This window comes from Rhamphochromis sp. 'chilingali' (genome assembly GCF_963969265.1).
Source record: "Rhamphochromis sp. 'chilingali' genome assembly, chromosome: 11".
NCBI lineage: Eukaryota > Metazoa > Chordata > Actinopteri > Cichliformes > Cichlidae > Rhamphochromis > Rhamphochromis sp. 'chilingali'.
The window spans coordinates 15,515,418-15,659,596 of record NC_137938.1 but is presented as its reverse complement, the minus strand read 5'-3'; the positions used below and the strand labels follow the sequence as shown (position 1 = coordinate 15,659,596).

The following is a 144,179-nucleotide window of genomic DNA, read 5'->3' as shown; positions in this document are numbered from 1 at the left end:
CCCAGTGGATAAAATAAAATACTGCACTTCTCCGTATTGACTGAGTAAAATGAAATAATCTATGATGCATGAACAAGCTCTAAATGAAATAATAATGTCCTTAGCAGTGAAAAACGGATTGGTGGTACAGTAATTGAGCAGATTTATTTCCACCCGTTGGAAAATGGAGGAGAGGGAGGTAGCGGTAGTCTGCTGAAAACTGCCCTGCTATTTTATTTAATCTCATATTGGAGGAATTATTGGCTGGTAATCTATTGTTAAACATCATTTAGAGTGATGGATTGAGAGCGTCAAGCTTTTCCCCACGTAATCAATTCATATCTCATTAGCACATATTATTTATGATTCTCATAAAGTCCCTGCAGGGACAGGGCTGGGAGAGAGCCGGCCCCACTGGAGGCCTTAGCTGTTGCTAAAATGAAGTGTGACATACTGTAGCTTATGACCTAATAACTGCATATATAAAAATGCTTTTGCTTGCACTATTGATTTGTTTCTGGCCGTTCTAGAAAGGAATAGGGAAGATTAAGGGTCATAAGGCTCCCGCTCCCCTTTAGCACTCAGAAAACAGATTGTGAGGAAAGAATAATAGCAGAGCTCTATAGAGAGGGCAATATGTGTTTCCTCACATTACCAAAACAAAGGCTCTATATGTGTAACTGATTTGGGTATATCATACTCAGAAAGTAAACTCATTATTATAATTACCATGTAAATCTGCAGAAGGGAGTGCTTATCACACAGTGAGTAGAAAACGAATTACTCTTTCAATGGGGAATGTAAAAGATTTGCAGAGAAACAAACGTATTAATGATATGGTTTTTTATTGTTAGCATGGAAACGCCAAAAACAACTGATCCTACTGTCTCGTTCGTCAAACTCTTGCTGAAAACACATCTTAAACTGGGAGGGAAGTGCTTTTGTTAACATGGACGTAGCACTGTAGAACCCACCTGCACTAGTCAGCTCTTGTTTTGTGTATTAATGCCCGGCTGTCACTGCAACAAAGGGCACCTCCCAAGTACTTTGTTATTTAAAGTGCGGTGCAATCATATGCTTTACAGTATTCAGATCAACAAGATCCATTTTAGAGATCGAAAAAAGACTGGCTCATCAAATATTTGACTGCAAGAACAACATCACCGTCTTCTCAAGAAAGAGAGAGAATTAGTGTGCTTTCTTTCAAGGTAAGAAAAAAAAAGCAGAATGATTTTTCCCTGACAAGCTTGAGAGGTCTTAGGTCTGAGAAATGTGATCAATATCCTGGACAGGGGCATGCTGAGCTGCAGGAGCTTTCCTTCTGTTCACTGAGCCAGCACAGAAAAGGAAAAGTGTCATATTGTGATCTTTATCCAGTAATCGTCCTGACACACAGTCAAGTGATATATATGTCCACTCATTTGCTCCGGGGCTCTATGAGTGTCCGCAGTGTGCAGCACAGATATAACATCTCTGCTGAGCCCCAGGGATGCTAGGTGATAGAAAAAAGCTTGAAGACAAAAGGGAAGGGGCGTTGAAGCCAATTATGGACGAATTATGTTAAATTAAGAATTGCCAAAAAGACAACATTGTGGGGATATTAAACGTTCCTAGGTAAACAGACCGCCTATTGCAGAAATATCACTCGAGGTTTGGCAAAGAAAGTAAGCTTGCATTTACGAACTGACTTCTTAAATCTAAACCAGTGGTTGCTGACACAAACTCAGACACATCATTAACTATGTTTCTGTGCAATCAAAAAAGAGCAGAGGTGTGTTATATTTAAAAAAGTAAAGAGTTAAACTTGTTATGAGACATTCTGCAGAGAGAAAAATCAGTTGGCATAACAGTTTCGTCATTATAAATCAAAATGCAACAAATAGCTAAAAATAAAGGCATGGAAAATAATGTTTTCTTTGTAAACAGCACTTCTCAGACAAAATACAGTGTTTCACATTTGGCTTCACTTACAAAGTGGCACATAGATAGTAAACAAAGCTAAAAACCAGGCTAAAATCATATCTCGGTTGCTTAATTTAATTCTAGTACAGGTGTGTGACAGCAACATGACATTACAGATGAAGATGATGATGGCTGAATTGTCAAGAAAGAAAAGTCATCAATTTAAGATCCTCTAATAGTGAGTGGAACAAACAGGAAGAACAACCTGACGTTGTCTGTGAAATCTTTCCAGCAGTTCCTCCCATTGCTACTGATGTCAGGGGTTCCAGGTTTGGGCCCAGGAGTTGTGTGGTGCTGTGCTACTGCCAGTTCATTGGCACCATCACCAGTCTGGTTTTGTTTAAAGAAGCCCATGGTTCTACAGTTGGCTCCAACAGACACTCCCAGACAAGCAATAACAGATTTGGCTGTATACATATAGTCTTAATCCCCAAGAGAGAGTGGGTCAGCTGTAACCCAAATTATTTAGGAAATGTTTTAAGATACAAAATTGAGTGCTGCCCCTGATACATTATCCCATAACATTATATCATTTTTATTGCCCCAGTGGAATGTAACCACAATATAGCATCCAGACAGACAGTGCAAGCAATATTGGAGGTCCAAACTAAGAATGGCATTCAACTGAGAATCAGCTCATCTATATTCATCACACGTATTTGTGTACAATTTCTGCTAATAAATAAGAATCTGTAATTTATCTATAGGTAGGATACAAATAATATCACTCAAAACACAAGTTGCATTACCAGGGGCTGAGTACTACTTACTGATAAAATACAGGGACCCATGGAATTGTTTATTTACAAACAATGGACATTTTCTGCTGCCGATTAGGTTTTAAGACCAAAAAAGCAGATATATCTGAGAGTATTCCTTTTAAAACCGAACCCTGAATTTATCTCTACAGTTACAGTGGTTAGCATGTCAAAGTGGCTATAGCAATAATTCGTGGAGCAAAACTAGTTTGACTGTGGAACATTTGTAATGTTTGTCAAAAGATTATCTAATAACAAACATGAACACATTACTGCAATCAGTGAAGCTGAGAAAGTCATAGTGGGGTCTTGTTAGAACAAACAAGATTGTTTCTATTCATTTTTGCCAACAAATAACTATGAAAATTATTTTTTTTAAAAACTGAAAATATGAGTTTTGTGAATCTATGAAAGTTGTTTGTTTGTTTGTTTGTTTGTTTGTTTGTTTGTTTGTTTGTTTGTTTTCTTAAAGTCGGCAGAGTTTTCTCAACATATCACACTATGGTTTATGTATTTCCTATACACAGTACACTTTCATTTTTTAAAATGTGACACCACAGTGTAAAGTGTAACTAATGACAGAATGCGCTGATGTGCAAATCATGTAAATTGCAATCAGAATTTTTTAGTTTCTGGGATGGTAGGACAGGTGCATGCCCCTGTCAAACAACCAGAACATGTTTGACAGTTCTCACTAGCACTAGGAAACCTGAATAAGGTTTTCAGCTTATCATAGGATTTCATGCTTTATATTTTTATGCCATTTTGCTTCATAAAACACCAGTCGGTGTAAGCAGAAGATAAGCCCGTTTAGTGCCATGCTCTCATAAAACAAATAATACGTGGTTTAGCAATGTCTCACTAAAATAAGCAAGGCCATCCTCATCTTACAACAAGTACTTTAATATACTGTAGTAGTAGAAGAGGGAGTTCTCTGAACAACACAGGGGGCTTGGTGGGTAGGTAATGTTTTAACTTGTCATATGACAGAACAAATACGGACGTCTCAAGATTTATAAAGCTATGTAATGTATGTGCAGTTTGTATGACTGTTAGAAACTACTGCAAATGTCATGTAAAACTTTCTGACTGCGAATTTATAAGGCCACTGTATGAATACACCGTTGGTTCAAACGCTCAATAAAATCTCAAAGAATAAATATACGGTATGCATAATACAGTATATCATGGATAGTGAAATATATGGCAAACTTGGAGTGATTGAGATGAGGCCTTCGACTCAATTAGGAGCCACTGAAGTTCCACCAAACAACATTTTCAGCAGGGGTAAAAATACAATGCCAATACAATACAATTGTCACACAGATAAAATGTGTGCTGACCTGCTTCTGTGGACATTTTTGGTTGTTTTTATGTGTAAGGCAAATCTATAAACATCAATTTGCACATTATAGTTGCAAACCTTGTTTTTTTGCCAGGCAACAACTGTCTTTATCTTTTAGAACAAACACCAACCCAGCAGCACAGTTTGCACTCATCTGTTCTTACCCACTGTTAACTGCAACACTTCGAAAAGTTCCATCATGAACACGGAGGAACCGAAATGACCTCTTACGAGAGGCTGTAATAAGTAACCTATAATAAGTTACATATATAATAATATTCCAGTTAATTTATTTAAATTAATAATAACTTAATAATCAGCATAAACTAATATTATAATCTGTGCAGTAACCACGGTTACATGGTGGTAGGATGCTCCAAATGAAAAACGGTAACTGTAGCTGGTCTCAGAGGTGAGGTAGCCGCCACGAACACCTTCTCTTATACAAAACTGACATCTGCTGGTCACGTACAGTACAAGTGGATGATGAGACATTATGAATAAAGACAAATGTAATGCAGTTGGACCAATTATAAAACCCTGTCATTTAACATTAGGTAGCATGTACATTAAACATGTGTAGTATTAATATAAGAAGTGATGTTGTTTTGTTTGTGAAGACCTTCCAGTATTGATTCAGCCATGCTTGTTTTTTTACAACCTTCAGATTGAAATTGTTTGCTTTTCCTTTGCTGTTACATACACTCTGTTGTACATTAACAGTGTCATATTGTGTACCTTTTCTGTTCTTTCACCATTCTCCAGCATGTGAGATGCATCTTCTAAGTTATTCATAAAGCCCCATTACACCTTATGCATTTTTAATCAGCCAGACATAGCCTTTATGCCATGATATGGAGGCTCGCAATGAATATTTACTGTCCGATTATTAATGTCCTGGACAACTATTAATAACCTGAGAGGTTGGCACATTAAAATCCACCACAGTGCTCAATCTCCAAGGGTCTCTGTCATAAATTTATCATAGTCTAAAGCATGATTTTAATGACTGAGCATATTTCTTAGATTTTAACATTTATTTAAGTCATTAAATATTTTACCTGTTATCACTTGGGCTAAAGTAGCTCTTGGTATGAACCTGGTCAAAAAGGAAAAGAAAAATCAAGTCACTCTGCATAAGGTCTCACTTCATTTGGCCCTCGCTGGATGCTGAGTAGAATATCATTGATTTTCTTTTTTCCACACCATATGTCCTTACCTCGAATGTCGGAGCTGTTCATCACCTTTTTTCCAATATTTGCTCACCATCGTGCCATCCCATCCCTCACCCTGACTTCCAGTGCGTTTAAAGATGCACTTTCAGCAACCGAAGAGAACCCAGATGACTGCACGCTTTGCTTTTTAGAAAGAGAATGGGAGATTTTCTTTGAGTTCAAATCTGAAGCATCAAATGTTTTGTTTTAGGCTGCAGTGTCCAGCTTATTGTTGGAGTTTCTGTTCATATATCGTGTTTAAATTTAAAAGCTTCCACTGTTCGGCAGTGCCCCACGACACACATGCTCGGCTCTTCCTTAACAAGAGCTGCCTTGTCTACTGTCTGCTTCTACCATTTCTTTAATCACATTTACAGCTGTAATACCTGACTGGTGAAGTGACAAGTGATACAGTGGTGATACTGGACAGGAGGGAGCATGTCTGCAGTCATGTAGTAAGGACAGTAAAGCACTGGGTTGCACACATTCATTTCCAAAAAACAGTATTACTAGGTAAACATATGTATTATATGCTTATGAGGACTGATTAAAAACAAAAACAGGAAAAGAAATTATAGAAGATGTAGCATCATGTACACAGTTCTGATCTTCTTTATGGGAAGGTATTGATATCATTCTCGTTATTTCATGGAAGCCATTTTTGACGGAGCTTTGGCGATTGAGTTTCTAGATGGATGTCCTCTATTCTACAAGACACCTGTCTCTTATCTCTCGCTTATCTGTGAGGATCGAAGCATGCAGACTCTTGAATTACCTAGCCATACAATGTCATCTGTTTGTCCCCCAAGTTGGTGTAACCTAACCTTGAAATCAGAGCCACCTAAAATAAATAAATGAAACCCTAATCAAAAATGCTACTCTCCTTTGGATGAGTGTCAAAGGGGAAGGATGATCCGTCCTGATTTGATTTTGTTTCCAAACCACATGATGCATTCGGACAATTAAAATTTCAGCAAGTCATTCGCTGATAGCCCTGTGAGTGAGTGCCGCTGGGCCGGGTCCTGGTTTTGAATTTCTTGCGGTTCGGCCGACACTCTGAGGGCAGGTTATTTATTTTGGCCCGCTGCCACGTCTGAGAAAACCATGTTTCTCTGAGTGTGTGTCTGGAGTCAAAGCAAGGTCAAAAGTGTTCAAAGTCCGTTGAAGAGTCTCGGCTCACTTTGGCACAGACTAGTCTTGCTGTATATTGGGAGCTTTGTCCACCACCACAGCGGTGGGACAACGACAAGTAGTGTTTCTGTCTTTGTATTTAATCCACAGTCTTAGACTCAGTGCAGCATAAAGAAGTGGGTCTGCTACATTCTTATTGTGCAGTTGAAAACATCCCAGTCATGTCCCTTGTTGTTTATTCTAATAGCTATTAACTTTACAAAAACAATACATAAATTGAAGGTGACAAAAATACAAGATAAGCTGCATTTATATCAATGCACTTGTACGTATATGAATATGTCTGACATCTTAGAATAGCACAAGTTAAATGCAGCAGCATAAAGTGAAATGTGCAAAGCGTATGTGTTACTGCGGTTTGATGAGTTGTTTATCTGTTTTCAGTATGAAAACGTTAAGTAGAATTAAAGCAGTGACTGGATTTGCACATACATTCTCTTCTGTGAGGTAGCTGAGGTACTTCCATTTCAGTGCTATGACTTTCAACAAAGTAGATCCTTTATACAATACATATGGTGCAATATAAATATGATTTGTTTATATGATATCCTATCTAAAGTATAAAGAATAGGTGAACTTAAAACAACAATAGCAGTGAAATGCCACGTGTTTGCAATGCTATGTCGCTTTGATGTGCATTATCAGTCCCGTACACTGGGGGAAATTATTTGGTCCCTGCTGAATTTGTAAGTTTGTTCAGTTACATAGAAGTGAACAGTCTCTAATTTTTATGGTCATTTTAATCAAGCTAGTTAAGCAAGACAACATAAAAGTTACAGACTTTACAGACTGGCTGTCCATGTGGTGCACAAATTCCAATCGGTCAGTTAACTACAGATACTCCTAATCTCGACTCCTTATGTATATAGAGCACACAGTGTATAGGCCACAGAATTAATTTCTTCCATTCAATCTTCTTCCACACCATGGACGAAACCAAGATCTGTCAAAGGGTGTCAGGGTTGAGATTGTAGACCTGCACAAGGCCGAAATACGCTTTTTGGCCTTTTTCAATGTTTTATTTGTTCGTGAGTAAATCGGTTTGGCTGAGATTAAAGTTATTAGATTAGATTAGATAAAATAAAACTTTATTAATCCCTCGGGTGGGTTCCTCCGGGGTTTTCACACAGCTGAATAAACGTCAAACAGAAAACTGATTAAACAGAAGTGTGAGATGGTTGAAAATTTACGCCAGTGTCCAGTTATATTTTAGACAGCAAGGAGCAGACGGTGACGTAATTCTGAAGGCTAGACTGTCCAATTTCACAGTCGCTCATTTCCGGTCTACCTGGCTTTCGGAGGACCCGGCCCACTTAGATCGCGAAGGCCGGGTCCTCAGGTAGACGCAGCCTCTGAATTTGGACACCCCGTTGTTGTGGCTGATAAATAAACATTGTAAAATTTCCCCACCCCAACAGCTCTTTTGAATGTCTCCCTAATTCTGAGGTCTCAAGGTTGGCAAGTATGCTGGTGATAAGACTGATAACCTCCACTCGACTGGTATTCGACTACATATAAAGATTAGCAAACTTAGTTATTATGTTTTTTCTTTACCTAACATCATTCACAAGTGGTGAAGTTTAGTATTCGATTAATTCCTAGCTAGTACTCTTTCCCATCCATTTCTTTCTTGTGATCAACTAAAAACATTTTTTTCACCAATGCCACCAGCGTGGCTTTGTAGGCTGATGCGTAGGTTTTAGTTTACTTCTTTGAAAGTATTGTTTAGCATGAGGGCAGAAAGTTTTCCATAGATAATTAAACAAAAGCAGACTTTCTCGTGTGTGTGTTTTTCTGTCCCTGTGTGTGAAGGCCTCTGCCTGTGTGAGAGACTTGTGTGCACTCACTTGTGGAGTGCTTCACAGCCAGCGCCGCTGTTCAGATAAAATAAAATGAAACTGAATGTGATTAAGATGAAGTCGTCACATATAATCGGCTGTGGCAAACCAACACTGCAGGGAGTACTGCTGTGCTGGGCAATGGACGACCAGATATGGGTGTGCAACAATCCGTGACACTCATTCACTTGGGGGGGTCAGTCCACAATGAGAGTGACAGCAGTGATGATGTCATCAAAATGGGCCCTGGCATGATGTTCTTGAGAACAATGCACAGCTACAGGGGGAATTGTCAATTTAGTACGCAGTGAAGCATTGCAACTCCACTACAGGCTGTGCATAATTCTAAGAAAGAACATGTCTTTTTTTTTAAAAAGTGTATTGGTTCACCATAAATAATGAAACACAAATGGTGCTGTGTGCCTCCTGGCTGGCTATGCAGGGCTATTTTTGTTTTTCCTCTCCAATGAGTCTTTTCCCCTCCTCTTTGAATTTTAATCTGGAAGAAGCAAAAAGCCACTCTTCAAAAGCAAGTCAACAGGAAATAACTAAATGAGCACTCCTTAAGCATTAAAAACCATCTTGGAACTTTTTGCATGTGTTATAGCATTATTGTCTGATTGTGTGAATAGGAAAGGTGCTCAGGTGAAAGGATAGAGAAATTATAGAAAAATTAAATGACCTAAACAAGTTCACATGCTAAAGGTATAACAGTCAAAGTAATTAATTATATTAAATAAAAATATACGGAAAGAAGTAACCCTTCACTGATTAAGTCTGTTTTGTCTATTAAGGTATCTAAACACACAGCCTGGTTAGAACTAGACACATAGACATAATTATATTGGTTAATACAGAAATACATGCAGTAATATTAATAACAATAAAGCGATTTCACTTCACAGCTTTACAGATTATTGTATAAAGTTTATTACAGTATTAGCATGTAAACTTAAATGATGCCATTAATGTTGCACTTTTAGTGTTTCTAAAGTCGCAATGCTGCCATCAAGTGGAAAACTGTCAACAGTACAAGTCTAATCAATTAAGTTCAAGGAACGTTTGGCTATAGTACTTTTTGTATTTATGAGTTTGTAAGTTTCTAAGCTTATTGTTGCTGTAGCTTTAGGTATCTGTGAGGTATTATGTAGCTGAGTGCCAAGATCAAGAGTTTATAGTTGCGCTAGATGTGAGGGTGCACTGGTGCTTGCTGACACTCTAACATGCTTGCAGTTAGAATGGTAGCATGTTGTAGGAAAGAGCAAACCACCAGCAAGGAACATAGAAAAGTTATTAGCTCTATACAGCAAATATTTTCCAAAAAGGTCAAATATAACTTTGACCTACTGGTGGTGAAAAAGCTGTGTAGGGGATTGTAAATTGCATGTCAAATATTTGTGAGCTTGTAAACTACAAATGTGGAGGACGTACTGGTGCTCCAAGAGCGTTCATCCTCCATGGACACCGTAAATATCTGTGGGAAATTTGCTGTTATCCATCAGATGAAGTAGACAGCAAACATGCGGTAAAAGAAATTAGAGGATTGAATCATCAGACACCACTGATACCTAAGCAGAATTCATACCCAAGATAGGAAATTATGACAGTAGTTCACTCACGAAATGATTTTATTGCAATAATGTATGCTGAATGGCATATATTGTGATTTATCACCCTTTTTAACTGTCTAAAAGTTAAACATTGCAAATATTTATTTTATTCAATAAGATAAATTTTGCATTTTCACATATTTTGAATCTAGCTGTGTTTATGACCATTTTCAGAAGATCTTTTTATTTTTATTTTAATGGTTTGTTTAGCCACTTAACACTGAACTATGAATCATTCAAGCATACAAAGCACCTAACTCAAGAGATGAATCAGTGTTGACAAAACATTGATTCATCCCTTGAGTACACTTAGCAAAGAACCCATTTTAAATTGTATCTTTAGGCACTTTGTTACCAGCATAACAAAGTAAAACACATACGATAACACATTATCCTTTGTTATCACGCTTATGAAAAATGTCAAAGACAACACTGTTTATAAGGCACCGACAAGAGCTATTAACTCACTCGACATATCCTGAAATAGTGTGCAGTGTGACCTTAAAACATCTGGGGAGCTTGGATGAGAGGAGGACTGAAGAAGAAGTGGCAGGCCTTAAAAAAACATCTACAGCAGATGAACAGCATCTATATTATTTTAGCCAGTGGTGTCAAAACCAATGCAAAAATGAGTTCAGGCTGTGCCGAAGAATAAAAGTGGTCATACCAAATATCGACTTTTCAAACTCTTTAGAACTGTACAGACTCTATTTTGCTTTATTTACTCCATGTACGATTTAATTAAGCACCGCACCCATTCTCCATTTTACTTGCAAAATGTAAAGAAATGAGGGATATTCAAGGCATTTGCACAGTAATGTGCAAAAACTCTCAGTTATGGTAACAACTCTAGGCGATGGTGGCCACATACTGCCTCTAATAAGGATGGGCTAGATGCAGAAAATATGTTTAGTGCAGGGATGAAAACAAGGTTGCATCAGATGTGCATTTTAATCTTCTCTGACAGCCAAGTAAAATACACATTTAAGGCCATGTGTTGAGATAAGGCCATGAAAGATTCATTGAAATCTAAAATTTCATGTGCTAATTCATAGCTTATTTAAATGGTGACCCAATTAGTAACACTTTGCTAAAGAAGAACATGACTAATGGCATCATTCTCCAAAAGGATACAGAGTTCAACCTGCAGAGGTCACCAAAACTCTGTCAAAGAAAATCCAGAGAAGATTGGCTTATTCTAAATGAGGTTAAAATGTTTCCTTAAAAAAAGAGATCAATCTTTTTAATAATACCAATATCACCAGTTATTAAAGTAAGATTAGAAATTAAGGCATTCTGTACATCTGCTGTTATCCTTTGCTTGAAGGAAGGGTGCAGGAAGGCTTATGATAAATCCCCATAATAAGTCACAAAAATTCAAGAAATAAACACGAATTCCTCAGGAACATTTTAGTGCTTGACTGCATTGAAATGATAACAGCATCTTTGTGAGCTAGTCTTCATCGTAGCCATTATACAGTAGCTCTGTCTAGTGGGTGCCTAGTGGGCAAATGTGATGAACTAAAGGTTTTTGCTTTTAAAGTACGAGAAATTAACTGCAAGCTGTCAGAGAGACCGTAAACCTGATTGCACTTTAAACCAGACAACATGAGCATCCACAAAAAAGAACATAAAAGATCAGCTTTTTCTACTTCATGGGTCTGACGACACACTCTCTCTCTCTCACACACACACAAGTATATCTTTAAAAAAGGCCTAAAAACATCTAAATCAGTTGCAGTAATAAGAAATCAAATCTGTCTGACAATCTGTACTTTGTATCCAGTTAATAAGGACTTTAGAACAAACATCTTCAGCTATGGATACCCCTATTTGCAGTACCTGAATTGTATCAGCTCAATCTAAAAATCAAATTTAATTGAAGAACTAAGTAGATCAACCCAGAGGTTTGAGCAGATAATGTAACTGGTAATAATCACCACATAATCGAATGAGTTCATCATTTTAAGCTGTAGAGGATCTAGTCAGTTTACATTCTTTTCAACAGAGATGTTCATTACAGTTGTGCTTCTAATTACTCTGCATCTCAGCAAAGTATGTAGCCCTACTGAGTTCACTGTCTATTCTTCCCATTGTCACTAAGGCTGATTTTTTTGATAAGTCAAGCACCAAACACAACCTTTGAAAAAACGTACGATAGCTAAAGGGACAGCCACTCCACTGAGGTACGTTTTAGTTCATTGTTCACAGTTTCTCTGAGCCGAGTGTCTGCTTGAAATTTGTAGGCTATGAATACAGGACATAAAGAGCTACTGTGTTGGTACTTAAATATACTTGATTATTGAACCCAAATCCTATATCACCAAAACTTGGCCTGTTTCTCTGAATATAAAACACCACACACATCGCTGTACTTGTGTGTTATATCATTCTAGCCTTTCAAAACAAAATATTAGTGATAGCAAGTCAAAATTCTTTCCATTAATCAATGTTTTTTTGCTCTATCCTATACAACTGAAACCATAAAAACACTGTGTGCAATGCTCCCAACATTTGAAGGATAGCTGTTTAGTGGAGCAAAGCAACCACCAGATGTTCAGAGGAATAGCAGTTCAGCATCAAAATAGTTAACATAAACACAAGACTAATCATACTAGTGGCTCTTTGAAGCTGTAATTAACACTGTTTCCTACGTTCATGACTAGGCATTGAAGGTTAAAGACTAGATCATCATTTGGAAGCAGTACAAAAGAAAGAGCAACTGGGAATTGATGTGTTTGCTTTTTGGGGGGAGTTTTAGATGCCTTTGAAACTTGGTAATAGCCCCACTGACTCCTAGGGCAACAGGAGACTTTCACATATCAATATAAAAATACAGTAACTTATGTGAATGAAAACCAGTATGGCACGGGTCAACAACCGGCTTGGAGTTACAGTTTGTTGTAGAAAATACTGAATAAGATCAACTATGGCAAAAGATAGGTGAGGTTTAATGTTAAATTGCATACCAGTAAGATGCACTTCACAGATTTGCTTTACTAAAGTAAGTATACTATGATGTATATCTCTATATTCCCCCAGCAATAGAAAAACTGTGCAAGGTCATGTTTAAGAGTACAGTCGACTAATTCTGTCTTCTTCTCCATTCTATGGACCAAACTATGGGGCCACCACTCTTTACCTTTGAATTCAGGTGTTTTCAGTACCATTGCCGCGTCTATCGATGCAACCTGCCTTTCTAAACATTTGTGAAAAATGGGTTGCTCTACAGAGCTTCCGGAATTTGAGCACAGAACACTAAAACTGTAACAAGTCAGTTTATAAAATTTCTTCCCTTCTAAATGTTCCAATCATTTGGTGGCAAAATAAAACAATTTAAGAACTCAGCCACAAAGTGGTGGATCACAATAATTCAGACCACAGTTTTCAGTTTTATTTGTCATATGCAAGTTAGCACAAGGTCAACATCGCAATGAAATGTATTTGACGAGCAGAAGACAGTCACTCAGCAGAATGGTACAGTAGAAGGGAAAAAAACAATAATAAAAAATAAATAGAAAAAATAAATAAATAAATAAAAATAAATTTTAAAAAAGTGTTGAGACATACATTGCCTAAAATAGAAAATAACTATTAAAAATAATAAATTATAGAGTTTCAAACGTCATTTGGCATTAATGTCAGCATAGAAATTGTGCACGAGGAGCTGTATGGAATGGGTTTTCCTGGCCAGGCCTTTTTTGTAGGTGCAATGTGCAGATGGCCCACTACTTTTTGTCTATAGATTCTTTGGGTGTCCATGTTTTCACATGTGACTGGATAAGTCCAACAGTCCTCTGCCACTGAGAAAGACAGAACCTGTAGAAATCTGTGAATGCAGTGTTTAGACCAGGGGTGGGCAATTCCAGGCCTCGAGGGCCGGTGTCCTGCAGGTTTTAGATCTCACCTTGGGTCAACACACCTGAATCACATGATTAGTTCGTTACCAAGCCTCTGGAGAACTTCAGGGCATGTTTAGGAGCTATTTAGCCATTTAAATCAGCTGTGTTGGTTCAAGGACACATCTAAAACCTGCAGGGACACCGGCCCTCGAGGCCTGGAGTTGCCCACCCCTGGTTTAGACTAAAAGAAAAGTCTGTGACATTTATCCATGGAAGGGCTAAAGGTTGAATAGGCTGGAACCTATCCTAGCCATAGGTCCAGAGGCAGGTCTCACCCTGGACAGGCTGCCAGTCTGTTGCAGGACTAAGACTGTGACAAAAAGTACCGGTGAACGCCAGTGCTGCTGTTCAGCCTCCAAGTGGATGCACCTCTGATATAAATTTGAAAATACACATTTGAATATCCTACATAATTTTCAGAAAAGTTGTCCTTAGACTTTGACATTGAGTTCAAATTCACTGAGATTTGAACTCGTTCAGGATTTTTAGTAGATGCACCTATGAGATTAATTTCAAAAGCCTGCATCAGCTCCTTCTCCAGTTATCATATTTACAAACTTGCTTGTCCACGCCATCTGCCCACCTGTCGAAAATGCTATGAAAGTGCTATTAAAATGCTGCATAAATAAAAAAATAAGTTCACATTGAGGTACTTTCTTAACAGTGGTGCGATACATTATTGTGAATGAATGGCACTCATGCACTATGTCACTCAACTGACCTGAGTGTCTGACAGTATTGTAGAGAGGCAGATATAGTAATACGGCCCATCAGCTTCTAAAAGAAAGTACAACTTTGATGGCTCCTCCGTTTAACTTTAGCTTCTGTACACGTTGCTCAGTTCAGAAGTGGAAACTGTTCAGACTATAATCTGATATCATCCACGTCAAAAACAAATTTAATTTGAGCACCCAGAGCCTGAGTGAAGCAGCTGATGGGTGTGTTTTCTACTTAGAATTTTCCTGGTAAATCCTAATGTCATCAATATATGGCAAGAACAAAAACTGTTTGTGGTTCGCACAGCTCTACCTGTCCCAATTTAATTTGCTCTAAAGTGTTCTCATAAATGGCCTATTTCCTGTCACCCATTTCTCAACAGGCATTAGGCAGCTGATATGTCCTTGTAAAACTGGAGAGTGCCCTTGACTTACAAAAAGTCAGCAAACATACTGTTCAACCAAATTTATCATTCATTTATTCATTCATTTATCTCAGTATTCCAAGTAATACTGAGATAAAATAGGGAGATGCTTCACTTTGACATTTTAGTACTCCAGAGTCTTTAAAAGTTTTAAATGTCATTAAAAAATGTCAACAAAAAATGCTACTTTTTTGAACCAGTTTTCTAGTGTAATTATTCCCAATTAATCCTGGTTAATTTTATTTTATTTGTGACACTGTATCCTATGACTCATCCATTTTAATAGGTGATACAGATGAATGTAGCATTTTAGGTCCTGATACAATTTAGCTGTGATGTATTTGCTGTGAATGATGCTGTGATAAATGTAGAGTTCAACTCTTTTCCAGGATTGGAGAAGCCAGCGATTGACCCACTGACTCCCAGTGTAGCAGACTGTTTACTCTAATGCTTTAGTTCCATCTACTGATTCCAAATAAATCAGATAGTAGACACAATAGGTTGTCTAGTCTTAATAATGTAATAGTAGATGCTTTATAATAGTTAATTTTAATTTTATTTATTTATAGGCACTTTAGAAGGAAGTGAAAATATTCATTTTTACTGGTGACTTTCCACGGTAATTCAGTTCAATTCAATTTTATTTATACATCGCCAAATCACAACAACAGTCACCTCAAGGCGCTTTATATTGTACAGTAGATCGTACAATAATAGATACAGAGAAAAACCCAACAATCATATGGCCCCCTATGAGCAAGCACTTTGGCGACAGCGGGAAGGAAAAACTCCCTTTTAACAGAAAGAAACCTCCGGCAGAACCAGGCTCAGGGAGGGGCGGGGCCATCTGCTGCGACCGGTTGGGATGAGAGAAGGAACACAGGATAAAGACATGCTGTGGAAGAGAGACAGAGGTTAATAACAGATATGATTCGATGCAGAGAGGTCTGTTAACACATAGTGAGTGAGAAAGGTGACTGGAAAGGAAAAACTCAATGCATCATGGGAATCCCCCGGCAGCCTATGTCTATTGCAGCATAACTAAGGGAGGATTCAGGGTCACCTGGTCCAGCCCTAACTATATGCTTTAGCAGAAAGGAAAGTTATAAGCCTAATCTTAAAAGTAGAGATAGTGTCTGTCTCCCGAATCCAAACCATTTATTTGTTTATTTGCCCATGAGTAAGTTTGCTAATAATGTTGGTTGAAGCTAACAAAAGCAGACAACAGAAATAAATAATAGTGCTATTTCAACAGATCTCTTCACATCAATGGGAAACGTTTTTCATGCATTTTCAACCAAGCCAGTGGATCTTCATCTCCCCCCTACAACCTCCTCGCTGAGGTAACAGTCCATATCTGCGCCTTCTCATCCAGTGTGCAATTAGGCAATTAGTTTGTCCATGTTTGGACATTACTGTCCTACCCAATCTAAAATAAGATCTTAGAGTATGATCTGGGTTAAATAGTTTTTTTATTACATTTTGGGTGTTATTTTGCAGACTTCCAAAGGTTATGAATCCCTAGTGTCCCTGAGGTGAAACTATGCTTGCTTATACAAACAGCATTGCAGAAGTTTAAAAACTAAGGTTCTGGATACAAAGCCTTGTTTTTAAGTACACCTTTTGCCTATGATATTTAATAGAAGTGCTTTTCTTACAGAAATTGGACCCATCGCAACAGGCTCCTTCTGCAAGAACAGAGCAGCTTGGTTAGGCATTTGTGTCCTGCCATTATATGTGTGCAGTTCTGACCTTTTATGTTGCTATGACAACTAATTCAACAACTGCTTTGAGGAACACAGGATAAGACCAAATCATCAAAAATGTAATGCTGTTCAAATCCAGCAGAATCATAATATTCAGAAACTGTTATATTCCTCACATCAGGTCATCAGAGGAATACACTCATTATGCACTCGCACACAAATCACTATAGAAGGACATGCCTGCAAAGACTCCCAAACTTGGATTGGTATCAATGCAGTGGCATTCAATGACCTTTACAGAAAGACAAACAAAGACAATTAACCAGAAAAGAAAAGTTGCTGGCCTGTCAGCTTCCCAAGCTCATGTCATTGTTAACGGGACATGGACACAACCATGAAATCAAGACACACTACAGATGTTAATTAAACCTACTTCTGACAATAGCTAACTGTGGCCACAAGATGGCAGTAATATAAAACATGGTGAAAGCAGACAATGAGAAAAGCTTGTTCGACAGAGTGCTGTTTGAGATGATATGCTTTAACTGGTGTCTATTTTTGGATTTCCTGGGACAAGCATTGTCTCTCTTGCTTTCCCTAAAAGAATGCATTGCCGATACACTTGTATCTCAGTAAAGGCCGAACCCTCATTGGCACCTGCACTCGAGCTCCATGCCCAGATGCAATTCATGCAAACCACGAGTGATATAACTGCAATAGCTAGTTGCAGTTCTCTCTGGTTTCTGATGGCCAGGATAGGGGTAGCAAATGTGTTTTTTAGCCAACAGCTGTAGACCGGGTCATTGTGTTTGCCTGTGCTTTGAGTGAAGTTCTTTAAATTTGGTGAAAAAATGTATTAACATTCAAAAAGAACAAATTCACTTAGAGTACACAAAAGTTAAGGTTACTGTGATTTCATGTCCTTCATGTTCTTGTGAATTAAATTTCTCAAGAACATGCATTTATTAAATCTGGCACAGATTTTCTCTTTAACTTAAGGAACAATTGATTAGTGATTGAAGACTGAAGGTAAGGTCCAAAATACATCTGACATAAATGGGAAATTAGTCATATTTCACAGTTTGTTGGGCACTGAATTGGTGAGAACAACCTTGGGTGCCTAATTTCAAACTATAATGATTGCTTGTCCATTGAAAATTGGTTGTGTAGTAAATGTCATATCATGAATGTAAGCCATAATTTGACTGGTGTGTTTTCAATATTTTTTTTAATTCCAATACTGCATAATACTTTTTGATATGATAGCATTTAACCTATGTATGCTGGCCTGGGAATCCAGACTAAGACACTGTGTTGATCTACAGAATATCTCTGGAAATGTCTCAGTTTCAGCCTTCAATATGTTATCATTTTACTATTTTGAATTTATTATTGCATTTGGACTAAACCACAGCATTACTAATGTTAAAATTAATGTAATGTAATGTTGTATGAGCATTACAGACATTTATTGTATGTGTCAACTGGGCAGCAGTCTAGATTTGACTTTGCCAGTGCCCACTAATTGAACAGCCAGTCCTGAGTGTGAAAAGTAATTCTAATTCCAATTCATTCTGTCCACCTGGAACAATGTAGACAGGATGAATTAGAGTTGATGACATTTTCCTCCAGCTCCATTTGGATATTTCCCCCCTCTCTAATTGATCATTAGGAAATCCTGGTGGGGAGAACAGATTTACAGCCTCATCACTATGCCTGTAATTTTTGGGCCTTTAGACAGTACTGCATTGAAAACAGGCATGATGGAAATCACTGCAAGTGCTGCAGAAACCATCTGTAAACACAGTTCATAGACAGCCGACCACAAACGCAAGTTAAAGCTCCATACTGCAAAAAATAAGTCATATATGAACATAATCCAAAACCACTACCAAGTTCTTTTGGCCAAAGTTTATTGGAAATGGCTTAAGGCAAAGTGAAAAACTGTTCTGTGGTCAGATGAATCAAAATTTTAAATTCTTTTTGGAAAACATGAACACCGCGTTGTCTGGACTAAAGAGGAGAGGGTTTGCTATCAGTGCTCAATTCAAAAGCCTGCACATCAGTTTGCATATCTGGAAAGGCATCATCAATGCTGAAAGGTGTTTATAGGTTTTGCATATTTCAGCAATGCTAAACTGCATACTGCATCTATTTTGACACATTTGCTGCATAGTAGAGTTAACAGGCCTTCCTGCAGTTCATACCTTTCATCAATTTAAAAACATTTTGTGAATCACAAAAAAAAAATATTAGAAAAAGCCAGGACTGTTGAGCAGGTCGAATCCCATATAAAAAAAAGTCCAGTTCCAATTTACTGGCAATGGTAATTTTATTTATATGAGATGCAAACTCAATGTTCTTAACACAGAAAATAAGAACACAAAAAACTGATATTGCAGCAACACATATTGGCATGTTTTGCTGCAGCCATCAAACTCAAAATGAGCTTCATTTTCTTATGATTCTACATTTCTTCAGTTTAAACACTGATTATGTGTTTTACATTACATTCTTCATAAAATATGGGTTTATATGATTTGTAAGGCATTGCATTTTGTTTTTATTTACATTTTACATATCACATTTTTTTTATTGGCGTTGTACCTTTTCTTGCTTGTACCAACTAGTTATGACCGATTGTATCTGCATTTTGATATTGTCACCACCTTCATCACCAGAATGTAAGCAATCTGGTTTTTAAGAACTGCACCCACATAAACAAGAAGGATCATATGTTCTGTAACTAAATCAGTGGTAAATCAGCATCTGAACTTTGGAAAAGTCTATATACATTTTTTTAATCATGAATAGTAGACTAGTATGTTCTGAAATAATGAAAGGCTAGGCTATCACTTGAATCAGAACCTAAGCTCCCCTCAGTCATTCTCCTCTCTTGTTCTCCAAGTCCATTTTGTTTCATCTTTGAACCACTGGAGTGTGCAGTGTTCAGTTTTCAGCATGTCATAAACCACATGATAACCTGATAACCTACTGCCATTTTCAAATTGCTGTGAAGCTCAACATAACATATTGTACATGTATAAGTTGAGAAAGCACTTAGGAAACAGTAGGAAAGAAAAACTCCCTTTTAACAGGAAGAAGCCTCTGGCAGAATAAGGCTCAGGGAGGGGCGGCCATCTGCTCGGGGGTGAGGGGAAGGAGACAGGACAAAAGGCAATCATGGGCAATTCATGACCATCCTAATGATGCAGCGAATTAAAATACAAAATATACACATCTATCACACCGAAAAGCCCTTTTTAACTGTTAGTGGTTCTATCTTAAACTGAACAGTCTTTGCAATGATGAATATGCATGATTTTGGATTGCACATATAACAAATAATGAACTTGAAATTAATTTTAAAAAGCACAAATATCCTAACATATATATAATATGTTCCTTCCCCCAAAAGACAATAAGAACGAAAATTGTAAATTTAAAGACTCTTGTTCAGACTCCTCTATGTGGATGATTATGTGGTTCAGGAGCTTTTGAAATTACTCTTGCAGGTGTAGTCTTTGTTTTGTGTCCCTCGGCATGCATTTCCATTGTGTGTTCTACTTCCTGCCACTGGGGTCATCAAAGTTGAAAATTGTATAGCATTAAAGTATAGGCTTTCCACTGCTGTGTATCCCCCTTTTCCCTTATTGTGAATTTAACTGGGATTGGCAAACAGCCCAAAATGAATCGGGCTGGTTCATTACTTTGCCTGTGATTGACAATTCGGGGCAATGCTTCTGGCTGAAATGTGACCTCAAAGCACGAGCTCGCCCTCTACAGCAACAGCAGCCAATATAATGACTACAGCAGTGTGCACTATGATAGCCTGTGGGAAGACAGATACAGCATTTGTCAGTTCTCATAACACTGTTTTGTCATATTTAAAGGCAGCAAAACTTCACCTACCTCTATATGGAGAAGGCAAACAGCCATAGGGATGTTAGAAAATTATTTGATTTTCTCTCTGCTGTTGTTGAGTGATGTGTGAGTATATAACCATAGGCATTTATGTGCTTTTTTGTGCAGAGGAGTTTTTTTGTTTCCTGTTCTCATGCTGTCCTCCCAGGAGCCCAGCATGAGTAGAGGTCTCTTTTTTTACTCTTGTACTTTCCCATTGTAGTGTATATTTTAGTGTTTTTTTTCTGTAATGCTACCGATCTCCGACCTGTATCCCCATGTCATGTCTGTGTTGTGTGTGTAAGGTCGGGGGGGGGGTGTCCTATTTCACTGCAGGGCAACCTGCACGTGGCGATTAAAGCCTTGATTGATTGATTGACATTATAAAAGATGGGTCCAGCTTCTAGGTCTAAAGTGCCTAACTGGGTTGAAACTTGTAACTGGTAGGTTGTTAGCCAAAGAGGTAGCAGTTTTACAGATGGGTGACATGACAGTAGCTACGTCCATCTTTAACATTCCAAATAGCTGTCTTCTAATTTCAGCTTATAGAAAAAAACATCGTTTCATAGTTATATCACAACTAGACTTGTAAGGTTTTCACCGTGTGTGTGTGTGTGTGTGTGTGTGTGTGTGTGTGTGTGTGTGTGTGTGTGTGTGTGTGTGTGTGTGTGTGTGTGTGTGTGTGTGCGGGCCATCATTGCAAAAAGGTCCCAGAAACACCTGTCATGTGCAATCAACACAAGTAAGCAATCATTACATTCTGACAAAACCTCACCCTCTGTTTCCCAATAATTGTGTTACCACTGCTCGCTGCAAACTGTAGTGTGCTGGTGTCTCGGGATGTGTTGATTTGATTCCTTTTTTTTTGTTTTGTTTTGGGGGATTTTTTTTAGTCCACAATAGCACCTTGCTCTTCTTTTAGCTTTTATTAACCTGCCTGGTAAAAGTATCCTATGGCTTGTGTGTTGTCCATACCCCTTCAATATATGTCTGGCAAGTCTCTGCAGCCAATATTGCTATGAACAGAGCTTTCCCTGCAGCATAAAATGGTTTAAATCAAAGTGCTTGATCATTTACTGCTCTGATTTGGTGTAATGTTTCTGATAAATCTATCTATTTTCTCCAAAAGATATCTCGTTGTAATATTAAAAATATTGTGGACACTATTGACACAACAGTAAAAGAACAGTAAAAGAGCATCAAAGTCAATACAGACCTCATTACTGAAGTGTCCAACCTTTGATGATTGGTTATTGTGGAAAAACTCTTACTATAAAAGCAATATCATTGAAGGACGATGGGAAGGCAGGAGAAGAAAGGACAGAAAGGACATTTCCAAGTTAGCAAACATCCATCAGTACCCAGAGTTAAGTAAAAGAAAATCATGATGAATTTGGTAAAACTGCAATTCCTCTCCCAAGAACAGCATCGTTTCCACTAAACATCATGGCAGCATTATGCTTCTGTGCAACTTATTATCAATTGATATGTTCTCCAAGAGACCTGTGACATGACCGTCATCTGAAGCTTAACACATACACATTTTTGTCTTAAAAAAACAATTCTGGGGCTGAACTTGAAAAAAAATGGTCCATATAACATCCCTGAATGTCTTTGGCCTGTTTGTGAAAAGAAATGGAGAGGGCTTGCCTTTCATAATATATTTGGTGGCAAAGTTAGTAACACAGCAGAGGTCAGTATTTAAAGTTAGTTGTTTTCTTCTCTTATTGATTTATGTTGTATCAAAATGAAATAGTACTATACTTGAAATCATAGCAGTCACACGTGATATAATGTAAGTTACCGATGCTGGGTCTTGTCAGTGACAGTCTAGTCTTACTCAGGTCAGATAAAATTACTTCCTTTGCTCTATAAATACTGACAATAATGACCGGCCTTATTTCATTTGGTTCTGCATTGGTCTCCAGTCTAGTTTGAGAAGGCAAACTCTACCTGTCCTAAATGTCACTGCCATGACATTTCACTGAGACGTTAAAGCCATTAGAGCCGAAGCAAGGTGAGGAGAGACATTTCTCAAATGAAATGGAATCTGGTTTTGAAAGTGAACCATGGGCTGTCACTGGAGTTATTAATGTCGACACACCTCCAGAAGGCTCCACTGTGACTTAGGGCATCTAAAATCCCTCCTTGCACTATGAAAGTCACGATGCCAGTGCCTTTATGTGGGCTCCAAACTTTTTACAACTCTTTCAGCTGGTTAAGGTCGCTACACAAATTTTAACACATCAGGCTATTTACATTTGCTCGGTTGCTGACCTTTAACTGTCAACTCTTTCCCAGCCTTCTGTATTTTTAGCTTTGGCTTGACTGCACTGCCATTGAACATCTATGGCTGACTGTAATGTGTAGAGAATAGTGTATAATAGAAAATAATGAATGCAGTACTTTAAATGATAAAACATCAATGATTATGCCAGGACCATTTTATCTAAGCTTTTTTTTTCAGTTATAGAGCTGTTCAGATTCTTTTTGTAGTCACACAACACTTTCACTGTCAGAGTTCATTCAAATGTGCCAATTGACTGTCCCTGTTAATCTGATGCTTTCCCTTGACCCTTCTGATATTTTTTGTGCCAGATTTCTGCTGCCTGCTGAATAGAATAATAATTTTTTAACTTGTTCAGTAAAACCAATGGTTTCTCTTACTATACGTGAATCGGGATTCTAAAATGGAAAATCATTCGGCACTCTGAGCATTACAGCAAATTTGCAGCAAACACATCTTGACATATTTGCCACACTAATAGATTAGTTCATTTTTCATCATTGTTCTGCACATATGGTTTGCAAAAATCTAACTCAACTGATAAAAATCTTATCAGAGTTGCACAGCAGCTTGGTGACAGAGATTTAGTTGCTGTGGCTTTGGTGCAGTAGTGATGCAAGCACTGTTATATATTAGGGCCTTGAATTCTTGCCACTTATCTCTCCCTCTGCCTTGCTGATAACAGAAAATGGATGGTATGCAATGCAAAGAAAGGAAAAAAGCATAAGTACTTTTTTATGTTACCCTTGTTAACCCCTGTTAGATTATAATATTATTTTATGCCATGTTATACCCCTAATTAAAGATTGTGAATTATTATGTAGTTTTAGTTTGCATTATTCTCCTGAATTAGAAGAAGCTGATAACTATTGCATTAGTTAAACTGATTTGCATTACATTAAACTGCTGACTTGTTGTGAATGAATGATATTGTTTTATGATGCATTATACTGCTGAGTTATAAGAAATCTAATTTGTCTGAGTAGAAGAGAACAGAGTGTGCTGGAGTTTTCTGCCCCATTTCAGCAGGAGCAGATAAACAGGGAGCCAAGGTCGTAGCTTAGGCGCTGTGTGAGAGAAAGCATGTGAATGTTTAGGCTTTGTATGATAAGGTGGAGGCACCAGAGGCTATAAAAGTTTGAGCAATGCTCCACCATTTTGAGATTTTGAGGCTGTCTGCATCAGTGTCCATCTCCCACGCGTGTGTTCATTAAAATCATCGTTTGACTCAACCCGGCCGGACCAGTGTTGTTATTGTGGTTTTTTCTCTTGTCTCCATCCCCAATATTTTGAACCTTAACACCCCCAAATATGATACACGGTAAAGTATAAACTTTTTTCTTCATATTTCCTTGTAAGAAATTGATCACGATTGAAGGAACAGTGCTTTGTAGGTTCTAATCTATTTTAAATTTAGATTTTATTTGAAATTTTCCAAAGCATATTAAAGGAGTGGTACAGCCATCCTGTGTGAAGCTGGGGAGTGTTTGAATTATTAAATACACTGATACTTCACAGATTTGAAGAAGGGACGTGTCTACAATTATTAACACTTTTCTTCATCCTCTTTAATCTCCTTTATGGCTCCATGACAAGCCTTCAGTGTATCCCAAAAGCTGTAGCATGGTTTTGGATAAATAACTGTGCCACCAGCTTGTCTTAAGTATTAAGATCTTATTGACCTTCAAGCAATGCATTAGCAAACTCCCCAAAATACATGGAGTATTATACATTTTTGCTGCTATTGAATTCCCAATAGGCTAACTGGAAACACCAAATGTACCAGTTAGGGTGACCAGATCCCCACAAACTCAAACACTGTGTTTGTGTGTGGCAAGCAGGACATGTTAACAATGTTGGGAAGTAGTAAATGTATTATATTTGAACTTTTTCAAACATCTTGCTATATAAATACATAAAGAATAAAAGGAAACTGAAGTTTAGTTTCATGTTCCCATGTGATGGTCTATATATACTCTTGCATTCTCTGTTATTTCACTGTTATTTCAGCTGCTGTTCAGTGTAAGATTCAGAATTCAGCAGGGAGGCGTCCATAGACTTGCAATTTCTAGACAATTATGACAAAAACACACATACTATTTCACTTCACACCACATTTTTTTACTGTGCGAAATTGAAAAATGACACCAGCAAAAACAAAACATATCTCAATATATACACTTTGTTTTATTTAATTTTATTTTGTGGCAATGTCCATCATATTCATTAAAATCTGCAAAGCTTCTAACTTTTTGGTAACGTTCACTCTTTGGGAACAGCATTAGACCAGCTAAACTTAATTTGACTAAAATAAAAAATAAGAAAAAAGTTCCAAAAAGCCAAACTTTAGAAAAGTTAATGTTCTGCAGAACCAGTAATATGGGACATTGTCTCAAGAAGTAGGACAGGTGGACAAGGAATAAAATAAATTTAAATAAATAATGTAGCAGTATATACAGACAAATGGTCGTTGTTTTTCTTTCCTAGCGTTATTTTTCAACGCTACACAGGAGAAAATATTGTGTGAAGTTAAACAGTATGTGTTTCATAATTATCTAAAATTGCTTGTCTTTCCCGAGTTCGTGTACATTCAATATACAATTTTGGGGGATAAGTAGCAAGCAAGTAGCATGGCAACTGTTACAATCAGTTACTCACCAATAGTAGTAATAGTTCCGTAATTAATCGAGGTGGTCGTCTTGAGGTGACACAAAAGTTTTATAAGCAAATCATGTAGTTAAAATTTAATTGACAAATGTTTTTAGAGAGAAGATAAACAAATACTCTAAAAAATAGTCCTATTCTCCTCTTATCAAACCTAAGTGGCTGTGTCGGGGGTTTTTGGGGGGCAGGGAAAATGTTGCGATGCCACATTTATTTATAAACGCTTTGCTACAATTGGTCACGTGATCATACCGCTGGCTAATCACGTTGTAGAACTGATGTGACGCACGAGATTCAAAGTTGCCTGCAACGTTTCTGCTGAGACTCTTCTTCTACTTAAGTTTTTGACAAGCTTAAAAGAAAAAAAAAAGAAAACTGTGTCCATGTCGGTGTCCAAGTGAAGCGGGGTTTTTACTATTACAATGGAAAACCAAGTTATTGGACCGGGTCCATACAGGGCGACGAAACTGGTGAGTGTTGTGAACTAAAGCACGTTACGTTGGAATGCTTTAACTTAATGTAAATGGAGAGACTAGGTAGTTTTTCGTGTGTGGCTTAACTATTTAAAAGAACTGCGTTCTTACAAATGTAACCGAGTCGTAAATTGAACTAATAAACAGCTCTCGCGTTATCAGTTAGTTTTATAAGCGTTTACAAGCCTGTTTAGAGTGAGGCTAAATTAAAACTAAGTACACATAGATATAGTGAATTTGCATATTAAATGTAGTTACTTATCACAAACACACTCGGCACTCTTTATTTCGTGTAAGAGCTCGATACACAACACAGTTTGCTGTTAATCTCTGTTCGCCTCTGTCAGTGCGCCCCAGGACAGCTGTGGCTACAATGTAGCTTGCCATCGCCAGTGTGTGAATGTGTGTGTGTGAATGGGTGAATGACTGAATGTAGTGTGAAGCGCTTTGGGGTCCTTAGGGACTAGAAAAGCGCTATACAAATGCAGGCCATTTAATGTCATCACTTTTTACGCCCAAAGTCCAAAACAAGTATTTTAAAATATCCACTGTTTTGGGAGCACACAGCACACAGTTTTAACCCCTCGGTTCTTACTTCTGTTCAAACGCCCACCTCAGTGTGCCTCCCCATTAAAAGCAGGGCACTGAAACAGAAGCAGACAAATGAAGTTGAGCTGTCATTAATTTCATGTACACCTGTTATTTTCTTTGACATAGCTGAGTCAGAAAAGACCACTAAAGTGCGATGAAAAATCAAAGTTTTCCAGGGTTGCAGAGAAAAACCTTTTTGAGTTTGAACACAGTGGAAGGCTTTTACTAGCCTTGGCCTGTTTACTCAATGACATCCAGGCTGCTGGCTCTTTGATTTAACTCTTGTAAATCAGATTTCTGCCATGGGGTATTTGGATCATTTTTTTAATTGAAATTCATTCTCATTTATCGACAGGCCACAAATACACAATGGAATCGTATAGTTTTTGTTTTTTGTTTGTTTATTTTAATTCTTCTGCAAAAAGAATTTCTAGAAACTGTCAGCTAGCTTTCCACCTGCTGCAGAAGCATTCTTCCTTCACCAGTTTCTTTTTTGATGTCTCTCTTTCAAACAGTCTGCAGGCGAGCTTATTGGCTTTCGTTTTTTAAGATTTTCTGTCTTTTCCTTTACTTTAAACCTTTTTCATGATTGAGACCAGCCAGGGCAAAGGTTTCTATTTGCAGGGATTCTTCCAGGTATTAAAGACCTTGTGTCGCCTAATTCTCTCTCCCTCCCTCTTTCTTGTTCTCTCTCTGCTTTTATCTAAGCTCAAAGCCTTTTATTTTTCTCCCACACATCTACACAGTGTAACACAATGATGGTAATGCATCCCAAAACACGATGATGAGATAGTGTTTTATTTATTTTTGATAAGTAAATCTTTTTTTTTTTTTTTTCCCCTAACAGGAGGATAATGGAGTTGTTAGAGTAGTTTCAGAGCAGGGCCTATAAACATGGAAATGGACTGTAGAAAGTTAACCATATCAGTGTCTGTTCTTCATTTGCTATTTAAATACATGCTTGTGTATGGCTGATACTGCCATCTTAAAGTAACTAATGGGCATCATGCATGCAGATGTTCTGCTGTGGCAACATCGTATAAAAGCATAACTAAAAACAGTATTGAAGTGTCCGTGAGCACTTGAACTTGGTGAATGCATAAAATGCTGTTATCACATTAATGTATTCCATGAATGATGTTAGCCTGTGTTTTAGACTAAACTTATTTTTTTCAATTTGTCATCAAAAAGACTTGCTGTTACATTTTTGTTGTTAAATATCAGATAATATCACTCTTCAGCGTTTCTCACCACATTCTTTGTTTTGCTGTTATGCAGTGGAATGAAACTATCAGACTTTTTCGTGGTGGCATGCCACTTAGAAGGCATTGGGCACACTTTCGCTGCTATGACTGCAGCTTCACGGGAACCGAGGCTGTGGATTATCTGCATAATCTTCTGAGGGACAATCACAACTTTGGTCCTGAGGTAACCCGCTACCAGACCCTGCAGCTGCTTAGAAAGTTCCTCAAGGCCCATGTGATTGAAGATGTCAAAGGCCGCCATGGGACAGAGGACTTTGAGGACAATGGCCATTTGTACAGGTGCTCCTCTGTCATCCTGCATAGCTTCTTTGTTTTTGGTTTGTTTCTTTATTTTATATTAGAAGACATCACTGATGCATTTCCACAATACAGTTCATCTCTGTTTAGCAAGTGCATCTCTTTACCTCTTTAACTGAGCCCAGTACTATTGACTGTCTCTCCAGGTTCCCAACACTGTCTCCACTCAAGTCTTTTCCAGCAAGGCCTGTAATAAAAGACTGCAGTGACTTGCCCAGACTCATCCGCTGGGATGACTATGAGGAGCTGCCTCAGCAGGAGAACTTTGTACCCGTGAAGTCTGCTGTCCTGGTGAGAAAGAAATGTTCTAGCCCAACTGTGCTTTCATTTTTATACATCCTGTTTCTCTCCAGCTTCAAGACACCTCCTGTATGTTACATCAGTGCTATAGATATTTATATATACAGCACTGGTGTAACATACAGAAGGTGTCTTGAAGCTGGCATCACAAACAAACAAAAATGAATGTTAAATAAATATCAGTAAACAGGTACAATAATTATTCCCTGTGTCATTTCTAATTATTGCACGTAACTTACTTTATGAACATCTATGGTTGGATTCAGTTTTCATTAACAGACCCCTGACATGAAGTTAAACTTAAGTTAGTAAGTATAGCTTTTGTTTGATTGTAGCACAGTTTCATGGGTTCCTTTCACAGTGCTTACTCAATTTAACTTTGAAAGTAACTTTTTCATTTTCCTTTTTAATCAGACTTCAGATTTGTGGAATAAAAGGCACAGCGTTGCTATTGGAGATGTGCATGAATGCAAGCTTATACGCAGGAAGGAGATAACATCAAAACAAGTGGATCACATCTGGAAGTCAATGACAGTGGCACAGTATGTAACTATTGTACATTACCTGTTCATCACTTCCATTGTTTGTGCTGTATGGAGGTTTAATTCTAATCCTGTTTTAGTTTGCAGCGAGTGCTGGGTCTGAAGACACTGGATGGCGTTTTGAACCCAGCGCATGTCAATGGCAAGCACATTGTTCACAATGTGTTCAGTGTCAATAAAGCAGGCATAGTTGTATTGGAGAACAAAGCTGGTATGCTGCATTGGTTCCCAGAACTATTGCTTTTTTTGTTGTTGAAACTTGCTGTATGATTATAATTCACCTATTCTGTTTGCATTTCTAGAGGACATGCCCTACTGGGTGGTAACTGCAATGAAATGCCTTGCTAACTGTAAGTATACATTTTCTGTTGACCTTAAATAATTCTTGTTTTAAAAAAAAAAAAAAAAAAGAGCAAGAGCAAGAGAGAGAGAACGAAAGGAAAAAGCAGCTTTACCTTGGGACTGGTTCATTGTGTGTGTGTGACTGCCATAAGTAAGATTGAAGAAGAATCATTCTGTACAATGGATTTCACTTTCATTTTATTTTATATTGTTAATGAGTTTCTGACAGGTGATATTTCTCTCTGGGCTTTTAGTGCCATAAGCACTTGTCATTTTTAGGGGTCTTTTTACAAAGCCTGTGTGTGTATTTAACTTTCCTCCACTGTTCCTTGTGAAAAGCCATAAATCTGTCTTTGTTTTCTTTCTCAGGGCCTAATGGCAATGAAAGCAAACAGCCAGTGTACCCAGGTTTCGAGAGGGATGTTCTAAGAACAGTAGCAGACTACTACCAGAGACTTAAAGAACCCCTGCTGACTTTTCATCTGTATGAAGTATTTGTCAACATTCTCAGTGAGTGCCTCACAACGTGGATTCACTACAGTGTTTTTGCACTGCTGTTTTCTGGTGTTTGTTTTGCTAACCTCTAAGTTTACCCTTCCAGTGCTGGACTTATCTTTTACTATATCACTGCAGGTTTGCTGCCAGTGCAGGAGGCAGCCAGTGAGGCTCTTCAAGTAAGCTGTCTCCTTCTGCCGCCACCCAACCGAAGACGCCTCCAGCTTTTATTGCGTCTCATGGCCCGAGTCTGTCAGAATCCCCAGCTTCCTCCACTTAATGACACGATTGCTACCCGCACACTGGTACATAATCCTACAATTTATTTATTTCACTTTGTACCATTTCGGCAGGTTAACTAAGTCCATTGTTTTAGTAAAAGCTCTTAAATCAGTATTCATATATTATAGGAGGACAAATGAGCCTGTTACATAATGGAAATTTAATAGTCCAGCAGATAACTCTATTTTCATAAAGGTTATAACCATATATGTCAACCATAGATTCGTTGATACATGTACCTCAACTTCCAACTGCTAATATAAATCAAGCAAATGGAGGTATAGTCTTTTTCATGCACGCACTGAGCCCCTAACTGTACTAGTATATCACTGACAGAGGTACATGAAAGAATGAAAATAGCTGACTCCATCAGATCAGGACATTAAATGTTCCTTAATGTGCTAGCTCCCCGCTATAAAGTCTATGTAACTGATTTTGCTAGTTCATGTGTAAAAACACTTTATTTCAACACACTCTTTTATAGATATTTCTATATAATATTGCACAGAGTGCCAGCTCATGTTGTAATAAAACAGATACAACTGTGATAATTCATATAACTGTAAAACTGTTATATGAGCGTGAACATTGTAACAACATTTTAATAACTCACACTGATGCATATTTTTGAGTTACTTGGGTAAGTCTGAGGTTTTCATTTTTACGCTGCACATTTTCTTTTCAGAATGCACTTTGTTACAATTTGCTTACTGGCTTTTGTCCATCGCCTACAGTTGCCTCTACCATTCCTTCTTGTCAAATGATTCTGGTACATTTGGTATATTGCCTAATATAGTTGAAGAAAAAAATCATGCATTTGCAATTAGAATTTTGAAATGATTAAAACATGTTTGGTTGGAATTCTGGAATTGACTATTTGACAGCTTTGATCTTGAAATGTGTAAAAGTAGAAAGAAACCTATATTTTTGTCAGGCTGTGATGAATTATGGTAAGGAGAATACATTCTCCCATAGCTTCCTGTGTGGTACCAGGAAAAGGGATGAAGAGAGTGAAGCTCTTTAGAAACACAGTTTGTGCAGAATCATTGTTACCTGAAAAGAGTAAAGAGTAAATGGACTATAGTGCAATATTGTCAGGGATTTGGACAGTCCTTTATTCTTAATAACGAAAGGGAATAAAAGAAGTTAAAAAGACTCAAAATTGCATATGTGGTAGATATACAACACTTTTTTTGTGATAGGCCTATAAACATGGAAATGGACTGTAGAAAGTCTGGCTGCTTAATAGCTGCTTTTCAGTGAGAGTGGGGGAGTTCTGGGGGATTTCAGGGAGGTTGATGTGGGTGTATTATTTCCACAAGTTCAGTGTTTTTCAGTGCAGTCATTATAATGATTATTTTGTCTTACTTTGCAACAACCCCCAGGCACATTAGACCTCTCACATATAAAGATTTTATAGATTTAAGATTTTTATAAAACACTCTTCATAACAACATGCTGCAAGTGAAGCCAGTTAAAAACTTAATGAAAAAGGGTATTATATCGTTTTTATTTTATAACTCCGTATAGTAGTGTATCACTTTATTAAGTCTTCATCTTAGCAAGATAATGAACCCAAAAAATCTGTGTCTTTAACACTGCCTGCATGCAAAATTCACCCAATATAACTTTCACAAAGATGTTTATTACTTTGGATTTATGATGGGTGCTTAACATATTTGATAAATCTTCAATATTGCTGTAGCGTAAGCAGCATACTTTCACTGGCAGTGACCCCCTTATCCAACTCTCACTGTGGTGTCTGTCTAGATGGTGCAGATGTTCTCTCAGTGCGTTCTTGGCTCAGCAGACGACATGGACTTGGATGAGTTACTTGCCACCAAATTGGTGACTTTCATGATGGAGCATCACAACACCATCTTCCAGGTGCCTGCCAAGCTGCGTTGCCAAGTTGAAGAGCATCTGTCCCACCTCAAAAGAGCACAGGTTGGTACACATTCAGTCACAATGAAATTGAAATTAAGTTTAGTGTTATATTAACCAGAGCCCAACCGATTTAATTTGAAGATTTAAACAGAAGGGAACAAAGGCAACACAAGAAATGAGTGATTTATTTTTCATCTTGATGGGGTTTACAGCTTATACTAGTGATTAGAATGGCCACAGCTGTTTTTTTATCAAGCACTGTGTGAGGGAAATTGAAAAGCAGTTTCAAGCTGATCATTGAACAAAGAGAGGAGCCACTTGTGTGACAGAGACAGACCTTGCGGGACAGTTTTCTGTAAAACTTTGTCCCTGCGCTCTTGATCGGCTTGGTTTGATGATGAGGGGCTTCACTTATAAGTGTGTGCACACAGTTGATTCATATTAGGTGTGTATATGATTAATTTTGGCTCGTACTTTAGTACATGAAGACTATATTGATGGTACATGTTCAACATCAGATGAAGGCCCAAATTCATTATTATCTTTTACTCCATCAATGGGCCTCTGTCCCACACTGTTATAACTATAAACATTTTTTAATGTATTGCTGTGTCTTTGTGTCTTCCATCAGATCAAATATGCAGGGGCTGATACAGATTTCAGTGCATCTCCAGCTTTCTACAAGCAGATCAGCAGGGTGGAGTGCGAGGAGCAGAGGGTGATAGGCACTCAGACCCCGCTGCAGCAGTTGCTAGAAGGCCTGATTGCAGACAAAGAACTCCCCGCTAAAGACAAGAGGAAAAGACTAAAACAGGTATGCCTACACACCAAGGATGTCATTAGAGCTAGATTCAACTGGATCTGTCTCATTAGATTTTGAGGGGAAAGCCAAGCTGCTCTCAAACAACAAATTACAAGCATTTATGTAAAAGCCATTTGAATTTTAGGAATGCGTCAGAATCAATTCGCTCCAGAGACCGTGAAAGATGTGATTGCACTCTATTCGTTTTCCTGTAGTACTCTTGTTGCCATAGATGCAGTAAGTACTGGAGAGGATGCTAATGTGAAACAACATGGCACTGTCAGGTGCAGGAACAGGTCTGTTGGTACTTCTCTGTGTCTGATCATATTTTGCATCCTGGTCAGATGATCAGGGACAAGTTATATACAACTAAAAGCAGCTGATGTCACAGAGCTGTTAGCAAAAAATAAGGTAACACCTCAACTTTAACTTAAATTCATAAAGATAGGATATGTATTCAGAACTCGTAGTAGGTTTAATCTTTTGATTTTGACACAATTTTTTAAATGAAATGATTCTATAGCTTTTGTATAGATGTCAATGCCCTATATATAACCTTTACTGAGGCTAACCGTACACTAATAAAGTAAATAAATAAAGGCTTTGTGCCGCTCATCGAGTCAAACATTACCTTTAGTCTATCACATAATAAATAATGTGTGCCTTTGTTTGCAGATCTAAGTCAGAATATATTTATTTGAGTGGTATGGCTGTGGTACTAAATACTAGTATCATGACATTTCTCTTGAATTTTAATCAAATTAAGGTCTAGAAGGAATGTGAATTTAAAATCCAAAACAATGTCGGTTTTCTTATAGGGTGTGTATACTGTAAAATAACATTTCCCATCATTGCAGTTTCAGAAGTCCTACCCTGAAGTCTACCATAGTCGATTTCCCACTGAAGAAAGCAAAGCTGCTGTCATACCCGAGAAAACCCCACGACTCAAACCTAATCTTATGTTCTTCAGCATCAAGAAACCCTTCCAGCCTTTTCAAAGAAGCTGGAGTTTCAGGGCATGATCTGCTACCACTAAAACATTTACACATCTTAACCTCAGAGTTGCAAAATGAGGAGTGAGGCTATAATGGTGTTCTCACCACAATTACAGCGCTCTTCATTAACCACTACAATTTTTACTAAAAAAAAAAAATTAGTCCTTGCAGCCGATGGTAAACAAGGATGATGAATTAAAGAGCCTGTTCACTCAAGTTATAGAAGGATTATAAGAGATTTTCCTCTTAATAGGTCATTTTCTAAACGGAAGCAAATGCTTCATGCAGCAAATGCAGGGGGTGAACTTACCACGCTTCTGTTTTAATAAGAAACTTGAACTAAACTATGATCCACTTACACCTAAAGAGTTATTAATCGTGATTTGTTTTTTTCTTAGATTTCATTAACTGGTACTTTGTATGGTTACAAAGATCCAAAACAGCTGAAAATGCAAGTAGCAACAGTAGTAAAATGCACTACAAAAGTATTAACAGGTTATCAGATGTTAACATTTGGTAAATTTTATAGATGAAATTCAAGTGGTCTTGAAAGATTGGTAGACAATTATATTGTATCAAAATATTCTTGGTGCTCCGAATATTCAGATGTAATTAATGATGCTGACTCAACAATGCACTGCTGCGTTTCGTTTTTTAATAATAATTTCTTAGAATAATCATCATAAATTTGAATTTAGGCAGCTTAATCGTTTTTACTTTGATCAGGTAGACCTTTACTTAATGATGAACATATCAAGAGTTTGCCTAGAAAGGGAACATATCCTCACTGGTCACTTTATTAGGTACGCTTGTTCAGCTGCTTGTTAATGCGGGTATGATTGAGATGGCATTCTCACGGCCAGCTGAGTGCATTTAGGCATCTTTGAATGTGCCATGGTTATCATCACCAGACGGGCTAGTCTTAGTATTTCAGAAACTGATCTACTGGGATTTTCCCACACAGCCATCTCGTGAGTTACAATAGAGTGGTTCAAAAAGGAGAACATCTCTAGTCACTCATGTGAACTAAGAACAGGAAACCAAAAATACAATTCACATGGCCTAACCAACTTGAACAATTGAAGACTGGAAACCCTCCGTCTGGTCTGTTGAGTCTGAGTCTGCTGTGCATTTTGACATGAATGTCATGAAAGCGCTGAGTCATCCTGCCTTGCTGGTTTATTAATGTGGGGCATATTTTCTTGGCACACTTTGGGCCTCTTGTTGCTGTATTGAGTATTGTTGCTGACCATGTCAAACCCTTTATGACCCCAGTGTATCCATCTTCTAATGGCTGCTGCTAGGACAATAATGCAACATGGCACAAGTCTCAAACTTGTTTGTTAAACATGATAGTGAGTTCACTGTACTGGTGGAAAGGGAGATTGGCATCATAGATATACAGCCAACAAACCTGCAGCACCTGTGTGATTCTATTATGTCAATATGAACCAAAATCATTTAGGAATGTTTCAAACATCTTGTTCACTCTGCCACCAAAAATTAAGGCAGATCTGGAGGGAAACCTGGTACTAACAAGGTGTACCTAATAAAGTGGTCAGTTAGTGTATGTGGCATTTTTACAGAAATGTGATGCTCTAGTTATAAATTTCATTTGTAACAACATAAATGTTGACACATTTGGGGAAAACTACACAGTCCAGATGAAAATCATAGACTTACAGTATATACACTTGTAGTAGTGTATGTATTTAATTGATACATCCCTTTCTCTGTAAACCCTCTGTACTGGAGTCCAACACTGCGCTGTAGAGAATTCATTTCATATCTTAGCTTGTTGGTTTTATTCTGTATATAAGAACTGTTTTGTTGATTGGTACATATTTCAGTGCTTCAAATGCCGTTCTTTCACGTTTAAATGCTTATTTGTGTTTTTTGTATGTCTTCTATTCAGTCAGGTTGTTTTGGTTTTTTTTAATCTTAGACTTAAAAAGTAGGGGTGCAACGATACACAAAATTCACGGTTCGGTTCGATACTTTGGTGTCACAGTTCGATATTTTTTCGATACAAAAAAAATGTTCATGCCTTTTTAATTTGTCATTTATTAAAATTATAAATATATATTTTAACTCAAAAGTACAGTTTTTAAATTTAACCCTAACCCTTGTGCGTGTTTTTTATTTTGACAGCGAATGCGCACCTGCGGACCACTTATGTGCAGCCCTGGTTATTTAGCTCGTCATATCGCAGCCACAGAAATTATTTTGTCCATGAAACCATAAAGCTGCACTTTCTTTTTGCCTTATAGTCTGATTTGTCATAACTTCTCCGTTTTGTGGTAAGCTTTTCTTTGGCTGTCACTTCTTCACCCTGACCTGTCTTATTTGGCTCAGCAGAACTAAAATATATATATCCTGCTGCTTTTACACACGGACTCACATAAGCTCAGCGATTCTCTGCGCGATCAACCTCTCACATGTTTAAGCTTGCTGCGGGAGATTTCACTTGTCATGTTTGCATAGTAAGCTAACGATTAATAAGACGATGTCAGAGGAATTGGTGCACAAATTATCATCACTCACAGATCAGTGCTGTCGCTCTCTATACACAGTTCGCACGATTGCAAAGTGAAAGCAAAAAAACAAGCGCAAATTCAAACGCGATTTCAATATGTCACATATTGACAGTGGCTCACCGATGCCAATAACATAATTACCCAGCTACATTTCTGAAAGAATGCAAAAGCATTGACATATATTTTTCCTACAATAGCCCGACGGGCAGGGAAGAGATAGATTTTGGTAGCCCGACTGAAAAAATCGCTAGCCCCAGGACGTCGGGCTAGCGATATTGCGAGCCCTGTATCTGATTGAGGAATCACTCATCTTTGGAAAAGAGAGTTTATTACAGAGAAACGTCTCTTTCCAAAATAAAAGCTATACTATCCGCTTCTTCTGGGCTATATTCTCAGCAGCATAAGGAGAATCATGTGCTAACAGCTGTCTAAATGACTCGGCTAAAGTTAGTAGCATGCTTGTTGTTTTTGTCTTTGCACTAGGATGATGTCGGCGTAAATGTGCAGTCATATTCGTTGTGTTCCCACTAGTGCTTTCAGGTTAATCTCGTTGAAATGACCTTAACGCCACAAAACGGCAAATCTCCGTTAACGAGCTACCGCCGATCGCCCCGTGCATGGGGCTAGACGGCCAACACGTTAACGAGCTAACTGCGCTAACACACTAGTTCCCACCCATGTAATTGAGCATTGCATGGCACATCCAACATACTGTTTTACTTTCGTCCATGACTCGCTTACCTTCAGGGTCATACGTCACATGAAAACCAAAATAATTCCAAATGCCAGATCTGAATGAGGGTGGGGGAGGTCCATGTTGCAAGGAGAGCTTAACTTCTGTCTTGCTAGCTTGCCCTGCGCTCTTCCTTCTGACGATGCTGTCTGTGTTGAGCGCTCAGTGGATCTGCGCTCGACAGTGCAGCCTAGGCGGAGTAGTCGAACGCAGATTCACTGAGCACTCAACACAGACAGCATCGTCAGAAGGAACGTTGATAAAATAAATTACAAATGTTGTATTGTTCGATACATATGCGTACCGAACCGAAAGCACTGTATCGAACGGTTCAATATTGATACGAATATCGTTGCACCCCTATTAAAAAGTGTTTTATTTTTATAGTGATTCTGTCAATGACTGGGTTTTTAATAATATCCCTAAACCAATGCTGGAATAACTGTTACACTCAAATTGCTGCTCTGTTGTGGAATTAAATAAATGTTTTTAATTTAATTTTTTTTAAATTTTGTATTAAAAAAAATAATTGGCATACATAACTGTTTCTTTTATTGCTGTTTTTCTGTTGAATGTTTTGGCTTTTTATGAGTTTGTTTCTACAGCATAAATATTTATATATCTCTATGTAGATATACAAATCATTAACAGCACTGGTAATTACCAAAATCCTGTTGCATTTTTAATGCTAAAATATAATTATTGTTTTACAAAAACACTTAAAAATATTAAAAAGCACATTATTTTTGATCACGATTTCATAATCACAGTTATTGCATTCGTGAACAGAAAAAATATGTTTAGGGGCTGAATGTTCAGATGATCTGTTCTTTGAAGCAAAATTGTCTCTGGAAGCCATTCTTCAGGAGGGGAAACACAGAAAAGGCTGAGGTATGCCAAATTACTCAAGAACTGGACTGAAAATCAGTTGTGACAAGTCTACTACAGTGAGTTTCTACAGCCTTCTGTAAAACACAGTGGAGGCTTTGTAAAGGAATGAAAAGCAGCCAACATCCAAAGAGAGGTAAATGTCCTTCAAGAAGCCTGGAGAACTATTTCTAAGGACTGCTTGTTTTGCACAGGGACATAAATATCACTATAACTAAGCCGCAGGTTTGCATCAGAACTAAAAAGTGCGTACTTGAAGAACACCACCTGCCAAAAAAGAGATAAAGTGCAAGAGCATAATTAGCAAATGCAGAGCAAAATCATTTGTTATAATTCCACATTTGGGAATGTTTTTATTCTTACCGTTACGTCCCCATTCATAGCATTCTTAAGATAGATCTTCATATTTAAATAGTGAAAGAGTACTGAGTTCTCTGTTTGCTCAGATGCAGGTGTGCCAGGCTATTGGAATTCTTGTGAAGATTTATCTGACATGTGCATTAAGAAACAGCGAAAGAATAAGGAGTGTGATGCGGTCTGCTTGACCTTCAGTTATTGACGCTTCTCCGTCATCTTTTACCTTGCTGTAAGTGCATACGAAAAGCTCTTAGCTGATAGTGATAATAATAGAGATTATATGAAACTACAGAGTGCTTGGATAGCAGTGAGATGTTAAGCAGGGGCTGGTAGTCGTGACAACATAAGAGTTCTCAGAAGTTGACACCTGCCTGATCTCACAAGCAAATAATCCCAGACTGCAAAGTCTTTGCCCTGTACTCAAGGTGAAAGAACACTTTTACCTCGGTCGCCAACTTAACTCATCATTACTGATCATTCACAATAATCAAACCATCAAGTTTATGTTTTGGGGGGCGACAGCAAACATAAAGCCAAGTTGTGTCAGATTCCTAAAAACAAATAAAAGGCCAAAATGGATAAAAAGTTTGTGATTTTGCATTAATTACAAGTCGCAAAAACAATTTTATTTTTCCTGTCTTCATTGAGCAACTAAGTCATCACTCAGTGCAAGCTGGAAAAAAAATTAAGTGGACTCTTTAGTATTTAGTAACTGGTAGACTCTTGGGCACAGCGTGCTCACAAGTGCAGTGCTAACATGCTGATATTTAAAAGGCTGTTAACCTTCTTACTCCCACACTGTACAGCTGAGGCTGATGCAAACAGTTCATTTCGCGGATGTTTTGTCACAAACCGTTTTTTTTTTTTTAAATGGATTACTTAAAATGTAGACCTGAAAAGTCTTTGAATTCAGATGTTTTCACTCCCACTGCCACAGCACCTAGCCATACCTGCCTTTAAAAACATTTGTGAAAGAATGGTTTGGATGTCACTGTTTCAGCAAGTTTGGGAAAATTCTTCCCTTCCCTTGTAGATATTTCATTTTTAATGTAAAGTGGAAGCACCTAGAAACTACAGCATCTCAGACACTAAGTAACAGACACTAAGTAACAGATGCATACCTCTGGCTTTACACTTGGCACCATTGCACTGATAGGCTTTCTTTTCTCTTTTTTTTTTCTTTTAAGCGCAACACCTATAATTTAGCTTTCACTTAATGATTGCAGATCACAGTTTAGGAGGCATTAGTAGCAAAGTAATGACTATGGGGAAGTCATCATCTCTTATTAATTATGTAATACTGAGAGGAAAAAAAGTCTATTACATAACTTTATTGAATGGTGCTGCAGAGAAGTCTGTGGTCATTATTATGCTTCAGGTATTATCAGCACCTTATTATTCCAGCCTGTTTGCCCGCAGATACAGTATGTGTTCCATTCAGGGTGATTTGTAATAGCTGATGTCTCAGCAGAGGAGTGAAGGAGAGGGAATTAACTCCATCATCAGGGATCTCTTCAGCCTTTGTGGCAATGAGCACAAAGCCTGCCCCGAATACACAATGGCCAATTTGCTTTGATGGATCAAGAGTGTACAGATGGCATTCAAAGATGCCATGTGTTCAGCTCAGAGACCCTCAACATATATGATTTTCAAGTGTTACGAGCAGTCTCTCTATTGTAAATTGTCTAAAACATACTTGAAAGATGACCTTGAACAAAGTGGAAACAATCACTTTTCAGTTTACTGGCATCTATTATAAAAATCGAATTGGCTGAAATGGGCAACTTGTCAAAAATAAAAATGCTATTGTTTCCCTAATCAAGCTGAAATCATCGCCAGTGTTTTCAGTGCCTTCAGTTCTGAGCGGTTCATTCCCCCGTAACCTTGAAGGTTTTCTCTCGTTTACTCTCAATTCTGTCAGGAGCGGAAATAAAGCTTAGCAGTTACTTTTCACTTTCTTCTTCTTCACTTCTGAAGCTGTATAGGTCACATGCGCCTTCATAGCATTTTTCTGGTGTTACGTGTCAGTGACTCAGCCCATGCAGTCCATTTGGGAAAGCCCATGCTGTTTCCCTAATGCATTTCTGGGAACAGACATGTACCTGTTGTAATTGTTTTTTCACTCCATTTTTGAAGTACAGGTGTATTATGCGATCACAGCGACCTGAAAGCACACCGGCACAGGAGGAAAGGTGATCCCGCTCGATGTGTGATATTCTACTACTGTCAAGAGCAAAATATGCAGAAAAGTAGATATTGGATGCCACTGCTGATACTCATTTGGATGACCTTAGATGCATTGTGTTTTCAGTTGAATTAAGCTATTATTCTAAACTAAGGAAACCACTTACTTTAATTGATTCTGGTTTACACAAGCTGCACACTGTTCAAGTTTCAACTGCTCATGCATCACTCATAATTACAAGAGCACAAATATTCACAGTGTGATATCCACCTAATCTGCAAAAAGTCATCATAGCTCATCTTCCAGCAAACACCGTGATACTGTAACACAAAAAGTGTAGAAAGAGAGAGAGAGTTCTCAGCAGATACGATGCAGTCGCTGTCTTTATTAAGCACACCCTGCTAGTACAGGGTTGGACTCCTTTTGTCTTCAGATTGATTACAGTGATCTCATTGTAATGTTCAAGAAACCAGTTTGAGGTGATGTGAGCTCTGTGACATGGTCCATTAACCTGCTGGAAGCTGCCATCAGATTATGGGTACACTGTGGTCATAAAGGAATGGACATGGTCAGCAACAATACTCAGGTTCGCTGTGGTGTTTGAAAGATGCTCAGTTGGTACTAAGGGCATGAAAGTGTGCCAAGAAAATATGGCCCACACCATTACACACTACCAGCAGAAACCTGAACTACTTTTACTAGGCTGGATGGATCCATGCTTTTCATGTTGTTCACACCAACATGACCCTATCACCCGAATGTTGCAGCAAAAATTAACATTCATCTGACCAGGCAACATTTTTCCTCTTCATAGCTGACAAGTGCGGAACTCAGTGTGGTCTTCTGCCACTGTTCAAAGGTGCTCTTCTGCATACTTTGGTTGTAATGACAACCTGGATTGAAGCAGCCCATCAGCACATCATTCTTGACCACGTCTATAAGACTAAATATGTTGACTTGCTGCAATGTGACTGATTAGGTATTTGTGTTAAAGAGCAGCTAAACAGGTGTGCCTACTGAAGTAGCCAGATGTGGTGCACACCCTGGACAGATCACGAGTCTGCCCCACACATTCACATCTATGGGCATTGACGTAGTCCCACTGAGTGCTTTTGGACAGCTTTGGAGGAAGCCAGAGTAACCAGAGAGAGCATGCAAACTCCACACAGAATGGTCCCGGCAAGACGGTGAACTTGAACCCAGGCAACAATGCTAGTCACCGTGCCGCCGGGCTGACCTATTTCTAGTGCTAATACAATACAAAAAAATTGATTAAATGCAGCTCATATTCACTATGAAATTGAGAAACAGAGCAATCCACACCTTCTTCGTTGGCTGACTTTTTGATATCCTCTCTGCAGTCCACACAGCTGCTCAGGGAAGTCAAATTTCTCTCTCCATCAGTGTCAGTTAGATAAAAGCCAATTCAAAGGAAATGAGGCTGCACTGTCTGTGCTCGGATGGAGTGAACAGCATCTTTGAGCGACTGACTGACTGATGTGTTTTTCTACCAAATGAAGTGAGGGTGTCTTTTTTGTTTCTTTTCCCCTTGTCGTGTGGAGCAACATGTGGCTTTGATGCTGATTTTGATTTGGATCCAAATGTAAAATTAGCAATAATAGCTTACCTTCAAGAAAGGGAACCTCATTAATCCCAAGCTGCACACGCAATTTTACCCCAACTCTTTTGCATCAGAGGCAGAGATGCTTTTATGGCAGGAATACGATCGCTTTGACGTCAACAAGAGTTTGTAGTTCTTCTGTTGCTGCAGCTGCCTGAATAGACGCCATTCAAGCAGGCAAACATGAATGGCAAAGATGATTTATAAATGGCGCTGACGTCTGTTGCATTCATGCGCATGTATTAACGATATTGGACAATAAGCACACATGTAAACTCAGGGGCCGGCAGCAGCGGCTACTTCCGTTAAGGTGCACATCTCTGTGCAGGTGAGTCCATAAACAGACAATGAAAGAATGAGTCAAAGGAAGAGCAAGAGGAGTCATTCACCATACTACACCCTGTGACTCAGGACAGCCTTACACCGAGACAAGACACCCACATCATCGTCAGACAGACATTTAAACCACGAGTAAAAATGTGTTGCTGTGTGAGAATAAATTGGTAAGCAAGTTATTTTCTCCATGACAGCATATTTAATCAGGAGTAGCAGTTACTCTGACAATTTGTGCTTTGCATTAAACATTTCAGAGTTTGTCTAATGCCAACAAAACACCACACAACAAAGTGATTTTGTCATCTCGGTGTTTAAATCACGCAGAAAAAAGAAAGCTTTCCTTGTGAATGTTTGAGCTGAGATTTACATAAAAGGACATGAATTTATTAGTTTATTTGTGTGTGTGTGTGTGTGTGTGTGTGTGTGTGTGTGTGTGTGTGTGTGTGTGTGTGTGTGTGTGTGTGTGTGTGTGGCTCTGCCTCTTTTTGCCTCTGTTACATTATCTTCTTTTACCTTGACATTATAGCTGAAAGTTCACCTTCTATGGAATAAAATGTTCATTAGCCTCTAGAGAAGATCTTTGTAAGACTTTTCTTAAAAGATTTTAAAATTAAGACAGCAAAGGGGGAGATATTACATTTTGCTTTTTCTTGGCACCCGAGTTAATTGTAAAGTAACTCGAGAGCTCAGAGCTTTCATCAGAGATTTGGGAGTGCTACTGGTGACTAACGAAAACAACCAGTTTGCCAATGACAGCATATTAAACTGTCTTGGTTCTTCTCTCACTGCTCTTAACTCCAGCCTCCATCCTTCTATTCTCCATTTATCTACCAGATGCCCTCAGATTTGCTTCCAGATCCAGTCACCTGGCTTTGTCCCCTCCTTATTAACGCCCGTAAAGGCTGATCTTCAGCTTTACCATGCACCTGCTTCCCATTCAGCATTCCCATGAGGAATGCTCAGACCTCTACATTGGAGAGACCAAACATCCACTTCACAAGCGCATGGCACAACACAGAAGAGCCACCTCCACAGGACAAGACTCAGCAGTCCATCTGCATCTTAAGGATAAAGGACACTCTTTCGAGGATGCCAATGTTCACATTTTGGACAGAGAGGACAGATGGTTTGAAAGAGGAGTGAAAGAAGCCATCTATGTCCACTGTGAGCGACCATCTTTGAACAGAGGCGGTGGTTTACGACACCAACTCTCTGCCATCTATAATCCAGTTTTGAGATCCCTTCCCAGACGCCTTAACGCCCACTCACATCCTGGGCCATCTGATTTCAGGAATTCGCATGATAAGGTGGGGCCAGGTTTCACAATGAACACACCCGAAACTCTGGCTGATTGGAACCCACACCCAGTTTCACACCTTGGCTCAGGCGATTAGAGGATCATCAGGGGGTCCTTTTGTCCCTCTGTGGGGGGTCACTCCCACTAGGTTTATATCTGGGACTCTCCACCATTTGACCTTAGAACTGAAGAAGCTTCTCGGATGAGAGGTGAAACGTCTTCAAGCAACTTAAAGAAGTCCAGACGCTTTTCTTTGCAAGCTCCTTTGACTACGATGACCTGGATGACTGAGAACCTTCACAGACACTTAGGCAACAACTGGTGTCAATTTGGCAGCCAAGGCAGGAAAACTAGACAGTGGCTCAATGCACTTGAGTTGGAAGTTAGGATTTAAGATACTTAGAAACAGCCAACTACAAAACATGCAAACTCATCTGTGAAAAAGAAGTGGATTGCAGGGGGCACCTAGCAACAATCAGGGCTTGCAGTTTACTCAACTATATTTCCACCTCACTGGTGAGGAAGTGTTGTGATTTTGCCATATTGTAAAAGAAGACGCATTAACTGAGTAAACTCATACCTGTCAAATGTCTGGTAGGAGATTTCTTGCACAAACATGATACTTATTAGTCTGAGTGGGGTTTATTTTCTGTACACTTTGAATAGACAATTTATGCGAAGGGCAACTGAAAGTTGATGGCAATATCACTCGTTTCACTGCTATTTGATCTACAAAAACTATCACAGATATTTTTTGATTAATAACCTTTATTATAATGAGTGTCACTTCACAAAATGTTCGCCTTGATGCTAGAATGTGAAGGGATCATTGAAGATATTGGTCACATGATGATCCAAAGTGGTGGGATAACAAAAATTGCCATTTGTCAGAACCCTCAGCAATCCAACCTCATAGAAAGGAAAATCAAATTCCCAGTTTGCTTCTGTTTACTGTTAGGCTTAGCAATTTCATTAAAGCTAAGAGGAGCCGTTTCTCTTATTTGTACTGATTTTCAAAGCAATAAAAAAATGTCCTTTGGGTGATTTTTATTTCAGCTGCACACCTGTGGATATACTTGGTGTTTCAAAGGGGATTAAATTACTGTTTTTATATTGATATTTGGCATCTTTGTACATAGAACTGCTTTGAAAAAGCTACATATTTACAATAGAAAACATCATTGCAAAGAAACTGGTCATTGGGTTCACTGGGTGGATTTGATGCCAGGACTCTCTATACTGTGTAATCTAAAAAAACAAACTGGAGGGATCTGAACTGGTGTGGGTCTGCTCCATGGTTTCATTCTTTTGGCACTTTGAGTTATACACTGATAATCAAGAAGGTGAGAGTTGGTTTGGGGTATAAATGAGGCTTAAGAAAATGCTACTTTTATAAATAAAGCCTCAGTGTGACATAAGAATTCGCTTTTTGAATAAACACAGTGAAATTTCATGTATGTGAGCAAGTGTTGTTTATGGAATAAGACAACTCCACCGAGGAAATGCCAGAGTTTAATGTGACTATAATACAAGCAGCACTGCATAAGACACAATCAAAAGCCTGAATATATTTCATAATACAATCCAGATATCAATTTACTTAAAAGAGAGTTATATAATTGTTTTGTCAGATTTTGATTTTATATCACAGCTGTTTTAATACAGGAATCAGAGTCAAAAAGCAAGCCACACTAAACAAAATGCACTAAAAGTTGTACAAATGTGTGTCTCTCCAGAAACTTACAGTTAGAAAGAATTACATTTATTGCATTTACTCACAAAATGGTATGTGCATACATTTGGTTTTACCATACTGTTTTTAATTCCATTTTTATTTATGAGAAAAAACATTTTACTGAGCATGGAGTAGATGAATTTTGAAGAAAAAAAAAAGAAAGAAAGTTTAATCCATAAATCTACATTTCAAAATGAAAATAAAACATGTAAGAAAATAGCCGTCACATTACAGTTACAGTATATTCATTGTACTCATGAAACAGTAAATACCAAAGGGAACGCAGGGATAAAATTCTCATAGAGCCTAGAAATTAAAAGAGCTCACAGCGTTAGCAGTAATAATAAAAAGTACACAAATAAAGCAGAATAAAAGCTGGAACCACTTAGTCTGTATCCTCTGATCTTCTTCTCCTGTACTTAGATATGCCTAAACATATGATTAATATTGATCAGTAGTCTATAATTACTAAAACAGTTATACTGTAATTTGGGGACTGCAATAAAAAGTGATATCAAACTGAAAATACATTCTTGATTAAAAAGAAAAATGTTGTTCATTAACTCTTTTTACGGAAATCAGTAGCTATGTTCCCTACACCATCAGGATGTGGTTTCCAAGCACGTCCTATTTAAAAAAAAAAAAAAAAAAAAGAAAGAAAGAAAGAAAGAAAGAAAGAAAGAAAGAAAGAAAGAAAGAAAGAAAGAAAGAAAGAAAAAATCCTGAGTCCTTTGTGGGTATAATTATCTGTGCAGTCAGCAATACAGTGAGCAAAGTCATCAACTGCATCTCTGTCAGAAAAAGCCTCGACTCTCACATCTAAGAGCCTCAATGAGAGCGAGGGCAAGACTCGGATGACCCTGATTACCGGTATTTGCTGTTCTCAGGAGAAAGATGGTGCTGTGGACTAAAATCTTAAGCAGAGTATTTGTGGTTACAGAGAATACCGAGCAGTACTGTATTTAAAGCTCTCATCTTGTGTAGTTTAAATTATTTTGTTGCACTGAGATAAAGCTACTATACGGTGATTTGGCACATCACATATATTGTACAACATTAAAATTCTTCATTTCCATTGTTCTGTTGTTTTCTTGGTTACAAAGATGGCTACCAGGAAAAGTACAACAAGCATCGGTACATTCAACAGCCAGGCTGATTGATACAGCACAACACAATCTGAAAACTGTTTACGTAGCATCATAAGCAAGTACAGCAAGATTTCCAAAGACATATGTGAATATAAGCTTTAGCTTTTAGTATTTACAACCAAATGTAATAATAAAATACATTGTTTCTCAAGCAGAGTGCAACTTAAATAGTAGGTCTTTTATTTTTAATCTACGGTGAAGGACCATCAGCAGGGATGGACAGCTTACTTGAAAAATGTTACTCATTTAATACTCATGTATATGATCCTTGTCATGAGTGCAGTTAAGATGTACCTTATTTAACAACCCCAAAACACACACAGTGATGATTACAACTTCAATATGTAGAAAAACAATTAAAAAAATCTTTTAGTTCCAGTCTTTCATATTTTTTCCTCAATGGGAGGTACAGCAGACTATTTGCCAAACAGATGGCTGTGATACTGACCACAAACTCCAGAGGTCTATTACACAAAAATATTGTCTGTAGTCATATGAAATTTGCTTTAAGATGATTATAAAGCATGTTTGATAGTTCAATCAAATCAAAACAGGCTCTTAAACCCTAAAGATGGACTACGGGGATTACAATCAAGTCATTGCCAAATAAATTAAGACAATGTTGATTTAGTCTATGGGCACCTATAGTTTCCTGGTAAACTAGTTTTGGCACTGGTTTTAATTCTCAATCTGGTGTCTGTAACAACAGACAAAATAAAGAAAAGTTATCCACTACAGAGTTAAATATTAGCCAACTTTCATTCAACTTAACTTGAAACAAAATTGTATGTTTCCATGATATTAGTGAGTCATGCTTGCTAATCTTTTTTAAAAAGGGCCTTTTTGGTACTAATTTAACTAGAATTCACAAGCACATTAGGACTATTAAAGACCTTCATATCCTAGACCCTTTTTATGAAACAAAAGAGTAGCTTTTTAGAGTTATTGCGCCATAATCACACTCCTGTCTTCGGAAAACCATTGTTTGCTTTCACTGTCCAGGTTTTCAGGGTTAACATTAGCATACCAAGCTAAAAGTAGTTAGCAACACGTAAACTGGGCTTAAATGTGTCTAGTTTATGACATGTAATTTGTAGAAACAGTTTTGGATGTAGCTAGGAGCCACCTGTTTTAGAAACAGCTAGCTAAGAGGAGCTCATTCAAGCTAGCTCAGCTAGCATGTTATCCTATACCTCTTTCATCACTAAAGAAACAAAGATGGCAAAACAACCACTGGATCAGATGCATGAATTTTGTGATCCTTTACTACTTCTTCATTGAATAATCCAAATCCTGCAAAATCATACAAGTATTTATTTATTTATTTAAACAGACTGTATTACAGGTATATATGTGTTGCTTCTTTTAATACAACTCTTACTTTTTATGAAAAATTTCCACTTATTGGACCTGCACCAATCTTGTTTTTCTTTTCCTCATGCAGAGTTTTAAATTCATTGATTTGAATAAACTCACTTTCTACAGTTTAAGAGAGGTCACTGTCGAAGAAGGATGACTTTTTCTCAGTTTCAGACAGGTTTTTTTTTTCCATTAGTGATGACATATACAGTAGCAATCACAGCCGGATCAAAGAGGCAGTAATCGTGTCCTGCAGTCACTGGTGCCTTATCCCCTCTAGTCCAGGTGAAATTAACAGCGCTTATGTGGAATATTACAGCTTTCGCGATATCCATGCGACAGAAAAAGAAAAAGTCAAACATTTGTGCAGTTAGTTGAGGGCGGCGTATCCGCTTTGCTACGAATGTCCTTGATGTCATTGAGCGGGGAGTCACTGGTTCTAATCTGGCATTTAAACACCTGCTTATAGGCCTTTCTGAAGTTCTCCGACAGGAAGGCGTAGATGACCGGGTTGACTGATGAATTGCTGTACGCCAGGCAGTGTGCAGCCACCCGCAATACAAAGGAGGCTTGGTTTAGCGGGAAGGTCCCAAACTCCACCCAGAGGTGAACTACATGATGAGGGAGCCACGACAGGCAGAACACCACCACCACCACAAGCACCGTCTGAGCAGTCTGGGATCCACAAAGGAAAGGGAAAAAGGTAAGATTTTGTCAGTATCCACAAGGATAACAAATACAGAATTTAATATTCTATTTAAGCTTGAAGTCTTGTTTACGATAGAAGAATAAAGCTTGGAAAGTCATTGATGAGATAGTGGCATGTTTGGGACCAATCTGCATTGTAAAAATTGTGTGAGATCATTAACATCCTATAATCAAGTTCCTGCCCTCCAGTAGAAGTCTTTGAGACCATGCTCATTTTTAAGTATGCATTGCTTGAGAAACATTATGAGTTATTTTTGCTAACCAATATCTTAGATTTTGGCAGCAGTATGCACATCACTGCATTCTTATCTCTGCATCAGCAATGGAAGTGTGTGGAGAGATCTGTCAGACAGTCCATTGACAGCAAGTGAAAGAGAGAGAGAGTAAGCAGGCTCTGGCTTCAAGCCAAACTAAAGTGCGCTTCAGGAGACTTTGGATGACTAATGTCCAACAACTCAGAAGATAATGGATTAATATTCTTTGTTGATATGCCATTTTTCTTTGGCCTGAGGATCGAGGAGCTCATCACACATCAATAAACCTTCTCATACCCCCATTTACATTTAATCATTTTAGAGTTTAACAGTAAATACTGAGAACTTTGCACTGATAATATTATGATCCCATACCACAGACTTTAATTAATCAACATTACATAAGTGACTTTTAACATCTCTACATGCACATTTGGGTGATTCCTATTTGCAAATGCTACGTGTTATTTTTGTTAGGTTTACTCAGTAGCATGGCAATGTGGCATACTTGTTTAATTCTTAAATCTCATGACAGCTGTGTTGACTGTTCTGTTCTTCTGTATTACAGCTGTTTTCCCCCAAAAAAGTTAAGAGAGTTTTGAACATATTTATCAATTAGAAAACAATCAACTTAAGCACAGTGCCCAAGGCAAATAGTGCGTGAGCAGTGGATGAAGTTAACAAAGAACTGGTATGAACAAAAACAGCAGATCTGACCTTAGACAGCTGTTTAAATATTTTCAAGTACGGCCTAAAAACCTTGAAAAAGCAGACGTACTGTAAATGCCTTTTCACCCGACACTTAATGAGTCACTGGTGGCATTTCATCCACAGTCTGTGTCATAAACTCATTTCTGTAGCTACTTACAAAACCTGTAAAATGATGTGACAGTTATCATAAATCAAATTGTAATCGGAAGATTGCCGGTTCAAGCCCCGGCTCGGACAGTCTCAGTCGTTGTGTCCTTGGGCAAGACACTTCACCTGCCGCCTACTGGTGATGGCCAGAGGGGCTGATGGCGCGATATGGCAGCCTCGCTTCTGTCAGTCTGCCCCAGGGCAGCTGTGGCTACAACTGTAGCTTGCCTCCACCAGTGTATGAATGTGAGAGTGAATGAATAGTGGTATTGTAAAGCGCTTTGAGGGGTCCCGAAAAGCGCTATATAAATGCAATCCATTATTATTATTATTAAATTTACATAATATCCAAGAAGAAGAAATTAAACGATGTTATTCTTCCTACAAACAAAAAAAAAGGAAGAAAAACTAATTACATGCTCCTTGATTTGCTGAGGTAGTAAGAAGATTTATTGCAGGGCTAATTACTTCTCATCAAAGATAACGGAAATATTGAAAATCCTGAATCAGGAATTCAGCTTTCCAAGTTTTGATGGGTATAAGTTAGAAATAATATTTAGCCAACCATCTGAGCAAGTAGCTGTCAGAAGTAACAGAGCTGATGTTAAGTGTAAAGTGAAAATATTCTCAACTAAATGAATATGAGTGCACAGATTTTCACCTCATTGGAGAGCATTCTGAGATGCAGTATTTTTACTGTTATGAAAAATGAAAAGCCTAATATGTCATTTCCTTGTATGACAACTATGCAACCTACAAGGTTTTAAAAAACATTTTTATGGCAAGCACAAAAAATGCCAGAAAGTTGCTAAATCAGCTGACTGTAAGGTCTCGATGGTAACCTAATTGTTTTGGTGTTGTAGATTTCAGCATTGCTGTTTGGTTCAGTCTAAAAAGGCACAATCTGTAAAGCAGAAAAATGACACCAATGAAGAAGTGCCAAAAACTGAAGTTCAGCTCGGTGCCACTTGACTCCAAAAAGCAAGTCTTTCGCCACAGACTCCTGTTTTGAAATGCTCAACTTTACAGCATTAAAAAGTATGATTACAGCCTATTAAAAAAGACAACTCTGAGTGGGGTGAACGTTTGTAGAATTTTTAATGGATTATCTGAGTAATTATGGCTTGCTGTGTGGAAATGTGTGCTGTGTGTGTATTACTTAGCAAAAATGTGTTGCTAGCATAGAGTTTAGCTTGCTATCCAAACTAACGTGTTTGCTATTAAAGCAACAGTTCATACTCTCATCTAAATGTGGTGCTTTTGATCCAAAAAAAAGCTAACATGACTGCCAAATGCAGAGTTTTAAACCAAATGGTGATATCACGGTGGATATGTCTTTTGGTTGGTAATAGCAGCAGGCAGCAGTATTCACGGGCGCTAAAAGAACGCTGCTGTGTGCATCGTTAGAATCACTGTTAGGAACTTCTGAGCATAGTGATGGAGTCAAACATTCCAGCCACTAACCTGACTCCAGATACTGTTCAGTGCTGTGTGTATAGGCAACATGTTCACATGAGCGACTTTAGAGTATAATGCTATTTTATATGGCTAATATTTGTGCGGTCTGATGAAATGCCCTGCGATCCTTATTTAACTGTAACAAAATACAGTACTGCATTGATAAATTACAATAAATATAGTTTTAAAAAAATATTTTACCAGTCACATGATACTGTAGGTAAACATTTTTGTCTTGATACAAGTTAGCACTGGCCAGAGAAATCTTTCTGACCCCAACACAACTACACACATAGACACAAAGACACGGTGACTATGAACAGGTTCTCACAGTTTTAGCGCAGTATTACAGTAAAAGCAGGGTTTTGTTTGAATGGTGTCCATAAAACATTCACATCTTCCCCTAAACCCACAGAGAGGCAGTCGTTAGGTTATTGTAAACGACTGCAGCAGAAACACCTTCTGTCATAAACTTTTAGCTCATCACTCAAGAACTGATTTACCTAACAACCCAAAGGTGATTCTTTCGAGTTTTTAAAGTCAAAAATGGACACCAAGATGACTTTTCTTCAAAGAGAAACACAAGAAAAACTGTTATCATGTTGGGAAATTATCATTTGGCAAGTTTGTGCTACATTTTTGATATTTCCACAACTAATCATCACTAGTAATCAAAAAATATCATTTGGATTCACAGTTTTCTGCAGCTCTTTTTAAATGTTCATTCAACATTGTTCTCATTACTCCCGAAGTCACTGGGAAATTACTGCATGCTGTTGGGTGTCAGTCAATTCATTCAGTCTCCCAGGCTTCAGATATGCATATTACAGCCTACACACATTCTTAAATAATTTCAGAATGACTTGGCCAAACATTTATTTTTGTAATTATCTATAACCATCTGTGTTTTCCATCTGCATAACAGACTTAAACTCCTAAGATTTAACACTGCTTACTGCATGGCTCCTCAACCTCAGATTTAAAACAGAGAAAAAAATCCAGACACATATAATCAGAAAGGATTTGTAGCATATATGTGACACATATATAAAAAATCAACTCCTTGCAAAGACCTTGCAGAAAAGAAAGGTTCGTATTCCCTATGGTTTCCTAGATTTGTGTGTTGACAGTGTGTTGTGTTGTGACTTTTGAAGGCTGTGTGATTCCTCCTCTGTGAGGCTGAAGTCGATAAGAACATTGGTTGTGTTTCACAACAGCCATGGGAGCAACCTTGGTCTTCCCAGCTGCTTTTAACAATATATTTCACCAGCCTGACAGAGAGCAGCTGAGACCTAAGTTAAACCCATTTCTGCACAAATTCCCTTTGCTTTCACCAGATGCAATTTATTCTTTTTACCTGTTGATTTTCATCTTTTATGGAGGGAAACCCTTGATAATATGTCTGTGTGCTAATAGTATGAAAAAGAAGATTAGAACCAGAATGTCAGTCGGATTTTTGCTCATCTGGCTCATCAGGATTTGATATGTTTTAGACGTAATGGATTTAATCAGCATTTTGAAAAATATGCAGATTTTCATTCATGTACAGTAAACTGATAGGACTCTGATACCTCTCAGTTATAGCCTACAACCCAGAAAAAGTGGGGAACAGCTAAGTTCACCGATTCATTTTATTGGGGTGTTATTTGTGGGATTATTTTTGACAGGCAGTAAGATGGAGACAACAGGATGTCCTGAAATGGTCTGCTCTTACATAACATCATCTTATCGCAGATTAAACCTTCAGGTCAGCTTTCAAGTTGTAATTGTGAGCCTGAGAAATTTGGTGTTTTTTGGACAAAACAGTCAGGTCCATAATTTACTGGACAAAGATGCATTTTTTTTTAGTTTTGCCTCTGTAAACCACCATAGTTAATATGTGATTGAAGTACAAACCCACAGCTTTAATTCAAGAGTCTGTGTATGTTCCCAGTCATCAAAGTCATGGTAGTCTAGGCCCTTGAAAAGAAGAAGCCTCGTGGATGAGAGGTGAGGCATCTTCGAAAAACTATAATAAGTCCAGTCGCTGTCTTTTTCAAGCTCCTTGGACTTTAATTCAAGAGGTTTAACTTGACCCCAGAGGGTTTGCATGAACTGAGGACTGTTTTAAATAGAATAAGAATTGCAGTGACTGCCTGAAGTCTTGAACTCATGGACATCATGTCTTCCTCCTTTGAGATGCTTTACATTGATTTCAACCACCTTCCGTTGCTGCTTGTTTGTGGGTCGTTTTGTATTCAGTCTTGCATTTATGAACACAAAACGCTGCTCAACTTGGTCGAGCTCAGGTGACTCCGTTGGCATTTGAAGAACATTCCATGTCTGGGACTTTAGAAACTTGGATTGCTTTGCAGCTTTCGCTTATAAAACCATTTGCACTTTGATGCACTGTCTGATTGTTTTTGCAGCATTTTGCTGAATCTGACCAGAGAGTTTTCTTCATAATTCATCCTCCTACTTCTATCAGCGGTCATGTCATCAATAAACACCAGTGATACATTTCTACTGACAACCATAAGTTGTCTCCTCCAAGTTTTTACAGATAGTGCTGTATGCTTCACATCATGAGCTGCTTCTTTCATTCTCCATACTGCTCACTTGAGGTTATCCTGGTACAAGTTCATCTTCGTTTCATCTCCCCAAAGATTTCTCTGAACTCTGCAGACTCTTGTAGATGTTTTCTGGCAAAGTCTAAACTGCTGCTAGCGTAGCCAGTGGTAAATCTTCTGTTCTTGCATTCATGAAGGCGTACCGAACTCTTTGAGAGTGTTCTTTAATTGGTTAGATTTTGCAAAGTGGTTTATCTTAACCTCACACAGAATTTTGTCATCATGAACTTTAGTTATCTTCTGTTCTTACAGTGTTGCTGAGCTGGCCAGTTCATTCATTCTTTTGAAAAATGAACCAGATTATTGTTTTGGCCTCTCTTCAAGTTTTATGCTATCTCTCTGAGAGGTTTGTTTTGTTTTTTGGCCTCCCTTGCCAAACATCTGACACCGCCTTAGGTCTCATATTAAAAATACAGTGAAAAGCTATCAACTATAAATTCAACACTTTGAATTAACTTCAGATATTGTCCATCCCTCCATCCAGATAATGTGTCTGCTTCTTTTTTCATGAAAAACAAGGTAACGCTACTTACCTTCTCAGTCAATTGTCCAAATACTTTAGAGCCTCTGAAAATGGGACACTGTGTATATAAATTGCTGTAATTCCTTAACCAGTAAATTATCATTTTTACAAAGCTTCTTGAATTAAAGCTTAAAGTCTGCACTTCAATCATATCTGTTTGAATTAAAATCCACTGTGGTTTATTTGTCTAACAAAGTATAGACCCAACAGTATGTGCTACTTTGTTATATGAATTATGTTTTCAATAAATCTGTGGGAAAATGTCTGCAAAGCCCCCATAGTTTTAATTCATAGCCCAGTTTATACTGTTACGACAGGAAAGAAGTTCATTAGCACTGTACGCGGGTAATAGCAGCTTCCAGTATTTACTGTATGTTGAGATAAGCTAAGCCACCTCCTCGCTGTATTTTTAAAGGACTGATAAGAGATTTTTTTAATTAAATCAAGAAAGCTGTAAAGCATATTTCCCAGCACTCCAAGCTGCAGCCCAGACTATTCTTCATATAATATGACCAAGCCACTGTGGTTAAGTTACTGGTACCAGCCAAGTTAGTCTCTGAGTCAGGCTGCTGAGAAATCAACCAGGGGTTTGATTCACTGTTGTGCTTGTGCCAGAACACGTGTCAGTCCAAAAATAGTTTCCTCTTGAAAGTGTGTTTCATTTAGTGTCTGCCATTTCACACCGTAAGAGGAAAGACAAAGAAGTGTAAGTAGCTTAAATCCCTCTAACCTGTCTGTAGATTAAATGATAGAAATAAAAGTAATAAAGTAATAACCTAGAACAGGGGTGTCGAACTCCAGGCCTCAAGGGCCGGTGTCCTGCAGGTTTTAGATATCACCTTGGGTCAGCACACCTGAATCAAATGATTAGTTCATTACCAGGCGTCTGGAGAACTTCAAGACATGTTGAGGAGGTCATTTAGCCATTTAAATAAGCTGTGTTGGATCAAGGACTCATCTGAAACCTGCGTGACATCGGCCCTCGAGGCCTGGAGTTCGACACCTCTGACCTATAAGGACTGTAGGTATTACTAAACACTTCTCCTAAGACACACTGGACTAATCAGAGAGATACTGCCAAGGAAACACAAAACATGCATATTCATCAAAAGTGCATACACATGATCCAGTTTTCAGTATAAAATTCTCATCTTTGTCAGTTTTACACCGGCTTGTATTTTTCCTCACTGCAGCTGCTGATTCCCTCTGAAAGTGTGTAAAAGTGCTCTCTTCTGACATTCATTTTAGTCTCTCAGTACCTGCAAACGTAATTTATGTATTACAGGGTTTAATGATTTGTTGGACGACCATTTATCACAAAGTTATTGGTGTGACAATCTCTTCCAGGACTCCCCGCATAGCAAACACAATAAATCATCAGAACATCAGAAATTCCCGATTCACTTTCCACAGTTGTTTAGGTTTCAGGTCATAAAAGCATGTTTCTAGAGAAGTACGCACGAAAGCACATGTAAATCCTCATCGGTCCATCTCCCCAACTGACCGGGAGTCTGTACTCCTGGCTTTGTAACATTGTAAGCAGTTATCAGATGCTGTGACATATAACAGACAGACGTATCGGTAATCAAGTAGGCGACTGCAGATAGCTACTCTCAGGAAAGTCAAATGACCTCCAAAGAGTATGATAGTCTAGATGGCAGCTTGATTGTGCATTACCTTTTGGCCATCAAGCTCAAGTGCACCAGTTAATAGTACACGTACACAATATTGCATTTATATTTATTATTCTGGCTACAAGGGAGAGTCGGAGGTAATGATTTGGTGTATGGCTATTCCTGCACCAAATTATAGGTGCTGGACTGTGGTCGGCCAAATACTTGAGTGAATTCTTATTCTTTATTCAAAAAAATGAATGCATAAACTATCAATGGCTATACTATAATGGCTATTCCCCAACCACCCAACACATCGCTATGATACGTACCTTTTTCTTTGATGCCTCTGACTTTTTGGACATATTTCTTAGTTTTTTGTGCAAGTGATTTAACACCTGTAAACAAGGGATACAGAAGTCAAATGTACATTTCTTTAGCAGTAATTCCTCTAATTATATCACTGACCTGTGTGAACAGCCTTTTCTTACCTTTGCATAACAGAAAGAAATGAGCAGCAGAGGCAGCACATAACCAAAGATAAACGTGCAAACCACATAGATCTTCTTCTGGTTCTGATCCGGCCACACTTCCCAGCAAAAGGTGTGATTTTCCCCTCTCTGAAAAATATTCTGGTAATACATGATAGGCGCAGCCATGGCCAGGGAGAGTATCCAAATCACCACCACACCAATAAGAGCGTGCTTCGCCACCCGAATAGAGGACGACTTTCTGGAGTGAACGATGGCAATGTATCGGTCCACTGACATAGCGGATAGGGTGAAGATGCTGACCAGCATAGAAACAGTGAAGAAGTAGTGGATGAATTTGCAAATAAACGCACCGAGCACCCAAGTGGGCATCATGTAGATAGTGGACTGGAAAGGGATGCAGAAGAGCAAGTAAGACAGGTCTGCTATGCTTAGGTTCAGGATGAATATGTTGGTGGTGCTTCGAGGTTTTCCCGGTTTGCTCCGGGCCAGCACGGTGATCACCATGGAGTTGCCCAGCACGCCGAGCGTAAAGATGAGCCCGAAAACCAGAAGCGTGATGAAATTATCCGTGCCGATCCCGAATAAAAGTTTCTCGTCCTCCTCCTCCTCCACACGGCTGAGGTTCCAGGGCTCTTCCAAGAGCCAAACAGAGTCTGTCAAGTTCATTATTTATTCTTTGCTCTTCGGATTAAGTTAAAAGGTAAGCAAAGGCACCTGCAGCTGGTCTGTGCTGCTTCATTGCGCGGAATTTTCTGGGCAAGGGTTTATGGTCAGGTACGTTTCCATCAGCGTTCCTGCAGACAGTATTGTTGCTCTCCTGTGTCTTTGTGTCGAGACTTCGGTAAATCCCCCTCTTAGCTTTCTATATTATATTTGTGTATATTTCAAAGCGATCTCGGTTTTTGTGCAGCGTTAAATCAGCTTTGCAGCTGCGCGTTTTGGAGTCGCTCTCCCGGCGCGCACCTGACCCGAGCGCGCAGCGACCGCGCCGATCCAGTCTATTGCTTCTTTCTCCGCGTCGGGACTTTTTCCTCTCAGATTAGAGCAGGGGCTGGGCTCTACCGCTGCACGTCAGCATCAATACCACCTCCCAAGAAATAGGGGGGGGGGGGGAGCGAGAGAGAGAGAGAATTAATGGAATACTGTTTATTCTACGTGTTTCCGAAACCATCCCATTAAAACTGAACGTCAAAGTAATTTTCCTTGTCAGATTCAGTTTGTTTGTGATACTTTACGGCCAAGGTGCAAATGCTGCTCTGATCACAGGGCTGGTCTGTCAGATGTGCAATAAACCACAAAACAATATCGTTCGCCAGTCATGGTCTGATTGGCTTAAATGACTTTTATCATAGAAAGAAAATAAACTGCCGAAACATGTTATAACAAATGGTACTTGGTTGCAGTGTCATTTTTATAATGTCTGCCTTATTTCACCCAGTAAAAAGGAAATGTACATTCTGATGCACTTTTCTGATTAGGAAAGCTCTCATTTGTCTTATTTGACCAGTTTTTAAGTTTTGGTTACTCAATAATATGAACAATAATCAAATCACAAGCAGACGAAGATTGTTTAGCAGATGTTGACCTTAGTGTGCATGTGTGTGTCTGTGTGTGTTCCCTCAGATTGTTGTGATCCCTCAGAAGACTTGGGGAGTCTTTTTTCAAATCCAAGTTGACAAGAATGTCATGCATGAACTGTTAACTTATTGTTCTGTGAATAACGTGGCGGAAAAGCGACTAAAAATACATTATGGAAATAACACAGGGGCACGCTGACTTTTTTCCCTCTAAACAGCAACAGTGAAAATAAATTAATACCAGCCAATTTCCAAGAGTCCAAAGTGACATTTTCAAGTCGCTTGAGTTGTCTTGCAGGCAGCAATCAAAAACTAGAAGATGCGCTGTGTACTATTAAAAAAAAAAAGCAACGACAGAAATGCTGCAAATTCTTGCAAGAGAAAAGCAGTTTGACCGTTTTATTTTTTGCAGTAAAACTGCAAAATATCTGCCATTCTGCTAATAAATGTAACCACTAATCTCCAGCTCTACTCAGGATTTTTAGAATTTGCTCTTCATCTATAGAAATGTATTATTGTTGAGCACTACAGGTGAATCTCAGTGAATTTTAACCATGCATGCTCAGTCATCCTTACCTGAATGATTGAGCATGCATACAACCAGTTAATAAGCTCAAAGACCCTTAACAAGAATTGTACCTGATGTGAATTGCTTTAAATAAAGAATGAGTCTACCATGGTGCTCCTTACCCTCGTGCTGATTAGGAAAATGGATTTTACTGTGTCGCCTTTTTAATCCACTCTGTAATAAGTCAGCTGTTTGCACATGTGATTTTGTAAATTGTTGCTTGTTTATAGGTGAAGTAGCTTCAATATAGCAATATCGTTCATTTGGAGCCACATTTGGAGCTTCCTTGAAACTTTTAATTAAATCATTCAGACATTTTTTCCTTTGTGCGAGCTCCCGTGGGAACTTTTTATACAAAGCCAATTGCAAAAACGTTGGGAAAATGTTTCCAAAAATGTAATTAAAAACAGAATCCAGGAACATATCAGCCTATTTTAAATTTCATGACTGTGTGTTTCATGTGGGTTTTTACAAACTTTAGACAGGGTCATGTTTACCACTGTGTAGCATTCACTCTTCTTTTAACAACATAGACATTTGGGAACTAAGGAGACCAGCTGCTTGACTTTTGGGAGAGAAATGTTATCCTATTCAATACAGGATTATAGCTCCTGGAGTTTCTTTGATGTGTTTTCCTTTTCATCATGCTCCAAATGTTTTCGGTTGGTGAAAGGTCTGGACTGCAGGCAGGCCAGTTCCTCACTCTTAACTCTTCTGGTATGAAGACACGCTGTTGTGATAGATGCAGTGTGCAGTTTAGCATTGTTTTTCTCAAATATGCAAAGCCTTCCCAGAAAAGTCCCCACACTATCAGAGATGCAGGCTTGTTAAAAAGCTGGATGGCCAATCTTTGTCCAGAAGACAATTTGTTTATGTTTTCCAAAAGCAATTTCAAATTTTGAGCACAGAGCAGTATTTCACTCTGCCTAAGTCCATTTTAAGTGAACCTAGCAGCATGATCTTTATATAAGGCTTCTTCTTTGCATGACAGAACTGTAACCTGCATTTGTGGATGGCATGGAGATTTGTGTTCACAGACAGGGCTTTCTGGAATTGTTCCTGCACCCGTGCAGTCATGTCCATGTTTTCAATGTAATGCTGCCTGAGGGGCCAAAGATCACTGGCATCCAATACTGACTTTCAGCTTTGTCCCTTGTGTATACAGAGATTTCTCCAGGTTCAAAACACTAGAAGTATTTGCAATTTTACATTGGGAAACATTATTTTGAAATTATTCCAAAATATTATTTCGTAAAATTTAGATGTAGTTCTTTTTTTTCCTTTTTCCTTTTTTTTAAGAGTGATGAACCTCTGCCTCTTTAAGATGCTCTTTTTATACCCAGCCATCTTACTGGCCTGTTAGACATTTGAGAAGTTTTCTATGTTCTGTTACGATTGAATAAAATACATGCTTGTGAGATTTAGAAATCAATGCATTCTGTTGTTTACATTTTACACTGTCTTTAAACTTTTTGGGAACTGGATTTGTAATACACTGTATTACTGTTTGCCTTTCAATGACACAGACAGGAAACATCCAGGAAGAAACCACTTCTGGCATCAGCCTCAAATCCTGAAGGAACTAGAGATTTTCTTGGAAATATGGCCATCCTTTTTGATCTCAGCTACACATCTGCAGAGTGTTATTACTGCATCCTGCACAGCTTGACATTACTGTGTTAGCAAGTAGGCACCGACAGAAATCAAGACGGACCTTTGCTGAAGCATGCTAAATCTTTGAATTGGACATATGGCTGCGTTGTGTCAAAGTCATTTGTTTACAGTCTTTGTAATTAGTTTATTGCTATCAAATGCAGCAGGTTAAATTGGCAGCATATTTGTTTCACGATGCTGTTAAGCTACTTGAAAGGTTACTCGCATCCATCTAACTTTACAGCAATCTGCCGCCCCTGCCTTGAATGTCAGGCAGCCCTTGTTTAAATCCAGTTTGCTGCCTTCACCTGACATATTTCATAACGTGGACAGACTTTTTTTGTCTTTTTTTTTAATGCATTTACAGCATTTGTAAAGCGTTTCCTTGTGGACAGTGATTGCTTCCATGTCAGAGAGTAAAGTCTTTTTTCCTGTCTATTGTTTGCCTTTCTTCTTCTCTCCTGACAGCCTTGCCGTTGGTTTTGTGCTCCGTTACCCTGAGCTGTGTTGGAAAATGAAATGCTCACGGGTTTATCGAGCTCTTCCGGCAGCAGCGGCAAGGCGGGTGAAAGGCGTAGATGAGGACAGGTCAAGGTGGAATAACTCCGTACTTTCTGCTCCTGCCAGATTTTCAGATTATCACAAGTGCAACTCGGCACTTGGCGTGCCTCCCGGTGAACAGTAACTGGTGAGGCCGCAAGCAGAATGGAGTGCACTCACATCTCAACAGACATTCAATTTGGGCGTGATTCAATTGCATGTGACCTCTGAATGCTCAAAATAATTGTTATTTTAAAGGTCAGGCGCAAAACAAGCAAAGCAAACAGACACAAGAGTATTTCAGTGTAATAAAACATATCATTTGTGTGCATGCTATTAATATTTTGGATATTGTGTGCCCGCAAAGGGCCTGGCAAACAGACTTAAATGTGTTTTTTAGACCTTAAGAATTCAACAACATTCGTTTTGGTGACAATAATGAATGTAAAATCCCATTAGACGGCTCTAACTTTAACAGATGCCTGTGTTTTGGTACCAGGCTTTAGGGGGCTTAATGACAAATTGCAAAAAAAATAAAAAGAATGGTCACAATCAAAAGCAGCAGAAGCCTTTTAGCCCTCGTTTGTGTCCCACTGACTCACAGAGGATGTATTCAGGCTGCACAGAATTCATGCATGCTGCTGTTCCATGCAAATCTCTGCTGGAGGTGAAGCTTTTTTCTTGATTTTCTTGATATCAGAGCACAGGTTTTGTAGGGGTTTCCAATGAGTAGAACGTGCCTATTTTTATGAATTAGAAACACTGCATCTGGCTCTTAGCTCTTCCTGAAATGAACTGGGCATGCTTGAGAGCACTTTTTTTTGCAAGGGGAAGGATAGATTTCAAGCATCATTGCTCTATCAGATATTGGCAAAAAGGAAAAGGCTGTTATCAGTTATTGAGAATTTCAGGAGTTAGGGCTGGAAGTAATGCAGTCTTTTCATTACTTTTATTGCTGAACTATTACAGACAGTTGCCAAGCCACAGCTTTACAAACATCTTGAGGTAATGTGTGTGACGACTGGTGTAAGACTCACAATATATTGGCTTTTTAACACACTGAATGGTGAATTTGAGGAACCAGCTATCTAACAGTAGCTATTAGCCTGTTAGTCAGACATTGCCTAAGATGAGTTTTTTAAAGTAATTTGAATTTTACCATGCATGACCATTGTGGTGGCTTCTGTGTGAGAGATCTTATCTCTTCTTCTTCTTCCCTTGTAATTAAACCTAACAGGGTGAATCCAGGTAATATTTAATATCAATCAGGTTTCTTGGAACTCATTTTCCAAAGTGTAGAGATAAAGTAGAGCTGCTTGTATAATGAGACTTTGTGCCCTTTGGGTGGTAACCTTGTTAGCCTGACCATTCAGAATGAACTCAGCATTTCCACCCTCATACCTTTGATTATGAAAGAATTGAAGCTTTTTCTGAAAATAGATAGAGCCCTTGAGTCAAAAAAGTAAAGGCCAGTGTGGAGGTGGCTCAAATCTGATTAATTTTAACAGTAAACAGTCTGGGACTAGTCAGACTGAGTATGGGTCTATGAGAAAATGTGTGGTCACATTATGTGATTTAACTGTGTATGTAGTGCACAGATTTGTGTGACTTTGTTCTTAGTTTTTGTGACGCTGTTAAGGCATTTTAGCCCCAACCAAAGAGTTTGGTGTACAAGCTTAGCTCACCACACCCTTCATACCGGTGTGGGACTGTTGTTGGTTTTGTACACATTCTCAGTGATTGAAATGAATTAATGTAATTATAGAGGGAATAAAATGAGAGTGTCCACACATCCAAACATCAAGAGTGAGCTTTTTTTTATCTATAAAAACAAAAATGCATGTAAATTGTGTGTATCAGAATGAGTGAGCAGCAGCAAGAATCCATTAGCCTATGGAGGTGATCTGCAAAGAGAAGAGGGAGGAAGACTGGTGAGCTCTTCTCCTTATATATTCTATAGGCCACACTCAACCCCTGATGGAAACCAGCTGACTAGGCCTCCTCAACACTACCCAAGGATCACATGACCTACAGTAAAATGTGGCTCATCACGCTGCATTTCTCTGTGCCTTGTATTTTTACTCAGTTGTATATAGCATTCGTATTCTATTTTTATCTTATTGTATATTTTTATTCTATTTTATTCTACTGTATATAGTATATTATTTTATTCTATTCTGTACAGCTGTGTACTGTATTTATTCTTATTGTATTCTAATTTTTGCGTCATAACTTTTGCACTGTCCACTTCCTGCTGTGACAAAACAAATTTCCCACGTGTGGGACTAATAAAGGTTATCTTATCTTATCTTATCTTATCTTATCTTATCTTATCTTATCTTAATCTCTGGAAATAGAAATATTACATCTGAGATGTGTTTTGGGTGCAATGAAAACACGAGAGAGCATGAAAATGAAGAGAGAGTGAGAAGCACATTACAAAATATAATCCCTTATCCACTGGACTGTTACACTTCTGCTGACTGAATATTTATAAAATAGGTTATCATGTCAGTCAAGTCTTTCTTAATACAACTTTATGGTCATTTTTAAAATGTTGGTGCCATTTAGAGGTCACAGCCTAAAATTAATTTTAGCCAAAATATTATTAAATAATAATTCCTTCATAGCTGAAAAGAGGACATAGTTACACTGGCAGTCTGTAAGTTCGACGCACGAGGAGGCTCAAAGTCATGTGGCAGCCATAGATCAATGAAAATTTTACATGCTAAATGGCCTGCATTTTGTATAGCGCTTTTCTAGTCCCTAAGGACCCCAAAGCGCTTCACACTACATTCAGTCATTCACCCATTCACACACAGGCGATGGCAAGCTACATTGTAGCCACAGCTGCCCTGGGGCGCACTGACAGAGGTGAGGCTGCCGGACACTGGCACCACCGGGCCCTCTGACCACCACCAGTAGGCAAACATGGGGTTAGTATCTTGCCCAAGGATATTTGGCATGCAGCCATGAGTCAGCCTGGGATCGAACCACTGACCTTCTGATTAGTAGCTGACCTGCTCTGCCACCTGAGCTACAGCCACCCCAGGCTGCAGGATAACTGTTAGTGATGAGAAGTGGGCAAGTACTGAGTCTTAGAGGAAAAACACTGAAGCAACAGATGATGTGGTAAACACATTAGACAGTTAACTTCACATCTGCAAATCAGTGTTGTTTTGGTGACAGCGCAGCAACATTACACAGTGAATTGACAATTTTAGGCAACACTGTTACTGATGAAGGTGGTTTACAGTATATGGATGGCTAGGGATAGCTGATTGCATTTTCTTTTCATGCAATAGTGGTAATTACGTTTTTCAACGAATAACTAACAATTTGTTCTGTGGGAAGCGCAGTGGTGCACAGCGAGAAGTTACGGTGACCTTTCTGTGTGGTATTTGTTTGTAGGCAAGTCGTTCCAAATGTCCTTTCAGAGAAATTTTTCCACAGGTTTCTCCCCACAGCACATCAGCACAGAGGGGAAGCACCAGCGCAACGGGAGAATCGGGTAAATCCACAGCAAACAAAACGTTCACTCACAAAAATTCAAAGCAAGAGGAGCCTGAGTTATGCCAGCCCTGCTGGCACAACAGTCTGGCACTGACTGAGTGGGATCTTCAGCCGTAAGTAGGGGGTGAGTAATCACAGACTGCACACAGGTGAGTGATTGCCAGATTGCTTCCAAGGTATGCAGATGGAAAAATGGGAGCCGGGAGGAGCCTTTGCCCCTAAAACTCACAAGCAGAGTTAAACACACACAGACACACGCAGATAGAGGAGGGCAGAGAGCAAAAGGGGAAAAAAGTGGACCATAAGACCAAATCGTGTTGGCCCTGTGATAGACTGGTAACCTGTCCAGGGTGTACCCCACCTTTGGCTCTGTCACACTTCAACTCAGTTCACTCCAATTTTATTATATAGCACCAAATCACAACAACAATTGCCTCAACGTGCTTTATATTGTAAGCTAGGCTCTAGCCCTGGATGGATGGATGGATGGATGGATGGATAAAGCCAGAAACTTCCAGTGTATGAGGCTGAGTTAAGGTGTGAATCATTCAAGCATAAAAACAGCACCAAAACAAAGGAATCAACCACTTTTGTGTCTACATAGAACAGACATCTTAGCAAAGAACCAAATTTAAATCATATCTTGAGTGGTTTTGTTACTACCAGCCGGTTACAAAAACCTATAATATAGTCCCCAGAGATAACACAGTTTGACAGGAATAAAATAGCATTTTATGACCAACAAGCTGATTCTCAAAGAACTATTTGCAAAAAATTGGGCATATCTCAACACAGTGGGCAGTGTGTTCCTAAAACCTTTGAGGAAACAGCATGCAACAAAAGCAGCAGGATAGTAACAGATGAACAGACTCTGAAAGTCATATCCTTAAAAAATATAGAAGAAAAATCCAATACAGGACTTGAGAGATGTAACCGGGCGACAATTGAAGATCGCCAGTAAGGGTGGCTGTCGAGAAGCCATTCTTGTTCAGATTGATGAAATTATGAATGCAGAAAACCATAATGAGATTAAGATCCACCGTGCAATATCATTTGGAAAACATCTGATAGACACAGCCAATGCAGTAAAAGCACAACTGGATAGAAAAACATACAATCACACACATAAAACACTCTCATTCATAGCTTGCCCTCCCCAGAGCTCAGACCTTGACATCCCTGAAGCGGTGCTTCAATAATGTCATCTTCACAGAGAAAACAACAAAAGGCAGCCAACATGCAAAGAGGAGCTTTGAATGTGTTCCAAGAAGCCTGGAGAACTATTCCTGAAGACTACTTAAAGAAATTACAAGAAAGATTGCCTAAGAGCGTTCAGGATGTGTTGAAGAAGAGGGTGGTTGAAGATTTCCCCCATTCTGCTGCCTTCTAAAAATGTCAGTGTTTTTTCGGTCTGCGTGTTAGGTTTGAAGATAGCATTTGTTACACCCCCTGACAAAATGTTTAGTAACTGAGCAGAGGTTGGTATCGCAGTCCTGCAGCCTGAGTAACAATAACAGAGTCATCTGCATACTTTAAAACAGTCCTGCTTTCATACCTGCTCTGACACGTATTTGTGTATTGGGATGAATTATTATAATGGTAAGATCACACATCCATGTGAGGAGTCTGTAGAGGAGGAAGTGTGGTCAGGCAGAAATCGACTCTCATTTTTCTTTTCAGTGTGTTAGTTGAAAAGTCAAAATTGCTGCACGGATCAAATCGATCTGAAGCCCAATGGTTAAACAGTGAGGTTGAAAGGTTAAAAGTGGAAGAAACAAAATAGTAGTCTGGCATAAGACCGGATTCACTGTGTTGTGTTTAAGAAGTAAGTTAAACAAAGGGACTGAAACATCCTCTGCTCTCCTGAGGGGTCTGTAAGCAAACCTCATTGGATTAGGCACATGATCAGCTGCCCCCCATGAGATTTAAGTAAGCTAAGAAGTCTTATTTACTCTTCCCATCCGGAACGTTTTTAGCTTACTTACAAGGAATGATGCAAAAATCAGCAAATAGGTGTGTTACATCAGCGTGTTTCAAAAGTAACCACAGCACAGCCACTTCCCAGTCAGTGCAGTCACAGAACTCCTGCTGGGACATACATATTCCCAGTTATCACCTTACTTGCATACAGTACATAGTTTCAACATTCCCTAAAGCCATCCTTTTCCATGATCTGATTTGAAACACCCTCAGTGTGTGATGTTCTCTAGCACCCGGACAACAGTATAAAATTTTGTAGCTATTTTGATTTTTGTGTCACTTTAGTTCAAGTAATCAAATTTCATGCTAAAAATAATGGCATTTAGGTTATTTCTACTGCTGCAAAATGTCAAAATGGATCAAACGTGAACTGTAAGCCATGTAAAGATCAGATACAAAAAGAAAATCCTGTTGACCGAAGAGCAGCTAAATAATAAGTAACAGGACACAGAAACCTACCTTGAGGGTGACGGCAGATGGAGGTATATTTGAAGTTTTCACTTCACAGCTTTTCATCAGAATCCTCGTGCTGATTTAGTCTTTGATATTTTGGTATTAAAATGACTATAGAAAGCACTCCACTTCATCAGTAACACTATAAAAGCACTATATAAATCACAGACATTTGTGAGAATGAAAGTGGGAGGAGGGCAGATCATTCCTCTTTATTGTGGTTTCTCTAGACATATTCACTCAGCTTTACTGCGTTCTCTCTCAAGCCCCAATGTGCTCATTAATCCACGGAGATGGATACTTTTTCTTTTTGGATTTGACGGATGAGGTGGCATCAAGCACGAAGAAGCATCAGAGCACTGTTGTTACCTTGAAAAGGTTCAGGTTTGGAAGAGAACTTCATGAAATTTACCGGTAGAATAAAAAAGAAAACAGACAACGGGGCTTGTCACTGGGTGGAAATAAAGCAACACTGAAAATAATAGCACTATGATGTGAGATTTTAAAAAAAAGTCCTCTAGCGATGTTTGACTCCTATTAACTGCGGTGGAGTTTTAGAGGGGAGCAGGAGGATGGAGCAGTGCCTACACAGGTTTTAAAGTCAATATTTTTTTAGAGGAGGGGTTTTGAGTGCATTGGAGTATGATAACAGTCACGCAGCTACCCTAATTATAGTGTTTTAGTGAATACTGAAAAACAAAATGTGAGAATCCAATTGGTTTGGATGCAAACTATCCGTTTTTGAGAAGCGCATTAGATGAATATTGTCAGTGTCGTGCACCCTGCAGTGATGCTGGATGTGGGAATAGTCACCCAGAGATGGAACCAGAGATAAAATGTTGCATTTTTAATATTTTAAATGTGATAAAGATATGAAGGAAGACACAGAGAATACAGTTAGAAGTGTTGCTATTTATTAGCAGAGTTGTACATGCTTATGTGGCTTTGAATCTGCTTTTCTATTTCTGAACACTTAGGTTTCACATTTCCTCACAAATGTTCACCAAAGCTCATGTGGAAACACCTGCTGCCAGTCTTCATAATGCTTTTGTCAGTTACGTGGGCAGTTAATTTAAAGGCTTTATCTAAAATAGGGGTGTCAAACATGAGGCCCTTGGGCCAGAATCAGTACAGTGAAAACTGTGGCCCAAAGGAGGGCATAAATTTTAGCTGACATTAAACTATATGCTCACATCTTTTTTGACTTTTGCTACTGATAAAGACCTCCCCCATGGCCACTCATAGTACACCAAAGTAACTAAGTAATAATTAATTATATTGTTTTACACATTTCTTACAAAGAGAAGCCCAAAGTGCTGACTGATTTCCTTCTTTGCTACAGCAGCTTTTTCTTTATCATGTAGAAAAACTCATTGTACCAACTGCACTTCTTTTTCTCATGTTAAGATATATCACAGGGATTAAGCGTGCAGTATACCTATTTTCAAGGACAGAAAGGGGAGTTTCAGTCCGGCCCATTTAGTGACCCACAATGGGAAGTGAGTTTGGCATTACTGATTTAAATAAATACGGAGAGTCTTACCTTCACTTTCAATGACCACATAAGCAAGTTGGACTTCTGCTGTGATTGTCCAACGTTACACATGATCATGGCTTTACTGACTCACCCTATGCTAATACTAAGAGGTGTCTGTGCTCACTGCACCTTAGCACTGAACAAGGTAAACTAAGTAAACATTCCCAGATCATTGATGTTGATGAATGATTTTTAACATTCTTTTCAATAATAGATTTAAAAAAAATTAATGCTTTGAGATAAAGTCTTTTAATATGAAGCACCATAATTACTGAAATTAACAACTCTGCTCTATACCTGAACAAAAGGAAGAGGAGATGACTTGCATACTTATTTTGGAGAACTTCTTGCCTTCTGCATATGGACCTTTTATCAATACTGAAACTCCAGTGATTTATTTCCAACCCAAATGATAGATGCAAAAAGAGGGGTTGCTCTACAGGTAGATGAACATTCATAAAGAAGCTGGAAGACCTTCAGATTAGTTAGGATAATAGGAAACAGGAAAGCAGGAACTCTGTCTTGCTTCTCTATGCATGAACACTTTCAATCAGAGTAATAACCTTCCAGAAAGAAACATGAAAGTAAGACCCCTGGATTTATTCTTAGTAAATCCAGTGATACATAAAAATGCAGAATCACAAGGATGCGTCCGTTCCCAGCTCTGTAATTCACCATCTGTCCTTACAAGCAACTGCTGAAAACAGAACCTCTGGTACTCATATTTTGTTTTCAGTCAATAACCCCAGACATGATTTGTATAAAGGAAATATGACCCCCACATATCTTGCTGCATGCTTTCCTCAGCATGGATACATAAGACGACAAACAACTGCCCTCTCCCCTCAGTTACTGTGATGGATAATCCATGTTGTTTTAGACCCATTACCTCGACCGAGGGCTGGCTATTTCCATGACAACGAGTTACTGTATCTCAGTCAAAATCGGTCCAGGCTCTAAGCTAATGGGTTATTATTATATGACTGATAATGTTGAGTCATTTTCTGTGCCTTGGGCTGATCTCCTTGGTAAGCAATCAGATTGTTGATTCTGCCAGCGTCCCCCACCCCACATAATTCCCACTCTTCGCATAAGTCCCACAAAGCCCAACTTCTACAGTCACAAATCAGGAGCTCTGAGTTGGACTGGATACATTATCACAAGCTATTTGATTTCTCTGGCCAAAGCAGAATTGTGTTACAGCCTAAATCCGATCATCCTCAAGTAGGACATTTATGGGTATGGTTAAAATGTCCTGAGATAACCTATGATTCCAAAAACCTTAAAGAAAAATGGATAAACAATTGTAACTGTTGTAAAGGCAAGGCAAGTTTATTTGTATAGCACAATTCAACAACAAGGTGATTCAATGTGCTAAAAGGCTCACCTTTTAGCACATTCACTTCACCAGATGCACCTTGTTTCTTTTCCTCACCTTTGATTGGGTGTGGTGCTTGGCCTTAATTGCACTCACCTGTCACTCGTTATATAAGGACCGCACTCACCTACCCCTCACTCTTTCTCCACTCCCACATGGGGCGGCAGCTGAGGTGAGTTTCTCTTTGAGGCTCCTGAGTTCATGTATCATTTTGAGTTACTTAAATCATACTTTGTCCTTTTTAGAGAGAGCAGTCCATGTGTGTCTTTCTTTCCTTTACCCGTTATACAATAAAACGACAAAACCTGCAAATGATTGATGACTGCTTATTCTCATTCTAATCGGATGAGCCCATGATGATGACTACTGAAACCCTGAACCTTCCTTCCTCCAAAACATGGTCCTCCGAGCCGGAGTAGCGTTAGCGTCATGGATTCACAGCAGCCATCGACTGAAGATTTGAGACGTTCCGGTCATGATAGTCGACCTCCTGCCCACCTGCAGCAGTATGATGTTCAGTATCCTGGAAGTAGAAGTGCTAGATGTGATACAGAGTCAAACAGAATGCCAGCATAGTGACAAAGACACACATGGGCTGCAGGATCCTGACGGGGAGTCAGAAAGTCAACCAGAGACATCCCCTGCTCCTTTACCCACCAATCAAGATGAGGTGATGAGGGAACTACTGATGACAATGAGGGAGATTAGGCAACTCATGATTCAGTTATCTCCTCCCCATTCTCGCAGTTCCTCCAGATCTTCAATTCACACTGTCTCATCTGATGAAAGCAAATCCTCTGTAAGCGGTTTACAAGCCATTCCCCAAACACATCAGGAACATGAGTAGTTCCCAGTGATTGAGCCAGCAACATGTCAATCACCCTCTCAGCCCCCCCCCCCCCCCCCCCAGGTTAGCCATCACTCTGGTGCAGTTCTGGCTGCTAGCCCTCCTTTCCCTAATTCAACAATATTAGATGCTGCAGTTCCTTCAAGTGGTTTGCCTAGACCAGTTTTTCCTACACCAGATGAGACTCCTTTTAATTTCCTGGCCACACCACTGCAAGGTCCCCACCAGATTTCATGTGTTCAACCTGCTGTTCCTCTAGATGAAGACCCCGCTCAACCTCTCGTTTGCATTCCAGAACCAAGGCAGCACCCTCCTGTAAAGCAGCAACCAGCTACATCTGATGGTTTGCATGCACAAAACCCTTCAGTACCCATTACTGCTAGTTCTAGTCACCCTGTTAGCACTAGAACACATGTGTATAAGCTTGAGGGTCCTTCTTTCCCAGACCTTACCAGAGAAGATTAAATCCAGTATAGGCTGTTACGAATGGCCCTTACTAACCTGCTTGACCCTCATGAGACAGAGCACTTTAAATATCATGTCCTTCTCGATCATCTGAAAGTAGACCAAACTAAACGGTTAGCTATTTCCTTTTCCTATGCTCCTGACCCATACACTCAAGCCATCAAAGCTCTTGATGAGCGTTATGGGCAACCAAGACAGCTGGCATTGAAAGAGCTACGGAATATACTGGAGCTTCCTCCTATCAGAGCAGGTGATGGTCGGACTCTGGATAACTTTGCTCTTCGTGTGCAAGCTTTAGTTGGTTTGCTTAGCACTATGGGTGATCAGGACGGACAGAACTAAATTGTGGCTCCCATGTCGATTGCCTACTTGAAAAGTTGCCCGCAGAGCATTCCAGTCGCTTCAAACGGCACATTTACAGGGAACAAGGAGATATGACGTATGACTTACCTTTGTTCTCATCCTGGTTGCAAATGGAATGCAAGTGTCAACCAAGAAAGGACAGTCCTGTTTCATCCTTTAACCAGCCACTACCTGCCCATAAGTACACCTCTCCACTCACAACAATATTACATGGAACAAATGCATCCGATCCTGTACAGGCAGCACAACCCATCATAACGACTAAGGCAACATGTGCATATTGCTGCTCACCTGAACACCACATTAGCAAGTGCCCTGAGTTCATTAACAAGACAAAGGATGAGAAAATAAACTGGATAAAGAGAAACAAACTGTGTTGGTGTTGTGCTAGAACTCATCAGGCTGCGAAGTGTGATCTGAGGAAAGCATGTGCCACCTGCATGGAAAGACATCTACAGATCCTATGTGAGGTGAATTAGAGACCTAGAACTGAAACTAATCCTGTAGTGAGGACACTGTACTTTGATAGACCTAGCGATTGTCCTAGTGTACTACTAAAGGTTGTGAAAGTGCTCCTGCGTAATGGCAAAAGAACCCTGGAAACATATGCAATACTTGATGATGGCTCCCAACATACCATGCTTCTGACATCTGCAGCTAAGAATCTCCACCTAACTGGGAAAGCTGAAAAATTATCACTCAGAACTGTCCATCAAGAAGTTGAAACTATTCAAGGTTCTTGTGTGAGTTTCCAGATTTCTCCCATCGCACATCCAGAGAAAACTTACACAATTAATAATGCCTTCGCTACAAGTCACTTAGCACTTTCAGACCACACCTACCCCGTATCCTCTCTTCAATGGAGATACAAGCATCTTCAAGGTATCCTATTAACCTTTATTAACAAAGCAGCTCCACTACTGCTCATAGGCTCTGATCATACCCACCTTATTACGCCTATTGCACCAGTTAGACATGGACAGTTTGGATCTCCTGCAGCAGTCAAAACCCGCTTAGGATGGACACTCCAAGGTCCAATCACAGACTTCCAACCCCAGAGCAGTTCCACGCATGCCCAATGTTTGTTCACATCTTCCAGTTCAGGTTCAGGAGAACCGCTCCAGCACATCCTTGTGTCCGCTGATGGCTCTGAATTCATTCAGCCACCTGATACTCTACCATCAGCAGTACCGGCAGTGCCCCTATCACCAGTTCCACCGCCTGTGGCTGCCATTCCGCCAGTGGTCAGGGCGCTGCCTGCTCCTGCATCACCTGAACCTATATTAGACCTGTAGCATGTCTGATTCCTCTGCCCCCGCTTTGTGAAAAAGAGCATCTCTAATCTTTTGAACATATTTCTCAGTAGAAATATGGGGGCGGCTGTTGTAAAGGCTCACCTTTTAGCACATTCACTTCACCAGATGCACCTTGTTTCTTTTCCTCACCTTTGATTGGGTGTGGTGCTTGGCCTTAATTGCACTCACCTGTCACTCGTTTTAAAAGGACTGCACTCACCTACCCCTCACTCTTTCTTCACTCCCACATGGGGCGGCAGCTGAGGTGAGTTTCTCTTTGAGGCTCCTGAGTTCATGTATCATTTTGAGTTACTTAAATCATACTTTGTCCTTTTTAGAGAGAGCAGTCCATGTGTGTCTTTCTTTCCTTTACCCGTTATACAATAAAACGACAAAACCTGCAAATGATTGATGACTGCTTATTCTCATTCTAATCGGATGAGCCCATGATGATGACTACTGAAACCCTGAACCTTCCTTCCTCCAAAACAGTAACCCTTTTTTAAAGTAGCACAACAAAGACTGGCTGAAACGGATCCAGTCTTGGTGAGCCCAAATAATTTTTCCTGAAACTTTGGGTCAAATGTTTGTCTTATTTTGAAATACATGGACATAAAGTACTGGGCCACCTACATCTTACACCTATAGGAGCTGCTTAGACTTGGAAAGCCATGCCATGAAGCTCCCAGTACAAGGTTTTTGTGCTGATGCTAATCCCAGAGGTGGTTTCCCATATGGAAAAGATAAATATAAATCTTATAAAGTTTGTATCTGTCTTGTGTGAAATTTGTGTGAAAAGCATACAAGAGTGAAAACAGATATATGATCCCTTGAGAAAAAATTATATAATGAAACTTGTATGTTTTGGATACTTACTAAAACAATATATGAAAGTAATGAGAAAGTGGCCACTTTCAAGAGTAAATCATATAAGTTTTTACTATTTCTTTTCCATATGGGTTGGAGGTCTGCAGTTATTGAATCAGAGAAGCGTTGGCGACTTTTACATACTATGTACCTCAGCACTCGACAACTCCACTCTATAACTTTATGGGTCACTTTGTGGCTGACTTGTTGCTTTCACCTAGCAGATGGATGCAGAATACTTAAGAGGAAAACTCACATAAACTGACTTATCGCCAATGGTGGGATCCTGCTATAGCAACAACTAGACTTCAGCTCTTTAGAACGACCCGTTTTTGTCATTTTTGTAAAGGCAGCCTGCATGGCTATTAGCTTGATTTTATACACCTGTGGTAATGAGACTAAAACACCTGAATTTAAGGATTAAGAGCCCATGTGGCCCAATTTTTTTTCCTCATAGTGTATGTGCACATCTATACACACAGTATGTATAATAACATTCAAATGCTTGAACAATACTCTCAAACCCTGTAAACAGATTTTATTGCTTTCTTTCTTCTTTATAGTCTGTTTTTCCATTTTTGCCCCCAGATGTGTTCCTGCATCATTACCCAGCACAATACACCACTTTCAGATTATACCAAATGCACTTTATAATGTTCCAGATGCCATTTTTTTTACCCACTGCAGCAGCGATATCCCATTAAATTGTAAGAACAGACATGATGAACTGTAATAGTGGCTGTGGTGCTAAAGCATGGCATCGTTCAGTTTTTATCTCCAAGTTACTTCCAGCTAGGGTAAATTTATATTGTTGCTTACATTCACGGCCAACAAGTATCATAATGTCATCTTTAGATTTATCTCTGAGACCTGCTTTTGGTCATTTTAGAACTGACTTTCAAAGTCATGTGTGAATTTTTTTTTCTCTGAAAAAAACAACGAAAAGAAAAAAGTGTAAGAATGTAAGACAGTGCAGCAAACAGAAGACGAGGGAATAGAAAATGCAGAAGAGCATGAACATGCGGTGACATTTGTCACAGCTTTGTATTGTTAGTATGGTAAACCACTGTACATAGGAGCCATATGTTTCATTTCCATTGTACGTTTTTGGTATTTTTTGTTCTGTTTTGTTTGTGTGTGTGTGTGTGTGTGTGTGTGTGTGTGTGTGTGTGTGTGTGTGTGTGTGTTGTATGTTGGAGTAAAAGTACTTTCACCTCGCATGACGTGGAAATCTGAAACTATGTTGGGCAAGATCTTTAGGAAAGACAATGAACAATACCCTTCTTGAGTCTACTTATACTCTGAAAATGTTTCTAGATATCAGCATAGCTTACACAGTATGAAAGACATTTCTATTGGGTGTTACTGGCTTACAGTATTCATCTACACAAAATTCAGACAAAAGTTTGGGGAAAGCTGCAGCCTTCTGCTGGATAATCTGTCACTGTGGTAAGTGTAAGTGTTGATTTGGCACTAAAATCTTCAATGGTGAAAACTACTTTGAAACATTTGCTGCTATCATTTGTTGCCAATTTGTATTCACTTGATAGCGCTTAAATGAAAAAAAATCATCTTTTTGAACTTTCAGTTGGATACATTTTTTTATTAATTAATTATTTTTTTATTTTTTGCTAAATTTCGTGCTGAGTGTTTTGAGAGTGGAGTTAAGTAGCGATGGGTGGCTCTGAGAAACAAAGGATACTTCACAGTTAGGGAGATTTTTGTGAATCACATGGTAGACAAGCCCTAAAGCATACCCTGCTTTCTAATGCTTTTTGGGGCGATCGTGGCTCAAGAGTTGGGAGTTCGCCTTGTAATCGGAAGGTTGCCGGTTCGAGCCCCGGCTTGGACAGTCTTGCAGTTGTCAGCCACCTCCTGTACATGGATGACATCAAGCTGTATGCCAAGAGTGAACGAGACATCGATTCACTGATCCACACTACCAGGCTATACAGCAATGACATTGGAATGTCGTTCGGACTGGAGAAGTGTAGTCAGATGGTAACAAAGAGAGGGAAGTTAGTCAGAACTGAGGGGATTGAACTACCAGAAGGCAACATTGCAGACATAGAGGACAGTTACAAGTACCTGGGGATCCCGCAGGCGAATGGGAACCATGAAGAGGCCGCTAGAAAAGCTGCAACCACCAAGTACCTGCAGAGGGTCAGGCAAGTCCTGAGGAGTCAGCTGAATGGTAAGAACAAGATCCGGGCCATCAACACGTACGCCCTGCCCGTGATCAGGTACCCTGCTGGGGTAATAGGCTGGCCAAAGGAGGAGATAGAAGCCACTGACATAAAGACAAGAAAGCTCCTTACCATGCATGGAGGGTTTCACCCCAAGTCCAGCACCCTGAGGCTGTACGCTAAGCGGAAGGAAGGGGGCCGGGGACTGGTGAGTGTCAGCACCACAGTCCAGGATGAGACAACGAACATCCAAGAATACATTGGGAAGATGGCCCCAACTGACCGAGTGCTCAGTGAATACCTCAGGCAGCAGAAACCCAAGAAAGAGGAGGGAGACGCGGAACCATCATGGAAGGACAGGCCCCTGCACGGTATGTACCACCGGCAGATAGAGGAGGTGGCTGATATCCAGAAATCCTACCAGTGGCTGGACAAAGCTGGACTGAAAGACAGCACAGAGGCACTAATCATGGCAGCACAAGAACAAGCTCTGAGCACAAGATCCATAGAGGCTGGGGTCTATCACACCAGGCAAGACCCCAGGTGCAGGCTGTGTAAAGATGCCCCAGAGACAATCCAGCACATAACAGCAGGGTGCAAGATGCTAGCAGGCAAGGCATACATGGAACGCCATAACCAAGTGGCCGGCATAGTGTACAGGAACATCTGTGCCGAGTATAATCTGGAAGTCCCGAGGTAAAAATGGGAGATGCCCCCAAGGGTGGTGGAGAATGACCGAGCTAAGATCCAGATACAGACGGACAAAATGGTGGTGGCTAACCAACCGGACATAGTGGTGGTAGAGAAACAGAAGAAGACGGCCGTAGTGATCGATGTAGCGGTTCCGAATGACAGCAATATCAGGAAGAAGGAACACGAGAAGCTGGAGAAATACCAAGGGCTCAGAGAAGAGCTCGAGAGGATGTGGAGGGTGAAGGTAACAGTGGTCCCCGTGGTAATCGGAGCACTAGGTGCGGTGACTCCCAAGCTAGGCGAGTGGCTCCAGCAGATCCCGGGAATAACATTGGAGATCTCTGTCCAGAAGAGCGCAGTCCTGGGAACAGCTAAGATACTGTGCAGGACCCTCAAGCTCCCAGGCCTCTGGTAGAGGACCCGAGCTTGAAGGATAAACCGCCCGCAGGGGCGTGCTGGGTGTTTTTTTTTTTATATAATGCATCAGAAAACAGACAAAGAACACATACACCATCTTTAAACAAAGTACCAACTACTGTATAGTCCTGTAAAGTCACACTACATACATACAGCAACCACTTTATTATGTACGCCTGTTCAACTGCTCATTACATTAATCCAAATATCGAATCATCCTTTCACATCAGCAGCAACTCAAAACATTTAGGCATGTAGACATGATCAAGACAGCCTGCTGAAATTCAAACCGAGCAATTAATTAAGAAAGACGACTGAACTGGGCACGGTTGCTGTATGATGTGAATAATTCAGATGTTGTTGATGTATTGGGATTTTCCCACACAATCATCTCCAGGGTTTACAGAGAATGGTCTAAAATGAGAGTGAGCAGCAGTTCTCCGGGTGAAAATACCTTGTTGATGTCAGAAGAGAACGGCCAGACTACTTCGAGCTGATGGGAAAGCAACAGTAACTCAAATAACCCCTGGTTACAAAGGTTCAAGGTAGAAACAGCCACAACACATCTGATCTTGAAGCAGATGGGCTACAGCAGCAGAAGACCACACTGGTCTTTGAAATTTTTATTAAAAACACTATCAGCAATGCTGGGAATTATTCAGGAAAGCAAGTAAGAGCTGTGACTGACAAAAGTACAAACTTTTTTGATGAGTTGTCAGATTTAAGTAAGAAGTGCATAAACACAGCAACAAATATCTATAGTAGTAAATTATGTGTAGAAACCACAGCTGTGTAAAAACAACAAGAATGTCTAGCGTGGGTGAGGCAATGCATTACTGATTTGAGAACTGCATTTGCAGTGGTAAGATCGACATTTGTGATATGAGAATTGCGCCAAAGCGATCGAGGGGGGGAAACCCTGTTAATTAACCTGTTGGAGGCTTTGAGCGAGGCATGAACCTGACTGCCTGTCTGTATTGTGCAATCGTTGACCCTGCTGGCTGTAAAGCTTGCTCTCAGAGTGCGCAAATCCTACAGCCGTCTGTTTTCTGTGCTCGTGAGATCCACTTTAAAATCACGTTTATTTAACCCTCCCCACCGTGAACCACGAGTCACTAATCATGCACAGACGTGCACCAGCGTGCTTTTTAGTCCATATTTCTTGGCGGATTACAGCTGCACGCCGCCCCACCCCTTAACAAACAACATCATCACTACCACTGTACCTAAATCAGGAAGCACCGACACGTTTTTCTTTTTTTCCCCTTTTTTGTTTTCTTTCCTTTTTTCGTAACGGAGACACTTTGGTGATTACAGCAACTGCGAACCATAAAGGGGGAAGAAGGCGTTATCTTCGATGCTGCTGACGACCACCGGTGACCACTACTAAAAGAAGACTGACACTTTGTTTCATCCAGTACAAGGCACAGCTGTGGATGCATTTGACACAGTCTAACCGGAGAAGGGTATGTGCACAGTCAAGGTTGTAAAATTCACAGGGAAACAAACACATACACGTAAAAGAAAGCAAGTGTAAAGACAGTGGCATACACGCGGGGGATACGACACTATTTGCATTTTATGTGGACTGCAGCTCGTGTGGTTTAGCGATAGTAAACATGTTTCACACGTCGACGCCTTTACGGCGCGTAACAAAAGCTGAAGCGAAAATATGCTCGGAATGTAGTTCCTGAGTAACTTTAGAAGACAGCGACGGAGTGAGAGCCGTGTTAGCATCCCTGTCATCACACTGTGACACTGCGTTTGTCATGTGCTTCGGTGGTGTCGCCCCACCACCAGCACTACTACAACAACTCCCCCGTCCATCCATCCCCGCGGCTGTCTCCTCGCGCTCCGAACACAGTTAGCATACCGTGCGATTTGACTCTTCTTCGCTTAACCGCAACATGACAAAGCGTTTCGTGTGAGAGCAACGCCTTGTTCACAGTCAGCCCTTAAGTGCCTTTAATTCGGCGTGCACCTAACTCGACAAGCTGGAATTTAATGTGGTAAATTTAAGGGTTTATTATTTGCTTCCTAATGCTTGCCACCGGAAGCCCCACTTTGTTGTTGGTAGCAGTCGTCCACTGGGCTAGCAGAGAAAGGAACTATTTAGTCTAAACAGCGTTAATATCACTTTCGGTAGATGGCTTAAATGTTTTCCGAATTTATCCGTGGTTTAAATCGACTCGTTATGTCACGTTTCCCTCGACACGAACACACGCACCGAAGTGCGGCGGCTTTAAATGGCGAGAATTCGAATGAGGATTTGCGCCCAAACTTCAGTGTGGATCACTCTGGTTACATGTTATTTACTGAGCACCTTAATGCATGCGTAAAGCTGTTGAGTGTACCTTTCACAGTTGCAGCAGTCAGCATTGCTACAACTGTTTGTTTTTAATGCTAGACAAGTCTTTAAATTGGACATTCTTTGTAGGTGTTTATCATGGGTTAGGCTTTAATTATGGTGGTGTTTTGACTAGGCTGCTGCCTTTCAGCACACTCAACCGTGTAAAGCAGAAGGAAATTGAAGTATTACATCACTGCATCCCAAGCAAAGGCTATTCTACAACAAGCTCACCTCCTTTCCTCACTTTTCATGAAACAGGCTGGTGACAGAAACCATAAGCCTCTCTGTGACTATGACGAAAGCATAGAATTTTTATCCACACACTGTTAGTGGAAGGAGCAGCAGCTTGTGCAGCTCAAGACCCAACGATAAGCTTTCCAGCTATGTGTGTATTTTTACTCTTTGCCAGTTATATATAAAAAGGGACATTGAAGCTCAAAGCTGTTATGACATGCTCACTTATTGCTGCTTTCCTCAAGCTCTAAATAAAGCACTTACACATGAGTGGGCGCCTGTGCCTGAACTACAGTGATTTATTAAAGCCTGCTGACCCTCTAGCAAGGGAACATTGTGCAAGATAACCCCTGGCTTTGTTTGATAGAAATCCCATGTAGGTTTAATCCTCACCTTTTTTCTATTTTGCTTCAGATGATGAAAAAAGTTATTAATAGTTATCGTAACATAACACAATTACACTCCGGTTTCAGTTCTGGTACAGATTGAAACGTGGATATTTTTAGTATCGCTGACTACACAGACATAGCTTTTACCAGCGGCTCCAGGTTAACCTTCGCAAAGTTTCTGGAGCCAACTCTATTTTCTGTGGAAGTACCTGAGTTGCGAAGGCCACAGGAATGCATTTGTCTAGGCCAAGAGAAAGAAATACCAGGACGGTTTGCTCACATGTCCCGGCTGGCAATCCTTTGCCTTTATGAACATGCTGTACTTGCACCAGCAAGCCCCCCCACCCCCGTGAGTATCATGCAATCAGTTGTGCAAACATTCAGAATTTTTTCCTTCTCAGCCAACATTTTCGACCCCATTTCTGCACGTGCACTGAATCCACTTGCTACATCTGTGTTTTACAGGTGATACACTGAGGTTTGTCAACTTCCGTGCTCAGAGATTCACAAACTTCCTCCCGTTTCTCACTTCCCCCTTCCTGTCTGTGCCTGCTCTGGCAAACAGGTTGAGTCACATTACCTTCACCTCCTGCGCAGCAGTGCACTCGTTTTGTTAGTTTTACCCTAGGTGGGGTGTTGGCAGCGTTGCTCTATGAAATTCTTGACAGCATATGTTGTCATTGAAAGTAGCGTCACAGCCTTGAAAGTGTTGCTTAAACGTTATCCCTCTGGGCCAAGGATGGGCAATTAATTTTCTAAAGAAATGAAATGAAAAACTGGGACAGTTGTGGAGGGCTGCAACAGTGAGCTGAACTCAGTCCTGCTCAATATTAATTTTATGTCTTTGTAAGAGTAAATGTTATAGTTTTGTCCTAAATATAGCCCCTTGGGGAAAATGAATAATTGCCCATCCCTGCTTTAGAGTCATATTATAGATGGCAAATGCAAGCAAGTTGCTTGGGTCATACATCTTCATTGTGGAGTTCTAAGCTAGTGTTCAGGCTCCAGGTTATGTCAGTAAGGCCCCTGTGGGAGTGATGGAAAGTTCCTGTGCAAAACATCTCAAAACAAACATGAATTAACAAAGCAAATTGCTGTGCTTAGTATTGGACCACTGGGAGTATTTTTTTTCCAACTGATGTCTGGTATTCCCATAGAGCTATATATACCAATTTTTTTTTTTTTTTAAAGACAGGAAGATCCCACAGCTGTCTTCTCAGACATTTCTATGCAATAGCAGCTCTGTATTTATACAGAGTATATTTGTAGTCTATGTTGTCATGGCCCTCCTTCGAAACAACATCAGAGAATCTTTGCTAGTTTAAGATGAAAAGTGCCACAGTTTGATATTTTAGTCAAAGAAAGGGGAGCTTATCCAAATAAATCACTCAACCCTGAGACCAATTATCTCATGTTAGGAGAGCAAGAAGCGAAGAAGGCAGTGACTCTGGTGTTTTAGGCAGACAGCTGGAGCCCGCAGGCTAGCATCACCTCTCTCTGTGGTGGAACTGCTGTAGTTCGGGCAGATGCGCGTGGCCAACTGCCGTTTCATTCAAGAGGAATACTGATGAAAGGGGAAAACGACTTGAAGGGTTTTCATTTAAATTCCGTTCAGCTTGTTTTGTTTTTGCTTTTAATGGCGTCAATGCAAAACATGCAAAACCCGAAGCGAAGGGCGCTTTACATAGTAAGCTAAAGATGCTTTGATTTTAGAGAGAGAACTCTAATGATCTCATCTGATTCTTCTCTTTGAGCAAGCACTTAAGAGGAGGAAGAGATCTGTGGCAGAACCAGAGGGGCAGTGAAAAAGATGTCAGAAGAGCATTGAGAGACATCACAAATATGGAGAAAAGGAAAAATGTCAAATTCTGAAATTTCAGATTCTTAATATAAAATTTCAGGCTTATTTGCTTCTAAATTACTTAATTAATCCCTTTTTAATTGGCCAAGTTGTTAGTCTAAACTACAAGTTTGACATAGTCCAAGAAAGTTAGTAGGCACAAACACATTTTAATTTCAAGGGGTTTTGGCACCCTGCTCTAACTTTATCTGCATAGTCAGCCTGTACAGTTGTGCCAGTTTCTCCATATTCTAGCCTTCATAATGATTCAGCATGAAAAGGAGCTATTCAGGCAGTGCATGTGCTGAGTGCCCTCAATAAAATAGCTATTTAAAAATGTAGACGGTAAATATGTTGTTATTGTGTTAGGCTGCCACAGATGAAAAACACTGGCATGACGTTCCATTCCCCAGCTCCTGCAGTCCACACACTGAATAGTTCTTGGAAAGGGCAGAGAACCCCAAACTTCTCCCCACCTTGTAGTGTAGAATCCTTGTGACTGCTCCAAATACCAGTCCATTTACCATTTTAAAAAGTTAAGTCTTTGAGTAAGGTGACATGTATTCTGCAAATCAGTGCTGTCTCAGAAAATGCAGTCTTCTTCTTACGGTAATGATTGCAGCGTATGTTTGTACTAGGGCTGGGCCATATTATACCGTTCACGGTAATACCGGTATAATGTTAGGCAACGATAGGAAAATGAAATATCGCGATAGAATATGAGTAAAACGCGCATGCGCAGTGCTTTTGTTTTCATACGCACATGGCCGATTGTTGAGTGAAACAGATGAACCAGAATTGGTTTGTAAAAATGGAGCAACTTCAGTGATGTGGAACTGGTTTGGTGTTTGTCCATCAGATACACGACAAAGCACATTTCTTTGCAGAACATGCAAGCGGCCGTCGTTATTGTCGTATTTGTCGTATTTGTCGGACTAAGATGCTCTTAAATCTGGGAGTAATCTGGGTCCTAAACTCCGTAAACTTCAGGTCAAACGAACACTGCAGCATCACTGAGAGTTAAAAACTGTCTAAATTCTTTCATCTTTAATAAAACGATCAGCATTGCTGCTTTACCAGGTGAAACTATGAAGTTTAACTTCCAGGCATCCATGAAAACAAAATGTATTACATTTAACGGAGTTAGAAGTTAGCAGGAAGCTAGCGGATGTTAGCTCGCTAGTTTCGCTAGTTACCTAAGCATGATATTGCATGTTCTGACTGAGAGATTTCTGAAAAAATTCAAACGTACAGCTCTGCTATCACTTCCAACATAAATGAAGACAGGAAACTAAACAGCAGTGACGTTTGTAGGGTTACTAGAGTTGGACTAGTTGGTATATAATGATGTGCTACGTGATCGCTAGCGACACAGCTATGTTAGCATAACATAAACAGTGAAGCTGGAGGACGAACACTAACACTTTACCACTTATAAAAGTTAACGTTAAGGTTCCTGATAGTTAAAGACAAATGCAATCGCATGGCAGGATGCTGTAAACGGACCAAACTTCAGTCAGGACTGAGATAATCCATCCACAATACGAGGTTAGTCATTAATATACTGCAACAACATGGGAATAGAGCAGCTGCCAGAGAATTCAACATTAATGAATCAATGGTACAGAAGTAGAGGAAGCAAGAAGAATGAGTTTAATAAAGTTTGATTTATCTGACTGCTTTGTTTCGCTTAATGTGCCTTATAATCCCGTGCACCTTATGGTACGAAAAATATGTACTGCACACTGCAGTTTAATGTTGCAAAGCACCTCTTTTTAACTTCAGTGGATATTATACATGGTTATGCTCAGGATATGTCAGCCCATTTCTACTGGAAATGCCTTTTGGTTAAACTTTCAGCAAGGAATTTGCATTTGCACTGTTACATTTTTATAAAGCTTTAATGTACATAAAAACCAGCTTCTTGTTTAAGTGAAAATAAATGGAAGGTTGTCTTTTTGCGCTAGTAATGTTGTGGAGTTGTATTTTGTCTCGCATCAATTATATCGTCAGTTATATCGTTATCGCAAATTTTCAAATATATATCGTGATAAATATTTTTGGCCATATCGCCCTGCTCTAGTTTGTACCCTACCTCCTCCTCAAAACTTGGGCCAATCTGAACGAAACTTTGCTTGAAAATTGTTACACATGCATCGATCATTAATATCCAAACAGCACAAAAGTGAGGAAATTTGTGTTTGATTTGTGCTAACAGTGCTACTTTGCAATAAATCTCATACTGTTGGAAAGCCTGTTTATTTCTCCTGAAATAGTCCCACATTTATAAGGAAAATGCATTTTTGGATTGAGGTGAAACTTGACAAAAAAAAATCTTTTTGCCAAAGAGCTTATTCTGTTACCAAATATTGTTTGGCGTTTATTGGATTGACTGAAGTCTGTAGAAACAAGTCACTGGCAAATTAAGAACTGATTCATTAACAAACGGGGGCCTCAGCAGATGTAGAGAACCATGACATTTCTTCCCCATTTCAGTCACAAGCTTGGTCACCCAATACTGTGGGATGGCGTCACATTCTTCAACCAGCATTTGTCACAAGTCAGCTAATGTGGTTGTGTTGGTCAGTCTGGCACGAACAGCACACCAAAGCTGACCCCACAAGAGTTCGATAAGGTTGAGGTCAGGACTGTAGGCAGGCCATTCCCTACTCTCTACTCCAAAATTCTGGAGGTAGTCTCTGCAAAACCTCACTCCGTGGGGTGAGCGTTGTCATCCTGGAGGACAGAGTCCGGTCCCAGTCTGTGGTGATATGGGACTGACACTGGTTGTAGAATCTCCTCTCGATATCTCTCCACATTGAGATTGTCTCCAGTGATGATAAGCCTTGTTTTTCCAGTGAGGGAGATGGTGCTCCACATCATCACCACGCTGCCTCCACCAAAAGCTGTTACCCTATCAGTGCAGCAATCAGCATAGCGTTTTCCACATCTTCTCCATACTTTGACCCAGCGATCCAGCTGCCGTAGGTAGAATCCGGCCTCATAGCCGAACGTAACGTCCCTCCACATGCTCAAGTTCCAGTGCACATCTTTCTGACACACGGGGCACCAGAAGCTCAAGATCAGCCATAAATCCCAGTGAGTTTGATTTTCCTATTCATCATCTCCCTGCTTATCCAGTGTTACCTTCTCTATTTGTGCTTATTTCACATGTCATGTGAAACCAGGGTTGTATTTATTAAACGGGTTGTTTTAAACGATCGTCTCATGTTGTTATTTTGTCCTTTGGAAAAATTGCTGGGTAGTAACTAATTCATTGACATTTTAGACTAGGTAATTGTTGCAAGTTAAATAGTTTTGTCCATTTCCATTACTTTTGCTATTGTGCTTGTGATTATAGAAAGGCCAGGGATAAAAAGGCACGAGCCTCAGAGCCCTTTAAATGTCGAGTATTGCTCTTGTGTGGTTGCTAATCAGAAAAAAGGGGGTTGAAAATGAGTTTGCATGCGCTCCTTTTAAAGTAGGACAAGTAGATTTGGAAAGAATAATTTATTTCTTTTTTTTTTTACATTGGTTTGACAGATAGTAGTCAATGCTGCATGGAGGAACGGATCCCAGCCTTCGTTTTCCTGATCGACCACATATACCCCGTTTTCTCCATTTGGTGTGATTTTTTTTTTTTTTTTTTTTTTTTTTTTTTTTTTTTTTTTTTTTTTGCATTTGTTTAGGAGCAGTAACGCATGGCACTCTCACATCCATTTAAATATAAATTTTTTAGTATTATATGAAAGGGAAGAAGAGAGAAAGGAGGTGAAGACGATGAAACAATCCAGTTTCTTTATAAGGATTGCCATTCTGGCATTGCACTGCCCTCCCTCTGGGACAGATTTTAACCTTTGACCTCAAAGCTATTGTCAAGAATATAGTGTACTTTCCACTGATACATAGGGAGAGCTATAGATCTCTTATCTCATCCCCTCTCTCCACTGCCTTCCGCCCAAAGGCACACATGCACACACATACGCACATGCTCCGTATTCATTACGTAATTGACTCTCGCAGTAGGGCAAAACACGGCGCAGTCACCGAGGCTTAAAAGAAGCTGTTATGTCGAACGCACAAGAGCAAACTTTAAGTGAAACAATGGAACCAAGCAACACATGCTCCGGTTAGAGACATGGGTTTGTCAGTCTGCTGCTGTGTGACGATATGCCACGCAGACGTCGTATCAAGTTATGGAAGCTAAATGAGTCCATCATACACGGGCCTCATGTGATTGTTAATCATAGGCTAGTATGTGAGAACTGCGTGCTGGGATCTGACTCAGAGATGCAGAGTAGCTGTGTTCCTTTTTTTATTGTGTGCACACACACACACAAAAAAAGAGGTAGTGTCTCTTTGGTCACAATGATTCGGTGGAGACGAACTACAGAAATGCAGCATGGACCAAAATGAATGTGTTACTTAAAGAATGTATTGGGACCGTGCAGATTGTGGTTACAGCAGTGGTAGTAAATGAAAGTGTTTTGTTTAGGTTAATTAATGTTACAGCAAGCACTGCATGCCAGTGTGATGCTTGATGTGTTCACCTCAAAAGCTGAATACTTCACTCTGACAAAGCAAGAGAAGCTGGCTTAGACAAAAGCCGAACGCAAAATTAATGACTGGTTATCCTGAAAGCTCCTCCTTACTTACTTTTTGATCTGCTACCTTTTATATATGCATCACGAACATACTATATATGGGTCTTCTGATTGGCTTTGGTGAGGAAGGTGCAGCTTCTGGCACCTCAGTGTTGTCTGTGTCACTTTCAGGCTCATTCTCTTTCATGTTTTTGGCTAAGTGGACTTTTCGACCACACATTTCTTTGGAAGTTTTAACAGTTTGCCAGCTGAGTATTGTCACAATCTGCTTCATTAAGAGCTTTGCAGACAGTACGGTGGGCAGAGCAGAGAGCTGCAGCAAATGGCAAGAACAGGTCTTTAGTTGGATCCAAGTGCAAAAACATTTCTCCTAGGGCTGAACGATATATCGCATTTGCGATAATATCGCGACATGATCAAGTGCAATTTTCTAACCGCAAAGGCTGCGATTATACTCTGGACATGTCCAAATTCATGGGCTGCATCCTCCTGAGGCCGCATTTGTAGACCGATTACGTCACAGCGACGCGCCGAAGGCTGTCCAAATTACTACCATATCCCAGAATTCATAGCGCGGCCCAGCCAAACTCCAGTTTCCAACAATGGCGGCCGCTACTAAGTTTTAAAATTACTCATACTAATCTTTCTGGGTCACAAAATAAACTTTTAAAATATTTTCAGGCGAGAAAGTAGTTGTGTAAACATCAAATATCTGCTCGGTTTATCAAGATATCCCATATTTGCAAAAGTGCTTCGACGTTTTCAGAGGCGTCTGCTACCCACCAGCTCGACAGCTAGCCGGGAGCTCGAGGGTTACTGATGCGGCCGAGAACGGCACAACTCCCGGCACATCATTTTCAGATCACCGCGGAGTTTCGCTGCTCGGGTTAAACGTAATATATAAGTCACTTAGACAACCTAAAAATGTTATTGTTGGGCTTTTTTCAGTGTTTTGTTTGTTCGTGAGTAAATCGGTTTGGCTGAGATTAAAGTTATTAGATTAGATAAAATAAAACTTTATTAATCCCCCGGGTGGGTTCCTCCTTGGTTTTCACACAGCTGACTAAACGTCAAACAGAAAACTTATTAAACAGAAGTATGAGACAGTCGAGAATTTACACCAGTGTCTGGTTATATTTTAGATAGCAAGAAGCAGACGGCCGAGTTTATTAAACTCCACCGAGACAGCGGTGACGCTAATCAGAACTAGCCTTCTGATTAGCTAATCAGAAGGCTAGACCGTCCAATTTCACGCCTTTAAATTTTAAAGGCGTGTTTGTGTGTGTGTTTATACAATTGCTATTATGTTTGCACTTTATGTGTAATGTTACTGACTGCAGAGATCAGTAAGATGTGTGTATTTTTTATTTATTAGTTTTATTTATTTAATATTATTTTTTAATTGAATGACTGTCTAGTAGTTCACAGATGTCGAAAAACTGAGTGTGGTAAAGCCACTGATTTTGTTTATGTATATTTCTGCAATCTGCACATTGTACTGACTTTCATTTTAATGTTTACACCAGGGTTCCTTGTCAGCACTTTATGCTCAGATGTTTGTAAGCTAAAAATAAACTATTGTGTATGTTCAAATATACTGTTGTGATTGAAGAAGTTAAATAAAAATGTCAGTCATCAATTCATGCATCACCTCATGTTATCATAACAGAGGTCTGTCTTCCAGGAAAGAACAGTTTAAAATTAATGTAATATAGTATTGGCCATACTATATGATGTATTGCTTGTCTTTGTTTAATAATACAGAAGACAAAGACCTTAAAAAATAATTGCATATCGCATCGCAATCGCAATATTGGGGCAAAAAATCACAATTAGATTATTTTCCATAATCGTTCAGCCCTAATTTCTCCCTGTGTGTCATATTCTGCACTGGAGTTCTGAGGTCTTAGTAGCCACGGGTCTGTTATAAATCAGTTAGGTGATGGAGCAGATCAAAGAGAGCAGGGAGCAGCAGAGAGGTGTGGTCGTGGAGCTAGAGGATCACACGTGCGTGCAGACACAGTATTAGAGCACTAGTGTAAATTTACTTATGTCCAATAAAGACAGAGAAAAATGTGTTGGGTTTATTGTAGTTAACACAAAGCTGTCATGCATTTTTAACACAGATTTAAAGCCAGAGGTCATTTTAGTTTTATCCAAAAGTCAATACCAATAGATCTGTCTGCAGCAGCCAGTCGCTTTTTTGGAATATTTGCCTTTGGTTGTTCCTTAAATTTGCTGCTTTTAAAGCACTTTGAAGAGCTGTGGAAATATTCTCCTGGGATGCACTAGCTTTATGTGGGCTCAATAAGCCATCGTGATGACTTGAAGGTGTTTTAGCTACCCGAGAGGCTGAATAAAGAAGGGAAAAAAATCTATTTCTTCAGCTGTTGCTCTCACCCACTCTGACGCATATTTGTTGTGTTTGTCACATTTTAAGCATGCTGTATTTTCTTTAAATGGTTATTTCTTCCTTTGGTTAGATATTAATTTCAATTTGAGAACAGCAAAACTACCTGATTCTTATTTTTAGAAACTCATTCACTTTTTGATTTTCAGTCTAACGTTAGCAACTCTGATTAGAGAAGCAACACTTCTCTAATCAGAACAGGGGGTTTGTTAGTCTTGAATTGTGTTTAATGAAAACACATACAGGTTTTGCTTCTGTGTTAACTATGTTATTTTTCCTGATCCTTATGTCCCCATTTATTAAAAATGCTGTAAACAACTATGAAGCAAAACAATTTACCATAAATGGTACTGTAAATAAGCTAGGTTAATAGTAAAACTCAACAGTTGTCACTGCTTTTAGCTAACAGGCTTCTGAAACTCAGGTGTATGGCCATGATTTCACAGTGCTATCCATCATAATCGTTAACCTGTTGCATTTAGAATTCCTGGAAAAGCTTGAGCCACTCGGGCGCCGGCGAAAGAATTATTATATTTTGGTTTATGCACGCGCATTAAACACAAATCTTGGATGGCTGGGACAGCAGTTGGATTTTTAGCCATGTCTTCCAACTCGTCCTAACTCCACCTTCTTTGCTGCAGCTGGCAACTGTAATCCTTGTTCTGCTCTTGAGGGCCACTCCAACCAGAAGCTGGGACACAGAGATCTTCAAAGCTACAGAGCAGTACAAGGACTACCTTTTCCAACTGTAGGACATGCTAATATGATGCAGCTTTGTCCCTCCACACTGTTGTTTGCAATAATTTCTTCTTGAGTCTTGTTGTAGTCAGTTATGGTTTCCCTACTTTAATGCATAATTCATCCTGTTTCATCAGCATTATAAAGCATTCACTAGACCCTGATGGGGGAGATTTATGATGTAGAAAACTAATCTCTTTCACCTGTACAGGCCTATAGTAAAGAAAGAAATAGCTTTGCAGTCTGTGCTCACTGAGAAATGGATGAGGGCCTTTAGTGTTACTTGATGCAGTGAAGTAAGCCGGCCAGATATGATAATCATAAAAGCGAGTGTATACAAACCCTTATGCATGCAAAACATATATCATACAACATATATTCCTCTTTGCCTCATCCCGTCTTAAATAATCCTGGCAGTGTTTCTATAGTCTTTTTTTTTTTGTCTTGACACTGTAGAGTTTTAATTTGCATATGTGGATGCAGAAACAGACTGGGTTCAGTGTGCTTTACGTACTCAGTCATGTTACTGAACAGGGTTCTGTCAGTGAAGCTATTTTTTTCCCTTAAATTTACATTTTCAACAGGATTGTAGTCATGAACGGAATTCAGTACGTGCAGCAAACAGATGACGCAAAATCTAGAAGCTTTTATTTAAATGTCAGTATGCAGGCGTTTTTCTAAATAATGAGCCCCATTTCTTATCCACATCAAATCCATGCAGAAACACTAGGGGCTTATCAGGATGATGATTTTAAATGGCCTCAGGTAATGGACAGCTCAGATGGATATAATTGCTTATTTATATACAGGCTTCCGCTTTGCATGGTAATGGATCAGGTGGTGGGCTTTAGGTAGCCATCCTATAATAAGAGCTTTTCCATCTTAATGACTTATTTAACGATAAAATGGAAATGTTTCCAGGTACGTGCTGACAGTCACAGCAACTCATGTAGGTTAAAATAGAAAGGGGCACTCGAAATTTGGCTTTTTCCACACAAATCCCTTTGTGTCAGGGACTGTGTGTGCAAAAACAAAATCCAAGTTAGCAAGTCACTGTTAAATGCTACTACTGAGTTGTAATTGCAGCCTTGTGTTACGCCCTTCCACATGCACACTTCCACCTCTCCCTCTGTCACTCGATTATGCAACAGTCCTGTCTTGCAAGTCCTTGCAGGATCTCAGCTTTGGATTGTGTAACGCTGAGAGGGGAACAGGCTGTAAGGCCTCACATTTAGCCGCAGAGAATCCCAGCGACGCCTCGCCACATCCAGCAAATATTTGAGTCCTCAGCGGACATTTTTCCGCCACACTGATTGCACAGCCACTGGCACTCTAATTATATCCCTTTGTTTAACCAGTGGGATTATGTTTTTCTTCCAGCTTATTTTTATAGTTTTCTGTGGCTGCTTTCATCCACAAGCAGATATGATTGATAGTGAGATAATACTTTAGTTATCCCCAAGGGGAAATTCAGATATCCAGCAGCTTGGTCAAAAAACAAACATCCCTCTGGTCATAAATAATAATAATATTATTAATAATAAAACAATAAGGTAAAGTTTCACGATACCGTCTTACTTCCCTTTGTGGGAAAACTTGGTGGGAACGTTTTGATGAACTAACATGCTATACAGGTAAGGGTGGGGGTAAAAATGTGCCATGTTGTTTACTTGACTCCTTAAATCCATCTTTTCTGTGAGTTACTATCTTGTAAAAGTCAGTTTGAGGAAGTCTCACGGAGACTGAACAATCCTAGAGGTTTGAAATGCTGCACAAAGGTAATACTGCTTTCATGCACACAGGCCTACAGTTAATATAATAAACAGCTTTACAGTATCTGTGCTTGCTTAGTAAAGGAAGAGAGCCTTTTATGTTACTTGAAACCAATAAAGTAAGCAGCCCAGAAAAGATTGTCCTGAAAATACAATTCCAACAGCACTTCTGTTACAAAACCTACCGCTTTTCCTTTATGAAAAGGGAATCTTAAGTTCTGACAGTCATGAAAGTGTGTGCAATGTTGGTCCAAGACTCGTATAAACCCTCCTTTTCACTGTTACAAGAAATATCGTGTCATTTTTAGCTAAATAAAGCTTTCAGTTTTGTTTAAACAGGCAAGAAGTAACATAGCTCTCAGCAAAGAATGTGTTGTGAATGCTTATTCATTGTAAAAACAGAAACTTTATAATTCAAGTCTAGCTGGAGCTAATGATGGTCAGAAAGAGACTGTCCATAGGTGTTTATCATGGCATAGAGGTGCACTGTAAGAAGCACATCGTGTGACAGAAAGTGCAGTTCACCTCGTCGTCTTTTATTGGTTCTAGTGCAACTAGCATGTTATTTATGTTATATTCATTCCCTCTAAGTTTTTGTGCGGTAGTTGTTGTAGGAAAGATTTCTAACGGCATATTTAAAACTGTCATTTTTGTGTTATCCACGTGACAAATGTGGTAAATGAAAGTGGTGCTCTGACTTTAGAATTCTTGTGTTAGCATGATTTGGCTAACTGCTTTATCTTTTTGGCTTATTAAAAAAAATAGCTTCAAGAAATGAATTTAATTTAATTTCAACTTTTACAAACTGATTTGGATGGTTAGAACTTATTTAAACAACCACTTTGTATTTCAAATGAAATTCTCTTCATAAAAGGGCTGTGGCTTAGAGCTAAGTTTCAGTTAGCAAGTAAACAGGAAGCGGATTGTTTACTTTTCTATAATATTCTTCTGTAATATTAAATTAGATGTTCTATCCTTTGATAATATTTTTGCCTATGAAATAATATATCAGTTACTCATAATCAGAAAAAAAAATGGTTGAACTAATTACATTAACTTAATTCTTTTAAGAATTTTTTTTTTTTTTTTTTTTTTGCCTTTGCTGCTATTGTTGCAGGATGAGGTCGAAATGACCACACTGGTGGTTCTAGTGTTCAGCTTATATTAGCCACATGATTGGGAGGATTTTTAACAGCCCACAGAATACTTGAAGTGAAATTTCAACATACAAAGTGTATAGATAGTTCTGTTTTGTTTTGATGTTGGAACTAGCTAGGTTAGCTAGTTCTTGCTAATACTGCTTTAGCAAATAGCTTGTAATTTAAACGCTAAAGACACAAATGATTTTATCAACATTCACTATTAAAGCTTAGGTTGTATTTACAAGTTGTTCTGATCACAAGAAGATTTCAAATACTACACAGGGCAAACTTACTTTTCACCTTCTCCCTTTTTACATTGCAATTTTTGGTGAAATTTACTCAAGCTCACAGAATAGCTGTTTACAAAACACTTTCCAATTGAAAAAGCTCATTTCGCTCTGTAACAGGGCAGCCCTTAGCGGCTGGAAACACAGTGAGACAGACCAAGGCAAGTGTAGTGGAACAAAGTATTTATTTGCTATATGGCTCTCCTTAAAACAATTAACTTGTCGAGCTTCTTTATAGCACAAAAATCCACCCTCTAATGACAACTGGCAGCCTTAAATATGTTCAGCTGTCACAGACTCAACCATTATTCCACTCTCAAGTAAATTCTTAAATCCCAACCTTCCACCACAGTATACAATATATCAATAAGAATAAATAAATACATAAATACATCTTCACATTTACATATTAATAAATATTTCACACTTTAATGTTACACAAAACCCAATATTATAAAAACCCAGAAACCCAAGCACAAAAAGATTCACCACACTCTTTACCCATGGTCTCTCCCAGAACCTTTAAATGGTGTCTGGACCCCCGGGGAAACATTTGCCCAAACACCTTGAAGAGGACACAGGCAAGAAAGGTGAGTAATCATTAACTTACAAACACTTATTTGCACCACTTTTATCCCTAGATTTCACACACACATTTGCCTTAGTTTTCCTTATTGGTAAACCTTAATCACAATCTCAATCACCATTCTTCTCTCCTGACAGACAACCACCACATTCCTTGATGAGGAGCAGCTGTGCAGGATCTGAAACAAGGCCACCAACTGATTTTAAAATTCCCAATAAATAGTCAATAAATATTTAAACTTCTTGTGTGCAAATCCATGCTTAAAGTGCAATGCTACATAAAGTGCTTGATAAGGTGCTTTTAATAAAGTGAAAGGTGTGCTCTAAAGTGCTATACAGACAATACAATATAAATAAATGCAGTAAGGGAGTCCTCTTCCTTACACGCTCCACTGGGTATAGATTTGTGAGCTATATTATTTATGGTTTCCAGTCATTTTCTAAGCTTATTGCAATTTAACTACACTCATTCCTAAATAAAAAGCCAAACCACTGTGATGCTGCTACTGGCATTAAATCGACGTTCTCTTTTCTGATGACAGTGAATATAATAACACCTTTCAATAGGTGATATTTTTTTTCCAGTGCAGGCACAGAGGAAACTCATATTTAGTTAACCTGGATTGACCGTTGCAAAAAGCAAACATGGCATTTAAATGTGCTTGTATAATGTGCTGTATTGATTTGTTTTGTGTTTTTTGTTTTGTATTTTATTGTTTAAAAGCTCAATCATTTTTTTTCCTTCAATTGCTTGATTGACCTCTCAGTACAGAATGTGAGCATGTCAATACGTGTGAAATTTAAATAATACAGCTGACACACATGGTAATCTTTAATTAATGAAGATTCCTTTGGGACTTTTTTTGGTTTTTTATGTTGATTCTCTCCTTCTTGACTATCAATAGACCATCAATAAACCACACTACCGTTCCTTTTTTCCCTCCACATGAACAATGCTGACAGCACTTTTCCACACCCGCCATGTGAAAAAGTGAAGACAGGCCATAAAAGGTGATGAAAGGCTTTCTGATGGGTGCAGATCTCCTCTAAAAGCCAAATACATGCTGTGATTTTCTGAAAGTAAGAATATTCTTTTGGTGTAATTGGATGGTTTTTCCTTCAGTGGTGAGTGTCAGGCAGAGATTTAAATTGTTGCGATTTCTGGCCTTCATTTACTCATCACGTTCCTCCTTTTTGCACCTAAACATTTAAAGAATCTAAAGAAGTTTATTTTTGCTCTTTATTTCCTGCATTTGTTTGTTATTTACACGGCTTCCTTGTGATTTTTATGTTTGGCTTTTTAAGATTTAAGCTTAAATGAATATTCACGCTGCAGTGCACATGTTGGCACACTTAGCAAAACATTGTGTCGCCTCATTCCTCTTGATCAGGTTTCACTTCCATTCTCTGTGGAAATAAATAGACGTGTTGTATCCGTTCTCAAAGACGAACCCTTTCCTTTATAACACAAAGGTGCACACCTGTGCCGAGTCTGCCAGAGGTTTGGAGAATTGTTGAAACAAAGCACTGCACTGTTGTTAATGCTTACTGTATTACAATATCTCATGTCTCATAAAAAATAATGTATTAGATTCAGGTTGAGCATCTTGGAGACCAGTTTAAAGAGACAAGCCTGAGATGGTTGGGACATGTGCAGAGGAGGGATGATGGATATTCTGATGTTGAATACAGAGCTGCCAAGCAGGAAGAAAAGAGAGATCACAGAGGAGGTTTGTGGATGTCATGGAGGAGGACATGCAGAGGGTTGGTGTGGATGCTCGGGGCAGGGTGAGATGGAGGCAGATGATTCACTAGTCTTTTCTAAAGTACAGTAAGGTTAGCCTAGACATGTTTACTTGGCTTACTTTTAGCTGACCCGTTACAATGATATGCATGATTTCCAGATCCACATGGACAACAGAGGGGTGTAGACTCTGTCACTTTTTTATATTGTATGCACACTCAAAAAAATCAAAAATCAAATGCACAGATCTGATCTCCGGTTAAGGTATCCCCTAACTGTTTCTATTCAAATCACTCCACACGTGTGTTTCTGATGCCAAGAACACAGTGATGGGAAACGCATACAGTCTCACTTTTGAGTGTTGTAGAATTAACTGAACTATTGTCGTCTGTAATCACATGAATCTGGGAACCTATCGGATTATCTGAAAAAGAAAGCCCTACAATGCTTTCCTTTTCCCCCCCATTGCGAGAAAACCTTTAGTCAGATGATAATGGTGAGGATGAGACTAATATGTGAGACCCTGCAGCAAAGCAATAACAGGAAGGAGCAACTGTGGAGAGCGATCTAATATTTAAAGATCACATTAATGGACAGGTAGCTACTAGCAGCAGGCAGAAAGTATATTTAAATGAATGGATGAAGGAACTATAAACACAAACAGGAGGCTAGGGTTGAGCTCAAACAAGGTCTACAGTGGTTCATTTTTGAATTGCTTTAAATGTTGCACCTCATTTCATTTGAAATAACTAGATTTGTTGCCTGCCTGTTACCATACATTTTTGGCTGTTCGTCTTCCCCTTAAGAGGAAGGACAATGAATTGAATAGTATCTACTGTATTTTTGAATTTTTCTCACTTACAGGCAGTTTTCCAACATCTCCAAACTACCCTTGTTTTGACTTCAGATGATTTAGGCGATCATATTTTAAACCAAAATAAGAAAATTATTAAAAGCCTGCTTTCACTTTATGCACACAGTGTATTGTGCTTTTTTTCTTGTGTCCTCTGAAATACAGATTCAGGGATCATAACCCTTATAAGAGGGGCGCCTCAATTTCAGCTGTATATATTCAGTTTTGTGTTATATACTGGGATATTAATAATTAGAGCTATTTGTTGTTATTTGCTATTGTTTTGGTAGTCGTGGAGCAACTGTGACCACATACTTTATTAATCCCAGAAGAAGGTATTCTGATTCTAACTGTGGCATTTTAAATGCTATTGCTGCCATTAAGAGATGGAAGGGAGGGAAAGCCCCGGTGCCTTTTTTATGGCTGTATGTGAAGCTACAGTTTCACACTGAATCTGGAGCTTGCCTCTCTTGCTGCAATAAGGAGGAGTTCGTAATCTTCACATAATATGCTGTTTACAGTCTTCCCCTGGTGTAAACTCATTGTGTGTGTTTCTTACAGGCTCTGTTAGCAGCATGGGACAGCATCTAGGAAAGAAGGAGCCCAACACAGACGGCAAGGTAAGAGGGCTCATCGCAGCTTTATATTAGTTTTCTTTTATTTGTGTGCGAGCGGTGGCTGTTATCTGCTGGACTTTGGACTCTGTGGCACAAAAGCTGTTTGGCTCCTTCACTTATGCTAATGTACTGCTGCCGCTGAGCTTTGAGCAGGAGTGACAACCAGTTTAGAGAATGTGTGTGTGTGAGTGTGAGTGTTGAATCTCTTTGGATAAAAAGCTGCATAAATGCCTTGCAAGTGTATGTGTGTCTAAGATTTTTGTGGCAAGTGTTTTGGGTTTTTCCTTTGTTTCCAAGCAATTTAGTCGATGACATTGAGGTTTTGTATTTTTAATTGTTGCTAGACTGGAATAAGAAGCATGCTCAGTGTACTTTATATTGATCTCTAAAAATAGGGAAACCCTAAACCTTGGCACACCTGAGGCAGTCATTTTTAAAATATAATTCTGTGTAGACTTGAATTGCTGCAAATTTTCAAGAGATAATATTCGGCACGCTCAGTTTTCAACAGCCGGCATCCCACTCTTAATTGAACCATGTTGCCATGGCGATATCCCAGGCACCACGAACCTCCGCGGTTCTCTTGGGTCATCCCCTCGAAACAACAAGCCTCTCCGCAGCACCACTCTACGAGAGAACCCATTTGAACTGGAGAGAGTAAATAGATGATGGCGTGCATCAGGGCTGACATTAAACCCTCTCCAAGTACACATCTCATTTAAACATTAGCTTTGGCCCAGTGATCAGCGGCGCTCAGATGGGCTACCACCCTGCTAGTGGGTGTAGAAATAAAAACACCACATTTTGGGGAATTTTTGCCCATCTGAGTCGAGAAGATAAACTGTTGCTGTGTCAGTGCACTTGGCTAAAAATAATGAACTGGAAGGTGACGCTGGCTGGTAATTTCCTGTGTGCTGCTGCTGAGAGCCTGAGCACAGATCAGTGAAGTTATAGCCAACAAATACTCCACCTCTAACAGGAGTGCTATAGCTTAAGCAGAAACTATGGTATAAAATAAACAATGATCCAGTGGAGAATTAAGTGTAGTTCGTGCCGCGAGTTGACAAATAGACTTTTTCAAATTGGCTAGGACGCAAGGTGTGCTGCTCTGCCCTGGGGCTAATGCTCCACAGAAACTGCTTCTGATAGTGTTGTATTTAAACAGAACAAATCTCGGTGTGACTTTCTTGACTCATCTGTGTGCTCTGAGACTGCTTCTGTATGCCAAGCGTGGAGGCGTATTTGGAGGCTTAAATTAGGATGTTAATGTAGTTTAATGATATTCGATCATTAACCCCGACCTTGTCTAACGACTTTAAGCCATTGCAAGAGAGGCTCCTACCGTACATGAAGAGGCTTTGAGTTTATTGTGAGGTCTCCGACCCCAAACAGTGAGCGAGTTAAAGCAAAAGGAAAGAATAAGGCAGCTTAATGTGTGCACCGTGTAAACCCTGTAGTCTGCTGTGTGCTCTGGGTTATGTGTCGCTACCTGGCCAATGCCTGTGACGGGCAGAGCGGTCATGTGGTGAATGGGGGAGCCCGAACCAGCAGGGGTGCTGCTGATGCAGCCCACGCATGATTTGTCTCCTATTCCTGCAAAAACACACACTGGAGAGCGCGGAGCAGAAGCAGGAGAAGTGGATGTATTAGTCACGTGCCGAGCTGGTGGGAGAGGTGTTGGGGGAAGCGTGTCGCACTAAAGCAGCATTGTTTAGCCTATGCAGACACATATTGTGTCGTATATCTTTCTTTGTATATCAATTATTTTCCCCTTTCTTTCAGCTCCATTATCGTAAATTGAAGTCAATTTTAAAAGGTCTGGCCAAAGAGCAGGTTGTCATAGTGACCGTGGAAAGGGAACAAAGCGTGACAGGGTAAGGCAGGTTGTGTTTAGATGCTGAAGTCAGAGTCATGATCCTTCTCCCAATCCCTTATCAGTTGTACCTATCCCTTCACTCACACACCAGGCAAAGTCTGTCAGCTTTCGGACAATTTCTCACCGCTGTTATTTTTCAGCTCTAAATCCCACCTGGATGTATAAGATGATAACACTGGCCTTTTTATTTTGCCAGAGTAGAAATTTAGCCATAATAAGGTTTGATCAAATGTGCTTTTAGTGGCTAGTGCTTTTGAAGATTTCGCAGAACTCCCGATAGAATACAACCCAGGACTTAAATGAGTCACTGGAAAACATAACAGAGTAACAGATAAGAAATATTTGCTTTTCCTTTGCTGCTACTGTATATTGGTCCTGCTCGGATGTAGTCTGATTGCTGTGTTGTCAACACTTGATTACAGACAGAGGCACAGGCTGTTGCATGCTTACAGTTTGTATAAACAGTATTGACTAAATTTGGCAAAGTGTGAGCAAATTTTTTAAATGAGAACCCCCAAAAAAAGCAACAAATGCTACATCGACACATGAATAGCAGCCCAAGCTAGCACCCATTTGCACGGCTTCTTGCAGTTTCAACCACCGTTTTGTTTGTGCTCATTAGTGGCCAACCACAGGCTTTGTGGCAATTCATGCTGAGACCATTTTTGCTCAGCGACATTTAAAGAAATTGACTTTACGCTTATCTCAAATGTCAGCAATTTTACCACGATGTGGTAGCATAATGCAGACTCTCTCCCCCTCCCCACCTAGAAGTACCTCTTCTTACCCATGTTGCGGACTCAGAGATACTATCAAAGCCACCAGTTTGTCAACTGACAAGAAGTTTTAACAAAGGGTTACTTTTTCCGCCTTCAAGCTCAAAAACAGCATGGGAAAGTGGCTTTTGTTACAGGAATACTATTTTCCCAGTGCTGCTTCAGGGAATTTGCAGTTACATTCTCACATGGTTTTGTAAGCCATTCTGAGAAATGTAACAAAGGAAACAACAGAAGAAAATTTTCTTGGTATGATGGTCCTGAAATGGAAAAGAATACATTCATAGAAGTATCTAGTTAGAATAATCAACGCTAGAATGAGAGCACATATTCAGACAGGCAGACAGTTTCCTAGTCTACAGATGTGCAATTTTAAGCAACGATATGCAAAATAACTTTGGGGTGGGGTGTGGGGCCTCACTTTTCTCAACTAAGGTGAGTGATTGAAGTGAACATTAGTCAGAGTGCAGGATGCCACTGATTGGCATATGAGTAGTCATAGATGAGTTGTTCATAAAGGATTTTACCCCTTAGCAGTAAACCTACAACGAGGGCTTTGAAGAGGCAGAAAAAACAGCGTAGAGCTACAGAAGCTCACCAAAATACTCTTAAGTGATGATTGTCATCATTATTAAGTGATTAAATTAAATAAACCAGTTTGTATAATCTGTCTTTTTATGTTGAGGTGATCCAACCATCACTAATGTGTCTGTCACATTGATAATTAAATTGTGTTGATTGACTTCCACCTTAAAAAAATGCTGTTAGCTGCTAGTTGCCTGCGACTGGCACTGCAAATTTAGCTTTTTGTCTCTTTAGTGATGAAGGCAGGCGGAGAAGGAGAAGTAGGGACAGTTAACTTCATGAATGAGTCATAGGCTGTGTTCTATTTACATTGATACTCAAGTCAGAGAAGCCCCACCCACCTGACTTTGCAATCCAAGACTGCGGCAGTGTACATGCGTACGAGTAAAACTTGCACTCGCTGTAGAAGCCATATACAGAGCAGTGACCAGATTTTATCACCATGCTTTATTTGTGAATGTGTTTTTAACCATAAAAACATTGCTGTATTGCCAGTGATGCATGAAAGGCTCTGCCTTGCTATGGAGCAAAGCAAAGCTTGTTTGTTCTTGCATTTCCAACTACCTCTACTACTAAAACAACTGTCAGCTCCCACATCTGAACTTTGAGGTAAAAGGAACACAGCAGTTTATTTAACATTTGTGGTTATAGCTGACTAATATATGATGTAAATTTGCTACCAAGAACCTTGGTTGCACTCACAGACATGCAATCATATGCCATCAATGTTCTCAAGAAATTAAAAAAAATTGCAAAGAGGAAGGACTACTGCCGGGATAATGTTTGTGGTCGATCTCATGACAGAGTCACCCACATCACTCACTGCTGTAAGTTTAGAAATGAAGGTGATCGTCAGATGTTTTGCAACAGGAAAAATGCAACCGAGCTCTTTCACAGTAACCGACTTACAAAAGCCATTCGCAGACATTAAACTGATAAAGGCTGAATGATTTCCTGTGACAGTATCAAATAGACGAAGTACCAGCGTGGTAAATAAACATAGGGTAGGTGAACCTACCTCACAGGTAGGTCTGCGGTTTCAAACACTTTGTTAGCTAAAATAAAGGTGTTAATTACATTGTAGTATTTATATTTACTCTTATGTCTCCAATTAAATTCTATGATTAGGTCTAATGATTTCAGTCGATTGTGCTCTGGATCACTGGGACTAGAATGTTTGTGACTTACTAGGTTCCAGCATTATCTCGTTTGGCTGGCAAGCCTGTGTGCTTGATCAGTGTAACGCCCACCTGGGTAATGACAACTGGTTACTGCAATGCTCACTGAAACGCAGAGCAGAGTGAATGCAGACTGTGTTTTTGATTTCCAGTCTCTGAGCTAAGAAACTGCTTGGACAGGTGATCTGTCTCACTACAGATCACCTGTAGAATTTTCCAAACACCTTCAGCTACACAGGAAATAAAAATACAGTGTTAAAGGAGGAAAGCACAGATTGCAGATGATGAAATTGAAAGTAACAAGTTGTAATTATTCTTACCTTACTAATTCAACTTTATATGAAAGGATTTTAGGACCTTTGACGTTAGCCGTTTCTGTAGACGAGCCATGTGGATATCTTGCAGCTCATAACCTTAAATTAGGTCCTTTTGTAATTTCACAAAAATAAGTTATGTGCTACTTTGTGACTCACTGCAATATAGTTGCAATACAGCACTATTACTGAAGCTGTTGAATTAAAGACTAAGGTCTCCAGATGAGGGAGCTGGATGCCCACTTAGTAGACGGCCAGTCTACAGAGACACAGCTGTGTGACTGTGACTGGTATGTCTGTTCCTGTGATATATAGCTACAGGGTTTACAAACCCTTTGACTAGTTATTTGCCTTGGATAACATTTTACCATTGGATACCATTGTATTCAATGCCCATGACTGGTAAAACTCTGTGGCTTTTTAGCCCAGTTAAGTCTACTGTGTCTCACTTTACTGACACATTTGTGCTTGAACGACACACTGCTCATTTTATATTGCTGTAAATGTACAGTATATTGCTCTTTGGTCTTAATTGGTTTATCTAATGGTGTTCTTACAGCTCTAATAAAGAAATAAATGTTGGGTACATTCGGTCAACATGGGGGATAAAACTGACCTTGAGAAAGTAGAGCTCCAGAGACTCCAGTGTCTTTTTATACAGTACCTTACAAATGTGAGATGAAATGTCTTCCATCTGTAAAGAATGGACAGGATGTAACACTGAAGGGTACAGTTATCACCAAACCACATGTACGAAGTGGAACCTGGATCCCTTTGAAAGTCTCAGAAGACCCAAGTGCTGAAATGTGTTCAAATCACTGTGTTCCACTCCCACTCTCTCTGCTCAAATGTCAGGAGTGCTCGGGAACACTGAACCGCTTACAGTATCCTAGTGCTGAATTGGGATCAGAGGCCTGACTGAAGCTGAAGCAGTGGAATTTTCCATTGTCACACAGCAGTACAATTACAGAGGAAGACTTAATTTATTACTTTTAATGGTGATGAGTGGACCAACCAAATAAACCTCCCAAAAAATAAGTACAATAAAAACAAGGCTAAGGCAATTTTATGATAAATGTTTTATTTGGGGGGGGGGTTGGCCTTTAACTCTGATGTTTGTGTCTTATATTAGTGACAACAGTCCACTCTTTACATGTGTGATAGCCTTAAAAAAAAGAAAGGCATAACTTTACATTGTAGGTGCTAGGCTTAAGCCATGATATGTGGTTCTGGTCATCTATAGTAGTAAAAAGACATTTTACCAAAGCTAACATCCAAAAGTAAAGAGTAAGAGGAACAAGATCTTGAGTAGAGCCCAATCTGTTTTATGGTGGGCTAATACAGTGGTCCTTCGCTATAACGCGGTTCACCTTTTGCGGCCTCACTGTTTAGCGGATTTTTTTGTTGTTGTGCAATTTCTCATGTTAGCTGTTTATTGTCATATCTTTCTGCTTATCCAGTTTGGGGGGTGGGGAGCTGGCCCAGCTGCCATAGGGCAAGAGGTGGTATACGTGGGGTACACGGTGTCACAGGGCTAACACATTTATAATGGTGATAAATAGAAGTGGAAAAATTAAAGAAGAGCCAGGAGAAACACCATTCACCCAGGTTATGAGTGTTGATGTTACATTGCTTGCCCACCAGAGGGCACTTTGCAACTTTGCTGTTAGCAACTGGGTTTGAAACAACAAGAACATAACAGGTCCAAGCACAGTCCGACACAGAGTAAATGAGTAATTAAAAAAAATAAATAAACCAAGGCAATATATTAGCAAAATGTTTTCAGGTTTCGTGTGTCTGAGAGAAGGAAAACAAATATAAAACAAATATCAGTCTTAAAGATCATATATTGGTCAGGCTCTAGTCTTAAGGTACTCTGGGACTTGTTTTGGTGGTCTCACAACTTATTCACCTGATTATACTCTCTTCAGGGTTTGTAATGACAGGGAGAGGGGGATCTGTTTGTGTGATTGTGTTTTATATAATCTAGAGAAATATGTCGCAGTTGGCAAGCTAAAAGTTCAGTAGGTTAGGACTGAGACGGGCAGGAAAGTATGAATAATTGTCAGGTGTTGTCGAAGCTGTCACAGGGTCAGGACGTGCTTCTGTCTCCAACATGAACCTCTTTTGAAAGCTCTACTTGACAAGAACTGTATTTTTAATAAGGCACCTGTGGCGAGTAGTGTCACACCGACAGCGAGGATGGCATTAAGATGTTAGTTTAGTTCTCTTAGTTGCCCACATCGCCCTTTTCATTTTTCCTTTGATGTGGTCGTGTTGTGACAAGTTTTTAACGAGGACCCCTTTAGTTTTGTATATAATGTGTGTCCTTCAGAGGCTGAAAATCCAAGTGTGCCTTGTGGCCAAAATGTCAGCTGTATTTTTACAGTTGCACTTAATTCAAACTGATTTATTTATTTATTTATTTTTAAATGTGAAGTCATTTACATGCAGATCCAGGCCCAGCATCCTCCTTGGTGGCAAGGACCTTCATTTTAATGACCATCCAAGCTTCTGTGACTGAGGGTTTTGTTTTGTTTTTTCTGTGTATTCCAATCTGTTTGCATTGCTAATTCTTTACACTATATGAAAAAGGAAAGGCTAAGAACTAAGGCAAGACAGCTAAGTCGGGGTGTGAAAGAAAATCTAGCAAAGGTTGAATGCTAAGGATTTTTAGTTGTGATTGCCATATCAAGTGTGCCGTACAACCACCAGCTGATGGATAAAAATGATGTATTTCCTGACTGCTAAACACTCGTTTCTGGAGTTTGCTGTATCTCATTGGATGAAATTGGATCAGAGATGGTGCTAGCCCCAGAAACTTCCTAGTGATTGCTTTGGTTGGTGGCAAATGATTACCTGTAGTTTGTTTTCAAATGTTATCCTGCAAATACAAACTACCAGCCAAGAAGTAGTAAAACTTAAAAAACAGCCATGCAAACTGGAAATGGAGAAGGTTCACCCTGCAGAGTAAAAGTTGTTTCAGCGCTAGAGCCAAAATCTTTCACAAGGTGCAACTTTGAAGGCATTTGATGGATATCTCCAGTTCCATTTTTGGCATGCTTTTCAGTTTGTTATAATTTATTTATTAGAGTAGCTGAGTCCATAACCCATGAAGTCTATAACTTCACCTCAGGCTAAGATAGCAATATACTAGTGACTAAAGTAATCACAAGGAGGTTTTTGGGGAACACCTTTTTCCCTAGGGACAGGCGGTTGCCAGGGAAGTCACTGCCCAATCTCTAGGCCTGTGTGATTATGTTATTCACTTGATCTTACATTGTCACATGTCCAAAATGGCAGATAAGTTCAAGTCACACGGTTAGAGGTCACATATCTGCAAATCCTCAATAGAAATTTAAGCTTTATCAGTGCACAAAAATACATGTGGTGTTCCTTTTTTTTGAATCACTGATTTACAAATCATTTGTTCACCAGCGAAGTGCAGAGTTGTAGACTCATTATTCAGTAAACAAGCAAACTGGCAAAAGGACTTGAGGAGCTGAGGTGGCAACAGTAACCTTGATGTTAGAGTTGTAACCAGAAACCTGAAGTTTGGGTTAGTCTGGGCTGGTAGCCAGGGACCTGGAAGCTAGGCTACACGTTGGCAACCAGAAGCTAAAGCTGTGGCATTAAGATGTCACTAAGGTTTGGGCCAAGAAAATGGGAGTAGAAATAAGCCAAGACAAAGGGGAGCTGAACAGAGAGAACTGACAAGACGGGAGTTTGGGAGGCAAGGGCTGAATCAGCCAAAGAAACTGCATAGATAAGAAAGCATGAATTTCAATAAGCAGAATACTAACAGAACAGTAAAAGTGGCCAGTTTACAGATGAGCACTGCAAAGGCAGAGACTGTGTTCTAGTTGCAAAGGAGTGGCAGGGCAGAGCATTTCAGAAGACCTGATTGTTCAAGTGGCTGCAGCTGGTCAGGCACTGTTCAGGCTACAGGGCACCGGTCTCCAATCCTGTAACCAAGCACCCACTAACACAGAGGCTGCACGCGAAGCAAGAGAGGAGGCAGAGTCCCTGCTTGGCTATTCCTATTTCGATCAAACATGTGATTAACCATCTCATATCCTGGGAGCAGCTCTTCAATCATCCTACTTTGCTCACTGTTAAGCTACGTTCACACTGCAGGCGAAAGCGCATCAAATCAGATTTTTTTTTTTTTTTTTGACCCTATGTGACCCATATCCGATCATGGTATGACAGTGTGAACGGCACAAATCCGATATTTTCAAATCCGATCTGAGTCACTTTCGTATGTGCTACTGAATCCGATACATATCCGATGTTTTAGAAAGCGACTGCTGTTTGAACGGTCATGTCGCATTAAATCCGTCTTTTGCGTCACTGACACAAGACAGACACCAATTATCAGCGCCGGAGAAGCGCCCGAGAAGACATCGCGAACGCTTCCTGGCCATCCAGTGTAGATGTCAGTGAAACTGTTGGGAAGACAACGTGAACATTTTATTTGTACTGTATAATCTGCAGATTTTGATAGAAATCTGCAACTATTCTTTGAAGCACCGCTCCTCTAAAACAGCAATAAGGATCATTATTAGGTTATCTACATTATTATGTAAATAACAAAATAACTTAAAGCAAAAATTGGGAAACGTAAAGTCTGAAGTCTTTATATTAACAGCCATCAGTCAAACAATATTGTTTGCTCTGGGTCTAAACGGAGCGCGTTGTGTGTGACGTCTTCTTTTGCACATGCGGGCCGCTTTGAGCGTTCACACTAGAGCGCGTTTGCTGTCGCATTTTATTTGTAGTGTGAACAAAAAATCGGAATTGAGCATTAAGTCTTGCAGTGTGAACGTAGCCTTAGTAGGAGTTGGCTGCATGACAAATATCTCGTTACCCACAGTCACTGGCATGACTTTTTTTTTTCTCTAGTAGTCATTTTTCTTTTTTTTTTTTTTTCTTTTTTTTTTTTTTTTTAAGAATTTCTGCTCTTGATGAAAGGGGGGAAAAACGTAATTAAATCTTGTCCAGTAGTAATTTAATCTCCTCTTATCAAGACTCATTTGTTTGCATAATAAAAGGCCAAAAAAAGGAGCACTTGTTGACTTTTAAGTGATTTGCATTAGTAAGTGCTTGCTCACCACACTCTACTGTCCCTCAGCTGTTGCGACTGCGTCACAGTTGCACTTTCCTCTGTTCTGATTTAATGGTGATCAGTGTGCCCACAGTTTTTGAATGTCTCTGATTCCCCATGTAGGCAAGCCCACTAAGAAGCAGGCAAGTTCAAGTTCAAAGTTTATTCGCCACATGCAGTGGCAGGTTGCCCTGCAGTGGAATGAACCCGCCCCCTGACCTTACACATACAACACAGACATTACATGGGGATACAAGTCGGAGAACGGTTGCATTACAGGAAAAAAAACACTGAAATGTACACTACAGTGGGAAAGGTACAAGAGGAAAAAAAGAGACCTCTACTCATGCTGGGCTACAGGAGGACAGCATGAGAACAGGAAACAAAAAAAACTCCTCTGCACAGAAAAACACATAAATGTCCACAGTACAACATTATAGAGCATGTGACCAGCAACAGCACTGTTCATGCCTCTTCTGAGGGGGGATGTTAAGAGGATTTATAAAATCAGAAGGCACTTCACTGTACATGATGGTCAAAGGCTGTAAACATGCCAGTCATAGTGACATAACAAATTCTTTGGATGAGCCAGAAGTGTGAATACAGACAGTAATAATAATTCATCTTGCATGCTAGTGTAAGCTTAGACTTTGTGTGTTAAAAGTGGGTGGGTTGTTGCAGATGAATCAGTATTTCTGTCATTATGTAACAACTAATGCCATTTTACTTCGTACGTTTCCCGTATCACTTCCTGCTGTTTCAATGCTGTCAAAATGGTCAGCTTACGAAATAAAAGTCACACAACAAACATGTGTGCACAGCTGTTTGTTGATGCTCTGTGAGTTAACAGTTAACATGTCCCACCCACTGCAGAGCCAAAATGATCACGGTGGTTACAGATTGTTTATTTCACAGGCTAACTGGGTTCTGAACAGATGTAATTATGATGCAAAACATTTTAATTGAATGACAGATTGTGTGCGGCCATCCGTATCAAATCGGTCTCTGATGGAGAGTTTTTCGGCCATTTCCCAGGTGACATCAGCAGCTAGCGAGCGACTGTGCTAACAGCGATCATCCGGTTTGAATTTGCGGACTTAATTCGACAAAGTTGGCTGTATGTGGCCTATGAACTACAGTAATTTTGACATCTCTGCAGTAGCCAGATCTCCTAAAGGATTGAAGATGATATTGAACACAGGATTTGCATATCAGAGCATGATCAAAAATGACCTTTCCATGACCTAAAATTGGGTAAATACAAACTAAGATTAATAATAACACATGCTATATTACACTGTGCTATTATTTATTTAATAAGAGTTAAGCCAAAATGTACAATCAGTGGAAAAAACTAAGAAAAAAAAACTAAGTACACTTCATATTTCAATCAATAGCTTGTGAATCACCTTGACTTTGAGTAACCTGAAATTCTCACTTTCTGCGTGACGTTATTCGTTTCTCATATTGTCTTTTAGGTGTTTTTGGCCCAGTTTTCTGTAGAATGTTTCTTCAGTTCATTGAGTTTTGTGGACATTTGCTCATGCACAGCTCTCTAAATGTCCCCCGCAGCCTTCAAGTAGGTTGAGATCTGGACTTTAACTGACTCACTACAATTTCTTTATTTTAATCTTTCAGCAATTCTTTAGCTCATGGGGAAATTAGCGCAAGTCTGGAATATTTGCCCCTGATATTTGAATAATCTTTCTCATTGAAGAATGGCAGACTTAAAATTATTTGGAAATAGCCTTATAACCATCCTCAGACTGATGGGGAGCAACAACTGCTTCTCTAAGATCATCGCTGATTTCTTTCCTCCCTAGGATTGTGTTAACGCACATTGCAAACTGCCAAAACATCTGCTTTTACACAGCTGCTCACACTTGCTGCTGATCAATCAATGCATTTGATTAGTAGCACCTGGCTGCTACTTATACTCTTAATTCCTTTGGAAGCAGTAAGCATGTACTCAGTTTTTCACTCGCTGCTTCTGCGTTTTGGTTTAACTTCTCTTAATGAATATTAGCAAATAACATGAAAATAATTGAAACCATAATAATGTCATTTTGCATATGCATTCCAGACAAGTTTCTGCCAAAGATTCACAAGTGCATACATGCAATAAATCAATTAATCAATCAAAATAAGACAGATGATAAATAGATAAAATCCTGACAAAAAGCACCGGTCACACATTCAGTGTTGCAACAGCTTCCAGTGTGCACAGGATGTACCCACTTCTTTATGAAAGTTGAATGAAAGGGTCTCAGCTTAATTCTGTTCTCATAAAGCCCCAAAATACTAAATGGGTATAATTACCTCCCCCTCGCATTGTCTCTCTTTCTCATCACCCCTCTCTCACACAGTTGGCCTGTTTGTCTCTGCCTTTGCTTTGTTGCCATGGCACCTCAGCATCTCACCTCTTCAATCTGTTTTTGTGTTCTCATTAAAGGCTCCGTCACTTGAACCCAAAGAAACGGCAGTAGCAGAACCTGAACAACAAGATGAAGTCTTTGGTAAGAGGTCTTTGAATTAAAATTTACATGCATATTACATATTGGAAATACTCCCATCAGACAGACGAGGAGATGTATATGTTTTTCAGTTGTTGATGAGAAAATGAATGACAGTTTGTAGTGTGCATAATCAGCTCTGGAGCAATCTAAAGATTGAATAGAGGCCTTCCCAACCCATACACGTCCACTTATGAGAGTCAAAGCTGGCATCAGTCAATTTACAGAATATCCATCATATTTTTAGCCACGTCTGGCTGGTTTTTAAAAAGTTAGCAATGATTTATGAAGGACAGCCTTTCTTAAAAGTACTGTTCCAATCATTCCAAATTTTTTTGTTGATTCTTATAGTTTAGAAAAGTTTTGTCTTTGGGTCACATTCACGGTGATGTTTCGTGTGAAAGGATCAGGTATTACAAATAAGGCCTCTGTAATACTGCAGCTCAGCAGATGAGGGCAGTTGAGTTTGATCCACAGGAGTAGACCCATGTAGGTTGGTTATGATTTGATTTTAGGAGTCAGTGCTTTTGCAAATTAGAATGTATGGGATTATTTTTGCAACCAGAGGCAATTGCAGTTGTGCGTGCAAATATGCAGACTATGTCTTTTTTTTTTTTTTTTTTTTTTTAAAGCAGACTAAATCTCTCTGGTGGAGTTTGCACTGTAAGGCACTCTGCTTAAAGAAAAGAAATCAAATTTCTAACACAACAAAATCAACATAGTCCCTTTTTTCATCTTCTTCTTCTTTTTGTCCCTACTGTCAGTGAAACAACTTGAGTTTGTGACACATCCTGTTGGCTCTTGTTTACTATGTAAAGATGCACCCTGCCAGGGTGAAGGAAATTGTTTACATTTATTTTTTTGTTTGTTTGTTTAAGACTTCACATACAATATGTGCTCTTCCTAAACATCCAAAGCCATCGGCCGCTGAATTGCAGTGATTTAAGGTCTCTTTAGCCACCTGCTGAAGTTTGTATTTTTGCCTAGAAGCAGCTAAAATACCCAAGAGACAGAGCGGAAAATATGTGCAGCATATTTACTTTCCTCTCCTGAATTTTGGGACGTTTTCTGGGTGAGGCTTGGTGAATACCAAGCCAGGAATGATTGGCTCACATGTAGGGCTGCACGATTAATTGTTAGAAAATCGCGATCTCGATTCATACTTATGTGCGATCTCATTTCCAAATGACAACGATTTAAAAAAAAGAAGAAAAAAAAGAAAAAAAGTCGACGATTGTACCGCACTTTGATCCGGGACGTAATCTGCATGAAAACAAGCGCTCACTCTTCCTGCTCAACAAATGACAAGGGCGGAGCCTTATACCACGTGATACAGAAGCTGTGCCATGTGATGCTAAAATTAGCAGGGAAAAAACAACGGAGAGCACGTCAGGGATGACGAGAAAGTGACAGGAGAAAATCCGCCCCGGTCAACCACCCAAACATCAATAACGGGAACCTTATACAGCGCTTCCCTATACCCGTCGAACTTCCGCAGGCACAAAGAAATTACGGAGGATATCACTTATCACCTGACTAAAGATATGGCTCCCATCAACACTGTGCAAAACGAGGGATTTAGGAAAATGATCAACACCCTAGACAAACGCTACACAGTGCCGTCCCGCAACTATTTTTTTATTGTTGCACTACCTGCTCTATACACGCAGTGTCGAGCAACGGTGGAGACGGAATTTCAAGCAGTACAACATTTTGCAGCTATAACAAAACGTGAGACATTTGTTGTTTTTATGTTTATTTATTGTTTTTATGTTCAGTCTCAACTGTTACGAAGTTGATGTGCAGTTAATAAGTGCAATAAATATTTATACTGGAAAAGAAAATCGTGAGAGAATCGTGATCTCAATTCTAAGCCAAAAAATCGTGATTCTCATTTTATGCAAAATCGTGCAGCCCTACTCACATGTATGAACTAAAGTGTCTAAAGCACAAAAGAAAATCGCAAAAGCTACTTTTTGTTTTTGCTTTAGCCACTTTTGACTGACTAATTTTCATTGAGAGCAGTGTTGTAAATGGCTCAGTCACTGCTTGTAACCAAAATAATTACTCAAAACAAAGATTTCAATATCTATTTTAAGGTTAAAACACTGAAATAATATTTAACTTTAACTCTTATTTCTTTGTAGTTCTTTAGTTTTTCATAGTTAAAAGAAAATATTTTTTATAATATTATAAATAATATAATAATTAAGTTAAACTGTTTCTGGTCTAAAACTTGAATATTAGCAGCTAAGCTAGCTTTAGAGTTGCCAGAAGGCATCAACCAGTAGAACATTCTAGTCTCTATTTATTTACGTTTCATGAAATTTTTTATAACATGCAAATGCGTTTGCCAAATCACCTCAGTCCATATTCAGAATAACCTTATTCAGAAGCTTATTATTGTTATTGGCAGGTTTAGCTTTCTAAGCTAACGCTACTTATCATTTATTGGCAGCGTTAGCTTAGAAAAGTAAAAATGTTTGTACAGTTTATCACATGGATATTTATGCAGTTGTGACAAATATCCCTTTTGACTTTTAGCTATGGAAATGTAACTTGATGGTCTTTCAAAAAACGTGTGATGATATTAGCAACTAGCTGGCTAAATGTGTCATCAATACTTTTCCAAGCTTCATTTGTATCATTTTTACATAAAGTGTTGAGCCCCAACTGTTACGAGCACTTTGGTTCAGTTACCATATCACTACTAATACTAATTATCATCAATTATAATTATTAATCCAATGCTGGGCACTCGATAAAACAGCAGAGCAGGCCTGTTAACATTCCAGCTCTTGAAAGCAGCAAACACTTTGAGAAGCTCTGGCTGTATATGGCTCACATTTGACCACATCTTTTCAAAAGTGTTTCAGTCACTACTAGCAACAAACTATTTGCCATAACTCAATATTTATGTTTGTTTTATAGAGAAATAAACCTCCCCTTACACTGGTCACATGAAGAACTCGTACAAACATGTAATGTGTGTTAAATTTGTGTTGAGCAATAATTTTGCCATAGGGGGTGAAGTTTGAGACTGATTGTTGGGTATATGACTTTTACATTTATGTCTTTAAATGACCCACCACTCAAACCCGGGGGATGCTCTGAAGAAGGAGGAATTGGTCCAGTCTGGCTTCTGCACTTCTCCAACCTTCACACATTAACGTTGGGGGAACATGCAGTGCTTTAGGCTGCTTTGTGTTTTGGTAACAGCTGTTCATAAACTGAGAGACTAGACTACACACAAAAACAATTAATGTAGTATTCAGTGACTATCCAAGAAATACAAAGTCATTGAAGCGTGAAATCACTGGAAAAGATATTGGAGTGCAGACGGCACTAACCGACTCATTTTCTAAGAAAGGTCAGTATTGATTTCCTATAATGCAAAACAAATTTATCAGTCCAGCTGCAGTGTGTTTGTATGCATGCATGTGAATGAAGGCACAATTAAATTTTTCTTTCCATAATGATGTTATGTCATGGAAGCTTGTTTGAGTGTGTAATCACGCCTGTGTGCGCAGCACCAGAGAACCACCACTCTTGCTTGTTCTCACTGATTATCGGCAGGAAAGGTATACCACGCAGAAGCTTCATCAGATTGGATCCACTCGATATGCTCCTCCTCCTACAACCTCAGTAATTCATGTCCCTCCTGTTAAACACTCGTCATTGATCGGAGTGGAACAGACTTAAAGGGTCCGCTATTGACATAAGTGTTTTTAAGAGGCCACGTAGCAGTTCTGGCAGCTCATAGGTATACACAACTTAGGATACAGGTTAAAGTAGCCATCTCTTTGTAAGGCAACCTAAAACATAAATGACTCGACTGCATACCACACTCATTACTGAAAAGGGAAGAAAAATAATTAGTTTGGTATTTAGATTGATTAAGACTTTGCCCTTTCCATGTCAGCTAAGTTTTTGCTCAGCTTTTCCTGCAAACAGACTGGTTTAATGAGGTTTTTCATTGAAAGGACACCACCTCTGAGCACCTCAATATTATTAATGTGTCGATTCTGCTTCAACTCTTAATGTTTAACTGGATCTTTGCTCAGTCTGCGCTGGCCTCGGGTAGTGTGTAAAAATCATGTTTTCTTATCAGTTTCTAACTCATTGCTGCTCTGGCTTGTCCACCAAGGGTGAAATAATTTAGTACCATTAGGTGATTCTAAAGTGCTGGGCAAAGGAGGAAAATGAGGGATTTCCATCATATTGGCCCAATGTGAGTGGTTTATGACCAGCAGGTTAGCAGTCTCTATTGGAGCGTGTTGTAGGGTGTAGTGGTCATCAGCAGGTATCATGACTCATGTCTCCATACTGCACTTCCTGTTTGCAGTGCTTTTCTTTTTCTTTTTCACTGAAGGGCAAACACCACCATTGGCTGTATGGCTCTTAAAAGCCCATTATGACTCCATTACCTGCCCTAGCTTGCAGCAGGCCCACAGCAGAGCAAAACGGGCCCCCTTTAGCTGTCAGGGTGAGGGGAGGAGAAACGAACAGCAGCTGTGGATAGAAACCAGGAGAGGAAGTGTAGTGTCAGGTGGGGAAAGGCTTAGCAATTGTGGCCTGGTCAAAAATCTTGGGGCAAGATGGCTTTAGGTTGTCATTTTTTTCTAAATTGTAGGTGGTCTGTAATGGAGAAACTCGGGAGATCAGAGTCTTGGCCAAGAACACTTTATCACACTAAGGGGCCTGAGTTTGACGCACCAACTCTAAGATTAGAGCCTGCAGTCTAACAGAGCCACAGCTGCCCAAGGTTGATTCAAAAATGTTGTTCTTAAACAAATGCCTGCAAACCTCAGTGAACTGAAGCAACATTGTCAAGAGAAGCAAACCGAAATTCATCCATAATGATATGAGAGACTAATAAAGTCATTCAGAAAATTCTGACTTCATATTATTGCTGCTAAAAGAGGTTCTGTACGCTATTGAATTGTTACCTGTACCCAGGACCTGACAACAGCCAAACGTTCCTACTAAGTTGTGGGGTCACTTGGTGGGGACTTCTATGATTAAAAAAGAAAGGGACCTTCCACTTATCAAATACGTTTAGTGCAGGTGTGGGGAACTCCAGGCCTCAAGGGCCATTGTCCTGCAGGTTTTAGATATCACCCTGGGTCATCACACCTCAATCAAATGATTAGTTCCTTACCAGGCCTCTTGAGAACTACAAGACATATTGAGGAGGTAATTTAGTCTTTAAATCAGCTGTTTTTGTATCAAGGACACATTTGTAACCTGCAGGACAGCGGCCCTTGAGGCCTGGAGTTCCCCACCCTTTAGTGGAAGTGGCCACCCCATTTGTTGGTTTACTGCTAAAGGGACTGCTAATTGCTTGTTTGCTCACAGAAAAGTGAGTACTGCAGGCACCAGTCATGGGCCAAGGTTGCCTGGATAGATTGTTTGTACTCTCTACAGGCTCAGTACTGGGTTGTTACTCCATTATTTTGGGCAATGAACATGTAACTGTCCACCCAGGCTTATTGTTGAGAACTAGTCTCAACACTTAGCTTGGTTGGACCGTATCAGTGTATGAGAGTGTATCAAAGCTGTGTTTTTCCTACAGAGCATTTGGCTTGAAAAAATTCTTTTCTTTGTAAATGCTTGGTTCCTTAGCAGCCTCTTTCTGCACTCACACTTTAAGACGGCTTTATTGTGATGAATCTGTTTAGATAACCTTAGCTGGATAATGTAAGGGGCTCTGTTATCATGCAAAATTACATGATGACAGGCAGCCTGAGGGAGCCGGAGGATCTCTTGTCTTCCCCCCCTCATATTGAAATGTGTGGGGAACAATCCTGCCTTCTGTTGGGAGGAACCAATTCTGGAGCTACTGTGAAAACGCTCTGTAGCAGTGCTCCTGGGAAATTGTCTCTAGCTACAATAGTGCTTCATAAATAAGCAAATGAAGATGAAAGATCTGACTGGAATGGAAATATCCCTGCACAAAGCAGCAGATATAGTTTTTATTCTGTTGGTGTCCCATTAAATATATTTAGTGCATATAGTCATTTTGTGGTGATTTTAATTAAGAGCAGGAATCAATATCAACCAAATATTGTTCCATTAAATACTTTAAGTATACTAAATATTTAGGAAATGCCTTTCTCACTTTAATAATCTAATTTGTTTCCCTTTGTCCACTTAATATTGTCTTAAAAAGATCCCATTTAGCCAATACTGCTGTAATATATGTGGCTTGCTTTTGTCGAACTGTGAAGAATGCTCAATATGAGTTTACACAATCTGCTATAATTGAACCATTTGAACTGTTACAGTCTCTCTATACACAGCCAATCTGTCATTAATCATAAACTAAAAGCAGAGAGCTGTTTCAGTTTGAATAAAGAACTATTGGGAATAAATAATACGCTGCTGAAATACTGGGCTGTTTTTTACAGCAGGGGAAATGCACGCATTAGCTCTTCACCTCCACATGTCATTCAGTAGAACCACAAAGGCTTTAAGAACATTATCCAAATCATTAGCCAGATTACACTATTTTCAGTTTATTTCTTGCCTAAAAGGAATCTACTATGTGAGAGACTGTACTGTACCAAAAAGGTTTCGGTCATGTGCACAGGGGGCTTTTGCAGCATGAAATCAATATAAACCAAATGAGTGCACTCTGAGTTCTCATTCAGCTTGGTTATTATTTTTAACTTTAGCAGCAGGACCAAAACTCTTAAGAAGAAAAGGGCTTGATGTCAATGAAGTCGTACGCCGGTTTGAATTCTGCTTTTTCATCTGCCTTGGTCACGTAACTTTTGCTTCCATTTATGTGACGACGTCTTGTTTTTTTGAACTTTGACAAATTTGAAAGTGAGCGTCTTATAGATCTGACATTCTCTCTTTTCACCTCCTTTGATGTCACGTCCCTCATCTCCTCCTCGTCCTCTTCTGTTCTCCTCTAAAAAAAAATAAAGAAAGGAGGTATGTTTTATAGCATACCTATCTTTGTTTTGAAGCTGTATATGATGAGAAAGGGGCAGGTCAGGGCATGTTGTTAGCCAGTGAACATAGTGTACTACAAATGCTTATGTTCTCTGAAACATTGCATGACCAGTATTTTGAAAGGACACGTCCTTCAATGTGCATATTAAGGAATTATGTAGCACTTCCACTGCATCTGCACAATATCTCTAAAATTACAAACAAAGAGTCTCAGAGTGACGCTGAAGAACTAGTTCATTTGTTTTTTACTTCTAGGCTGAACTTTTATGATTCGTTATTATCAGGCTGTCCTAAAAACTCTTTGAAACTCCTTCAGTTGATCGAAAATACTGCAGTGAGTAGATGCGGACTAGATAGAGATCTTTTTTAAAAAGTGGTTTGTTACTGATGCATTCTGTAGCAAGCTAGCTTGCTAAAGTAAAAGAAAATGTTAGTCACAGACTGCGTCAGTAACCATGAAAAGTATTGCGTAGACATACCAATAGCCATTTTTAGCGCTGTTCTGTAATTTTGTTAAAATTGGACGTGTTCTGGGAAATTTGGTCTGTTAGGGCGAGGCTGCTTCAGACTCCATTGATCTACTTCGAGCCTGCTGAGATTAATGAGAGCACTGGCTGATCGGAGCAGGCGGAGTGGCTGAGACTGATTCACCTCTCTGTTTGCTCATTACTAACTGTGTAGAGAAGCTCCTGAAAATACAGATCGAGCCGTAATTAAAACAGAATCGGAGGATGCTCGCTGGAAATTGGATTTCCCCCTCATGAAGTCGGGTGCATATTTAATATCTGATTTCGTCTCTGGGTGGAGTTAATGCGGCGTTGTGTGTGTGTGTGTGTGATGTACACAGCTGGCTTTTCATTTACTGACGTGCCCTTCAGCTGACCCACAAAGCTCCCTGTGCTTTCTTCAGTTATCACTATATATCTTCTTTAATCGGCTGGCTTCGCTGTTTGCTGGAAACAAATTTATTTAATAATTTATTTATCTGAGAATGAGAGAGGAGAATAAATGAACCGAGACACCTCCTATAGTTACAAATCGCATCAACGTTGAGCGACTTCTCTTTAACAAATTGTGCAGCATGTTACAACTTCCGTAAATAAAAATTAATGTTTCAGCTCGTTGCTTTGAAGTTACTGGAAAAAATACTTCACATTTGGCCTGCTAGAGATTCTTAGCTTTCCGTGAGTGTATCAGCTTATGCAATAGACATTAACAATGAAAACTGGTATAAAACATTAAAATTCATGTACGTAGGGCTCTCTATTCATGACTTTTCTCATCAATATTACATCAACAACTTGCAGTGCGAGTATTGTGTGTCACTCTGCCAGATGCCACGCTTCTCTTTGACCTCATAGTGACATCATCACTATGGGTAAGTGAATATCTTAATGTGCCTGTACTGATCCCTGTGATAATGGAGGCTATAGTCAAACTTGAGGTGAGTGTGAGCAACTCAAATTTAACCTAATTTTTGCATGTTGGATTTGGTCTTCTGTGATGCGCACACATGGCATGTTGTCACTGAGATTGTGTAAGCACTGCTGACTGTGCATACAGCGCAGTATTGACAATATGTTTGGTGCTGTGGATTTGCCAGTCGCACATGTATAAAAGTGCAGTGGCTCAGTCATTTGTCTCCGTGGCGGAGGCTGACTCTAGCTGGTACGGGCCCTGGCACCGCCGATGTGAAGCACCTCCTCTCCCCTCCCTCCACCCTCAAAAGCTCTGATTGTTAAAGGGCAGCATCACTGGACTAGTGTTCTTTGGTTTGACACCATTGTTCAGTCTCCTTTTCTGTCCTCCTTCACCTTGCATTTCCTTTTTCTGACCCACTTTTGTAGTTCCCCCTTTTCTTTTCTTCTCCAGTTGATGAATTAATTACTCGGAAATTTAAAAGCCGCGCTGTTGCCGCTCTAAATGTGCCTGTGTTCATGCAGCCGTATTCATGACCTTCTGCATGCAGCCTCTGAACCAGCTCCCTGTGTATTCTTCATCTTTGTGCGTGAAGAAATTGTGCCTCATTGTGGCCATGAGTTCAGGAGACCACGTCATCTTGTCTCGGTCATCTGGCAGGACAATTACTGAGTGTGTGTGTGTGTGTGTGTGTGTGTGTGTGGTTCTGAGGCTACAAGAGTCCAAAGTGAGGGGATAGATGGGTAACAAAACAGTACAAAGGTACTACTCTTGCTACTGTGTCCCAAATGTCAGACAAGATTATCTAGAGTCTTTACTCTTGGAGAACAGACATGCAGGTTCTGTATGGTAATCCCGATTGAGAGGGGTGTTTCAAGTGTTTTTCTGTAGTGGTCATGATGGGTTTGTATTAAAAAAACAAAACAAATGCATTTTAATCTAAGGTGGGTTCATCACATTAAATGCACAGCTGATCAAGTGGTCCTTAAGTGCCACTAGAGACACATTTGAATTCATAGTTCACTGCCTGCAATATGTGGTTGTGTGCAGCTCTAATCACTGCCAAATGTTGTTTGTGTAGTGCTTTTTTTTATGATCTGCTTTTTTATTGCTTCTCTAAGCTGTTTGCTGAACCTCCTCCATGCAAGACACAAGCACTGTAACTTCCAGAAGTAAATCAAATGCTCTATTCTAATACAGTAGATAATCACACTTTAGATTGGTTTACAGCTCTAGGATTTTTTTTTTTTCTTATCCTAAATCACCCCCACACACTCCCTGGATACTTTATTATGCACACCTTGGTATTACGCAGTTGGGCCCACTTCTGCCTTATTTATCAGAGATTTTGGTCGATATTGACATGTTGGTGTGGCACAGTGGAGTGGAGTTGCAAAGGCGCTGTGCTGAATTGAAATCTGGTGACTGTGAAGACTATTTGAGTACATTGCCATGTTCAAGAAACCAGTTTGAGATGACTTGAGCTTTATGACATGATGTTTTATACTGCTGGAAGAAACCACCCGAACATTGGTCAGTGTTCTTACAGTGTAACTTTCTCTGTAAACCCTGGAGATGGTTGTGGAAATTGGATGCAAAGTGTGATATTTCAGATTTGTAGTCTATGATCTAAACCAGGGGTGGGGAACTCCAGGCCTCAAGGGTTTTATAGGCGTCCTTGATCCAACACAGCTGATTTAAATGGCTAAATTACCTCCTCAACATGTCTTGAAGTTCTCCAGAGGCTTGGTAATGAACTAGTCAGTTGACCAAGGGTGCTATCTAAAACCTGCAGGACACCGGCCCTTGAGGCCTGGAGTTCCCCACCCCTGATCTAAACTGTGTTGGGAACAGTCTGCTTTATTTTAATGTAAGAAACTGCAGTTATTTCACTGTAAGATGTCTTTTTCTCATACAGACTGTCTGAACTACCTGAACTAGAAAAAGCCTTTTGGGGGTAAACCAGGACTTTCTTTTAGATCTAGTTTAAGAAATCCTTACAGCAGGTCTATCTGTCTATCTTCCTATCTATCTAAAGAAAATAGTTCTGCTGTGAGAGAAAGGAGAAAACTGATATCATATTATCAGCACTGGTGATGGCTATATAGGATTCATAACCTTCTGTTCCATTTAGTCTACTGTGGTTATTTTTAGCAACAGATTCTTATAAAAAATACTGAAAATGCTTTCAGGTGCATAAAAACTAGCACTGGTGCTCTTCCACACATAGAGTTCATCTTCATTATGGTGACATTTGGATTTTGAGGTCTTGGGCGCTCGGCAGAGCAGAGTGTTTCAGAGTATGTCGGTCCTGTTTGTTTGAGGTTTGTCTCAGGTTTGTTTTTGGAGTGTAATGTCTCATCTCAAGCCTCAAGCATCCAGCTGGCTTATGAGTCCGGGACATTAGTCATGCTCACTCCCTTGCTGAAATGTGTGTATCTATAAATGTGTTTTGGCCTCTCCATGGGTGAGGAAATGTCCCTGAGCACTATGCTGATGGCATCAACCCATGTTGAGCTGCTCTGTGTGCTGGCTCTCTGTCATACTAGAGACAGCCATTCATAGTGGCTGCCAGGGAAAACCTCATCCTCCACAAACACGTCTGGCATGGCAGATATAGTTCTTTATCAAAACACCAGGCTTCACATGAGTTTACTGCGATTTGAATTTTTAAATGCTACAGCTAAGTGCACACTCAATACACTTTAATTTGGCATGGTTGTTGCCAGATTTATTTTGGTTTGTGAGCTGTATGTGACCAAACATTTAACATGATGTTCAACCTGAGATTATAAGATTTAGTGTTAAGTTTGGTGTTAAATGTGATGGTAACTTTGGATGGCAAAAATGGGCCTAAAGAAGCTAAGCGGCTCTTTTGAGTCTCTTTTAGGACTCAATCATAACTTTAAGCTATAATATAACTTAAACAGTTGAGATATACAGTATAAAAAGTAATAGTTTCACTACAGCTGAAATGAAGGGGAAGTATCTAGAGACAGCGAAAACATTTGTGGAACATGTTAACATTATAGAAAGGCTCGTTTTTAACATTTGCATGTATGACTTTTAGGGACTGCCTCCAGTAAGTGGTTGGTGGTTTAATTCCTGGATGTTTCAGTCTACATCCCAAAGTATCCTTGGGCAAAACACTGAAACCTGAGTTGCTCCCTATGTGTTCACTGGAGTGTGAGTGTCTGAGTGTTAGCTTTAAGACACTGGTGTAGGAAAAGTGATTGAATGTGTGTGAATGAGCCATGTAGTAAAAAGCACTTCTTGATCAAGTAGAGTAGAGAAGCGCTGTACAAAAATCAGTCCATTCACCATACAGTGCAGAATGTGTGGGTTTTTCATCAAAACAAAATCAGACAATTAATTATATGAGAAAATGTCATCCTAATGTCAAGAAAACAAAGAGAAAATTGTCCCTGTTTGTCAGAAACAAGTCATTGTGAGGAGCTGTTCAATTAAAAGTTTATTTGTATAGCACATTGAAAAACAGAGTTGACCAAAGTGCTTCACGGTCGGTTAAAAACACGAGAAAAAAATAGACTCAATTAACAATTAAAAAAACATAAACCAGTCTGATGGTACTCATACTGAACTTGAATTAAAAGCCAAAGTGAGTTTTAAGACGCAATTTAAAAGACTGAATAGACTCTGAAGTATGAATCTCCTCTAGCAGATTATTCCAGAGTCTGGGTGCTGCTACTGCGAAAGCCTGATCTCCTCTATGCTGTTGGTAATGACAAAGCATTGAAGCACTTCAAGGTCAGCCTTACAGCTGCTTGAATAAAAGCAGCAGCTGTGACACTGCTATGTGTATAATGGTGCCTTGCATCATGCATAGCAAACAAAAATCCAACTGTGGTGGGTCCTCACTCTTTGGATTTTTCAGATTAAAACCAAACAGAAAGACTGTAAGCTATATCTCATGTTGATTTATAATCACTCGAGCTTAACAGCAATGTGCATTGTTTCCCCAGGATGAAGTTCTTTTCCATTTAAAATCACTGTTTCAAGTGAAGTTCGGAGGTCATGAACATGGCTTGGATAATCAGGGAATGGTTCTACTGCTTATCTCTGCTAGGGAAATCTCTGGAAGACTAACGCCCTGAATGCCAGCGGGGGTTACAGAGACAGAGGACGTCTTTTTTCCCCGCTCTTAGCTTGTGGGTGCTTCAGATCCACCATCAATGCAGCAGCAGATAGATTTTTGCCCCTGGGTAGGAGGGTTGGTCCGGGGCCACATAGCGATGGATGTTTTTTCAGAGGAATGCTTCCCGTGCCTCAGTCCCACCACAGTCCTTGTTCTTGTCCCAGATGCTTGGCTGCACATCCTCTTCACACTGAGGAAGAGGAGGAAAAATGAGGAGATTGAGGCCCACTCCCTGCATGCCTTCCTCCTTCTAGATGCTGAAATTTCGCCTCTTGCACGGTGCTGAATTTCTTCATTGAACAGATCAGACAGGCCAGTTGTCTTTACCTCACTACTGAATGTAGATCCTGCAGGAAGCAGAGGTGGTGATGGTAATTGTTCATGTCACAATAATCAGAGATTTCAAAGGTGGGAAGGGACACCTGTAACTTCACCAGCATTACCCGCCCATCTAGGCACTTTTGTCACCTAAATTTTCATCGGGATATCTTGAAGCTGGTGTGGAGAAGTATTAAAGATGACATATCTAAAGATGAAAAGTTTATTTTGAATAAGACGAGCATCTCTTAATGCAAAGAAAATAGCAAAAACCTAGAGTGATATGTTTGAAAGAGCATGCACAGCAGTCTGACATTACTCACTGGTTCCTCTGCAGTGGTTTAAGGAGCCCTCGGCAGAAGCATTGATGGTAGGGCTTGAGGAGTTCTCATTATCTCCCGTCTTCAAACCATGAATAAATGCAGTATTTATGAAAAAAAGCCAACATGGTGAAGTGAGCACGCTTTCAGCAGATGCTTGCTTCTCTCCACCCTGCTATACATCATACTGCTGGATAATTGGCCCTTAGTGTTGTTTACAACTTGTGCGTCTCATGTATGTCGTGTCGTCTCAGGTGTAGCCACGCAGCTGGATAAAAAGTTTTTAATATAGTCAAAGACTACATGGGGGAGAAACTATGACATGAATTGCTTGATTCTCTTCTCTTCAAAAATGAAAAGAAGCACTTTGTTGCTCCAACTTTTCTGTGACTTCAAATCAAACTAGTTGTCAGACTGAGCGGCCAGAGGTGGGACCAAGTCATTGTTTTGCAAGTCTCAAGTAAGTCTCAAGTCTTTATCCTCAAGTCTCAAGTCAAGTCTCAAGTAATGTCAGGCAAGTCAGAGTCGAGTCTCAAGTCACTGGTGTAAAAGTCCGAGTCAAGTCACAAGTCTGAAACTTTGAATTTCAAGTCCTTTCTAGTCTTTAAAAAAAAAAAAAAACGAAAAAAGCATGTTGCAGTTATATGCTAAATGTAAATATTAGACCATGTAATTTTTAAATCTGTGTTTTTCTCAACACATGACAAAATAGTGAACTTAGAAAATATACACAAATTGTGAAATTGCACCTCTTTAAAATGCAGCTCAATTAAACCTAGCTCCAAGAATAATTTTCACCGACAGTTCTGAGATAAGCTGCATGTTATTCTTGGATGTGGTTGTAGGACCGGCTTTAAAATCGCATGACAAAAATATCATACATATAAAAAAAAACTGCATCACCAACGTAGCCTGGACAACATTTGCTAGTTAGATGAAGTCAGCTATCTCATTGTAGCACATTTATATGCATATTTATAATCATACGGTTCTTGGAGTGAGTGCATACACTCATGAAGTTTAGTAACTTCCGGTCACTGCAACAAGCCCAGGTACAGTTTACCGACGGATGGGTGCAGGACCTTGAAATGCACCGTGTAGAACGAAAGACCATCGTACGTATCATAAGTTTACCAGTCTCACAAATCGTCTTCATAAATACACATTCGTTAACCGTTTATTAATAGGACCTTTGAGCTCAACGGTAATTAATTAGCAGTGGAAATAATTTCTGGTAGCATTACAGAAATGTAGCAGTGACAATAATACTGTATGCTGTAATCGTACTGGGCAATTAGTGATACAAAAACCTGTTTTATCCTGTGAATAAAAGTATGTTTTTGTCAATGTGCCATAATAACAGAAGCGAAACGCAATATTGTGTCAGGACAATTCACTATTTATGCACAATAAACACAATAAATAAAGGAGCATAGCGCGACAATTTCTGTTCAGCGCCAGACTTGCTTGTAACCTATATCACCAATTATGTTGTGAAAATGACGCATTAACTACAACAGCAGACTGACCTTCGTGTAAATGCTTGGAGCAGACTAACCTGTGAGCTGGAGAGTTCTGGGACGTTATATTTGATCTTTGAATGGCTGCAATCCAGGCCATCCGTCACCTCTTTGTTACTTCGGAAACATGGCTCGAACAATTTCTCTTCAACGACGTAATCCAATAACAACCGATCTCTTTACCCGTCGGCTTCCCGTGGCTGTCATGCGACCGGCTATTGCAGTTAATAATACAACGGCTTCTTGCCATTTTTGTGTTTCTTTTTATCGCTGTGTAACTGATTTCAATTGAAAGCCTGCGTGCGCTAGTACCGCTTGCCACGAGTTCCGAGAATCCTTTGCGGTTCTACCCCTGAATGACGTCACATTTTCAATCTCTATATAATATGCATGTTAAATTTTATATTTGGGGTAAAATATCAAGTCTTTTCAAGTAAGCCGGTTCAAGTCCAATTCAAGTCCCAGGTCATTGGTGTAAAAGTCCAAGTCAAGTCACAAGTCTTAGAACATTTTTTCAAGTCAAGTCTAAAGTCATAAAATTAATGACTCGAGTCTGACTCGAGTCCAAGTCATGTGACTCGAGTCCACACCTCTGTGAGCGGCACAGACAGTTGCAATCAATGGAATTGGCGAGGTGTTTGAAGGATATTTCTTAGGTGTTGATTGAGTCACCGACTCCCGGAAAATGCTATTAAAGGGTAGATTGAATCCTGGAAGAAACAAGTCATTCTGTATTTAGATGAAGAGCCTGGGATTCGCTAAAATGTCAGGGTTCACGCTGTCGCTCAGCCGTCAGTGACCTAGCAGCTGAAACTAGAGGCCTTCAAAGCATTTACCTACAGTTCAGCTTGTTTAGAAGTACTGTGCGAGCTGAACGTAATACTTCTTGACAGCAGCAAGGAATTATCAGTGAACATGTCGCAGAAAAGTTACCGAAAATCTGTGAGAGAACACAGATATTTGACAAGCTAGCTAACAAGGACATCTTGTCTTCCCAGCTTCATTACCTGGGATTCTGAGCTTGTTCTATTACTTTAATTGCAGTTCCATGGGCCACTGTTGTGCAAGTAGTTATACAGCAGGATAGTGTCCTGTTTCTTCTCCCAATTAAATTTGACAACTTAATATGAATTTGGGGGATTTTAAATCAAAATCTTCTATCTTTTTTTTTTTTTTTTTTTTTTTTTTTTTTTTTTTTTAAATGACATCAGAAACAGCAGTATGCGACATTACGTGATGGCAGAGCTTCAGTTCATCCTTTGTCTTTTTTTTTTTTTTTTTTTTTTTTAATAAATAGGACAGGGGGAATGAATGAGAGAAAGAGGGGGAGAGAAAGAAAGAAAACCAAAGGGGAGAAGAGACGGTGAGAAGGGGGGGGAAGAGAAAGAAAAAAAAAAAAAAAGAACTCCTGGGTCACCTGTATGGAGAAAAAAAAAACAAACAAAAAAAACAAACAGAGGAGACAGCAAACAACAAAGAGTAACATAATAATAGAGAAAACAAAGCACCATCACAATAAACTAGCTAGTCATAGATATCAATATTTACTAAATAATAAACGATATTGTGCAGCACGCAAGATAGACAGCGCACAGTGTGCTTTGAGGCAGCAGCCAAGAAAGCTTTAGTCCGCGTCTGTGAATACCCGTGTGTGCATACCTGTGTGGATCAGCATGCTTGCATTCCAAAGGTTTCTCCATGTAATGATCTGCTAGGGAGTGTGGGGGGGCCACAGCCCCGTCCTCCAGGGTGTGAAGCGGGTATGGAGGAGATCAAAACTCCAGACATCCAGAGGCCCCCAAAATCTTCTATCTAACGTCCATCTAATTTCACTCTCAGCATGTTTTGTTCGTTGAGCTAAAACCGTGTGTCCAAAGCAATCTGGTAATCTTTCAGAAAGACTCTTTCAGCAGTTTAATTTTTTATAGACAAATGATAATAGGGTGCAAAATAAGCAGTAGACAAAATGAAAGCAGCAGGTCACAATCACAATTGATGGCTTTTTGCCTCGGCTGTTGTTTGATCAAATAGAAGACTAAGGTAGATCAAAAACACAGATGGCAGTCTGCTCCACTGTACGCAGAATGGTAATGGACACAAAACAGCCTTATCTCATAAGAGATCCAATAGAACCACTTAAAGGTGACGATGATCGATCATTGAACGGTAACAATAACATTTTCACAGTTTAGGACTTAAACAAATGGGTTCACGTCACTTTGTCATATTCTACCCTTCATCATTAGGCAGCTGATGATATGTCTGCATGTTAGGGAGGAGGGGGTGTGTTTGTCCACCAGAGTATGGTTTGTTGAGTGAGTCCAGATTGGCTTCAAATGCCAACATATTGGTTCAGTAATCTCTGAGTCATCAGCATTGATCAACAGCCCCGTCAGTCACCCACATGTGTGCTTTCCAGCTGTCATAAGCACACACGGAGTTCACTAATTAAGCTCTTACTCACAAGCATGCAACCTTATTTCTGGTAATATAAGATGAACATGTAGTTAATACTATGCTGGCATGTTATTGCCTGCAGTTACTGCACGTCAGGATATTATTCAGTGTAATTTGTATTTTCTTGGTATTGCGTTAGGTGATGCCAGCACCACTGTGCTGAGGAAAAAAGCAGATGATGGAAATCTAAAAGGCCTCATGGGCAGACCACTAAAAAAACAAAACAAAAAAAAAGTCTTATTAATTCTGCAGTTTGCTGTGCAATAACTGATACCACAAAACCTGTTGAGCATTTTAATATACTATCCCTGCTTTGTGTGATATATAACATTTTGTTCAAGAGGGAAATCCAAACAACAGAGGGTCTCATTCCCTCACTCGTCTGAAACTCCCGCTGTCGCCATATTTTTTTTCCTATCTGGTAGATTATTAACATGCATGCTCAGTATGTGTTTATATGCTAGGTAGAAAATTTTAGAGTTGGGATGCATTCGCTGGATGTTGGGGAAAGAAAACTCACAGTGAATTAGATGCAAACAGCTCAATATTTCCCTGGCAATTTATACTCGATGGTTACGCTAAAGCCATTTTAACCATCACACGTGGAAGAATTCGCAATACATCGAGTATATTCGATATATCTCCCACCACTACCATTAGGTTTAAAAATGGACAGGGAAAAAAAGAACAAAATGTGAAACTAAGTCAAAAAGCCAATGTATGGCATAAGTGGCTACATCCATCATATATAGCACTACTCCAGCACCCGGGGCTTGTTGTTGCTTATTGCTCATGCCTGTGAGGAAATTTCTTATGGTATCTGGCTCTAACTTTCAGGTCATTGCAATGCTGCAGAATTTGAAGGCCATCAAATGGATCCCTGATGGTATTCTTGTTGTAGATAAGAATCTAAAAACAATCTAAAAATCTTTTTTTGTCGTAGTGCAGTATGTATTTGGTGCTTCAAGCAAATGAGATGACTAAGACTTTCCTTTGGAAATGCCACAGATCAATACAGCACCTCAAACACAGAGTTACACTGAGCCTTACTATTGGCTGCATATGTGAACAAACTGTAGTAACAGCACACAGGCTATTGGCCTCACACCAATTTGGTGGTGAAGAACTGGATCAGTGCTAGGACTACAACTTAAAGCAGCCTGTTTTTTTTTTTTTGTTTTGTTTTTTTTGTTTTTTCCTAAGGAAAAAATGAGAGTAATACAGTGAATAGGTTGTTGTGGCACTTTTGGCTTTAATATGAGCTGCATCGTATTTGACTAGACCTTTTTTGCACATTTTATTTATTCGTAAGTATTTCTGTAGCTAATATAAACTCTTTATAAGAGGTCTTTGAACTGGATGTCTCACCTGCCTTAAAGCAAATGTTATGCCTGAAAGATTTTTATTAGATTACAGGGCCTTGCTTTCTCAAAATGGCCTTTTAAAGGATATGGCTTTCTTCAGAGGCTCTCACACCTTTCCTGGCATTAAATTGCAAGGGTATTAGAGGTAACTGGGCAACCTGAAAGTATTGGGATTGAATAAGTGATGAAAAAGCAGCACTGGTAGCAAAATACCTGCATTATTAGATCTGTTTAATAAGGCACTTTAAACGTCATTTTAGAAATGGTGGTGTTTTTTTTGGGGTTTTTTTTTAAAACAGCTTCTTTCTTTCTCTATGGTGATGTGAGACTTTTATTGCAAAACCTTTTGGACAGACACAATCAAAAGCAGTGTGTATAGGCATTTATGTTTTGTCTTTAAAAAGCTGGGTGAGAGGCTGATCATCATTATGTGTCAGTCTGTCTTAAAAGCTGTAAGTAAGAACAAAATGTACCCCTTTCACTTTTTTTCTGAGATCTGAGACGATGTTTGAATGTGAATATACTTTCTTTTTTTTTTTAAACTAATAAAGATAAAAGCCTGAAAATTTTCACTGGTCTTTGTTACCATTATAATTAATCAGGATCTGTAATTTGGGACGGATACATCAATAAATGTCTGAGTATTGGCTTGTTAAAATAGGCGGAATAATGGATGATGGAATGACCCATCTTTCAATTGATCTTTAAGTGATTCACGAGATGTAAATCTTCCAGAAGAAAAGAAGATTCATTGGATGTGTTTCTGTAGAAGTAATTCCACCTAAAATTGTGGTAAATCAAAGCTTAACTTCTGCATAGACTAGATCCAAACTTGCTCTATACCCACAGCCAGCAGCCTGGTAGCTCTCGGGTCCTAAATCGGATAAGTGTCACCGTGCATCGGGCTGAAAATCCATACTTATAGGAGTTATTTTAGTGACAGTGGGCCCTTTGTTTATTTGTAATAACTATGCAGCTGTGACAAAAGACCACTGTTTCAGCCAGCATTAGCATGCAGATTCTCTGGTGTAGTGCTACACCATTTCTGTCAGTACAGTGTGCGTATTGTTTTGGACGGAGGAATGCACTGGATGTCCTCTGCTGTGGGAGCTGGCCAGTTTAACGGATAGCTGTCAAAGTGGACGATTCAGAGAGTGTGTGTGTGGGGGGGGGGGGGGCAAGGCTATACAGCAGGGGGGAGGGGGATTGCCCCCCGTAGAGCCGCCCCTGAGTTGAAGCGAAAAAGTGCCACGATGGGAAGATAATCCGTTGCCATTGTCAAGTTTCAGAGTGATTGTTTTAAAACTGCTCTTGTAAAGTGAAATAGTTGAATTATTGCAAAATAAAAATAAAAATCAAGAGTCTAATTACTTGTGTTTGAGTCAAAACTAGTGATCCCACCTACTACAGCATACAAGTAGAGCCCACAATGTGGTAAGAGCCCCTGAGAAGGGAGTAGTTAACTTACTGAACATCTTTCAGTTACTCATGTCTCATTCACACCTTTTCCAGCTCACTGGTTGGTTTCATTGCAGCTAACATGTAAATTGTATTAGCTCTGTTGGTCTTCGCTGCAGCAGGAAGGCCCTGCTCTCATCAAAAGAAGCCATTGTGCTGCTCTGGGTTTGTTGTGTGCCATGCAGGCCCAAGCCCATAGATGACCCTTGTTGTTTCTCGCGCAGGCCTGAGTGAGGCAGATGCAAACCAGAACAATGGCTGCGTCTCGGAGAAGCCAGCGGTGACTGACTCCACAGACCCCCACCAGTGTTGGAGCCCCGCCAGCACAGCTGACCCTGACGCTGCCACACCACGCCCCCACCTGGTCCGCCTCTTCTCCCGAGATGCCCCGGGCCGAGAGGACAACACCTTCAAAGACCGACCCTCCGAATCGGACGAGCTGCAGACCATCCAGGAGCACAGCGGAGCGGCTTCAGAGTGCGGGTCGGAGAGCCAAGAACAGGACCTAGATTAGGCTAGCTTTTTTTTTCCTCCCCTCCCTTTCCTCTATTTTTTTCTTTTTCCTCCTCTGTCGGCTCTCATTTAAGAGAGACGCAAGAACCCCACATTTGACAAACACAAGCGTAATACCAACTGCTAATACAACCATGGCATCCGCAAGCAGCTCTGCACAGGCCGCTTTCGGCCTGGGTCGGAGGAAGAAGAACCCCGGCCTCCTGGATCAGATTGGAAAGTTCTTTGGAGGGGACAAGAAGAGGAAGGGCAAGGTGAGGAAACCAAGAGATTCAGTCCTTCTTATGTACCTTAGTTTGTTCTGCAGAGTGGCTCCCAGAACCACTTGTTACTTGTGATTCGCTAACACACATTGTTAGAATCTGTTGTCAGATATCTGTCATGTATAATAGTGTTGGTTTTACTGTTGATTTTATGTTAAACCAAAGTCTGACATTGTCATGCGATTCACATTACCTGGCTGATCCTGAATCGACACTGGATAATGACTTTGGGCGGGGGTTATTTTCTTCGTTTTGTTTTTTTGTTTTAATTCTAAAGACGCTGTGATTTTGACCCATTTAAGAATATTTCTTTATTCTGTTTATTTGAATGGTACTGACATTAATAACATTTTCCTCTTCAGTCAGATCTAATATCTCTAGATGTAACGTTATAGTGTTTCACATGTTGCTGTCATTAAGCTTGTTGTTAATTGGAACGTTTGTCAAACTGGAGAACAGCTCAGTTCAGGTACTTTTTGCAATGATGGTGATGATAAGCTGGGAAATTCACCTCCTTGTATGTAAAAAAAATTTTTAAGCTATAATTTGATAAACGAGCCACAGGGAGGTACTTCACTACTGTTTGCACGTTGCCACAGTCTGCTAAGTCACTTTCAAAGTTGAGGATGAAATGATGCTACAACTGATCAAACAAGTAGTACATGTACAGTGTATTAGCATATAAATAAGTATATTAGTGTAGGAGCTTAATATCATCCCAGGTTTGGGAATATACAAGTCTGCATCCTGTTAAGAAAGAACAGGCTTGTCTGGCAGGCGAGCGATTATGAAGCATCTGAGCCTGCGCTGCTTTCTAATAACCATGTACTCCGATGTTGTTGAGATGACCTCCTTTATGAACAGTAGCAAATCTTTAACAGTATTCCTGTGAGGCCCACTTTGTTCAAAAAATTAAGAAAGAGAGAAAGAAAATCCCATTTTAAAACAAAAACAAAAAACAACAACAACATTTTTTTTATATATGTTGCTATAGTGCCTGCCAATAGTCTGAACATTTGTGATAGCAAATGTTCCATTTATTCTCCTGGCACCAGTCTTGGCAGCGTTGCCACAGCTCAGCCGGCTCCACTCGCTTTCGGTCCATTCAGCGATGCCCTCTGGAGGTGGTGACGAAATAGAAAATTCCAAGCTTCAGCACCTAATCTGGTTTATGAGCGCAGAGAGTTTACCACACAGCGCTGAGTATATCTGCTTGTCTTGATGATGCTACTGCAGCAAGCTGAGCCTGCAATGTAGTTCTCTGAGAAAGAAGGAATGGAAGTGCGCTTGATCTGTATGATCCATCACGAGTCACGTCTACTCACTGTGACAGCTGTCTGAAAACATGATAATAGTTTGAAAGGAATCATATGGTATGGCGAGCTTATTCCTGGGGGCAACAATATCTCTCTGATTGTATGCTTTTTCCTTTTGTAAAGCTCTTCTAACCCCGCAGAGTGCTAATCAGAGTGCTTTGGCACATAATAATTGCAGAGAAATCATTGAACAACATGAAAATATGCATTTTTCCCTTTGCCTTATGCCAGCCATGAAATTGTTTTCAGTGTAAGATTCAGGATAAAATGGGGTTTTATTTATATATATATATATATATATATATATATATATCAATCACAGTTCTTTTTTTTTTCCCTAGCCTGTTCAGCTGATCAGACATTATTTTACTTTGGAAAATAAATTAAGGGAACGTGTCGACAGAACAAATTATGAAGCGTTCATGTAATGTCAGCTCTTAATTCGCTGCCGTGTTTGTTTGGTTTCTCTCATTTTTGCCGTGGCCATGAAATTGTATCTTGTTTCTCGTATTGATGGCGAGTCTACAAAAGACAAACTATAAATATATATTTATGTGTTCACCGAGGATTTGCCTTCAAATGAACGAGTGCTCACATCTCAAATAAATGATAGGTTGGTCTCACCTCTGTTGCCTCTAGCAAAACAAACAACACAGGAAAAAAAAAAAAAAAAAAAAACCTGCACTAATTTTTGGCTGCAAACATTTATTTTTCCAGAAAGATTTCCTCTTAAAGACAGATATTTTTGAATCTCAGTATCTAGTCTGTGTGCACAGATTCTCCACAGACGTTCCTGATGCATACTTTGATTTGCGGGCTGCAGTATTAGTAAGACAGATTGTCTCAGTGTTTCTCGTTGGATTGTGAATATGCATGCTTATTTCAGTAGAGTTGAATTGTTTTCATACCGGCAGATGTGGAGTCTATTGCACACTGATCCCTCGTGCTTATTAATGTTCTTTCTGTCTGATTTATTTACATATTTTTCAATCTAAACCTGAGTCGGGGCTTTGAGAAGATATAAAGACCGTCCCCAAGTAGTCTAAAGTTGTGAGAAGACGCCATAAAAAACAAACTCAGGTCTTAGGACACAATACAGCTGCAGTTAATCTGCATCTGAATAGTAACGGGATTTGATTATTTCAAACAGGGATAATGATGTGCTAATTGGATAGAAAATTACGTTTGCATGAGCATTAGCTATTCAAGCAGAAATGAAGACTCATAAAGAACTGAGAATAATTATGAAGTCTTAATTTGCCTCCTAATTTTCTGAATGACATGCATAGTGAGTCATATTCTAGTGCAGGAGTAGTGTCAGGCTTTTTACAGGACAGCTCACAGTTGGAGCCCAATGTTTTGAGGACTCTTAAATGCCAGTGTCTTGGGATGGGGGAGAGGGGCTCTGCGACCCCCTGTCTCATTGCTTTGCTCACCTCAGGTTCTCATGTGATCCATGATCCAGTCTGAGATTTTATTTAAAACAACAGTGGCCCAGCAATAATCCACTGCTGTGTAATGCCTTTGTAATAACTGTATCTGCTGTGACCGGTGATCTGTTCCTAACCTGATCCTGTTTAAGCTTTTTGGATATTTGCTTGATTAAAACTCTTTAACAACATCAGCGCATTGTTTTTGTTTTAACTGTGTTTGGCTCAATGTCTCTTTCTAGTTCTAAGTGCAATAAATTATTTTAACTGCTCTAACAACTGTTCAACTCGTATTTACTGCAGATCAGAGGGGAAATAAGGGTGGAAAAAAATCATGTTAAACTATACTTTTTGGTTGTAAAGGCTGAGCCAGAAGACAAGATACTATATTTAACTGTTCAGTCAGTCATATAAATATGAGGCGTTATTGGAAAGCTGATCTACTTTTTATTTCTACTTGGAGCTAAGTAATGGATAACTGGATTGAATTGTTTGTATGAGTCTGAAGATGAAATTAAAAGATAATACAACAGAGCTGAGTTCAGTGATTACCTAAAGCTGATTGAAAACAGAAGTTTATGTTCAGCACTATAAGACCAAGAAACAAGTCGGCCACTGTGGCACAGTAACTTACTGCAGACTAAAAACAAATGCTGTCTTTTGAGGAGATTGGCCGGCGGGGGGGGGGGAAATGTACAAGCATTTCAAATGTTTCCTCTGTGTGTTTGGGTTATGCACCACTTAGCAAATATAATCAATCTAATAATGGAAGTGTGTGTGTGGAAAAGCATGAGGTGGGAGGAAGGACTGAAGATGTTTCAATTAAAACAAACAAAAACAAATTGTCTTGTATTGCTATTAATTGGTATTATTGACTATGACTAATGATTATTGAATACAAGTAATTTTGACTTAAAAAATGTGTTTGTTCTGTTTTGGGCTTGTTTGTTTTTTTGTTAGTAGTAGCTACTGTAGCTGGTTTACCTCCAGCTCTTACCTCCGCTAAGTTAAAAAACAAGTGGGTTATAATTTTAAATGTGGTGAAATTATAGTAATACTGATCATTATTGGAATTTAAAATGAATAATAAATGTTCCCCAAAACTTGGAACCACATTCAAATGAATGCTACGCTACTTGCAACTTTGGTTGCTCTAAAACAAGAAAAAAAAAAACTGCATAGGCTACACGGAGTACTAAGTGATAACCACAGTGGTTTGACAATTTAAAAAGAAAATACAATTTGTAAGTTACAAATTACAAATAACCAAATATTAACTTTATTGTTGATATGGTTAGTTTTGATATGGTAACCAGTTATCTTGTAAGGTGCCAGTCACATTTATAATTTCATAGGTAAAAAGAGACAGTCTATTATAGAATATTTGTAAGTCTTATTAAAGGCAGGATAGGCAATAATGACAAAACGTAAAGAAGTAATGAAGCTCTTGACAAGTGACCACTTTATTGCAGGATTAAGCTAGGTTTGCTGCTAGCTAACGGGCTAACATCGACCTGCTTCTGCTGCATAAATGGCTGCCTTGCTTAGTCACTACAAAACCGGTAAGGGGGAGCCAAAATTGCATGGTTGTAGACTGGTGAAGAGGCTACAAAAGAGATGAAAATTTACGGTTGAATTTACATAATGTTAGCCCAGCTAACAAAACTGAAAACTCGAGTAAACAGTTGTTGTAGTCCTCAAACTGTCATGGTAGTCTTTGTGCTAAGCTAGTAGTCTCTTAACTACATCGCCATAGTTAGCATGAATTAGAGCTCTGAAGACTCGACAAATAAACATGAGTATATTTGACAAATGTCAAACTATTTCATTAAAACAATAATGGCAGCTCAGTGCAGTCTCAATTAAGGAATGGAAATAGAAAAACATGTAGGTATTTAACATGAAAAGTGGCTGGCACAAAGAGCTAAAATCTCAAGGAACTTTAGCAGGCACTTAAATGAAAGCAGCACACAAATCCAAAAAAACTCCGTCACACCTGCTTGCTTGATGTCGTTTCTCTTCAGACATAAAGCTATCAGTGATTGCAACCGCCCTCTCTTTCAGATGCCAATTAAGTTTAAAAAGTAGTTCCAGAAGCTGAACAGAACCACTGCAGGAACTTGGTTTTAATGCCTCCATATCATTTGCTCAAGAGTCGAATGGCTCCATTAACAGCAGGAGAGGCACTAATGGACGACCCCGCCCCCTGTTTTTTTTTTTTTTTTTTTTTTTTTTTTTTTTTGTCTTCTCAAAACTAATGTGTACTATTCATTTGAAATGTAGATGAAGCACTCACAGGAGCAGTTACAGAAGTTATTATGCACATGTTTCACCAAATGATAAAGAAAATGGAAGAGAGCAAAACAGAGAAAACAAAAGGAAAAGGATTTACTCTCCTCAAAGGGGGCAACTGACAGAAAATGAGGATATAGCAACAAAAATCCTGCCAATTTTTACTTTTTCTTCTCCTCTCAGTCACCGAGATCACTCGAATTCCTCAACTTTTTTCATTCACACCTCCACTCACACATAAGCATTAAAGGGTCAGCACTGAAGCAGCAGAGAGCACACAAAGACATCACTGAGGAAATGCAAGAAAAAAACAGGGCGTCCCTGTTTCTGGGAAGTTTTTATTGTAATTTTACATTTTTTCTTTCTTTTTCTTTTCTTTTCTTTTTTTTTTTTTTTAAACAAAACCCATTAAAGTTAGTGTGTGTGACACCAGATGGCTCTCAGATTGCGTAATGGTGTTGGCAGTAAAGTTTTCCCCCTTTGGTTACCTTAAGGTTCTTTGATGTGAGGTAATGGATGTGAATCCTCCTCTCCCACACACACACACACACATACAGAGGTTTTCCTGTTACATTAGTAGGGTCACTGAAACTGATCAACGCACTAACATTAGCACACAGTGAGTAGGTGGAAATGAATTTTGTTCCTTTTTCTCTGGGTTGCTGCTTATTGCCGCTATTTGTGTTAGTTTTATGCATTTCACCTGCCACCTTTTTGTGTCCCCGTGATGTTTCCATCAGTTAAATATTTTAAATGCACCACAGTTCTCACACAGGCATAAAAAGTCACCTCGATGTACCCTTTAAAGCATGACTTTAAAGCAATTAGCTGCATTTAATTCTACTTTGGGATGATAATTACTCTTTATTTTTGACATCAACCCTTTGACAGGAGAACACAGACAACTCCAACAGCTCATTTGTACCATTTTTGTTTTGAATAGCTTGTGGCTAGAGGTTTTGCCCCTAAAGGTTATGAGGTGACGTGCAACGATTTTGCACAATGATATCATCAGCCACTTCTGAATACACCACGACTTTCAGGAGTGAAGACATTCACACCTTGATGCAGCAGCACTGTCCATTATGAAACACTCTAAAATTAAAACTAAAATTAGTCATGTTTCAGGTAGTTAACACCATATGTGACATTATTTTCAATTGGCTAAATTAGAGATTCATGAAATCCCAACCTTGCTGACATTTACTATTAGCGACACTGAGTAAAGGTCAGTGAAGCCATATTACTGTTATGCTTCCTTCCCTTTTTTTTCCAGGGCTCTTTCCGAGGCGCTCTCTCCCCGGGCCCTCAGAAAGCTTCTGCAACTTCCCCACGTAAGCGCGGGGCCGAGAACGCCGTGGTCCATTTCTTCCGCACGATTGTGAGTAATCCCTAAAGTGAACTGTACCTTAGAAACACTCATATCCTCTCACACCAGACATTTCACATTGAGTCAGACATGTTTTTTGTCAGCGTGGGCTTTTCTTCCATTGTTATTCAGTATTTGTGTCTTTACTCTCCTATTACTTCCTTTGGTCTCTAACTAAAAGCCTTTTCCGCCTGCGTCGTGAAGAATGAGTCAAATAACGTTGAGTCAAACAAAGTTGAGTCCTTGCAGCGATTTGATGACACTGCAGAAGTGGTGGTGTTGAAAATGTCATGAGAAAACCCCGCTTTGATTTAGGGACTTGTATGATACAGAAAGTAAATCAAGATAATCGCCTAAAAGTAATCAAAGTAATCGCCTTTAATAGAAGTTCTTGCAGTTAACAGTCTTTGCACCCCATTGTGGGACTTATCGAACAGTGCCAGCTGCTGGTTGGTGGACCAGATTGTGCGTTTAGCATCTCGCGACATAAAGTGCCAATTCTTATTGGCTATTCGCCTTTTTATCAATTATGGCATTTTGTAGTCACAAGATCTGTTTATTTAATTGGAACCGTCTCATTTGCTGAGGTCGACGTTAATATGCTCGCCGTTATACGTGATGAACGATTCAAGTGGCGGGAACAGGCCACCGCTCTGTGAAAACCTTCTTACCTTCTGTCATTAACTCTTCTTCAGGTGTCCCCTGCCCCTCCCAAGTCTAGGGTGAGTCTTTCTTACTTTGTTAAAAGGATTCTGCATTTATGTTTGATTCGAAATGACAGCTGCGATAGGCTACAGACCCTAACGTGCATAAGCAGTTAAGAGGATGGATGGTGTATCTTTATGGTGTATCATAAGGTCTAAAGACACTGAATAAAGGTACATTTTTTAAAAATGTAATATTTTATTCATTGTTTTCTAATAGAATCAGTTTCAGGTAGTAAAGGTCAACTCGTTGAGCATCAGTTGAAACAGTAAATACAGATGAGATGTGTAAATGTGCAGAAACAGCCTTGGGGAACATATATGTGCAGCTTTATGCTTTGTGGGCAATGCTTTCCTTGCTAAATGTCACTAAATTTGTGCTCTTTTCGATGTGAGCATCTGCCTTGCTCCTCCTTCCTCTACCTCCCTTTGCACCTCCTGTGCACCTGCCTTCCCCTCTGTGACCCTGTGACTCCCCTCCTTCCCTCTGGATGGACTCTCCTACCTGCCTCCTCTCCTTCCCATCCCGCCTTTGCACTGAGTAAGACACCCTTTTTTTTGCTATTTGTCTCCTCTCTCTCCTATCTCTTGTCTTTGTCTTTCGCTTCTCTACACACCCAGTGGAGAGGACTAGCAGCCAAGATAGGCCTGGTAGGTGGTTTAAAACACAAAAAAAAATCCAAATGGAGGTATCATGCCTAATTAAACTTGAAGGAAGCTGAGTTCATCTTCTCAAACTGCCTTCAGCATGATGCCTGTGGCTCTCTTTCCATTTACTCTCCATCATCCACTTAAGCCTTCATAATCTGTCCATACATCAGCGATAATGCCCTCATTTCCTTCCTTGACTTAAGTCCATTTTCAAAGTATATCAGTTCCATTTGGTGACCTCGCAGCCCGACTCATCCACATCATGTGCGCATATTGTGCATCCATGATAACACAGGCCTACTCCTCTTCATCATCCTTGTTGCATTTCCGAAATTACTTTGAGAACGACTGAAACGAGGCCGCCTTCTGCTTCATTTGGCAAGCATTTAATTTAATGTCTCCATCATGTATGTGAAGCAGCAGCAGGATGACTGTGGGTAAAAGTGAAAAAGCAGACTTGCTTAGGGGCTGTGCAGAAATTACTGGCAAGGGAGAGAATGAAGTTGTTCTTTGGACCCGAGGTAGACGAGTATTCAAATTTGTTTAAATAGTTATTTATTACACAAGTATACTCACCAGCTACATTATTAGGCACACCTAAAACTGGTTCAGGCTTGTGATGGTCTAATGATGTGAGGAATATTTTCTTGGTGCATTTTGGGCCCTTTAGTACCAACTGGGCATTGTTTAAACCAGGGGTCTCGAACCAGGCCTCGCTGGCTTGTGTCCTGCAGGTTTTAGATGTGTCCTTGATCCAACAGAGCTGATTTAAATGGCTGAATTACCTCCTCAACATGTCCTGAGGTTCTCTAGAGGCCTGATAATGAACTAATCATTTGATTCAGGTGTGCTGACATCTAAAACCTGCAGCCCACCAGCCTTCAAGGCCTGGTGTTCGAGACCCCTGGTTTAAACACCACAAACTGCCTGACTATTGGTAGCAAGGTGCACCTAATAAAGTGCTTAATTACACTTTTAGAAAAAGCCTTTGTTTTTGTTTTTATCATGTGTCAAGTGTCATAAGGGTGGTACATGAATAAAGGCAATGGAGTAAAAGGATTTGAATGTGTTGCGAGGACAGCCTAATTTAAGCTCAGCTCCCTGCTGTAATTTTCAGACGGTCCCTAACTGCTTTTCTCAGAGCAGTCCTCAGTATGTTGGGTTGATTACATTTTTACACCTACTTGAAAAGAATGTCCAAGGACTTTCATCCTAGTGTCTGAAATATTACCAGATTGAAACACTGATTATGCTGATTAACAATCAGCACTTGGGGTGTTTTTAAAAGGCACACCGATCCATCAATGCAGGGCAGTTTTAAATGTCAACACCTATGATAATACGAATGGTCCTCTTCTATTTATCAAACAGAAGAAATGACATTCAAATAATCAGCAAAAACTGGATATGCTGCTTGATGGTTTTATGCATAATTCAAATATTTGGATGAAAACCTCACCAGCGGATTGCAGCATATTCTGCAAACATTTACACAATTTTTGGAAAGCACACCAATCTGTCATGAAGAAAACCATCCCTTGTAACTCTGAATTTATCATTGTCATATGCTGGGCTGGAAATTTCTTCAGGGCTCTCTATCAGAGGATTAAGAGATGGCTGAGCTTTCTGCAGAGTCCTTTAACACACTTTAATTCTTCCCTCCCACTGCCAGGGCCCCCAGAAGTCACAGTCTGCTAAAGGCAAGAAGGCCAGTGCAGGGGACGGCAAAGGCACCCTGACTAGGATCTTCAAAATGGTAAAAAAAATAAATAAAATCACACTGCTTTCTCTGTTTCTTCATGCTGATTTTCTTCACTAGTAATGCAAACAGAAAATGATTCTCCCTAATCCCTCTCCGTGCCTTGTCTTCTTCTTTGCCACAGTGATAATATCAGCAGCAGAGTGAGTAACCGATACTTGGTGGAGGGATACTTGAGTTTGAGTCGCTGCTCGTTTGTTCAGCATTGATATGCTTAGAAGCCATTGTAATGTCATTGCTAAAGCAGGCAGCAGCAGAATAATAAGAGGCTTTTAGACACAAAATTGTTCATCGTGCACGCTACAAGCTTTACGCCAGCGCTGATATAATCATGCAGAAGATCCACTTTTGATGAGGGTTCGCTGGGACTATTTCTAATGCTTATAATATAACCCCTTTTTTATGCTGTTACAAAATAAGGTCTGGCATTAATCATGTGACAAGCAATACAGTGTTTAGTTTAGTTTAGTCCTTTTTTTGTGTTCGGGAATGTATTAACTGGCACAAAAAACACATTAGCAGCCAAAATATAGGAGCTGCACAGGAGCTGCTGATCTCCCGCTGCCTCCATCTGTTAATGTGTTTTATTGTGTGATTCTCTGGTGTTTAAGACGCAGGTAATTTACAAACAGATGAGAGAACTGATGCAAAAATAATAAAGAAGCTGAGAAAATTTTAATGAATGTCACATAGACAGACAGCAATAATGTTCCAAGTCTGTACTAATGCGTATCCCATAGATTAGCACTGGCTGATTGCATGTTTCTGTTATGTTAAAAAAAATTTATATTCACCATCATTTATATTTTCACCATCAGCTTCACATTGCTGCCTTCACGGCCCCTCCAGAGCAGTTCCTAATAACCAGATTTGTTTTGGTGCGTCTTGAAGAGGAGTGTGAGTCTTCATGCTCTGCTAGTTATTTCCTGACAGGATTTAATTAGCCAGCCACTCTGACTGTACCTGAGATTGTTATTTAGCTTAGCGATTACTGCTAGTAGAGAGATATTCAAATTTCCCCTGGGCAGCATGTCTGTAGTGCTAAATTGTTGTCAGTGAGCTACAAGAGTGTAAACAGCTCAAGAGGCGACGCACTCCTGGGACGCTCCATTTGAATCTTCCTAATAAGGCTGATTAGTGTTGACTTAGTGCTGTCACAGTAGCATTTCTACACATAAATGTCAGCAAGGCCCAAATGGAAGTAAGATATTTTTTTAAGTCCGAACACCATCGCTCCCTTTCGGGACAGATATCGAGTTTCATGTGAAATGGCTAGAGCAGTCAGCAGCCGCTGTTTTATGAATAAAAAGCCTTGTACATTGCAGGATTATCTCCTACTGCAGTCTGTAAAGATTTGTCTCATTTGAATAATCTTTATGCCTTTTGCTCTGCTTGCTTTTTCTGGCAGAGTAGCAGGCACGAACAAGAACAAGCGAGACAGGAAAAAAAATAAAAAATTCAATAAAGTCTGTAAAGAGAGAGCTCTGAGATAAAAGCAGCCTGTCTGCTCTGGACTCTTTTTGGGATGAAAATCAATGGGTGACTGGAAATCTTTGCTTTGAAGATGACAAAGCAAATGTATTTGCAACTGGCCAACGATCTTCAACCTATCCTGCTCTCATGTTTCCTCTGTGCTGGATGAGCCCCAGCTTTTACAAACTCTGACTACATTTCTGATACCTTTCACAGACTTTTTCCCTATTTTTGTTTCATTTTCTTACAATTCTGTTTGGCGTTCACATTTTTTTCTTTACTTTGTGTCATTTTAAAACTCACATCTGTCACTTGCATAATCACTTTTACTTCAGCATCAGAAGCTTTGCCATATTGCACAACATTGCTTAAATATATTAGATTCTGACACACTTTCTCATAATTCTAAATCCTTTTTTTTTTTTTATGGAAACAGTATCTCTGTGAAGGTTCTCAGTCATCCAGGTCATCGTAGTCTAAGGAGCGTCTGGAGTTCTTTAAGTTGCTTGAAGACGTTTCACCTCTAATCCGAGAAGCTTCTTCAGTTCTAAGGTCAAATGGTGGAGAGTCCCAGATTTAAACCCAGTGGGAGTTTCCCCCCACAGAGGGACAAAAGGACCCCCTGATGATCCTCTACGTAATCACATGAGCCAAGGCATGAAAACGGGTGTGGGTCACAATCAGCCAGGGTTTCAGGTGAGCTCATTATGAAACCTGGCCCCACCCTATCATGTGATTTCCTGAGGTCAGATGGCCCAGGGTGTGAGTGGGCGTTAAGGCGTCTGGGAAGGGATCTCAAAACTGGATTATAGATGGCAGAGAGTTGGTGTCGTAAACCCCCGCCTCTGTTCAAAGATGGTCGCTCACAGTGGACATAAATGGCTTATTTCACTCCTCCTTCAAACCATCTGTCCTCTCTGTCCAAAATGTGAACATTGGCATCCTCGAAAGAGTGACCTTTGTCCTGTAGGTGCAGATGGACTGCTGAGTCTTGTCCTGTGGAGGTGGTTCTTCTATGTTGTGCCATGCGCTTGTGAAGTGGCTGTTTGGGCTCTCCAATGTAGAGGTCTGAGCATTCCTCGCTGCACTGTACAGCATACACCACATTGTTACGTTTGTGTTTTGGAGTTTTGTTTTTCGGATGAACCAGTTTTTGTCTGAGTGTGTTGCTGGGTCTGAAATACACTGAGCTTAAATCTGGGACTCTCCACCATTTGACCCTAGAACTGAAGAAGCTTCTCGGATGAGAGGTGAAACGCTTTTCTTTCCAAGCTCCTTAGACCATGGAAACAGTTGCATATCTCAGCTACATTGTTATATAAATGCATTTATATAAAAAATGAATTGAAACTGGCCAGAGGAGGTGGTTAGTTTGTCATATTACTCATTACACTGACCTAAATTTACTGCTCTTGTATTGAAGTTTGTTTTCCAGATGCAGGTGGGTGACACATTGGTCTTAACACATTGCTTATGACTTTAACTTTAGCTAATAAGATTTTCAAGCAAATGTTAAGGTCATTGTTCAGTTTGAGAACGTATGGGAGATAAAAAGCCTGAAGGTTGGTTAATTCATCAATGTGTGTCAATTTCAGGCTTAATGGGAAAGCTGATGAAATCATGTATTCAAAAGAGAAACAGCAACTTATCTGGGCAGCTTATCTTTTCACAAGGCTGATGGTTTATAATGACCGTCATTCACAGTGAAGGCTGTTTTTTTTCATTCAGAAGTTATTAGCTGAATGATCTATTCGTGGATTTGTCTGCAAAGTGCTTAAGTGAATACTGTAATTACACTCTGTGCAAAATGACCGGAGGGCTCTCTTTTAGTGCTGAAGCCGACATGTCATGTGCACATTTTCATCATGTGTCTTGTCTTATGCAGGGAAGCAGGAGTGCTTCTCCAGCCAAACGCTGAGGTCCATCTGTACAGCCCCTTCCAACAGCACGACGGAAGACGTTCAAGAGCACGGGGGGTGTTTAAAAAAAAAAAAAGAGAGAGGAAGAAAACGAGGAAATCTTAGTCATCCCTTAGACTCACCTTCCCTTCCACCTCTGTTAACACTGTAATGCTCACTAAATCCCTCATTTCTTTCCACCACCACCCCCCCACCGCCCCAAACACTCTTTTGGCTGGTAGATAGCGACACAATCTGTCTCCTCCCTCCTTTCCCTGCATTGCATTGTGCTAAGTCTATGCAGTCATCATCACCGGTGTGAACCGTTTGCCGAAGTTGATCCCGAAGCCGCTCACATGTGCAGCCTGAACGCCCCCACCCCTCTATATTTACGTGTATTTGGGTTTCTGTGGATGTCTCCATGTATTTCTTTCTAACACAAGGTGGCTAAAACTGAAGCAGACCCGGAGAGCTGAAGGTTAGGGCCGGTGCAAGTCCGACTGACTTGACCGTCATTGCCGTCTGCCGATCGGGTGAAAAGACCGGGTGACTTCTGTTTTAGAAAAGAGCGGTTTTCTGTCTCGTCACGCTGTCTACGTCACTTAAGTTAAGCGTCCTGTCCTACATGTACGTTGATCTGCGTTTGTCATCATAGGACCTAAGGCTGAATCTGGAGTTTTGTTGTAAAAGTTTCCAAATTTTCTAAATTGAGTTTCTCCTGTAGTCTCTTTCAGTCTATGAGATAATGACTAATCTACCTGTCCACACATAACAGTGCAGTTTTCCACCTTTTTTAAAACCTTGAATCTGAATCACGATGCCACATTCAGACCTTTCTTCAGTGCTTTAGTGTTCTGTAAGTCTCCTCATCTCATTGCTTCTGTCTCCTGTTTGGCACAGATACTGTAAACTGAATTCATTAAAAAATAAAGCTCAACAATAAGTGCCTTTCCTCCTGACTACCAAATACAATGTGCTGTTTTTCCTTCATGTGGATAATAAAAAACACACAATTTCAAAAAGGTGCTCTGTAACTAACTTTGTAATGACACATTATGAGGTGTTTTTGTTCTTTTTGACAATTTGTGAGTTTTCTGTAAAAAAACAAACAAGAAAAAGAAGAAGTTTTGTGCTGTTCCATCCATCTTCCAAAAGCAGCCACGTGTGATCTGCAGCATCCCCACCTGCCCCCTGTTTGCTTGAGCCTTCTGAGAGCTGTGTTGTTTTTCTTTGTTCTGAAAGGACCCTGAGAATGAATGTAAACTTCCTCCTCATTACTGTATGTGTAATAAAACACGACCTGCCACTTAACTGAGAATAAAACATTTAAAAAATATATATATATCTATATATATATAAATATATAAAACCAGCTCTACTGACTGCAGTGTGTCTTTTTGTCTAGAGCAGCAAATGATGTATCTTTTAAAAAAACAAAACAACAAAAAACAGTGAAACAAAGTGATATAACAAGGTCACACCAAACAAAGACATGCCAGTCTTTTTTTTCCCATTAAGCCTAAATTCGTGATTCACTCGGTAATCACTATTTGGGCCAAGTTTTCCGAGCTCATGACCGGAGCAGATGGAGTACCTGCTCGCTATTCTAGCACATGTGTAATCACACAGAGTATATGCAGTTTCATGTCATGCTGAAATTACTGAAGTACAAAAGCTTGCTGGAGCATTGAAAGTATGAATGCATTTCCCCCAAGAGGATACATGTGAAATTCTTTTTACCACAGCTTTCATAATTAAAGATAAACACGGCCCTCCAAACATGTTTTTTTCTTCCTTTTCCACGTC

General features: G+C 39.6%; 4 protein-coding genes across 9 annotated transcripts; 3 read left to right on the top strand and 1 right to left on the bottom strand.

Annotated features, from left to right (window-relative positions):
* The first annotated feature begins 25,787 nt into the window (after positions 1-25,787).
* Positions 25,788-44,811, top strand: LOC308405141 (DEP domain-containing protein 1B-like). 2 transcript variants are annotated; one of them, XM_080895584.1, is made up of 11 exons: positions 25,788-25,970; positions 27,843-28,108; positions 28,273-28,417; positions 28,841-28,968; positions 29,049-29,179; positions 29,271-29,318; positions 29,680-29,820; positions 29,944-30,110; positions 31,858-32,034; positions 32,606-32,788; positions 43,263-44,811. In XM_080895584.1, the coding sequence occupies exons 1-11, from the start codon at positions 25,923-25,925 to the stop codon at positions 43,332-43,334; spliced, it is 1,506 nt and encodes a 501-aa protein (XP_080751710.1). In that variant the 5' UTR covers positions 25,788-25,922; the 3' UTR covers positions 43,335-44,811. The 2 variants fall into 2 exon arrangements, with proteins under 2 accessions (XP_080751710.1, XP_080751709.1); XM_080895583.1 differs by lacking the exon at positions 43,263-44,811 and adding an exon at positions 33,634-37,614.
* A 3,147-nt stretch (positions 44,812-47,958) lies between these two features.
* LOC308405553 (galanin receptor type 1-like) lies at positions 47,959-57,186 on the bottom strand. The gene is made up of 3 exons (XM_080896222.1): positions 56,482-57,186; positions 56,323-56,388; positions 47,959-48,642 (listed from the first exon to the last, which is right to left on the bottom strand). The coding sequence occupies exons 1-3, from the start codon at positions 57,148-57,150 to the stop codon at positions 48,322-48,324; spliced, it is 1,056 nt and encodes a 351-aa protein (XP_080752348.1). The 5' UTR covers positions 57,151-57,186; the 3' UTR covers positions 47,959-48,321.
* Positions 57,187-77,831: 20,645 nt separating this feature from the next.
* LOC308405152 (myelin basic protein-like) lies at positions 77,832-129,357 on the top strand. 2 transcript variants are annotated; one of them, XM_080895593.1, is made up of 5 exons: positions 77,832-78,282; positions 94,759-94,897; positions 96,326-96,384; positions 108,670-108,733; positions 128,930-129,249. In XM_080895593.1, exons 1-5 carry the CDS (start codon positions 78,253-78,255, stop codon positions 129,217-129,219), a joined length of 582 nt encoding a protein of 193 aa, XP_080751719.1. In that variant the 5' UTR covers positions 77,832-78,252; the 3' UTR covers positions 129,220-129,249. The 2 variants fall into 2 exon arrangements, with proteins under 2 accessions (XP_080751719.1, XP_080751720.1); XM_080895594.1 differs by lacking the exon at positions 94,759-94,897 and having other exon boundaries at positions 77,841-78,282; positions 128,930-129,357.
* Positions 129,328-143,684, top strand: LOC308405153 (myelin basic protein-like). 4 transcript variants are annotated; one of them, XM_080895595.1, is made up of 6 exons: positions 129,328-129,472; positions 135,796-135,900; positions 136,584-136,610; positions 137,214-137,243; positions 138,916-138,999; positions 142,361-143,684. In XM_080895595.1, exons 1-6 carry the CDS (start codon positions 129,353-129,355, stop codon positions 142,391-142,393), a joined length of 399 nt encoding a protein of 132 aa, XP_080751721.1. In that variant the 5' UTR covers positions 129,328-129,352; the 3' UTR covers positions 142,394-143,684. The 4 variants fall into 4 exon arrangements, with proteins under 4 accessions (XP_080751721.1, XP_080751723.1, XP_080751722.1 ...); XM_080895597.1 differs by lacking the exon at positions 137,214-137,243 and having other exon boundaries at positions 138,925-138,999; XM_080895596.1 differs by lacking the exon at positions 137,214-137,243.
* The last annotated feature ends 495 nt before the right edge of the window (positions 143,685-144,179 follow it).

Excerpts from the sequence above, each read along its gene's own strand:
- LOC308405153 (XM_080895595.1), top strand. The coding sequence starts at position 129,353 with ATGGCATCCGCAAGCAGCTCTGCACAGGCCGCTTTCGGCCTGGGTCGG. Across the intron at positions 136,611-137,213 it reads CTGCCCCTCCCAAGTCTAGG|TGGAGAGGACTAGCAGCCAA; the intron begins GTGAGTCTTTCT and ends CTACACACCCAG. Across the intron at positions 137,244-138,915 it reads TAGCAGCCAAGATAGGCCTG|GGCCCCCAGAAGTCACAGTC; the intron begins GTAGGTGGTTTA and ends TCCCACTGCCAG.
- LOC308405152 (XM_080895593.1), top strand. The coding sequence starts at position 78,253 with ATGCATTTGACACAGTCTAACCGGAGAAGG. Across the intron at positions 96,385-108,669 it reads AGCCCAACACAGACGGCAAG|GCTCCGTCACTTGAACCCAA; the intron begins GTAAGAGGGCTC and ends TTCTCATTAAAG. Across the intron at positions 108,734-128,929 it reads ACAACAAGATGAAGTCTTTG|GCCTGAGTGAGGCAGATGCA; the intron begins GTAAGAGGTCTT and ends TTTCTCGCGCAG.
- LOC308405141 (XM_080895583.1), top strand. The coding sequence starts at position 25,923 with ATGGAAAACCAAGTTATTGGACCGGGTCCATACAGGGCGACGAAACTG. Across the intron at positions 29,821-29,943 it reads AGTATTTGTCAACATTCTCA|GTTTGCTGCCAGTGCAGGAG; the intron begins GTGAGTGCCTCA and ends ATATCACTGCAG. Across the intron at positions 30,111-31,857 it reads CGATTGCTACCCGCACACTG|ATGGTGCAGATGTTCTCTCA; the intron begins GTACATAATCCT and ends GTGTCTGTCTAG.
- LOC308405553 (XM_080896222.1), bottom strand. The coding sequence starts at position 57,150 with ATGAACTTGACAGACTCTGTTTGGCTCTTGGAAGAGCCCTGGAACCTC. Across the intron at positions 56,389-56,481 it reads TTTCTTTCTGTTATGCAAAG|GTGTTAAATCACTTGCACAA; the intron begins GTAAGAAAAGGC and ends CCTTGTTTACAG. Across the intron at positions 48,643-56,322 it reads CAGAGGCATCAAAGAAAAAG|ACTGCTCAGACGGTGCTTGT; the intron begins GTACGTATCATA and ends TGTGGATCCCAG.